Source organism: Mesoplodon bidens, assembly GCF_964165515.1.
Source record: "Mesoplodon bidens genome assembly, chromosome: 10".
NCBI lineage: Eukaryota > Metazoa > Chordata > Mammalia > Artiodactyla > Ziphiidae > Mesoplodon > Mesoplodon bidens.
Window position 1 is genome coordinate 105,421,838 of NC_138172.1, and position 144,179 is coordinate 105,566,016.

Below are 144,179 nucleotides of genomic sequence, written 5' to 3' on the forward strand. Positions count from 1 at the left end.
TCCACCGAGAACAAACTAAACTCCGGTTTGCTGAGGCCACTGTCAGGGAAGGAGGCCCCTTCTCAAGGTCCAGAGGTGGCTGCCAGGATCCTTCATCGGGACCGTTTCATAATCAGTCCATTTACCCCTCACGCTCTGGATCCCTCAGAACTAAAGAACGCCAACGCACCTGAGTGTGCAGGTGGGAAGGGGGCCTGGCCCAGGCCAACGGCATTTTCCAGAAAATGTAACTCCAGAGTCAAAGCAGCTTAATGTTTGAAAAGGGAGAAAAAGGGAAGGGTCCACAACAGCAACTGAAACTGAGCGTTTCCTTGAGGAGCCGGGAGGGTGGCACAGCCGGGACACACCTACTGCTCTGGGCACTAGCGGTTCGTCTGTCTCCCCCTTGGGGTAATATACCCCAAATACTCACATCTATAAGATGCATGGGTCACTGCAGACCACAGAATACAATCCACTGTCCAAATGTGTTTATTCCGAGTGGCTAATGCATCACCTTAAACTGTGCTGACGACCACGAGGTGGATTCTGAAGCTCCACCTCTGAGAAGAATGAGGTGAACCTGTGTCATGGGATGAACAGAATACTGCATACAAGTGAGTGCACGAAAGACCCCCGAGTTTTTTTTAAGTTTATGTATATTTATAGAAAAGTAAAACGTGTTGGAAGAATCAAGCTCTTCTTGTGGACAGCTCTAGGGAGGAGGATTTGGGCGGGAAGAAAGGAAGATTCACTGAGTTTTTGCCCTTTTATACAGTTTATATTTTCTGTAGTTGATATGTATTATTTTATCCCTAAAAACTTCTTCAAAAGAAAAAAGAGAAGGAAACGACATTCTCAGGCTTCATTGCTTACTAAGCTGGATAAAAGCTACAATCTGTCGAATGCAAGTTTGTTGAATGGATTTAAAATATAGACTAGACTAAGACAACTATCAAGTCCTGTGCTGAGCCTAAAGTAACAGCAGTTATTTCCCAGTATGACAAAAATACAGCTACTACATCACAGTCTAAACATCTCTACTTTTCCAGAAGGAACAACAAATAAGTGATCAGGTTTAAGTAAGCAAGTGGAGATCTTAGTAATTCTATGAAGAGCCGTATTTGGAAAAAGCCCAGCATTTTTAAGGCCCTGTCAAACCGTCACTGGCATGAGGAAGCATATAATATACCAAATAAGCAAAAACAGCTCACTGAGCCTCTGCGGTTACTCAATCTGTGAAGCCCTGTCCTCCCTTCCCTACAGGACTCACCACCGGGACAAGTAGGGGCTCCTCCTCTTAGTGTTGCCATGGTAACTGGTCGCCTAACAAACAAGCAGGACAAGAGGGGAAATGTCGACCAAGTTTCAAAAATACACCTTTAAATTCCGTATATATGTGTTAGCATACGGTATTTGTCTTTCTCTTTCTGTCATGAAGAACCTAGGGGTAAAACGGGAATAAAGACACAGACCTACTTGAGAATGGACTTGAGGATATGGGGAGGGGGAAGGGTAAGCTGTGACAAAGCGAAAGAGAGGCATGGACATATATACACTACCAAACGTAAGGTAGATAGCTAGTGGGAAGCAGCCGCAGAGCACAGGGAGATCAGCTCGGTGCTTTGTGACCGCCTGGAGGGGTGGGATGGGGAGGGTGGGAGGGAGGGAGATGCATGAGGGAAGGGATGTGGGAACAGATGTATATGTATGACTGATTCACTTTGTTATAAAGCAGAAACTAATAAAAAAAATACACCTTTAGTACTTGGACTGTTGATCTGTCTTTTTTTGTTGCTGTTTTTAAGAAAAAAATTTTAGCAATCATTTCTATAGAATGAGAGATAAAAAGACAACTATCTTAACCAGTCATTAGTAGACAAAATGCTATTCAGGGCGGCTCTAATGCTTTTGGCTCAAGAAAACATGGCAGAGTCTTGCCTACTGGCTTCTGGGGCCATAGGGAGCGTGGATGGGAGGTGGGCGGGGGCCATCCTGGCGAGGGACCCCCAGGGCTGAGTCTGTGTCCTTCTATCAGCAAGCATTTCCTACAGAGCAGCCGTCCACAGGTGTTGGTACATTTCTCCTGTGGGCAGAGCAGACTCAAACTTAGGTTCTACTTCCCTGAGAAACAGAACGGCACTTGGGCGCCTTCATGCCGTCCTTAGTGGTCAGCACTGAAACACAGGTTTCTCAGTCTTCACGCAAGAAAGAGTCCACATCAAACTGGACATGGCATTTCAGTAAATGTAAACACATTTTAGTGAGTTTTCACATTATCGTCAGGGTCTACAGAAGACCCTGAATACCATTCTTCCTTTTGGAAAAAGCTCATCTGCCAATTAAATGTTTTCCTCAGGTGTGGGACTGAAGCCCCAGTTTCCACATTCCTCAAAAGAAAAAGTAGGGCTTCAGTCAGCTGTTCTCTTTCTTTACAGTGAAGCAGCGTCTCTGGTCTTGGCGCTCTCACTCTTGGATGGCGGAGTGGCGGATGGGCCTGTGGAAATCCTCGGGGCTGCTGACGTGCTCGGGTAAGTCGTAGCCTCTCAGGAAATGTCCACTGTTTTGCTGAGCAAAATAATACAGCTGCCTGGCTAGCAGAGGTTCGACCTTTAGTGAAAGATTGAAAAAAGATGTTACTGAGCTCTTTTTTCTAACATCCTGCAATAACCCTCCATATCTAAGTATACAGTCAAGTCTAAAGTTAGGTACTATGACTCATCAAAACACGTCATACTGGGAGCCTTCTGGAGAACTGATTTTTTGTGAGTCCTTACATACACCAACCTATAAATAGAATATACTTAATTCTGGGTTTCAGTTGAAGGGAAAGGTAAAGATGGTACTTGTAAACCAACTGCCGCTTGAAATTTACGTTAAACTAGGACTGAATGAAGCAAATCGGATAAAACGACCAAGTTAAAGGTAAATTTAAGGTAATCGGGTAATTTAGGCCAATGGATTTATTTTTCCACATCTCCAGTTTGACAGGGATGAGGGGCTCAGTGATTTACAATTTGTGGATGACCTGGTAATCTGTATATTTCTAAACCAAAGATAAAAGAAAGAAGCAAAACCAAACAACAGCAAAACTGCTACTGTGGAAAAAGAGAAGTTAACTGACCCAAGAGTCCTCTAGTTCGGTTATTAGTGTGGACCACATTCACCAGAAAGTATCCAACATTCAGCTTTTCCTGAATTTGCAGCATCTAAGAGATCCGAATGCTTTCAGCCAATCGACTGTGCTAGTAACGTGAGCCTTTATGTTATTTGACATAAAATGACTTAAGCATAACTCATCTGAGGTAACTGAAGTAAATTAAATCCATAATAAAAGGAGCAGGAGGTGCACACGCGCCCGTCCTCCAGCAACTCGGGCTCATGGTCCCAGCTGCGGCTACGTCCTCACCAACCCAGGCCCTTGTGTCTGAGCCCTGAGACTCAGACGCGGGGGGGGATCACCACTGCCTTCAGAGATGTTACTCACCAGGACCGAGACTATTTAGTCCTTTGACAGTTGTTAACAAGAATCAGTTATTATATTAATAAATCTATCGATCACTGGAGAAAAGCCATGAGAAAACTCTAAAGTTTATGGGGACTATATTTCTGTTTATTGGTTGGTTGTTTTTTGATTTTATAATTAAGAAGCAGGGGATGTGTGTTTATGATTAGATAGTATTTTATTTCAGATTTCAATAAGGAACATTATTAGATGTACCACAATGTTCATTGCAGCTCTATTTACAATTGCCTGGACATGGAAGCAACCTAAGTGTCCATCGCCAGATGAATGGATAAGGAAGATTGGCACATATATACAATGGAATATTACTCAGCCATAAAAAGAAACGAAATTGAGTTATTTGTAGTGAGGTGGATGGACCTAGAGTCTGTCATACGGAGGGAAGTAAGTCAGAAAGAGAAAAACAAATACCGTATGCTAACACATATATATGGAATCTAAAATAAAAATGGTTCTGAAGAACCTAGGGGCAGGACAGGAATAAAGACACAGACGTAGAGAATGGACTTGAGGACACGGGGAGGGGGAAGGGTAAGCTGGGACGAAGTGGGAGAGTGGCATGGACATATATACACTACCAAACGTAAAATAGATAGCTAGTGGGAAGCAGCCACATAGCACAGGGAGATCAGCTCGGTGCTTTGTGACCACCTAGAGGGGTGGGATAGGGAGGGTGGGAGGGAGACGCAAGAGGGAGGGGATATGGGGATATATGTGTACGTATAGCTGATTCACTTTGTTATACAGCAGAAACTAACACACCATTGTAAAGCAATTATACTCCAATAAAGATGTTTAAAAAAATAAAATAAAATCTGACTTGAATTCTGTTATTATTTGATGTAACTTTTTACCTGTTGCTGCTCATTACCTGGGCCCATTAATAACCCTTGCAGGTATGTAGCAATACAGAGTCTTCAAATTTCAAATTCAAAAATCTTAAGTATTCAAAACTCTGTTTTCTGTGGCAAATTAATGCTACATGTTATCTATCTAACCCCTTTTCTTTCCTTTTCTGTGAAAGATGTTTACTTTGCACAGGTGAATGCATCTTAAGCTCTGCTGGAGAACATGACTGTGGCCTGAGCTACTTGAAGTCCTTGAGAGATTTCACGCCTCCAAATAGCACATGGCCTTTGGTTTCCAAAAATTAAATAGTTTCTAAAAATCCAGAGATAAAAGAGGATTTGGGGGGGACATCTGGAGGGGGCCTATAAAATACTCAAGTCAGTGGACAGCTTCCCACTTGGGAAAAGCTTCCCCTTCAAGTGAAGATCAGGTGGATGGCATTTTAAAAGCAATATTAAACGTGAAGAATTTTAAAGGGCAACTTTGAGCATCATCCTTTTAAAACCCTATAAAATGGGAATATGACAATTTCCTTGAAAAATAAAAAAGATGGGACGGGTGCCGCCCAGGGCTGGAGGTCACCCCTAGCGGTGATGAGCAGATGTCCAGGGCTGGGAGGCACATGGTCCTTGGGCTGCACCCCTGCACCACTCACTGGACACCTTCCCTCCCTCCATCCCCTCTGCCCAGGTCCCTGGACACTTACTTCTCATCTGAACTTCTCTAAATGGGGCCCTGCCCCTGACGAAGGTCAGGGAAACTCAAACACCCGAAGGTGACCGGACACTCACGTGAGCAGTAATGAGCTTCCGTTGCCTCTGGGGATCTGGAAACTCTTCCCCGAAGCACAGCGTCACCTGGAACCTTGGCAGAGGCCGGCCGTGGTGAGCAAAGGCTTGGAGCTCTGCAGAGACCGCGAGAGAAACCGCTCAGAAAGCCGAGCGCTGGACGCAGGCTGGGGAGGGAGCCCACGCTGACGTGGGGGCAGAGCCGGGGGGAGGGTGGGAGCAGACCCAGGAGTGCGCACGCGTGTTCACGCGGCTCTCTCCCGAGGCCCCGCCTCCACTTCCAGGGGGCCACGCCCTAAGAGGGGCAACCTTGCTCTGCAGCCTTGGACCCAGAGGAGGCGAAGGCAGCAGGAAGGGGCGAAGGAGGAAGAAAAGGAAATGGAGCCAAAAGAATCACTCACACAAGGAGAAATCTGCTGTTAAAATCAGACTTTTCTGACTTGATCCAGGATGACTTAAAAACCTCATCTCAGAGCTGCTGAGCCCTCAAACCCTTGGTCCGCGTGACTTGGGCGCCGCAGAATCTGGGAGACTGAGCCCGTCGGGGGCGGCCGTGGGTTTGAGGTGGGAGGGCGCGCTGGATGAAGCGCTGGGCCCACCTTTGTGGATGCGTGTCCCGAAGGCGCCTGCGTCCACCCTGACGGGACACTGTCCCCGCCCACCCTCAGGCCTCCGGCTGTCCTGCTTGTCCTCTAGGGTCACACGTCGGGTCCCCAGCAGAAGCGCGCTCACGCAGGCGCTCGCCCGTCTGCAGAGCTGCGCTGCTGCGTCATCAGACGTGAGCCGCTGCACGGCAGGGCTGTCCCCAGCAGGCTGCGGGGCCTGAACGGGTGGATGTCAAAGATTTCCACTGTTCTCTTCAACCGAAGAGAAGTTTCTAGCTCACTCACTGGACCATTTGACTTCCTGCTTTTTTTTCTTCCAGAATTCAAATCAAACCTAACCGACTTCGGCAGAACGTGTGCAAAGCTTCCACAGTGCGAGGTGGGAGGTGACACCCACGCCTGCCGCGTTGGCACAGTTCTCTGAAAAAGTCGGCCGAGATGCCTGGTAGCTCAAGAATGTTCGCGGGAATCCGCGGCCGCGGGGCTGGTCTGCAGCTGCAGCTTCTTAGTTCACAGTTTCCTCCTTGAAGCTCAGTAAACACTTCAAGATAAGAGGCTGCGCTGGGCACGGAGCACAGCCCTGGGTCACAGAGGAAGCAGCCAAACCAAAGCAGCTCTTGGTCGCAGGCAAACATGAGTGAGCGCACCGCCCCAGGAGGCCGCCTGCCGGCGTCCCGCGTGCCAGAGAAGCAGGCCCCTTCCCTGGATGAAGCCCCCGGCCCAGCATGTCTTCTGCTTCCAAGACCCACGGCCTTGGAGGAGATCCAAAGCCAGGGCTCTTTCAGACCCCAGAGGTGCGGCCCTCGGCCCCTCCTCGGAGCCCCCCTCGGTCCACACGCTGGGCCCCAGGATGGACAGAACAGTCCGCTCGGAGGCAGCTCACGGCTTGGGTCGGGAGGGGCTGCCTGGAGACCAGAGCCTCAGCTCTCCCTCTTCCTCCCGTTTTGCCTCTGGGGGAGGGTGAGTCAGCCAGGGACATGTTTGTTTGGGGCAGCAAAAGAGAATTTGGAGGAGCCTAAGCAAATGTGGGCCACTTGAGCCCCAAAGGCTGAGCGAGTGTCTTTGGTGGTGGAGCACACAGCCGCTTTGTGCTTTACGCAAACTGAATCGCGAAGCAGCTTCAGGGAAAGGAGGGGCCCGTGACAGCCCAAAGACACAGGGTGTTTCTGAGGGCGCGCCTGTACGAGAAGAGTTAAGAATGAGGTCGAGGAAGCACGGGCAGTAGCCAGCAGGGAGAACCGCTTCTCCGTCCAGAAGCAGCACTGTGAATGGGGACAGCTAAGTGGAAACTCTGGACCACCTTCCACCAGAAGGCGGCCGAAGGCCTCACAAAAGCCGGCCCAGGGCTGACTGAATTGTCATGCAATCAAAACTAGGAAAACAAAACCTACTGGTTCTGGAAAATGTGATTTGAAACCTAGAAACAATCAAAACCGTCTCATAATTTCCCCTCTGCAAAATCAGTTCAACACAGTCGCCCGTGGTCCCAGCTGCTGGAAAGCATCTGTTCAGGGTTGATACATCTCAGAACCACGGACACTCACAGTATACGTATAACCTTACGATTTTTCTAGGAACCTTAAAAGAGCTGAAACATCAACAGATATGCTTGCTGAGAACGCTGGCCAGTAAAATATGAACCTTATTAGTTGGTGAGTATTGGATGAATCCCAGCATTTCAAGACCTCAGGCTGAACCACAGCGGCCGACAATCTCCTCTCTCCACAACCCCCTGCTGATGGGGTGGCAGGCGGACCAACAGGAGACCTACTCTGGGATCGGGCCCCGCGGGCTCAAGGGCTCACAGGAGGAAGACCTGCTGGGAGTGGCCTGCGCCCGTGGCGGGCGTGCCGTCGCCAGCTCCAGCCTCCCCAAGCCTCATAGGTAGGGCCCGTTCCGGCAGACACGCGCCACCTCACCTGATAGGAACTGCTGCGTGTCAAAGAGCTTGCAGGCCTGGTCTCTCTCCAGCTTGTTGGGCCGGTCGCTGCACAGTGCCAGGGGCCCGTCCCAGTAGACCCTGCTCTGGCACAGCCTCTTGGCGTAAAGCCCGTCGGGGGCCATCCAGAGGACCACACCCCTTTCCAGGTGGCTCAGCAGCTTCTCGATGTTCTTCCTCTGGCCGTTGTCCTCCGGGTAGGGAAAGAGGACCTGGTCCAGGCTGCTGGCATCATAGGTGTGGGCGTGGGAGAGCCGGCAGCCTTCGGGGCTGGACGTGGTCAGCTCTTTCACCAGGACTTCCCGGTAGTACAGGCAGATGTGGAGCCGGCAGTCTGCAAACACAGACCCATCGGGGTCAGTGCTAAGGAGTCAAGGTGCTGGTGCCCCCTGGGATGACAAATGACCGCCCAGAGCAAAGTGTCCTTGGTGGGACGCTCGTAAGAAGGGGCCTGGGGGACAGACGTTGCGAGGCCTTACATCCCTCCTGGAGACTCACCCCATGGTGGAGAAGTTCTGTACGAGTCTGTGTAATGTCCTCTAGCTCAGCATTTTCCAAATGTGTGGGACATGGATTTGGCGGGGGGTGGGAGAGCACAGGGGTGGTGCTGACAACACTTAGGTCTAATACGGTGAGCCATGTGCCACCGAACAAAAGTTCATTTTAAGCACGGCAGTCAGTTTTGATTTTGGAAGAAGTAAACCCTAAGTTTAAATAATTTCTACTAGCAAAAAGAGTACAATGGTGTTTCAGAAAAAAAAGCAAATATGTCCACATATCCAAAACTACCCTAAAATATCAATATGATACCAGTTACATTAAAAAAATTATACACATCCAAGTACGCATTGAAGTTTTGGGAAGCATAAGCCTTGACAGTGGTGATCTCTGGGTGGTGGGACTATGACGTTTCTATTTTCCATTTTTTGCTTTTCTGATTTTTAAGTTATTTTTCCACTGTGTACGTACCACTTGTATAATAAAATTACCTCGTGAGGGAAACGTCCCAAGCGTAAAGTCCGCTGAGACCCACTTCACTTTGTGTTTGAGTCTGAGGCTGCCTCCAGAACTGTGCTTCTCAAACACTAAACAAGATGAACTCATTTTTGAAACTGCCGATTTTAGAACCTTCTTTAAAATGCGACCCATGGGCTGAAAGGACCAAGCCGGGTTTGCCAAGGGCCACTGCCCTGATGTGCCAAAGGGCTTCCTGAGAAGCAGCAGCTCCCACGGTGACTGCGGGGTTCAAACCTGAGCGGGTGGCAGTCCTCCGATAAGCGGGCCAGGCTGGTAATTAGTCTGTACTGCGCACACCCAGAGAAACCCACAAAAGCCTCTCATCCCTCAAGGGCAGGTTCTGAGACTCAGACAACCCACATCACTGCCTCAAGCCTCCTGTGTGTCTCCTGCCGCTGTGAACCCCGAGGAGTGGGTGTCGGCCACTCGAGGTTTCATTTCACTGAACGTCATCAGAAATCACGAGGTCACGGGGATATAAATAGCTGTTTATTTCCTACTCTTCAGGCACCCACACAAGTCTTACGTGCTCAAGAAAAGGGTTTGAAAGTTCCTAAAAAAAAAACCAGGGCTTTCTGCTCAGAAACCTCTCCTCCCTCCACCGTCCAGGAGCACCTAAGAGGAAAGGCAGCAAGCTTCCTTCAGAATCTCAGAACCGAAAGGAACCCAATAGTGGGCCGGCTCCCCTGGGTGCAAGGAAGGGCCCCCAGCTCTCCTCTCCTGAAACCTTGAGAATTCAGCTTAGGTTTTCTGTCGCTGATTTTCAAAGAGGCCAGGGGGCAAGGTGAGAATTCTGAAGCTTAAGCTATCCATTTTCAATATATGCAAATCTCATTTTAAAACAATCAAAACATTATCTAAAAAGTAAATATACATACACTACACGTGCTCAGTAAACCTCGAGGTATCTACCTTAAAACAGGAGAGACCGCTGAGGTATGGGGATTCCTTTAGAGAACAGACTCTAAAAGCCAGATCTGACCTGTATTTGTTTGCAAGACGTATCATGCCCAGAGGAAGAGCGAGATCTCCTCCCTGAGACACCAAGCGTGACGGGGACAGGGAACCCAGAGCTCGTGTCCCGGGAAACCGATGGGGCCAAGCCTGCAAGGATGACGAACGCTCCAAAAACGAGCAGCCCCTGCGCTGTTGCAAGAAGCTGCACTGTGTCATGGGGGTGCTGGCTGAAGGCAGGCCCTCGGTAAACGGAACTGGAGGGTCTGCACATTCCTGGACGGTCAGACGCCAGTGCAGAGCTTAGAGTGACTCAGTTCAGACCAGCCCGCAGAAGTGGATCAGGGTCGGAAGCGGGCCTCGCGGTGCTAACTTCGCTAACCTCGTTCTCCCAGCTGGGAGTCAGAGGTGTCCACCCGCTCCAGGCCCCAGCTGTGCTCACCAACCCCATGAATCCACCCAAAGGTGAGGGGACCCTCACAGATGCCGCCTCTGGGGAGCCCCACTCACCTGAGAGTGCCAAGGCTTCGGCAGACCTTATGCTTGGCTCTATGGGGATCCCGGGGGCCTGGGACTCGGGCGGGGCACAAGCATAAAAGGTTCCTGTCACCTGGCAACCTGCATTTGCAAATAAAAATCAGATGCGGTCTGAACAGAGTCCCTCGGAGGCAGATGGAGAGGCGGTGGCTCCCTGAGGGGGGCCCGCCGGCCCCTGGGGTGCACTAGCCCGGTAGGGGAGGGCCTGGGCCCTCGAGAGGCCAGGAGGCTGAGGTCCAGTCGGGAAAACCAAGGCTGAAGGAGGGAGGAGCCTTTTCACAGCCGGAGGGAAGTTGGAGTCGCCCTCCGTCATCTTCTCCCTCCCTCCCTTCTTTCCTTCCTTTTTTTGTTAGTTAACACCTCCCACCCTCACATCATTACCTGTGTGTGTGTGTGTGTGTGTGCGCGTGCGTGCGCGCTGAGAACATTTCAGACCTACTTTCCTAGCAACTTTCAATACAGCAGAGCACTGCTAACTGTGCTCGCCAGGCTGAAGCCCCAGAACTTATCCATCTCCTCAGTGGAAGTTTGTGCCCTTTGACCAACATTCCTCCGTCACTGATACGCAGGGTAACTGAGGCTCAGAGAGACAGTGTGATTCACCCCTGTTCACACAGCAAGTTCGCAGCAGAGCTGTGAGCCCAGGTCTCTCTACGTGAGACCTGAGGCCCAAGAGCCGGGTCAAAACCCTGCACGTGGCTTTGTCCCCATTCCCTGTGTCACTGCTTCTGGAATGAGGAGGGGCTGCGCCATGTCCCTTGCCAGCACAGCTGCCGTGTGCTGTGTTAAATGCCAGCAGAGTACGCGGTAGAACCTCGTTGAGCTGGCGCGTCATTTAATGTCACATGCTTCAAGATATGTCCACCAGTCTATCCTCTCACAGCTCTAGGCGTTGCCTCTTCACCAGGGTCACTAGTTCAGCCGAGCTCATGCCCTGGACCCGGGTCTGAATTCCAGAAACCCGTCCAACGTCAGCTGATTCCCCCACTACAGTACGGAAAACAAACCTTCACTGCAAATCACTCTTGAGAAGCTAATAAAACCAAATTCCCAGCTTTTCTGTAAACATGCCACTCAATACAGATCTTAAATAATGGCATACGTCTTCAATCCCACAAGCCAAGGGTGACCCGGACCTGGCTGGAAAAAGGAGAAAATACTCCTAGAACATCCGAAACCATCTGCGTGTTGACCGGTCTCAGGATTTCTATTTAAATAACAGCTCAAAAGTCCTGAAAGCTTGTGCTTTGCTGCACGAACGTACTGTGTGAAATTTTCTCTGCACCTAGCAAATTAGTGCTTTTGCTGAGAGATCTCAGCCTGGTGTCTGGGGAAGGCCTCTGGGGGACCACATCTAATCTAGTCCAGCACCAACACCAACCGGGCACCCTTTTGTGGAGACCGTTTATATTTTCTTCACAGTATTTATTCATCCCCTTCTTACTATCAACTCTAGTCCCAGTAACAACTGCCGTGGGCACACCACTGCTTGAGAGAAACCCTCCAGCGCAACCATCTCCTGGTGTCCCTGTGGAGGGGTGCCTGCGCTCAGCTGCAGGACGCTGACTTCACAGAAGTGTAGACAGAGACAGTCAGCATTAAGGGACAGTCTAGTCTTCTCTGGGAAGACTGACACAACCGACCACTTTTTGCCCAAGATTAAAAAATAAACTTTAAGATTATTCAGGAAGGAAGAAACATGTTAACTTATGAAGTAGCTAATTTAAAACATATAGCCAACCAGTCTGAAATCGGACATCCCCGTCCTACGTGGCCGGGCTCCGGAGCTGGGAGATCTGGAGTTGAACCCAGCCCTCACTCTCACCGAGTAGCTTCGGGCACGTTGCTTACATTCTGTGAGCGAATCCCTATACAAACAGGGCAGTTTCCAGGAGCCTGGCGAGATCCCTGCAACGCCTAAAGAAGGTTCCATGAGGCAGCCCCGAGCCTGGGTCCTGGCACACAGCAGACCAGGCGGCAGTGAACCTCGGTGTCCTCCTCTGGGGGCCTTTTCCCTCCTTCACTGCACGCGGGGCCTTTCCTAGCGGCTCGGAGGAGGTGAGAGCCGTGGGACGGCGCGGAGGACACACCAGGCGGGGCCAGGCCCTCTGGCCACAGGAGCTGCCCCAGCGCCCTCCTTACCGTTTTCACAGGCTGGGCCTTGCCAGTGGTGGCTGCGAGGCCCGAAGGTCACAGGACACTGATACGGGGTCTCCGGGTGGGGCTGATCAGGGACGAACTCTCTCCAGCCTCGGTCGTGGGGCGGCATCATGTAGGTGTGAGCCTGCTGGAGGGGCCAGAGGGGAGCTGAGGGGAGAGCGACCAGCCCGGGGATGGCCTCGGGGAGCCCCCAGACTCCTCGGGAGCTCCCTTATCTTCCGAAGAGGCTTGGTGGAAAGGAAACCCGCCATGAAGAACCAAAAGGCACAATGGAGACAGTGTTGTAAAGTGATGATCTATGTGAGGCTTCATCATATGGGTAAACCTGGCACCAAAGTACCGCAGGGAAATGTGCCTTCCTTTACCAGCAAAGTGAATAAAACAGAGCTGTGATTCACATCAGAAGCGTCTGCAGGGATCAGCTGCCCTGTGGTTTCACATGATAAAGCCCTGCTCCCAAAATCTTGGACTCTAAGGTCGGCTTCCCAGATTTCAGAGTCTAACCGTTAGGCAGACACACCCACCCTCCCCTCCCTAACTTCAAACCAGCAACACCAGGTGGGAACTGAGACGTTCATCCAATGACCCGGGATTTGGTTTGGCAGATTGACAAACAGCAAAAACGGAGTTCTGCTGCTTTGCTTGCAGGGCTTTCCCGGTGTGTGGGATCTGGCTCAGGGGCCTCACGCAGACCCGGCCTCCCCTCCTCGAAGCCCTGCCCCTCCCATACCTGGGCTGGGAGTGAGCAGTAGGGAGCCGGCATGCTGTACGGGTGGGTCATGGGCACCTGTGGCTCCTCCAGGGTCAGCTGCTTCGCTCCTGAGTGTTTGGGCCAAAGGGAGACGCACAGTGTTGAAAAAGGGAACTGGAAGGGCTTAGAAAAATACCTGAGAGTTTAATTCCTAGAATGCATAACACAGTACTGACAAGTAAGGCGTTTTTCTACAGTTTCCTTGGGCAATTATTTATCCAGGCCATTAAACTGGTTCCTACAAGGTCCAATGTATGGCGCACAGGAGAGAAACAGATGAAGCCCGTGCGTGATGGGCCTTGTGGCCTCGAGGGCTCCCCAGCCAGATGCGCAGCTAGTGAGGTCACCTAGCGGTTTGTCTAAATTGCAGATTCCTGGGCTCTACTCTGACACACAGGTCAGAATCTTGGCAAGTGGGAATCTGAATTTTAATAAGCACCCCAGTTGACCATGGCACACTCTAAATGGTGACACGTCTATTACTATGAATGGTAACAATATATGGATCGTGAACGCTTCCCTTCTACAAAATGGCTAATCACGAGAGACTGACGGATGAGTAAAGCTTCAGCTTTTCCATTTGCGGCTTGGAAGTTTGGCCCGTATCGTAGTAGAACTGCTGGAAAGCACACACACATGCATGCACACAGGTAGAGACTTGGAGTGTGAGAAATTATTCTGCACTAAAACCACGAGAATTTCAGTTTATGACCCAGAGAACTTGGGCAAATCGCCTGCTGGGCGTGAATGGGAGGCTGAGGCAGTCAGGCTATAAAAAGCAGCAAACAGAGAAAGGGACCCTCACAGTGAAAGTGCGGTATTGAAGTGCCTGGTGGCCCAACCCAGGGAGCCCACCTTTCTTGGCCCCCTCAGGCACGATCCTGTACACCTTGTAGGGCTCAGAGATGTCCAGCTGGCTGCGCTCCACCAGTTCCTCGAAGTCGTTGCTCTTGTTCAGAGCGCATCGCAGACGTGTCTTCCAGGTAGGAGGGTCCGGCTTGTCGATGCCTTCCCGAAACTTTCCTTTAAAGAGCGCCCAAGCCTGGTGGGAAAGAAGAGGGAAAAAAGTTAAAACACAGGTCTTTCAAAAATGAATCTGGGAATTGTATTTGTAAAGGAAAGAATGGTGTCAGGGCCTTCAGGTTCACACCGTTGCCCAAAACATGGGACAGAAAGACAGCGGGTGTTTGTAAAAGGCGGGTGAGACTGGAGGGCCCCTGGAAGGGCTCCACCCACGGGGTCTGGCGCGTTGGCTTGGAAGCAGGGACAGAGCTGTGGGGTGAGGGCCCACCCACAGAGCACCTCTGGACGTCAGAGGATCTGAGGTATTCTGCAAGCCAGTTCCCTGAGGAAGTCCCCTTCGCCTGCTCTGCCCACTGGTGGTAGGGCTGGGCCCTAATGCGCAGGTCGCTGGGTAAACTGCGAACGGTCAGGACAGGGATGCACACACAGAGGGCAAGAGAGAAACCCCCAGACGGACCCTGAGAGGGACAGAGGGGAGAAAGAGGAAGAGAGAGAAACACAAAGGGGATGGGGATGGGAGAGAGACCTGCAGAGAACTTTCCAGAGAGACTTGGAAAGACGGAGTCAGACAGAGACAGGGAGACACTGGGAGACACACAGATGGAAGGACCAGAGAGGAGAGAGAGCTAGGAGAGTGCAGGCCGGAGACGGAGAGTGAGAAGAGGAAAACATGTTCAGGGAGAGATGGGAGAGAACAGACGCAGAGGAGCACAGCCCAAGCACAGCCGCCGGCGTTCACAGAAGGGGAGCCTGAGACGCAGACGCGTGTGGATCAAGGGAGGCGAAGAGGGATCCAGAGGTTCACAGAGAGGCTCCGGCGGAAACAGCGGGGCGGCCTTGGACCGCCCGCCCCTCTCCCTGGTGGGCGAGCCTCCGGCATCTGACCCTCGGGGACGGCGCGCCCCACGCGCTCTGACCTGGGACCCGGCCCTCCCTCTGCGAAGTCACTAGAGAAGCTGAGCCCTCTCCTTATCCCAGGGCTTGGGACGCTGGCCAGCCGGCGCTCCGGGGCGCCCGCGCTTCCCTCCGCGCTGAGAACCGCCGGCCTGCCGGCTGCGCACGGGGCCCACCGAGCCCGGCTCAGGTCGGGCCGCGCGGGCCGCTGGCCCCCCCGAGCCGCGCCCCAGGCACCTTGAAGAGCGCGGCGTCCTCCTCGCGGTTGTAGTCCTGCTTGCCCGCGTGCTTCCAGGGGATGCGGAAGATGCTCTTCTCCTCGTTCTCCCACACCAGCCCGGGGTACTTGCCGCTGTCGATCTGGTCGATCAGCCACTGGCGGAGCTTCCCGTTGCCGCAGCTCACGGAGCTCATGCCGAACTCGCCGCCTCGGCTGCTGCCCTCCAGGTTCATGTCCAGCGCGCCGGCACAGCTCCCTCGCGCGCCCAAGATCCGCTCCTGCGCCCGCTCTGCGCTGCGGGGGAAAGGAGGGCCGCCCTCCGGCAATGACCACGAGGCCCCGGAGTCTCCGAGGCGGCGGCGAGGCGCGCGCTACCGAGTCGGGGGCGCCTAAGGTCCCAAGAGAAGGCACCTCTCAGCCTGCCCGGCTGGCGCCCTGGGCGCGCGCCGTCCTGCCGCCTCCCCGGAGGCCGTCCTCCCACCCCACCTTCCCGACTCTCCATTCTTGTCGCGCCCCGGAGCCCGCGCGCTGCCCAGACTCGCGGCTCCGGCCTTCGCGCTCCCGCCGCCACCGCGCGTGACACTCCGCGCACTCGTAGCTGCCGTTCCCCTGCCCGGGCCCGATCCGAGGCCAGTCCATTTCCCGCGCCACTGTCAGTCTCCACTCGTGCCCTCTCCCAAGTTCCCACTCCCTTGGTGGCCCGGCGTGTCTCGCACGCGGGATCCCCTTCGGGCCGGCGTTCCAGGCGCGCGGCGCCCGCAGCTCCCCCCGCGGCCTTCTCCAGGACCCGCACTCTTTGCCCCGGCAGCTGGCGACCATCAGGTGGGCCCCGCGAGCCCCAAGAGGCAGAGAGCGAGCCAGCCTTAGCGAGCCGCGCAGCCTCGTAGCGGGGGATCCCCGCGCGCCGAGCTTCAGCTGGAGCCGGAGGCCGGCCGGGGAGAGCGGAGGCGGGGAAGGTGCCATCGCGGAGCGCGGGGCCCGGAGCGGCCGAAATTCGGAGCGCCTCTCTTCCACCACCAGCCGGGAAGCCGAGAGCCGGAGGCCGAGGTGAGTTTGAGCCCCTCAAGGAGGAGCAGAAGAAGCGTGGGGGTGGGGGGGAACCGTCCCCTGCGGTTAAGCCTGCCGCCCGCTGTGGGTCCCTTCGACGGCCCCACCTCGCCCACGCCTGGGCCCCGACGAGCTCGTTATCCGACCCGGTCCAGAGCGTGGCCTCCCCGGGCCCGGGCTGGGCCGACCCATGGGCGCCGGGGCCGCGGGAGCGCCCGGCCAAGAGCGGATGGAACGGGCGTCGGGGCGCCCTCGAGGGGCGTGCTCCCTGCTGGCACCGACGCTGGGTCCCCTGCGCTGCCCTCGAGATGGATCCCGAGACCTCTGGCCTCGCGCCAGGTTCGCTGTGGTGCCCGCCTCGCAGCCGTGCTCCTTCCCGACCCAAGTCTTACCTTGACCCCGACGCGGAGCTGAGGGCAGCGGTGAGTCCCAAGTTCAAGCAGTGAAACTAAGCCTCCGAAGTGCGAAAGAGGAACTTTATAAAGCTTAAAAGCCCCGCTTGGGGCGGGGCCTGGGGCGGGGCGGGGCGAACCAGGGGCGCCTCCTGGCGGGACTGGGGGGCTGCGGGCGCAAAGCTGGGCGCGCGGGGCCGCGCTGGGGACTCACCTCGAGTCGGGCGCACGGGAACCTCAGTCAGGCGGTTGCCTGCCAAGGGCAAGGCGCGAATGGGGACTTAGCCTGCGCGCAGGGACTGCGGGAGGCCCGCCGGTAGCTAACGAAAGTTACACTACAGCGGCGCTGTAAGGGCGGGTAGCAGGGCCTGTGCAGGAGAGGCAGTCTGGCGCGAAGGGGGCTTGGCGTAACCAAAGACAGAGGGCTGTCCACATCGAAGGCCTGCGGGTAGCTGGGGGCCACCCTTGGCTCGGCCGCTGTCACCGAGAGCCCCGCCTCTCCGCGGTGTTTAGAGAACGTCACACTCATTGAAAAGAAAAAAGGAAATGTCCCAGATCCCTTGAGCTATGAACTGCGGCTCACCCACTGCCCGCATGTTTGAAACGCTCACATACTCGTGTGTCTATTAAACTGGTGAATTGCCGTGACTCAGACAATGCACAGCCCCCGACGTTTTAATTATGGCAGCAGGAAAGAACGGGAAGGATCCCCAAGTACCCAAGTGCTTAACTGCTTCTGGGCTTCAGTTCACCTCCAAGTGACATAGTTTTAAGCTTAACCTGGTAAGAAACAATTTACAAGTGGGGTTTTAAATGTCCAGAATAGGAACAATATTTAAGCGGAGTGATTTTACTTAATTTTCCAGGATCTCCTTAATATCAAAATAAACTCCCCGAGCACCTGCCCACGAAACTCCCTCAGAGCCTCTGGATGCTTCAGCATGTTTGTGTAGCTAACAATTTCAGGTAAACCATCAGATCACTGGTTTCTGTATGATTTTAGACCACCACCATCCCAGGTCAACTCGCAACTTTTGATTTCACTGATTTCTCAGTTTTTCTTTTAATCTTATATATTGGGCCATTGTCTCCTACCCAAAGAACAAACTAAGTTCAGGCTAGAGCAAAACAGGCATGAGGTGCAGAGTGGGGATGCTCTTCCTCGAACCAATGACTTTCTCAGAAATTAACAGGATGCCATGTTTTTATTCAGTTAAGTAAGTTTTCCATTATCAGAATCTATGTAATAAACAACAGGGTTTTTTTTTTTTCAAAGAAAATTATGGTCGCAGCGGTTTTTCTTCTTCTTTCATGGATTCATTCATTCGACAAATATTTTTCGAGCACCTCTGCTTATTACGAACCGTTCTTGGCACCTGGGATACCTCAGTGAACAAAGGGAACATCTTTACACTTTAATCAGTGCTCATCAACAACAGACAGGAGATTGCTAAGAACAGAAATGGCGCACTTGAGCGTTTTGCACTTCCGCACACGTGTCCTCTGCGCAGACTCAGCTGTTTCAACATTCTCCTCGCTCATCCGCTTTCAGACGTTGGAAAGCACGTTTACCTTGTTTTAAAATGTGATTGCAAACCTTCAACGCCATCTTCTGGTTTACTCATTTGTCATATTGATCTACCAGAAGTGGTATTTTCTCTTTTATGATGAGGCGGATACAAAGAATAGTGTATTATAATCACTGAAACTCTTGGTGTCCTCACTGGCCCTGGGAAGTGGTGGGTGACAGACAGGCCCCGCCAGCTGCTCACAGAAGACTTTTCCATCGTAGTCACAGTTGAAACAGAAATGACAGAAGTTTTAAAGTTGGCCCATCCCCCCAACACTTGAGGAAATCAAAGTGCCCCTCAGTGAAAAACTAGATATTATCTTCAAATGTCACAGCTTGTAAAAAAGTGAAAACAAGTAAGAACTCAGTTAATTGAATGTCTCTCCAAAACAGGGCTGCTCATTGTGTTCTGTGAGGAGGTGATTTACTTCAGTGAATTGTCCAGATGTGGAAGTGCTGTTGTGGATGCAGCCTCGTCTGAATGCCGTAGCTCAATTTTCATTTCATATTTATTGTAAAGAAACTGTAAGAGAAATTGAATTTATGTAAATTCAATATTTTAAAAATCAATCTTTTAAAATTATACATTCGTATGCAAGAAAAGTATTTTAGGAAAACACATACTAGACACAAAAAATAAATTATTGAAACCCTTGTTGGGGATAAACCTATTTTCTCACTAATTATTCTTTCAGAAGGAGGGAACTAAATGTATTAAAAACAGTGCAATGATATCATTGAAAACATTTAAAGGGCAGTGATTTTTGTTATTTGTAAAAAAACAGGAAAATACTAAAAATATTTTTTTTGTTATGGTGCAGTTTGTATAAGATAAAGAGCTCCTCTAATGCCCTTTGGCTGTATGTGTATGCAATGCTAATTATTGCCTTTGACCGTGGCATCCTATATGGCAGTACTATTATATTAGTATTGTATTATTATGCCTTCATATAAATAGTAATATATACTATGTGATAGTACAGTATACAGTAATAATACAGTAATATAGTAATATGCTATAGTATATACCATACAATATACTCTGATACTGCAGCGATATGGTGCCCGTGTATCACAGTACTAGTGTAGCGTAGCAGTATTGCTGTATATTAAGGTGTCATAGTATTATATCGTGACATAATGTTGTAGTATGTAATATGGTATTCTTATTGTATGATATTATTAATAGTTAAATGACCCGGTGTGGGACAGCTGGTTCAAGTTCCTGAGGTCTTGATGGACTATTTAACAGAAGTCTTACCTCCCTGTGTACAGGGGAGGTAACAGCTTTCTTGCCTCCCAGCCTTCTGTGATAATGAGGTGGTGCTGAGCCCATGCTTGGCACATCCCGTGTTCAACAAGTCAAGACCATTATCACTTACATTGTGCTTCAGCATTTAGGGAAGTTTCATAGACTTTATCTCACTTGATCTCCAACCAAAGCTGCCCCAGGGGGCAGGGCAGGCAGTGCTCAGGCCCGAGTACAGATAAGAAAAGAAATTCAAAGGGGGTCCGCTGAGGTCCATGTGGCTTACCCTAAGACCCATCCTGTCCTCTACCGGGGTCTACAGGTCCTTGGCTGCCTGTCGCGATAATCTTTCAAAAGCAGCCTCTGAGCGCAGGTCTGTCAGCCTGGTGGCACTTGCACGGCAGCCTGGCCCCCTCCCAGGAGCGCGTGAGACGCGGTCTTCCCCACCTTTTCTCCAGCCTCCGTTGAGGCTGGAAGCAGCAACCACTGAAGCTTCTTCCAACCCTAAACAATTGTTTTCTTCTTTCGGCTCTTAGAACCATTGGCCTTTCTGGTTACGGTAAGTTCAGAGTAAGAAAAACTGCCTTTTTTTTTTTTTTTTTTTTTTGTCTTTGCGGTACGCGGGCCTCTCACTGCTGTGGCCTGTCCCGTGGCGGAGCACAGGCTCCGGACGCGCAGGCTCAACGGCCATGGCTCACGGGCCCAGCCGCTCCACGGCATGTGGGATCCTCCCGGACCGGGGCACGAACCCGTGTCCCCCTGCATCGGCAGGCAGACTCTCAACCACTGCGCCACCAGGGAAGCCCCTGCCTTTTTTTAAAAAAAAAAAGCTACTGACCTGACTTCTGGTCTTCACTTCATTCTTCTCCACGAAGCTATATTCACTCTGAGGAAACAGGTCCTGCTTTCAAATATTTAATCCTCTGGGAAAATCTCACCTTATAAGCTACTTATACAGGACAGCAGTTAGTGTGGAACGCTCTGGAAAAGAAACTGTACCTTAAATGCCGTCACAGCGCACCCAGTTTGAAGGAATTGCGCTGAACTTGGTAATGTGATGAACTCCTTGGCAATACCAACAGGGCACCTAAACCTGGATCTGTTTTCATGCAGATCTGTATACACTTTCCTAATTTAATTTGCTAAGTGCCCTGCATTTCTTCAATGAATGAGCTCTGCAGAACAGCCTCGAGCATTGGCTCTGGGACCCTGTTGCCCACTGGCAAGAGGACAGCCCACTGCCAGGCATATAGGAAACTGGACTTGTGATTTTCACCAATTTTGCAGTAAAGAGTCACGGAGTCAAATGCGCTGTGTGAGCAGCGGCTCCCTTTTGCCTCCCCTTCTTGCCAGCGTTCTGAGAAGTCTCCTATGACGCGTCCTTTCTATGACTCTACATGAGCAGTGACGTGGCTTTAACAAGGGACCTTATGATTCTGCCAGCTCCCTTCACCAAGCCAACAAAAGGGCAAATGGTTTGCAAAGACTTTGGGCAATTTTCTGAAAATTGAAGCAATAGGTGAAAAGCCGGTTCCTCCCACTTGCAGCAGTTCACAGGCTGGGTTGTTCTCCAGCTCGACCCTCCTTCCAGCTGGACGCTGTGGGGCACACTGTCACTTGTCGCATAAGAAGTGTCACTTCTGAGACTTGAGGGTCCTCTCGGTGGCAGCTTGTGACAGCTGGTTATGCCCCGGTACCCAGTCCCCCCAACCTCAGGGGCTTGGAACCATGCAGGGCTGCTTCTTGCTCATGCGAGTCCTTTGCCGGGCTCGTCCCCGCTCTGAGAACTCATGCCAACAAAGCCGTGTGCATCCAGAACCTTCCTGGCCACAGGGCACAGAGACGGGGTCAGGAAGAGCCAGTGCTGTTCTCTGAGCTTCCTCTCCCCGTGACTCCTGCACCCCTGGTGGAAGGAAGGAGGGCCTGGCGTGGCCTGGCTGAGGCAGGAGCCCGGGGGGAGCCCAGGGAGAGCGAGGGCCTCTCGGACCAGGGTGCGAGGAGGGTGGTCAGAGGAGGGCGGCAGCGCGCAGGGGGCCCGGGTGCATGTGCAATGAGCTCGAGCTAACATGACTGGAGTTTCCAGGCTCAAAGATGGCGGATGAGGAGCAGGTTGGAGGGGGACCAGACAGGATGTGGGGGCGCCCCTCCCTGACGGGTCTCTGCGAGTGACGACACAGCTGCTCCTAACCCCCCCCCCCACCAACCTCTCCAGGCTCCCTGAGCCATGTGCGCGGCTGCAGAGACTGTGGGGCATGCAGGTCCCACCCCTGGTCCCACCACCCTCCTTGCCCGAGGCGTTCCTGCCCTCCTTGGTGTGGCCATCACTCTCTCCTCCTTCCTGCGTGTGTCCGGCACCTCCGTGCTGGGTGTTCAGTCCTGTCTGTCTTCCCTGAAGGTCCCCCGCGGTGGCCAGGGGACCAGCCCAGGTCCAGGAGCACCACCACGCATGCTGCTGGTCCCCCCCGCACACCCCCAGCCAGGCTGTCTAGTAGCCTGACCCCAGTGGCCAGCCAGGAGGAGCAATGGGGCCGAGCCTGAGCGGGCACGTGTTGTCTGGCAGAAGAGGGGCCTCTGCATCGTTTCCAAATAAGGGGAGCAGTAGCCTTTGTAGGAGGGGGCACTCCTGCCAGCTCAGAGAGTCCAGGGCAGTCGGGCAGGTCAGGACTCTGCCGCAGGGCGCAGTGCACGTCTCCTCTGGACCTCGGTCCTTATCTGTGCAGTCCGCTGACGGGATGCACCAGGCCAGTTCCCCTCGGTCTGGTGGAGGGCACGGCACCTGTCCCTGAGGTGGGAGCAGAAAAGCCCGCACTGATCCCGGCTTCCGGCAGGGGAATCGAGGCCTGGTGTGGGGACTGAGGGGCGGTTGGCACAAGTAGGGCCACGATCAGTCGGGAAGGAGAGACTCGGCTGGCCAGGAAGGAGCATCGTCCCCCTGCTGCTTGGGAAGATTCACAGATGGTATTTTCGGCTGGAAATCATTGGTTCCTCCTTTGCTCTGTGCTTTATATATGTTAGACAGCCTCTGACACACAGCCGTTTAAGTGCTTTATACACATTAACTGATTTTAGCAAGAGTCGCTAACTTTACTTTAACCTGGATGTTAAGCAACTCAAAAAGTTCTCTTTCAACTACTCTCCACATACGGTTAGCTTAAAAAATCTGAACGTATTTTTCTTTTTAATGTTGTAAGGCCTTCATTTATGAATGCAGATGATTAGCCCTGTTGGAGAAGTGTGACAGGGCTACCAGGCCAAGTCAGCCGCGATCTGATTTAGGGGCTCAGCTACACGTTCCCCACCAATCCTGCCAAGCCACCTGCAGCTGTGGAAGCGGACACCCTGGGAAATGTGATGTGGAATTCCTGCTTCCGAGCTCTGAATGGAACAAAGCCTGGCCCTGCGAAAGTGGGGTCTCCCCCGGGAGGGTGCATGGCACCTGACACTTTTCTTGGGACACTGAGGGCGAAGCGAGGCCTGCCCCATCTGGTTAGGAAGCCCAGCCTGGCCCCCAGACGTGGTCTGCCCTTTCCGAGCTCAGGGACGTGGCCTGGCGCTCTCCCCTCCCCACGCCCAGCAATGGCCTGACACGTCAGACAGGCTCTGTGACGTGGTCAAGGGTAGTTTCCCTGGTCAGTGGGGAAGTGAGGCGAGTGCTATCATTCCATGGGAGAGGTGGACACTTGTGATCGAGGGGTAACTAGAGGCACAGACGTCAGCAGAAGACGCTGGTCACTGAGGCCACCCACCTTGCGGACAACCGCAGCCCCCTGGCCGCGGACCTTTCACCCGGCCTTCCTGCCAGGCCCCCAGGACCAGCACCTCCACTTGCCCCTCCCTCGCTCAGCTGGCCCTACCTGAGGAGCAAAGCCACCTGCCCTCGGCCACCTCCTTCACGTGGAGCCGAGGCGCTTCCTCTATCAGAGGGGCTCCTGCCCCACAGGCCATAGGAGGGTATGGAGGGGTGGCTGGAGGTGCCCACGCAGAGTCAGGTCTTGGTGACCTGACTGGCTGATTCGCCTCCATTCTTCAGAATTCTGAAAGGTCCATGTGGCCAAGGTACTCATGGCCCCTGGGGAGTGACGGGGAGAATCTGGACAGTGACAGGTGTTTGGCTTTGTCGAAAGACGCACGTCGTGGTAGGTTGATTTGTATGAGGCTCGTCAGAACGCACCAGTAACAGGCCTGACGTGAGCGGCTGGGGATGGTTCTGCCAGGACATGGCTAAGGTCTCTGGCGGGCAGCGAGCTCTCCTCCCTGCTGACCTTGGGGGGCCATCCTCCCCTTCTGCCCCTCTGGCCCTTTGTGTGTGGTCTCGCAGCGCCCTGGAAACTGTCTGACCCCTGCAGCTCGTCCCGGGCCCCCAGCACCCCGGAGGCTCTCAGTGGTTCCTGAAAGAGCCTGTGTCCTTCGTCTCATTTAAACTGAAATTTCTGTTTTGAAACTCCCTTCAGAAATTCCCTTTCTCTTCTAAACGTTGTGCTTTTTCTTTCAACACTTTGCAGAATCATCATTCAAAGCCAGTAGGCAGTGCATTTTGAATAAACCCATGAACTTGAGTGTTCCTTTCTGCTTACTGAATTCGGTTCTCTGTTTTTATTTGGTATCGTCTGTCAAATGTAGAAAGGAACCAACTTAGACAGGAGATAAGGCTTCAGTGGAGATGCACTGTGAACACCCTAATTCAGTTTCTTTGGTAGATGCACTTTGCTTTTATCTTGAACAAAGTGTCGCCAGTGTCCCTGATGGTCACAGGTTGTAAATGGATTCTTACAGGTTGTACTTGGGGGTGTTCGTCCTGGGTGACCTACATGGAACTTTTGGGAGCCTTAAAATTTTGCATTTCGGCAATTTGTGACTTACATAAACTTTTTATTTTATAAATTAACATGCCATCTTTTTTGGGGGTAAATATTTGCTATTTCTTGACTTCTTTTTGTAGCATCTATAACAAAAGTCCTCCTAGTCCATTCTTCTCTGCCTCCATCTTTTTAAATTAAAAATCAATATTCTTTTTTAAAAGTTCATTGAAACTTCCCAATTCCTTCAAAATTTCTTCCTTTTGAAAATCAAGTTCAGGGTCCATCAGCAAAGTCCCTGTTTATTTTGTTTTTTTTGATTCTCAAGTTAAAGCACCCAGGTGGCGAGCATATATTTAGTGGGTGCTGTTTTGTTGCATTAGCTTACTGAATAATGTTCAGGGAAAAAGCTTATTCGTGAAACACTGAAAATCACGCGCAGGTCTCAGTAATGTGGGCGCTTCAGTGCTTTGTGAGGAGACTCCATGAGCTCGCCGGCGTCCGTCCATCAGTGCGTCCCCAGCTTTCCGTTCTGTCTCAACCTGCAGCAGCAGAACCTCAGGGCCCCAGCTTTGCCCCAGGCTGCGACCTCCACTTTTCGGCCAGGTCTCAGTAGGAACAGGTGCCCCGCCCGTGATCTGGCCCCCGTGCCCGCCCTGCGGGTCCCAGATGGGGTCAGGGGCTGGCCTCCCCACGTGGTAATGAACACTCCTGTGACGTCCCGAGATCCCTCTCCAGCCTGGCGCAGATGCTCCCTCAGTAAGATTCTGCTGCAGGCCCCCCTCTTCCAGGAAGGCGGGGCTTTGGAAAGCAGAGTCCCGAAATTGGAAGCAAGGACCCTGATTTCCCTCGCACCCGTTTCGGGCTAGAATTAGACCCTGAATCTCAGCAAAGGTTTTCTTCTGAGATTCTGGGAGGCCTGGCACCAGGAACCTAGGAAGCCAGGAGGATGGCCTGCCTGGAGTCCCCCCGCCGCGCCCTCCCCTGCCCCCTCCCGCTGTGCACATGTCCCGCCCTCCCCCCCAGAAGAAAATCTTATCAGACAGACAGAAAGGGGGCGGCCATGAGGGAACTCAGAGCGTCGTGAAGATGGTGTTTGACCTGAACCTTGAAGGCTTCAGTGTCACAGAAGAGGCGAAGGACGTCAGAGGCTGGGATGCCATGGGGGAGGGTGCTCCGGGGGGAGGGGGACTCAGGGTAAAGGGCCAGGGAGGGGGCTCAGTGACCCCCAGGAGGACCACGGGAGCCTCCCGAACAGCCGAGGGACCTGCACTGCATGGGCGGACACTGGCCCTTCAGCGTCACTGTGAGTGCAGGGGCTCAGACTCAGCCGCTGGGACCGGGAGCCTGCCTTTCCATCAGAGGGTGGGAGTTTGACTCCAGGGTCCCAGCACCACTCACTTTGAACACAGCTGGGAGAAAGGGGGGCCATGGGGGGCGCGCTGACCGTTTTAGAGCAGAAAGTGACGCAGCCCAGCTCGAGCTTCAGGAAGACCGCTTTGCGGCGGGGTGAGGTGGGCCAGGAGGTGCGGCGCTGGTGGGCCTGAGGGCTTGGGAGGCTCCAGCGAGGGCGGCGCGGGTGCCAGGTGGGCCAGGGTGCGCCGAAGACCAGCACAGAGGGTGACCACGTCTAGGACGGAGGGTGGCAAGTCTGACCCGGGAGCCGGACGCGGGGCGGCAGAGGGACGTTTGGGGGGGTGGGCCTGTAAAGAGGGGTGGAGTCGGCAGCGGAGAAAGGCCCGCAGGGCACAGGCTGGCGCCGGGCGGACAGGCCCCTGGCGGCAGGGGAGGATCCTGCGGCTGGTGGCCGGCGAGCTTCCCTGTTTGCCCGCCCAGGACGCTCAGGCTGGGGGCAGGGGGAGGCCAGGAGGCACTCGGCTTCCCCTGACCTTGGTGCCACACTTCCCTCCCAGGAGGTTTCACTGGCACGGCTTTGGGGTGTCCCTGGTGGGAGCCGCCCAAGGTGACTTCCGTGAAGGCTCCCCGGCCCTGGAAGGAGACGCCGCACTGGCCGCTCAGCGCAGACGCGCTGGGAGGGCAAGGGGAGGAGGGCAAAGGATCAGGAGAGAAGAGGGGCAAACACAGCGGGGGGCGCCCTGTGGGCACAGCAACTCTGTGGAGGGTTCCCCCAAGCACGCTCGAGCCAGGAAGCTGCTCAGCCCGCCTGGAAGTGGGCAGCAGGGCCGTGTGCACTCAGGGGCTGGTTCCCACGGCCATGACCGTTCCCATGACTGCGGGGAGGTCAGAGGCCTCCACCAGGCTTCCCTTTGGGTCAGGGTTCGGGGCAAGTGCAGAGGCCCAACCTTGTGTCTGGTCTGCGGCTGCCATGCAGGGCTCCCTTCCCTGCCTCCTTGTAGCCCACTGAGAGCTGGTGGGGAAGGGCGCAGGTGTTGTGATTACACTTAAGGATGAACCCCTGAGATCAGACGAGCTGGGCACAGAGGCCCCTCGGCCACCCGCCTCCTCTGAGCTGAGGCCAAAGTGACCAACACTGAAAACTGCGGCTCAGGAGCAGCCCTGGATCGGACAGGCCTTCAGGTCCCACGCAGGGCGGCCTCTACTGCCTTCACCGTCCACGCCTGTCACCTCCGCTCTCCAAAGTGTGGCCCCGTGAGGGCAGGGCTGTGTCCGCACACATTAGATGCTCCATGAACGAATACACGAGTGAGTGATCATTGCAAAGGGATAGCAAGTTCACACCCATTTAAACGAGACCACGTGAGACAAGTGTGGCTGGACATCCTTGTTCAAAATGCTCACCTCAGCATTTGTTACTGTAACACTTGGAATTAAGTTAAATATCTAATCACTGGGAACAATTCAATACACGTTAGTACATCCACACAGTTGGGAAATTATAGTTCTGAAAATTTTTGTTAATTTTGGGAAAATGCTTATGATATGAAGTTAAAGGAGAGTGGGATGCAAATCACATGCACCGTGTGGTCTTAACTGAGAAAACATGAGAGAATTAGGGACCCCATGGCGGGAGCTCACGCGTTGTTCATATGAATCGTCCTTTCCTCCATGTTCTTTCTGAAGTTTACACTTTTTTAGGGATAAAATATGGTATAACCAAAACCATAAAACCATGTTTTAAGGACAGAAAATCCACACACACTAAGACTGATTGCCCATGTTGGTTTATGTCAAACGCTATGATACCATCTCTTGACCTGCACGTTTCTGCAGCCCTCAGTCTGTGCCAGGCTTGCATTCTCTTCTTTCTTGCTGTACAATTCCTTCCTGAAACGTCTTTGGTTCAAGTTACTCCTGTTTTCACGCTGGTGTCTTTTTCTAGATGGCTTGAAGTCTGGCTTGGTTTGAAGTTCTTGGCAGGGAAACGCAGAACTCCACTGTCAAAATTCAAAGATGGTCTTGTGGGCAAGCGAGGTGCTTTGGGAAAATACAAAGATATATTAGAGTATGCTTCCTGCCCTCAATAAATTTTCAGTTGACTACCTCTGGTTCTCTGGTCTTTACCTTGGAGGAACTACTTTTATTAACAAACCACCAATGACATACTTCTGGCAGAAATCCAACGGCCTCAGCCCTTTCCTGAGCTCTCAGCTCCTCTGCAGAGGCCGACCAGCCCCTTCTCCATGATGCGCTCGGGTCTGGTCTTCAGGGCCTCCTGCTCTGTAATCATCTCTCTCATATTCTGTTGGCGTCTAACTGAATTCCTTTCCTGCTTTTCAGCATCTCCAGGCCTCACAGTGCTCTTGAGCCAACCCCGATTATCTGACCAGTCACTTCAGAGATGTTTATCTTCCCGACACCAGTTTCCCCCGTCACCTTGGGCCCAGTGGCCTATTCTGCCCTCTTCAACCAGGAAAGCACACCCCACTGCTGCCTCTCACCTCTACCAGCTCCTCGTGGTTCAGTGCTGTGTCTTCAGCAGAAAAAGGTAGGTCTCTCTCCATCCCAGAATATTCTCCTTGCAGCCTGAATTCAAGCATTCAACCACAGCTTCGACTTCCTCTTCCTGGGCTGGTCCCATCTGTCCCACTCACCTTTAATGGGCTGTCCCTTTGCTTAGCAGGAGTTCTACATCAGAGTATGTGTAATACCTATGGGCATGGCTTTTAAAAATTAATTAATTATGTATTTAAATTTTAAACCGCTTTATTGAGGTATGTTTGACATGGAAAAAGCTGTACATACTTAATGTATATAACTCGAGCTTGGGGATAAGTAGAATCTGTGAAACCATCGCCACTCTCAAGGCCAAAAACATACCCATCACCTCCCAAGCTTCCTCCCATGCCCTTTTATTATTACTGTTACTACTACTATTGTTGTTGTTGTTCTGTGGTAAGAACACTTCACATGAGGTCAGCGCTCTCAGCCGCGTGTAAGTGCTTCACGGTGCTCTCAGCAGCAGGCACCAGGCTGTACACAGACTTCCAGAACTTGTCTGTCCTGCACAAGGGCAACTGTGCCGTTTGACCATCACCTACCTCTCCCCTCCTCCTCCAGCCCCTGGCAGCCACTCTTCTCCCCTCTTCTGTGTGACGATTTGAGATTCCACGTTACAGGTGAGGCCACAAAGGATCTGCCCTGCGTCTGCCTACCTCACTGAGTACAATGTCCTCCAGCGAGTTCTGTCCATGTTGTCGCAAAAGGTAGGATGTCCTTGTTTTAAGACCAAACAATATCCCATGTGTGTATACACGACATTTCTTTATCCATTCGTTATAAGCATTTTTAAAAATTGTAAGACATTTTATTCATACAGCAAACATTTCTGAGCGCCTTTTACAGCATGCAAGGCACTCCCTAGGCTGTGAGAGGAGCCATGGATAGATCGACAACTGTCCTCAAACGATTGCAATTTAGAGGCAAAGATCAGACTGGGAGCTAACACTGAAGTTGAGGGAAGTGTGTGGTTAGTGCTTAGAGGCACATTTTAATCTTTGATTTGTGTATTTCTCTTGTAATATCTTATTTCCCCCCCAGTGCTAAAGGTAAGTATCACATTTTCTAATTCTTTTATTTTTTGCAGGACTTAGACTAGCGCTCTGTACGAAGTAAGCTCTCTGGCAGCCAACATGAAGTCAAGAATTCAGGTAACTTTTCAAATGAAGCTAATTTTTTTAAAATAAGAAATTTGAGTTTGCACTATCCTACCTGTCCATCTACACTGGCCACATTCAGGTGCTTTTCTCTCATACTTCATTTCATCCCTGCAGAGACCTCAGGGACACATTTCACTGGACTCTCAAGGCTTCCAGGCGATGCCCAGCTTCAGCTAGGGCTTACGGACAGCTCTCCATCTCAGCCCTCATCTCTTTTTTGTTTGTTTGTTTGTTTTTCATCTCTTTGTTTTTTTTAGGAGAGCAGACAGATCACTGGAATTTTTTTTTTTACGGTTTCTCAATCTTTTCTTGTCTTTCACACCCTTGACCCTTGATGGTTCTAGTTAGTGAGCTTGCAGAAAGCCTCAGAATGAGGACTTGTCTGATGTTCTCTCAGTATTGATTGGCTGAGTTGATGCATTTTGGCAGGAATCCCATGGAGATGGTACTTGGTCCTCCTCGGAGCATCACATCAGGGGTGCATCTTCTTCCTGGAGATGTTACTTTCCGCACTTGGTTACGACGGCTGCAGATGTTCTCCATGGTAAAGACTATAAAGTTATTAATTTTCTCTTTCTAATTGATCAGTCTCTTGGGGGAGATAAGTTGAGACTATGAAGATACCTTGTTTTTTCTCAGAGCTTAGCCCAGTGATTTTTGGATCCGTCAGTGGATCCTTCCTGCAGTGACTTTTACTGTAACGTTTGCCTGTTGGTGACTTGGTACTTTCCTCCTTTCTCCCACATTTGTTAACTTGAGTTCTGTAAGGAAGAGCTGCCCGTCTCTGCCGTTTGTTTATCTATTTATTTGTTTATTTACATCACCGTGGACTCATGAATACTTATTTTCTTCTGTGGATTAGGATCCAACTCTTGTAATTGATGTTTTAGGAGCCACTGTCCACTTGGCTGCTCACATCAGGCCGGTTTTGATGGTAGGGGCTCCTTCGGGGGGCTGTCTGTGCCCTCGTGGCACCTCCCTCTGTTTTTCAAACCCGTCCCAGTTTTCTAGCCCCACACGTCTCAGGCTCACAACCGGACCCCACGGCAAGGTCGCCTTCTTCGGAACACACTGCAGGGCGGCCTCGCTGGAACCTCGCGCCGGTTTCTGAGTCTCCGGATCGCAGTCACAGTTGCAGCCAAACACCACCTTCCGGGACAGCCTCGGCCCGGAGCGAGGCCTCCTCGTCCGCTCAGCCGAGCCGCGGGCGGTCCAGGCAGTGAGCAGAGGTGCCACCCCGCCCCGACCCCCGGACTCGCATCGCTCAGGAGCGGCCGCTGGCAAGTGGGCCGCAGGCGTCGGGCTTGGAAACAGCTCCAGCTTCCGCCAGCCCGGGGAGCCGGAAACTAGGAACCAGGCGTCTGTCCTCATTTTTCTAAAAGTAGCTCCCAAGGAAACAGAATCCAGGAGAGTGTAAGTCACCTCCACAGAACTGAGTGCCGTTCCAGCAGCCAAGAAAGAGGGACACGTGTGTCACAGGACCTCAGGGAGCTCGGCCTCTAACGCGCACACGCACGCGGATCCGAAAAGCTCCTTTGCCCACACGTGCCGGACGCAGGAGCCCACAGGAGAGCGGGGGCACCAGGGGTCCAGAGCCCTGGGGGTGGGGGGCGCCGGGGGGAGGGGGTCCAGAGCCCCGGGGGCGGGGGGGGGCGGCCCCAGGAGCAAGGGGGAGGTGCTGCCGCTGAGCATGGCTGTTGAATTCATCTACAATGAAGCACTTTAACATGTACCTTTATTATTGTGAGACACTCTGACATCGAACTTTTCGAAAATAGGGTCTGAGTGATACGAGTGAGACCAAACCCCTCTCCTGGTTTGCCCGTGATGCCCCGGGGCCCGGCGGACTCCCGGGTTCGCAGCGCTGGGAGCTGGGCCAACTCACAGGGATGCACAAGCTGTTCAGTGTCAGCCGGGCTCCCGACTCACTTTGGGACGCGACATCACTTGCCCGCTCAGACTCCATGGGGCGCATGCGTGGAAGTCTGGCGAGCCGCCCGAGGCCCCCCAGGCTGGAGCGAGCTCCAGTCCCGAGACAGGCACTGAGGCTTAGCTCCGCCCGACCGTTCATCACCTGCCACCACGTCAGTCTTCGATTCATGAAGGTGACTTTGGTCCTAATTCCTTCTCTCCTTCAGCTAGCCTGTGTCGTGTACCTGCCACGTGCCCCGCGCTGTTCTAGGGGCTGGGGTACCACAGGTCCAGGTGAGTGCCTCCTTAGTCAGCAGAGCACAGAAGCATCTCCAAAAGGATGTATCAGAACTTCTGTTTCTATTTGTTTTAATATAAAGTTTAAAAAATGAGCCAACTTCACGCTTAGCCTGGAGAGCAACAGTGGCCCCTCCACGGGGAGGGTCCCAGTGGTGACCGCCACCGGGCACTGCGGGGCCCCTTATGTGGATTTGCAGGTAGCATCTTCTGGTGTTGGGCAGACAGCCCCCAAAAGAACTATTAGCAAGAAACTGTGAATGAAAGATGGCGGTAGTAAAGAGCGAGCAAACAGCGACCCAGAGCCTTCTTCACTCTGAGCACAAGCTCTCTGTCAGCTGTTTCCAGGTTAAACACATGCAGTACTAATCTAACAGGAAACCAGTCCCCAGCATGTGCGATTCTCAGAATGGCTATTTGAAATGTAGATGCTATAGACTGAATGTTTGTGTCCCCACGAAATTCACGTCTGAAACCCTAACCCCAAGGTGACGGTGTGAGGAGGTGGGAGGTGAGGAGGATGGGTCCCCATGAATGGGGTCAGTGTCCCTTCGGAAGGGACCCCAGGGGGCTGCCTCGCCCCTTCTGCCACGAGAGGACACGGCAGGAAGACAGCCATCTGTAAACCAGGAAGGGGGCCTCACCAGACACCAGATCTGCCGACACCTTGATCCTGGTGTCACAGCCTCTGGAACTGTGAGAAATACACACTTGTTGAAGCTGCCCGTGGGAGTTTGCACCTCAGTCCAGTCAAACTGATACGGTGGATTTCTGCCTTCTGTCATTAACATCAAACCTCACACCAGACATACGTTTTACCCTAAAGTATCAGCTAATGATCTATCCCAGTGATCATGTAAAAGTCTTGAGTACACTGGCTTAGACTCACCCAAATGCCACACTCACTGAATGAATGACTCGTTTAATAACCTATGCCAGACAGCGTGTAAGAAGCTGGGCGCTGAGGTAAGACGTTACCCCGGCTTAACGAAGCCCTCTCTCCACACACACACATGCACACGCACATGCACACACGTGCACACACACTGCACAGTACAGTGTGATAAGTGATATGTGAAAAGGCTTCTGTAGGACGAGGTTCTGTGGGTGCCGCAAGGGACGTGCCTGGGGGAAGCAGGGAGGGCTCAGGGGGGAGGGGCCGAGTCCTGGGAGAGAGGGAGCTCGGTGTCTTCCCCCGAGACAGGCCCCCATGAAAGGGAGCAGGCCAGCCTGAGTGGTCAGCTGTGCAGAAGCAAGGATGCCTTAGGGGGCGTGGCATCCCAAGGGACAGCAAAGCAGCCTGGGAGGGAAGCGCCCAGGAGGCTCTTGGGAGAGGCGTGTTCATGCCACCAGTCTCTGCCACGTCATGCCCTCCACAGCCCGTTGCCTCACAGCCTCTCCCAGGGAGCTGAATGCCTGTACCGAAGGCCAGGCGGACCTTCCGGAAGACCTTGTGATTTCAAGTGAATCTCTCTGTCCTGGGGGGGCAGGGGAGGTCACTCGCTCTGCATGGATGTTCCTGGCTTTGCAGTTTCCGCCCCGGTCCTGCCCCAGACCCTCCCCAGAGGCACCACGACAGCAATTTGGGCCCATTATCTCCCCACCTATTTCTAGCCTTTATATGTACACCTGTGAATAGTACATGCTATTTTTTGCTTGTTTTTATAAAGGTTCTAGAAATTATATTTGTAGCATTTTATAGAAAAGTAAACATGACAAGCTATTAAGTACCAATACTTATAGTGGAAACCTGGCTGTTCGTTATATTGTACTTTGTATATTTTGGATTTCTTTTTTAGAAAAGCCAGCAAAGCTTGGGACCCCAGGTGGCTGACAGCCCTGCTCCATTCACAGTTCATAATCCAGAACGTTCTCTTCAAATCCTCTGGGGGGCTTACCCGACAGCTCCCCAAGGGCAAGGGTGGGGCAAGAACCCGCCTGAAGCTGCCTGTGAGGTCCTGCCTGCAGGTCACCTGTGTGGTCAGGACCCAAGTTCTCCACACTCCCGTGGGCCTCGTCCCTGGCCTGGGGCAGGGCAAGAGCTCATGGGGGCATTTCTGCCTCGGACCCAGTGCACAGCGGGGTCAAGGCCACACTCGTCTGGGTCCTGGAGACACCGCTTCCAACTATGTGACCAGCAGTCTTCGAACGGAAGGGTCAGATCTACCTGCCGCCGAGTGACGTGGGGCAGTGGAGCCCTCGGCAAACGGGGCTGGAGGAGGGAGCTGGCACCACCCTCTGCTCTCCGTGAGGCAGCCAACAGGAAACGGGTCTCTCCTGGCAGGACCAGTGAAAGGCACCTCTGCTTCCTAAGAGCAGTAGCGTGAAGGCTAAAAATCTCATTAGAGAGCCATGTGCTCTTTGTCAGAGGAGATGGTGTGTGAATCTGAAAACCAGGGGGCTCAGCATATAGAAGTGACGTCAGCTAAAAATAGCAGTGATTGAAATCCTCTTATTTACAAAAGAAAAGGTCTCAAAGAAGACCTTAGAATGAGAAGGAGGTCACAGAAGGGAGGCTTGAAAAGAGGAGGCAGGTACTGGGGAGGAGGCCGCGGTCAGGACAGAACAGCTTTGTCCCGGGAACGCAGGTTTGGGGGTAAAGTTCCGAAGGGGAACAGTTTCCTGCTGAACTGAGAATTTCCTGCACTCAGAGATTTTTGGTTTGTGCTGGCAGTGAGCATTTCCCAGGGGTCAGAGTATCACCATAGTGGAAGAACAGACACATTCTTACAGGGGAGACGGTGAAGAGGACAAACGACTGCTTCTCTCTGAGGTTCTGGGAGCTTCATCCGTTAATCAATCGTGGAGCCAAGATGCACACAAAGGTAATTCTCAGAACACTTCCCCTCCGCCAGCGAACATCAAATTACTTATGCCCACAATAGTTTGTTTTTTAGTGAGAGTGGGAAGGAGACCTTCACTTAGATCTCCTTCTTTTAATTACCTTTCTATACTCTAGTATCACTTACGTAAAACTCTACCAGCTTTCTCTGTCATCTATCTAACCTGCCTAGAGAGACTGCAGGAGGGCTATTTGGATGTGTTCACTTTGCTTATCTCTAGATGAAGAGGTGGAGATAATTTTTACTTTTAAAAAATATTTCATATACATGTATACTCTTTCAGTAATTAGCATATGTCATTTTTATCTTCAGAAAACAAGCTACGTTTATTTTAAGAGAGAGACAGACAGACCAAGGTTGATCATATTCCAGAGTTTTAGATTCAGGCATTTGATCAACCAAGTTGAATCTTCTGTAAAGGGTGTTGAAACAACTGAGCTGGAGCACAAGTGGAGTTATATCTTTTTTTTTTTTTTTTTTACAGACTTTCTTTATTTAGAGCAGTTTTAGGTTCACAACAAAATTGAAAGGTACAGAGATCTCCCATGTACCCCTGCCCCTCCCCCCACACAGAGACACACACACACACACACACACACACACAGACACACACACAACACAGAGACACACAGAGACACACACACACAGAGCCTCCCCTGCTATCAGCATCCCCACCAGATGATGCAGGTGTTACAATCGATGAACCTATATGGACACCCAGTTATGACATCAGCATCACCCATAGTTCACATCAGGGTCCACTCTCGGTGCTGTGCGTTCTGCAGGTTTGGACAAATGTATAATGATATGTACCCACATTATAACATCATACACAGTATTTGCACTGTCTACTCATCTCCTTCCACTGCCACAACCACTGGTATTTTTATGTTGGGGTTCCAGCTTTTTTTTTTAATATTTATTTATTTATTTGGCTGCGTCGGGTCTTAGTTGCGGCACACAGGGTATTTTGTTGCAGCGTGCGGGCTTCTCTCTGGTTGTGTTGGGAAGGCTCCAGAGCTTGTGGGCTTAGTTGCCCCATGCATGTGGGATCTTAGTTCCCTGACCTGGGATTGAACCCACATCCCCTGCATTGGAAGGTGGATTTGTAACCACTGGACCACCAGGGAAGTCCCTGGGTTACAGCTTTTTAAAGGCCAGATCTCCTTTTGTACTGCTTCTTTCTTTGGAATTTGGCTTTACAGAAAACTTCGTTCTAATTTCTAAACTCTACTGCTTATCAGCTGTGTGGCCCTGATCAAATTGCTCAACCTCTCTGAGCCTAAGCATCCTCAACTGTAATACAGACACAAAATAATTATCTGGCAGCGATGAATAAATGTGTACAAAGTGTTTACGGTCATGCTGAGGAATGTGCGTGTGCATGTGTGCCGCGCATGTGTATATGTGTTGTGTGCTGTGTGTGCACGTAGGACTGTACAGGCATATACTGCATATGCAGGTGCCCATGTGTATACATGTGTGTTATATGTGTGCACACATGTGCATGTACATTTGCATTTTGCCCTCATTTTACTGCCACCGTGTATTTCTGGCAGGCGGTGCTGATGAGACCCAGAGGCGGTGCAGGAGGTCAGATGCAGGGGAGCCTGCAGGAGACCCAGCTCTGCCAGCCCCTGCCGACCAGCACTTCTGCCCGGCCTCCCCTCCCCCGGGGCTGGGGCAGAGCCGCCCAATGGGACCCCAGTGTGGTCAGAGCGAGAAGTTACCCAGGGCAGTTGAAACGCACTGTTTATTTGTCAAAGTCCCAAAGGTAACCCTGCCGGGGGTGGTTTACCGACTCACAGCACTTGGGTCTCCTCTTACATTATTAAGCTCCAGAGAACTGTGTTTCTTATTCATCATCACACAAAGCTCAAAAGAACCAAGACAGAATCCCGCCTCCTGGCACCTCAACAACCCCAGAGGAAAAATCGAGCAGTCTGAGGTCCCTGGTCTCGGATAAAACAAAATATTTAAATCCTGACTGATTTCTTCTTTTTCCCAAGAGGGGTTTTATGCTGGGTGATAAGAACTTCTTTAGTTTTCTTTTTGATTTTTGGATCTGTTTCTTTTAATCCCTGCCCCCTGTAAACTTTATTCATTAATGTTAAGAATAACATAGTAGAGTCAAAATTCTGGAGCTGAAGTGGAAAAATATAACCAGAGTACGTAACGTTGGACCCTAAGCACAAAAATTATAGTGCAATTTGTTGCTAAATAAACTTAATGCCCTTCATTAAATTCCTCTATTATAAGCCTCCCAACGATTCCTGCAGTTCCTGGAACTTAAAGCTGTACAAGCCATGCCTTTTGCTACTTTTCTGCCGCTAAATTTCCAAAACCAAGTAATACTGAGATCTCAACCAGGAAACAAGAATTGTATACTCCTTTTCCTCACCTTTCTCTCTGGTGGACAGTGCAACCCAATGAATAATATTTTAGGAGATTCCAAAATTTTCCCAAATGGTAAAAAAATTACGTTTCACAAATGAGTTTATATTTTAAACATACACATAAATTAGACAAACGGAATCCCAATTCAGTGATATGCAGTGCAATCAAAGGGAAGGCTCCCGTCAGGCAACACTTGGCTTTAGACATGTACCCTGAGGATAAGAGGGAATTTTGTGAAGCCCAGCCAGGGATTCTTAATTTCAGCACCGCTGACATTTTGGGACAGGTCATTATTCGTGTGAGGATGTTTAGCAGCATCACTGGCCTTTGTCCACCAGATGCCAGGAGCAGCCCCCATCCACGTGTGACAGTCACAGTGCCCCCAGCCATCACACAGGCAGGCCCCGTGGAGACCCTCAACTCCAATTAAAAAAAACAAACAAACAGGCTGTTCAATAAAAAGGAAAGAAACATCAACACAAAATACACCGTGGATGACTCTCAAAAACTTTGTATCAGGAAGGACGCCAGACCCAAAGACCACACACTGTATGGTCCCATTTATAAGAAATAGCCTGCGAGGCAGCTCTACAGAGAAAAGACATGCATCTGTGGGCGGGTGTCAATGTGGGAAGGAGGGTGGTGACACCGCTCTGCATCTGGTTATGGCGACAGCTGCACAGCTTGGTCGGTGTTCCTAACCTCACTGAACAGCACACTTTAGATGTGTGCTATTTACATACAGCATGTCAATTTGACCTCAATAAAGCTGTTTTTAAAAAAACATGAAAAAAATAACAGGACGGTAAATGTATTGCCCAAGGAAGAATCAAAACAGGGGCCACCCTGATCCCAGCGACTTGCTTTGACTCCGGACAGCAGTCTTCCCAAACAGGGGTCAGAGCCCCGCCTTCTGCTGGCCCGAGCGACCGTTAGAACAAGCCTGAGGTGTTTTTGCCAAACAGCTGCATCGTCTGTTAGCACCTGATGCCACACAACGGGCTGTGTAGTCAGTGCTGGTGTGTGTCTTTCTATGGAAAACATTGTGTACGCATGGTCACCCATGTCCAACCCAGCCAGGAAGAAGACGGGCAATCAGCAGGGGTCTGCCCTATAAGACCTTCTCCGTTTTCTGTTAGCATGTGAAATAATTCATGGTGAAGCACGCCTAGCGTGACATGAAATGCAAAGGGGAAAAAGGTTTGAAACCCCCCAGAATCCCCCATGGCCGACTCAAACCTCTGTCACAGTTAAAAAAACAAGTCTATCTCCTTTGGCGTGCCTTAAAAAACAGCTGTTGTTGCTATTCAAAGAAATTCTGGGGTCTCTTTTATTGTAAATGGGACAGCACATGCCTTGGGGAATGGAAATATCCTCTCTTACCTGGAGGGCTAGTCGTTTCCAGGGGTTGGTAACCTGTCTCAGGCGGGAGAGCTTTCCCTGGTCAAGTTATAAATACCTACTTGACCCAATACATACACAGCCCTAAGTGTGGGTATTGAAATTTTTAGAATCTTCAGCTCTGATGGACCCAAGAAAATCGAGAAATGGTTAGAAATTGAGGCTGTTGGGTAAGTTATCCCAAGACCTCATTGTGGCCAAGTTTCGGGTAAAGGAAGGTGTTGATTGTAAATTCACCCCATCTCCTTTAGCTGGAAGCTGTGCGGGCTTGGAAGAGAGAATTTCAACAATTTGAATTTCCCACAAAGGCCACGCACACAAAAAGATACTTTTCTCTTTTAATGACTCTACATCAGACCCGAGACAAAACACTGAAATTCTGTCTCTATTTTAAGACCCGGTAAACTGAGCACAGGAGAACTCACACTGGCCCTGACGGATATGGCAGCTAGGAAGGCGGGTGACGCCTGCCAACATTTCAGGGAAAATAACTGAACGATAAATAATTCTGATTAGGCCCAACTTCCGAAGTGGGCTGAGGGCAGGAAGGATGCTGATCTACCCAATTAAATCCCACTGGTTTCCTAGAAAATTGTTTGTCTCATGCGTATTCTGTGAAATGTGCACAATTTTACAGCTACGTTTTGCTGAACAGGGTCCAGGCAATAAACACATGTTAAAGATAAGCATCTCCTAAAACATGGGGATAAGAAAAAGGTGACATCGCTAGAGAAGATCCAAAGTCGTGGTTTTTTGCCTACCTCTTTTTTTGTGTGTGTGTGGTACATGGGCCTCTCACTGCTGTGGCCTCTCCCGTTGCGGAGCACAGGCTCCGGACGCGCAGGCTCGGCGGCCATGGCTCACGGGCCCAGCTGCTCCGCGGCATGTGGGATCCTCCCGGACCGGGGCACGAACCCACGTCCCCCGCATCGGCAGGCAGACCCTCAACCACTGCGCCACCAGGGAAGCCCTGCCTACCTCTTTTTGAAAAATACATAAATATAAGCTTCAGAAGTAATTTTGCAAGTTTTCTTTCCAGATCTTGGCAGCTGTCAAGTGCCAGGATCGGAGCGAGAGGCATATGGCTGGGGTAAAACCCTCACTACCTAAGTGGCGCAGGTTAGGCTATTTTCCAAAATACGAAGTTGTCTTTTACTTCCAAAGGGCATGATGGTTCCCTGCTTTCTTAGCTTTGAGTTTTAAACTTATAGAAACCAAAGAGGGAGGGCGGGGTTACTGATTCAACAACCCAACTGGGTTTATTCTAGCTAAGGAAGTCAGAGATGTATTCACCACTATACTTAACCGTCGTCTGTTAAAATATTTACTCATTGCCTTTTTATAATGGTTGTTATAACTACTTTTCAACTGCCCCATTGTTTCCTTTCCTACGCAAACTTTTCTTTTGAAAAAGTCAATTCTTTTCCATGGGCTTGAGAGCTTTTGTTTTGTCTTGTTTTGTTTTGTTTTTGTTTTGTTTTGGGGCAAAACAATTCTGGACAAGAGGAGACTGATTCTTTGGTCTTAAAAGCATGTTAAGATATGTCTGATGATTTGGTGTTAGATGGAACAGCTGTCATTGGTCCAGAGTTGTGTTTGTGAGACCGTGTGACTTGGTGCCGACCTGTGCAGTGTAGACAGCAGCATCCCTCACTCCGCCTGGCAGGTCCCCAGGACCGCAGGGCACTGCTCCTGGACAGTTCATCCCAACCTGGACCAATGTCCCTCCTTCCTGTCTGCTCAGTTCTTGGGCCACCTGCCCCATTACTTCTCCCGGGCAGCTTCTGCCCTGCCTCTGGCTTATTTTCTGCACCTTTGTCTTGGTTCTTCCAGCAGGTCCCTCCTAGACAGACACCATCTCTACCTGCTGCCCCTTCTAACCGAGATGCCACCCGCTGGCATGTCTAGACCTGTTTAGTGGATCTCAGACACAACCAATTCAAGTCTACAAGCCTCAAGACGATTTCAGATCCACAGTCCTTGAGGAAAGACACTTCCCTGTGTAAATGTATCATGTGGAGACATGACCTGGTCTCTCGTGGACCAGGTAACTGTGGCTTCTTCTGCGATTCAATTCCACTTTATTAATTCATAAATTAATCCACTGGGACCCGACTATGTCACATGATAACGTTGCCTCAACCTTGGTTTCTAAATCATTTTGGCAGCTTATCTTCGTTCTGCTCACATGGAGAGCTCGTTGCTCATTGGTTCCAGCATGGTATAGAGCAAAGACCAATGGACTACGAGTCAGACCTGAGTTCTCGGTCCTGTTCTGCTACTTAGCAGCTGAACGTGGGTGCTGGTGATTCCACAGCTTTGCTGGGAAAATGAATTAATGTACGTGAAGGTGCTCTCTATATGGAAACACTTTATGAAGCGTTATAGGATTTACAAAATAAAAGTAATTTTCTGAATGGCACTGTAGACTTCTTTCATTTTGTGAGGGAAAACAAATTTTCATAATCTCAGGAAGAAGCTATTGAACAGAAAATCTAGAGAGTCTGGACTTTTCCCAGAGAGCTCTGAAGAAAAGAAGTGGTAAAATAGAATAGATACGTCTGGAGACTGTAATACAGTAAAGCACTTCAGATCCGATCGAGAGGCTGCACAGGAGCCTGGCCGCCAGCAGGCTGGCTTACGGTGCAACATCCCGGTCGCCCGATGTCAGCTCGCGTCTTTTCCAAAGAGGTGTGTGATTCTAGGGCCAGAAGTTGTGCTTCTCTAGAGAGAAGAAAAGTGGCTTTAAGCAACCGTTTCAACTGGTACCGTGAACTTTGTCCAGAGCTAGTTTCACAGCAAACAATCAGCATCAAAACTCTTCTGAGAAATGAATGTAAATTGTGAGAAAGGCAGTGAATGAAGAAATCCAGGAAACAGAACAAGGCTATCAGGTAGCAAGTGCATGGATTGGAGTGAAAGGTAACAAGAATGAGGTGCACGGTACTGTAAGGAATATGTAAGAGTGTAAAAATCCAAGCCACAGGAAGGTAGCTGGAGCCAGAAACGTGTGGCTGGGCTCTGGCTGCGGCTGCAGAAGGGAGCTGCAGAGGAGACCCCGGAACAGGCCTCTCCTCTGCACCAGAGGCACCCTGCACCCTGGGGGGACACATGGGCTCGGCTGGGCGGGGACCTGGCCCAGGGCTGTGAGCACAGCGGGGCCACCAATAGTTTTGACTGATTGACTTAAGTACAGAAAAAGGAAATCAACATGTCGGCAGAATTATTTTTTTAGCTTAAGAAGCAAAATAAAATAAGGTTAGGGTCCTAGTGGTGAGGCCTTGATAAAAAGAATGTTTAAGAGGCTAAGATTCATTTCCCAGAACATTTGACTTTTATGTATTTATTTTTTAAAGAAACGCTCAGAAACAAATCATGTCAGCACACAGGGGAGGTTACGAAACTCCAGGTGGGCTGAACGGGGTCCTGCCTGGTCCACAGTGGGCTCAGATTCCTAGTTTCCAAGGTGCTAACTGTATGGGGGCAAACGAGGTCCTGAGCACGTTTCTGAAAACTGGGTGGGTGGGTAGGCAGGACCCGGTGAGCAGAGGGGCTCCTGTCCTCCGTTGCACGGCTCAGCCCGCCCTCTCGCGAGCCCGAAAGTGAAGATGGGGCTCCCACAGTGCAGTCGTGAGGGGCCAGGAGGGAAGCACAGACCGGGGCCTGGGGTCTGGGGAGCGAGCAGGGCAGAGCTGGGGCCTCTGAGGTGCCCTGCTCGGTGCTTGCTGGCCCAAGGGGGCAGGACAGCTGATGGGAGCGAGACTCCACTCCGGGAGCTATGACCCCGAGACTCAGGCACCTGCTGCGAGCCAGGCCCCGCCCCCAGGCCCCGCCCCCAGGGAGCTGAGGGCCTGCTGCCGAGGCTGGTACTCCCACCTTAGAAATGCATTTGGTGAGCGACAAGGATTCACTGTGCAGCACAGGGAGCTCTACTCAGTATCTTGTAATAACTTACAATGGAAAAGAATGTGAAAAAAGTAGGTAAAACGGAGTCATTTTGCTGTACACTTGAGCTAACACAATATTGTAAATCAACTAAACTTCAGTAAAGAAAAGAAAGAAATGCACTTGATTTTTGGCACAGGGGAAGGGCATATGCTTTATGACTGGGATTCATCAAAATCTCACAAACACTTAAATTAGGTCCCTCACCAAACAGAGGAGCATCATGATTTTTGCAGTAGAGGAGATAGTCGTAATAAGTTGTATGTACGTAGAATTATTATATAACTGAGCCTCTGAAATGCCCAAGCAGAGACGGCAATTTAAAGTCACACTGATGGGAGGGGGGGGATGCCTCACCTCCGCTCACCTCTTGTGAAGTGCAGGTTATCATATGTGAGCCTCTTAATGGAAGGGACACCCACAGGAGAACACTGCACAGGAAACATAGAGCAGCTTTCTCACCGAGGGTCCCCCAAAATAACAATAGTAATCTTCAATTATCTTTGAAGAAAGGACCAGAAAAAATGAACATTTGAAAAATCAGAGAATATTCATTATGTTTTCACTTGTGCCTCTACAGAGAATGAAATAGAAACAGATTAGTGAAGTCTCGGGTATTAGGAAATGTGAAAAAACCAAATCAGAATGGGGTCGGGGGACCCACGCACCTAGGCTGCAGTAAAACCAGTGGGCTTCAGGGCCTCAGTGTTTCCTAGGGACCTTGTGAGCACAGGTCCACACAGCATATATGACACCAGGGTCCTCTGTGTGACAGCCAGTAATGGTCACGGAATTAAACAAAAAAGAATACGGGACAGAAAAGAAACACGTGCTGTTAAAAATGTTCTTGTTGAATTTTATACTTATCATTCCAGTAAATAAATGAGAAGAAAAATAAAATAAATGTCACAGAAAAAAGAAGGAAAAGTCATGGACTAACACTGTTCAATTGCAATGAAGCATATTTTGAAAATTGGGGAAATACACATGTACCTATATGTTGGTCTGTCACATTAATGAATAATGACAATTTGTTTTAAAGCCTTAGCTTTTGCAAATTTGTTGCAAAACAAATCAACATAAGGAGAACCGAGCTTCTCTTTATGTCAGATTTGTCAATCTATCTTCACTCACCATTGATCACAGACCTCTTGCTTTATTTTAATTTTGAAAAATTTCTTTCATGTTAAGCAACAGATATATCGATACAAATAGTTAGGAAAAGTTTTAAAAGCATAAGATTGGGAGAGATTCATAGAAAACCCATTTCACATCAAATTCCATAAATAGCATGTCTATGTGTCTTGGGGACCAATTCCGGTAGCTTTCAAATACCTCTCCAGCCCCAAAATTGTAAAGGCAAGTACACATTCAGGTGGTTACACAGGGGCTGCCCTTGGTTATTTCAAACCTACTCTGCAGGCTGGAGACCAAACTGCCCCCATGCGGCTCGGATTCCAAGTCTTTCTGAATTTAGTGAAAAAGAAAAAGGCAAAACTAAGACTAGCTGATTCCCTCTGTGCCGGTGCTGCCTGTTAACTGAGATTCTCTACATTCACAGCGTGTAGAAAACATTGTTAATAAAGATGATGTAATAAAAACACCCACATCTAAAGGTGATGTAATATTATTAAGACTCTACAGCAGACACAGCCGTTCTTTAGACTTGGATCAACCAAAGAAATTTTGGGAGAGGAGTATCTTAGCACTGGAATGGTTTCGGATTGCTGGCTCTTGGTAGACAGATCAACGTTTAGTTGTTTATTACTAAAAGTTATTTGTAGTAAGTGCTCTGTGGCCAGTGCGTCTCCACATCTCCTGCACTGGGAGCGGTGAGGCCTTGCTGCCCCCCTGGAGGGACGGCTGTGAGGAGGGGCAGAAGGGACTCCCCAAGTCCTGGTGCCGCATCTGGGGGTGGGGAGGGGACTTCAGGTCGCCAGGGGCACCCGGTGACCATGCTGCCTGGAAGCTCCAGCTCTGGAGTCTGGAGTTCGGCTGAAGCATCTCGGCGGCCCTGCCGGGGACACCCTTGTGCAGAAGTACCTCTGCAGGGTCGCACTGCAGCACCTGGGGACCTCGGAGAGCGGCCGGGCCGCCCCAGCCTGTATACACGGTGAGCGCAGCCCGGCTCGGGCCACTCTCTGGGGCCGCCGGCCCCGCCCCCGGCCTGATAGCCCCTTGCCCCGCCAGCCTCCTCCCCCTCCCGTTACAGGCGATACCTGACCCTCTGCCTCTGGGGAACCCGCACCAGCACCGCCCGCCACTACTTCAAGGTGCCGATGACCTACCTACGTCAGTCCCCCTGCCTGGTGGATTCTTATCTGGGAAGGTCCCGCGGGAGCCCGTCGGGCTGACGCCTGCCCTTCCTCACAGCTCTTCCCCCGCCTCCAGCCCATCCTGCCCGCCAGTCATAGCCAGGCCCCCAGATGCCCTGCACATCTGCTTCCAAGTGCACCTGGCCGTGCCGCCCCCCCTCGTTCACCCTCCGCCCAGCAGGCCCTTGACTCCCCTCTCTTTCCAGCCCCAGCCAGCGCACCCTCCACTGCAGGGGCCTCCTGGCCTGCATTTGTGCTTCTAGCTCAGCATTTGCTCACAGGACATTCCGGAGTGACTGCCCCCTCTCCCCAACTCAGTTAAAAAGCCTCTGAAGGCAGGGCCGCCAAGCCTGGCTCCTCCCCTCCCCCATGGCGGCCTGCACAAGCTGGGCGCCCGCACGAGCTGCTGGGCGCCTGCACGAGCTGGGCACTGGGGCCTGACTGAGGCACACAGTGCATCCTCCCCCGCCCTTCCCAGGGGGGCACAGTTCATCGCAGATGTCAGAGGCCACCCGACCCTGCTGGCCTTCCCTTGGAGGGTGTCATTTCTCCAGATGGGCCACGGGAAGTACAGATCGGGGGGTACACTGGGCACATTGGCAGGCATGGATGCTTCTAGGATGCGTTTTAAAGATGAAAGCGGTGAGTCACAGGCCAAGCCCCCGACAGCATGCTTCTGGGGCAAAGTGTGGAGGAGAACCCAGGCTCCTCTCTCAGACCCACTTTTAGCATCAGCTGCTGACACTGATACTTCTTGGAAGCCCGTGGTACTTCCTCTTCCTACGGCGGAGTCTCCATCCCACCCATGCTGAGGGCCAGGGCTGCCTGTAGGAAGGAGTCTGGCCCACGGCGAGCAGAATACCCTGCCAGCCAGCATGCCGTTGGGTCTGGGGAGTCAGGACAGGACACGGGACGGGAAACTTCTTCTGCCCCCAGCCTTCCCGTCCTTCTTGAAGACCTGCCCTGGCTCCCTGCCCCCAGCCCTGCCCTCAGCCCCAAAGTCGGAAGGAGGCCCCCAGTTCCTTCAACACCCACTGTTGCTTCCCCTGCCTCTGTCCTTGATGAGTCTCCACTGAGTTATCTGAGCTGAATAGCAGCAACTCCCTGGGCTTCTTGCACACACACCCCCCCCCCACCCAAGCCCGGAGCCCCTCCGCTTGTGTAACGCTGCATCTCAAGGACAGAACACCACCTGCTTCGGGTGCTGGGCTCCCAGCACCAACCCCACTCTGGTCCAATTCCGTGTTCCTGCAAAGGGCCTCCTGGGGCGTCACGACACCCCGGGACTCTGCCCGCCACCCTGGGAGGAATCAGGAAGGCCCAGTGGAGGCACGTATGGTGGACACAGCGCCCACGCAAGGGGACGTGGTGGAAAGAAAGGCTCCCCTCGTGCCTCGCCTGTGCTACCCCGTCTCCCCATGCGGCCCCGACCTCAGGAAAGGACTCCAGCATGGCTGCCCGCACCCACTGGCATTGCCCCAGGGGTGCTGGCGTTTACAAGGGAGTGGTGGCCTTGGCGCAGTGGGGTCAGGCTGCTTGGACTCCAGGCCTCACTCTGCCACTTTCTGGCCTGAGACTGGGCAACACTCAAGTTCTCTAGAATTTCTAGAGTTTCTTCATCTCAAAATTGGGGATAAAAGTAAAACCTGTGTGACAAGATTGTCGAGAGGATGTGGTTTCGGGAACATCACACACTAAGTGCTCAGTGACTGTTGACCATCCAGAGGCTGCCTGTCCTGTCAGATGGCGGGAGGGGGGCCAAAGGGGCCTTCCTGGACCATAAGGGGCCACCCCGGGGGGCTGCGAGGTGGGCTCTGGCCGTCCAGCCCCGCTCATCCCTCCCAGGGAGTCTCTTTTAGGCGGGTCTGAGAAGAAGTCCCCACGGAGTGGGCTGCCTCCTCGGGGGCTCCCAAGGTGTTCCAGGGAACTGGGGTCGCAGCGGACTTCTACCAGGCCACCTGGTCACGGGTCCAGGCCTCGGCTGCACTCTCCCGGCCCGGTACCACCTCTGCCCCGAGCTGCGCATCGGTACCCGCAGCTCCGAGCTCCCAGCAGCGGATGACTCAGGAGGGGCCCTCGTGCCGCGGGAATGGCCCACCGTGCAGCACACCTGAGATGCACCTGATCTCACACCGTCCTGCTGTTCCTGTTGGCATCTGTGTGCTTCACACACACCAAGGGGAATGGGACGTCCGGCAGAGCCGGGCCGGGCCTCTCTGGATGCCCTCTGAGGAAGCTGGGCACCCGTGGCCTCTTGCTGTGAAGGGCACACCCCTTGCAAAGCAGGTGACATTTCTCTGGGGCACGTGGAGGCCTTTTGATGATTATTTTCCAAAAAGGCCCCCATCAGGGCCTTGGGGAAATCCAGAGCCGACTGACAGGCAGGGCCGCTTGCCAGAAAGCATGGTTCCTGTTGGTGTTGGTCTGGCCACGTCTGGGGCAAGTGGACTCTGTCCCTCTCTGCGGCCGGAGGGACACACGTCAAGGTCCCATCACACACGTGCTCATCGTGAGAGTGTCTGGGGGGCCAGGCCCCGACCCCCGTGAGCTGATGTGTCTCCCTGGGTCGAGCTCACAAAACGACTTGGCATGGTCAGCGATGTTTCCAAAAACTGTCCCGAACCATCGATACTAGAACGGAGTGTTCTCCCCCAGAACCAGCCCCCCTGCCCCGTCTAGTTTTCCTACACAGGCCTTGGTATAAAGCACGTTCTCAGGTCTGACCCCATCCCCACAGACGCAGCACACCGCCTGGATCAGAACACCGGCAGCCTGTGTTCAGTCAAGGCTGACAAGAGCCCTTTACACACCCACTCTCACAACTGAACCAGAAGCTTCAGGAAATGAACTGCGAACTGTTAACTCCTGATAATTGTCTGGAGCCAAAATACACCAGACTTGCAGGTGTTTGTTCAGCCGTGGACGGCAACGCTTCCCCGACAGGGAGCCCAGAGCGGCCCCGCGGCCCCGCGTCGAGGTGGTGGAGCCCAGGCTGCAAAAGAGAACGCTAATTCTGATACTGGCTGCGATAATCACGTCCCACTGTTGCAGCTGGGAGGAAACAAGAGAGCAAAGCGTCCGGGTGACATGCAGCCGGGTGTCACCGGATTCAAGCACCTGACAGCCTGGGTGTCCTAGCTGGGGGCGTAGCAAGACCCTAGTAAATCCTCAGAAGGGACAGTGAACATTCTCAAGCCTCTGGGGACAAGTCAAAGGCCGTTTTTTGTTGTTTTTTTTTCCCTCCCTTTCTCTGGGCAATAAAAAGGAAAGGGAAGAGGAACTTCCCTCCGAAGTCTTGGTGATTTCTTCTTAAGTACATCTATAAATACAAGCGTGTTGAAAGCACATTCTCGATAAAATTATTAATAACGCAGGGTCAGGATGGGAGGGGTCACCTAATGTGGGATCACAGGATATTGAGACTTAGCATGTTCCCTATTTTCAAGACTAGATGCTGGTGTGCAGGGCAGCCTGTCGTGACCAGCTCTGACTTTCCCTGGGCGCCCAGGTTCTGCTGCCTAAGGTCCCAAGGCCCCTTGATGTGGCCCACATGGCTCCCCTGAAGCCTAAGGAGTCCTCTAAAATAAAAGTTAAGAACAGAACACAGCTGTGTGCACACACACGCATGCACAGCAGTCCCTGGAATTTGTAGGCTGTCTCATGCACCAGCAAAAGGAAGCAGCCCCAGAAGTTGGAAGTGGGGTCCCTTGCTGAGACGGCAGCTGGAGAGAACCAGCACCCCTTCATAAAAAAGCCCCCAGTGGGAACCTATCCCCAGGGAGAAGCCCAAGGTTAACAAAGTTGCTCTGAGAGACGTGAGTTAAGTTAGAGAACCAGCTCAGGCAGAGGGAGCGCGGACCAGGGTGGCCGCTGAGAACGAGGACAGGGACGTAGGAGGCTGGAGGCTGCAGAAATGCTCCAGGGCGCTATGGCAACAGCACGCCTCTCTGGATACGCCTGTCAGGACACCCCGCCCCCAGATCTCAGCCCCACATCCGGAGCGTAGGGAGATACCTCAGGACTAATTTACAAGGTGCTTTACTCCTTTTTTCCCCCACTTTATTGAGATATAACTGACATATAACATTGTGCAAGTTAAGGTATACAGCATGTTGGCTTCCAAAAATCTGATAATGAAAGACAGCCTAGTTAGGGGATAAAACTAGTCTTCATAAAGCTAATGTTTTATCTTTCACAATAAATTAATAAATTGGACATTTGGATTGGACATGAATTGTCACAAGTATGGTGCCTGGGACTCTGTTCCGGGTCTGTAGACAGACTTGAGCCCCTGGTGCGCGAAGCTGGGTGCCAGCAGGGGGTGAGCCCCGTGGATGCCTCTGGCCAGTGGCCCCTTCAGTCTGCCCTCAATGTGCCAGAGTCCACACCCTACCTCGGTGTGGGAAGAGCCATCGCCGGGGAAGCAAGCCCCGCACGGGCTCTGGTCCTGGGAGCACTGGCCCCCCCCTCCCCAGTCTCCCTCAAGCCCCTTCGCCTCCACACCAAAGCCCCGCTCTGGGCGCCACGACTGTCGCCTGGATGGCCGTGATTGCTGCCTCCCGACAGGCCCCCAGCGTGGGCCCCCTTCCCCCGCACCATCATGGTACCTGCCTGCCCAGCACGTTCGGCAAGCCCCACTCTGTGCCCGCAAAACGGTGTCCACGCGCTTGCAAGGCTCCACGCCTGGGGACCAGACGCCGGGAAGCTGCAGGGCACCCGCCCTCTGAGCTTGGTCAGCTCCAGGGCTGGTGTGAGAAGGAAACCAGTTACTGTACCAAGCAGAGAGCGAAAGCCTGGGCCTTTGCCTGTTTCTGCAGCTTTGTCTGCACCTCTCATCAGCACCCACCCGTGCCTGCTCTGGTCACCCAGAGTGACTGTGCCTCTCCTGCACACATGCCAGGCCCCTGCCTGGACTCCCCCACACCCACTGTGCCAGCCAACTTCAGCACTCATGCTTCAGGCCCCAACTAGGTACCACCTCCTCTGAGATGCCGTCCTGGGACACGACCTCCCTCACCCAAACTGGAATGGCCTCTCTGCTCCCTTCCCCACACACAGCACCAGGAGCACTTATACCAGTGCTTATGGCCTGCTCTGTAACCGCCAGTTTTCCTAACTGCCAACCCCACCAAGCTAGTCTTTCTGAGAATCAGGGGTGGGTCTGTGCATCCTGCCTGAGTCCCAGAGCACCTGCTGGGATGAATAAGCATTTCTCAAGCAAACTGGCAAATGAACGAAGAGAGGCAGTGCAGGTCTCCTCCACCACGGGCCACGATCCTGAGACCCAGGCTGGACAGACCTGTGTTCAAAGAACATCACAGAAAAGACAGCCTAAAGAAACTGCCAGGGCCACGATCTGGTCTCGGAGAAGGGGCCTCTGCCTGTAACATCTAAGCACGGTCAATACCATCCTAACGGAAACGTCCGTGTGCTTTTTGGCCACCACCCACCATGACCCCAAACAAATCCTCCAGAGAGACTGGGGGGAGCGGGCAGAGGTTTTGGCTTGGAGGGCCGTGCACACGGCAGCGGTGCTGGCTTTGGCTCGGAGGGCCGTGCACACGGCAGCGGTGCTGGCTCTCCCAGGGACCCTGGCGTTAGAGCCTCACAAACCTCTAAGTGCAAAGCCCAGGGCGCTCTGCCCCTCCCTCTCACACTGCACACTGATTTGAGATCAAAAGACCCAGGTTCAGGTAAAGTAGCACTAGCGTTTTTAGTTTTCGGTGTGTTTCTTGGCCTCTCTGAGCCTCGAGTGAATGAAATAATACCTTCTCTGTGGGTTTATACAGCTTCAAAGTGATAGTTTGTGACCCGCAGAGCACTGACTACAGGTGATTGTCGTGGGTGCCACGAGGGGTAGGGGAGCCCACAGGGTTGGGGCCATCACCAGAAACCCTGCTTCCCTCATGCTGTTTCCTCATGCCCCCTGGCATGCCCTCACAGGTGGGCAGTGGAGACACCTCAGGGCCTCGAGGCCTGGCACCTCCACCTGGATGACCTGTTCGTCACCCCGGTAGGCCTGTTAAGTCAGCATAAGCATTGTGATGCCTGTCCTCCCATACCCATCAGGGGCCGTTCTGGCACAAAGTGTCCTGCCCCGAGCCCTTGCCAGGAGCGTCCAGGCACTGCAGACGCAGCGCACAGGTCAAGCCTCCTTCCGCCACTGAGCCCACGCGCCTCAGCTCCTGTGATCCCACCAGACCTCTCCTTTAAGTAAAACGTTCCATTGCCTTCTTCCCCCGCTGGAGTGAGTTAGACGAGAGAACGTTGGGAAACTGACTTCAAGTGGTCTTCACACCAGCTAGTGTCCTTCACAGTGAAGCTGAGACTGGAGTTGGAAGATGGCCCTGCGCACCCCGGACCTCCCTCTGCTCAAGCGGGGGACCTGCTTTCTCTCCCAGGGAAAGTAGTTCACGTCTCCTGCCGTCACTACCCTCCTTCCGGAGGAAGGCAGTGGCCTTAAAATAAAGCAGCGTCACTGCCAGGGGCAGCCTCCGAACGTGCCTCGCGGCACCCGTGGCAGAAGCAAGTGGGATCCACACCCCAGCTGAGGGCAGGCGTAGCGCGTGCAGCACACGTGTGGTGGAGGCGAGACCCCAGGACGAAACAGCCCAGGAGACAGTCCCCAGGGGCAGGTGTGCCCAGCAGGGTCCTCAGGAGTGGCGACGGGGATCACCGCATGGTCACCGGGTGGGAGCAGCAGGGCTCCGGGCAAAGAAGGAGCCGCAGCAGGGGAATCAGGTAAAAATCCTTCCCTTGTCAAAGAGGACGCGTAGTTCCCAAGGTACGATGACACAATTGCATATGTATTGTTTAAAATGAAAACAGGCGAGTTCACAAATTACTTCTGGACACTGAAAAATGAACTCTGGTTGCTTTTCTTCTGGGCAGCACCTAAACTCTGGCTTTGCAATATTTCAGGTACATTACAGTCTTCTGAGAGAGGCCCAGTACTTCAGAATCCCTGGGGTGGCTGTGGAGAAAGAATGTTACTGGCGACCGATATTAGGACAACATGTCAGGTTACAGGAATAGATCTAGGCGTTCACATTGTGCCCGCATTTAAGCCTTCAAGCTGACTCCTAAATACTTCTTCTGTTAACATATTTACATTTCTTTTTGGTTTAAGGAAAACATCACTTTAGAGCAAACTGTCTCGGCTGTAGGTGAGAAGCTCCGCGGCTGTGCTTTCCTTTCTTGCTGCACATCTGGGGCCTGCGCGAGTGTGGAGCCTGCCAGCCGGCTTGGCCTGACGTCGGATTTACCCACCGCAAAGTGCTCCCAAAGCCCGCGTCAGAAGCTTCGAGGGGCCCAATGACATGATCCTTTTCCCTTTGGCTTCAAAAGCAATCGTGACCAGACGCTTTCAACCGTGAGGCACAGTTGATTGGACTAATGAGAAACACTTTTTCAAACACCATTTCCTGAGGTAGCTGAGATCAAAGCCCAAACCCACAGCAGACACGCAGGCGCTTAATAAGTGCTCAGGCATTTTACATGTATTTTTAAGTGCAAACCGTGACAGTGCCTTCCCAAACCCCAAAGGTGCATGCAAGCCTTGCGAAGAGGCCCCCAGAGTGAGAGCAGCGGGGGGCTGGGAGGAGGGGAAGCCGGATGGGGGCCGAGGGCGGGCGTCTGGGGTGCTGCCCACACGACCGAAGGGCAGGTGGTTCAGGCGGGCACCACCGAGTAGGGCGTGGAAGGGCAGGGCTGGGCAGGGCCGGCTGCAGCGGGGGGCCCTCCACGGCCACCTCCAAGTGCCTTCCAGCCGACCTCGCCCGGGGAAAGGCCGTGAGGCCGCCGCCGGCAGTGCGGCTTTCACGGCAGCTCCCGCAGCGCGCACATTCAGGACTCACGCTCACTCACTCGCACACGCGCGCGCGCGCGCACGCTCCCCAGCCTGCCCACGGGTGCGAGGCAGCGGCGTCTGGGCGGCGCAGAAGCTGGGGGTGGGGCTGCTGGGGTCTCGGGGGGGCCTGGATCCACCGGGACACCCCTTCCTGTCTGCGGGCAGGGGCGCCGAGGGCTCGGCTAGGTCTCCGTGGTGCAGCCGCCGTAGGCCAGAGGAGGTGAGGCGGGGAGGCCAGCCCTGCGCCTGGCGCCAGGCGGGGGCTCCGCGCGCCCCTGCTCTTTGTATTTACCCAGAATGCCTCTGGCTTCTTCTGCATCCCGCAAAGGGCTCTCTCCGTACTCCTCCTTCAGCCACTGGCGGAACTGGAGAAGTGAAACAAGCCAGGACGTCACACAGCTCATCCCCTGCACTCCCACCTGTTACCTGATGGTGCAGGTTTGCCCCTATGAACAGGGGCCCAAGGGGCATCGGGCAGTCAGCTCTGAGGCTGGCCAGCCAGTGTCTAGCAAGAGAAATGACTGCTTCTTCCAGGTTCTGGCCTGAGAATGTGAAAGCAAGCCTGACCAAGGAAATGGCACTTGACCCCAAGGCCGAGAAACAGAAGCTAACGTGGGGCCTGAGGACGGTGGGAAAAGGGAATGACCGCAGCGGCTGGTGGACGAGGGGCCAGTGATGCTGCAGAGGGGCTGAAGGGGTGTCCTCGGACCAGCCAACCTACGGGGGCCTTTCCAGCCGCCTCCACAAGTCCAGGTGGGCATGGAAGGACGGAGGTGTGTTCCCAGCCCCTGAGCGCCCACCTGATGCACCTGGTGCTCCTCAAACTCCTGCAGCTGCCTCTGGAAGCCCAGGTTGGGGTTTGCACAGGTCCTCCCCGCACGCACAGTGCGCAGGGCATCTTCCCAGCCGAAGTCGGTGACCGTCATGATGTATGCGACCACCAGAGTCACACTCCTGGAGACGCCGGCCAGGCTGCAGGGCCAAGAACCACACAGGCAAGGGAGGGTCGGGGGCTCTGAGGCTCGCTGAGGAAGCCTTCCTGCCTCGGAGTGCGAGTGGACAGCGCGCCAGCACATTCCTAGGAAATTACTCAGAACATCCCAGCTCTCCCTACGTTACGACGCTAGAACCTCAGGCATCCTTTACCTGTGGAGCCTCATTGTTTTATTGGTTTTCTACTGGCTGTGTCTCCGGACACTTCATTTTCTGATTCTCTATTGCTCCTGAGCTCCTCTTCAGATAGTCCCCATTTCCCTGGACAGATAAAGTAACTAAAGGACATCCAGGGACTGGACGGGTCCAGGATCTGAGCAACAAACCCAGGTATAATCTGCAGCCGTTTAGACAGCTTCACGTTTTTAAAGTCTGGTTTTCTTAGGGATATAAGGGCCAAGTCTATAACTTAAAAAACTCATTAAATACAGAAGCCCTTACCAAATATTTTGTGATCCTCTTCACAGACATAAGCAGAATGCCAGCGTGGGCACGCTCTGCAGGCCATAACGGTCAATTTTCTCTCACAGGCTGAGTAAGGGGACTGATTTTAAATGCACATGCAAATTACGGCGGTCCCAGAGAGGTTGTGCTGCGTCAGACTTGGAGTGCTCAGCAACGGTTTAAGATGGGGAAGTTTAGCACATTTCTCATTTTTAGAAAAGCCTGTCTTCAGATTGACACAACTGTATGAGATACAAATTCCTAGAATATCAGGCCTGCACATATTCAAATATAAATAATAGTAAAAAACCACTCTCAAGTAGCGGTTCTTCCTGTGTATCAGAAAAACTGAGAGAGCGTTAAAAAAAAATACATACTCTCGGGCTGCACCCGGGCAGATGCTAACTCACCAGGCACAGGACTCCAGAGCCCCTTGAAACGGCTCTGACTGCACCGCAAAGTGTTTTGAAGCAAATGTGAGCAAATGTCACAAAACCTGCACTTTGTGTTTATTACATGTCCTGCTCTTTGTAAAAGTAAAATGAAAATGGGCAGTGATGAAACAAGGGCCCACATTCCCTGAGTACTTGCGATGTGTCGGGTGCAGGGCACTGTGCCTGAGTTCTGTTTTTCAGAGCAGCCTTCTCTGCACAATGTGTGCACAGGTGTATGTGTATGTACCACACAGACGGCAGCTGAATGCAGGCGGATAGCTGCATAGGAACTGCTCAATTCTAAGAGTCTGTGCAGTTCTCTTTAAAGCAAAGTATAAGCCCCAAACACATAAGAGCTCCAATCTATAAACTGAGAAGAAATGGGCATTTTGGTGTGACGGTAACGCAATGCTAAACACCCACACATGCAATCAAAACTCTCCAGCAAGAAGCAGTGTTTTGCATGGGCACTGGGCGGAGCCCGTATTCTGACGGGATCTCGGAGGAAGGCTGGAAAAGGAGTGTCTGTGTCGTGACCTCAACAGTGCCTGCAGAAACCTAACTGAGAAAATGAAAATCCTAAGTGAAAAGGAAAGAAAGAATGTACGGTTCTCTCCGCACAAAAGCAAACAATGGCTAACAAACAGGTGGGGTCAGGTGGGGTGTGCACTGGGCGTTTGGGGGAGGTGAGCAGAACAGGCCCGGGGTCATCTGGCAGGGGCACACGTACCAGTGAACAAGGCAGCCCTCACCTCGCAGGCGGCACTCGTGGATGAATTGAATACTTTCTTTGAAATGTCTTGTCCTGGGGTGAGGAAAAAGGAGAGACGTGACATCTCTGTATTTTACTCAACATATGATGAAAAGAAAAATCCACTGAGGTTTATTGTAAAGGTCTTGAGTTCACAGCTTCAGACCCCAGTCACCGCCCGGGGCTGGAACGGCCTCAGCTTTGAATCCGACCCACACTGCTGAGGTCTGGCAGGGCAGCCCATCCGCTGGAATTTTCAGAAGTTCTCTGCAAGGGATCCCTGAAACACACAGTTGCCACTGACTTGTTGGGGGGTGGGTCCTGCCCAGCCCCATGGTCAGTTTGGGTCCCTCAACACTCAGCAGTACAGTGACCTGCTTACCAGCCACCCAGGCGAGGGAGGTGCCCACCCAGTGTGGGCTCCCTGAGCCCTAAAGCCAGTTCACTTCTGACCGTCTGTGGATAGGTCCTGTCTGCCCGTCCTCCAGGCCGGGGAAGGGGAACTGCAGCTCCAGGCCCGCTCGGCCTCACCGGATGGACTTTCTGGAACATCACCTGGCTTCCCTTAACCTCACTTAGAAAGTGGGAGCTACGTGTCACAGGCTGGGATGAAGAAACACACACCAATGTGCTTTGCAAACTCTGAGGTCCTGCATGAAGATGAAACCATGATCGTTTCTCCTGACCCTCGGCTTTTACACGACCCCCTTCCCCTGCCCCGGGTTCCTGCCCAGCTGTGTGCACGAGCATGTTCTAGATGGGTAGGTGGTTAAGTACAAGTACTCTGAGGGGAACTGCAGAGTACATGCTTCTCAATGTCTCCTGCCTTTGAAGGGCTTATAATGCAGCAAAACACCTAAAGGTGCCCATGGACTAAAGTCACAATACCTACTGAGCACTGATTATTCAGCAGGGACTCTGCTAAGATGCAAGAGATTCAGAGCTGAATAAAGTGTAGTTCCCAGCCACCCAAACTACGTCAGCTGTCTCATGTCAGGGTGAATGAATCTAGTAAGAATGGGGAAATTCAGGTGGTGGGACAAACAAACTCAGCCAGCTACTGACTGCAGAAGGCAGCAACCTAAGTGCCGGTGCCCGGCTAGATTAGGGCAGCTGGCACAGAGGAAACTGTAGTGGCAGGCCTGATGCCACCATGTGTGGAGGGGCCAGGGTCCCACCCACAGACTCTAGACTCTCCCCTGAAACCTGACTATAGAGCAGGGCAAGGGGTGCTTCTGCTGACTTTCCCAGGGGCAAACGCTCCCAGTGTAAACGTACAAAGTGAGCAGGGCGCCGCAACGCTACTCCTCCAAACTGACTTGTTGTAAATCAGGCAAGGAAAGATTCCTGCTGTGATCCTGAAATCCGAGGAGACCTCCTCGGAGCAGGGCTGCGAGGCAGAAGCCAGGAAGGCCAGGCAGCAGAGCAGGGAGGGGCAGAGGGTGTGGCCCTGGAGGCGAGGCTGCCCTGCGCAGGCGGGAGTGATGCCGCCCACCCCGTCTCCCAGCAGGCGGAGCTGGCGGTGAACTCTTCTGCTGACTGGGAAGCGCTGGGGCTGAGGGGGTCTCCTCCGTCACCCTGAGGCTGTCGGGGCAGCAGTTCCCAGTCCCTCGGAGGCCCGTCTTCCCTCCAGTTCCGGCCACAGAGAAGTAAAGGGGAGGCTGTGGGCTGGGGGCCCCTCCTGATAAAAGGAAGGGCATCTCTGCCCCAGGCTTCCTGCCAGGGGACTGGGAAGTGGCTCGTGCCCAGAGTTGCGTCAGCCGCTCTGCGACCACAGGTGGCAGGCCTCCGGGGTGGAAGGGGGCTCCAGGAGCTGCTGCCCAGACCTGGAGCACCCACCCCAGGCTTCTTGGGCAGGGAGTGAAGTACATCAATGTCTTTATAACTTAAAACACTGTCAATCAGATATTCTGCTATTTACAGCCAAGCACTGTCTACCTGATATTAACAAGTGCGACGGTTTTAAAGACACTGAGCCACTCACGTGGCCGAGGAGTGGCTGCAGGCTGCCCGTCCACCCTCTGCCTCGTGGTTTCCCCTGCAGACACGCCAGAGGGTGGGCAGGTTTGACTGTAGGTCCGGGGCTAGGCAGTTCGCCCAGGACCCAGGCTCATCTCAACTGCAGGCTGGTGGCCGAGGGCACACGCCTCCGTACCCTAGGCTGTGGCCACACTGCAGTATCCAAGGGTCCCCAAAAGGCCTCTCCACGCCTGCAGCCCACGCTCTCTCCTGTCCTCTGTGGGGCTCTTTCTGGTCCAGGAGAGCTGTGTCTGAGATGAGACAGGCGGGAAGAACACCCTCCCAGCAAAGGAAGAGCTAATCAGGAAACAAGAGACAACGGCCTGAGCGCGTGGGGAGCACGGACGGCCTCGGAACATACTGTGGAGGCTACACCAGGCGGGTGGCTTGTCCCGGGGACCTGTCGGCCCTGGGGAGGCCACCGACACCTTGCAGAGATGACAAGTGAGCCCCTTTACTGAAACCCCAGGGTGGGAACCTCTTCTGTCTGCCTTTCACGCCTGCATGTCCGAAACCACACGCAGGATGAAACCCAGGTCCTAAATAAGGCGTGGTGCCGGGTTCAAGGGTCAGTTTTGCCACATGTCAGCATGAGAGAGTGAGGTGGGGTGTGGTCAGCAGGGAAACATCTAAAGTGGCCAGAGCCCAGAGCGTGTGTGTGAGGGGCCCCCAGACAAGGAAGCTGTGAGGAGGGTCTCCCCCCAGCCTTTCCTCTTTCGGCTCTGTCTGCATCAGGCGTCAAGTCCAGGAAAAACCCACCGATGGCTCCTGCCCGTTGCTGTGTTGGGACAAGGGCTCCGGCCCAGGAGCTTAATGATGCCCACGGAGGGCCCGCTTGGAGCCCCACCTCGAAACCTGACTCACCGGCAAGACTGGGCACGAGGCCAAGCCGGACAGACACTCCTAGAAGTGCCTCTTCCAGGGAAAGCCAGGAGGCAGGTGCGCTCAGTGCTCTTGGGGTAGGTTATTTCCAGGGAAGCTTGTGACATAAGCCCTGGCCCGGTCATCACACCCCCTCCTCCACAGTGGGAAATACCCGGGGCTCCGGGCCGCACGTTGCTCAACCCTGGATCAAAGCAGAAGCCCAGAGGGAAGCACATCCGCCACAGGCTGTTTCACTGAACGCCGGTTCCCTATTCCTGATCTTCGTGCTGTACCTTTACTTCCACACAAAGACACGCGGGCAAGCTCTGTCGGAGGACAGCCACCTGGGCGCGTCCACAAGGACGCGCATCTACACGCGCGCGTGGCTGCCAGCGTGCAGCTGCCGACAATCGCCAAGAGCACGGGGGCCGGGCAAGAGATGCCCTTCCGTGGGGTTGGTACACAGCCCGGCAGCTGTGCCACTGTCCCTTTCTTCCTCCTCCCCAGTCTGTGCTGGCCCTCCTCACTGGCCAGTGCATCCCAGCCCGCCCTCTCCATCCAGAGGCCAAGAGCAGGACCAGCTGGGTTTTCCTGACCTTTGGGGAAGGATGCTGGACGAATCTAGCAAAGCTACACCACATGACGCTCCTTCTTTGAGTTCGGACAATCTCTTCTTACTCCAAGACTGCAAGACTTGGAGGCTGTGGTCCCCACTGTTGGGGGGTCTGAGGCGGTCCTGTCCTGCTGGGAAGGACTCTGCTTGTGGGGGGCCTGGCCCAGCACCCTGGGGGGCAGCTGGGCTCACCCCAAAGCCAGCAGTGCCAGACCAGGCTGCGCTGGCAGCACGAGCCCCAACAAGAGCCACTGGTGCTGCCCCTCGTCAGAGTATGAACGTGTGTGCGTACGTGTGTGTGCACGTGTGTGTGCACGTGTATGTATACAGGAAAGCAAAGGAGAAAAAGACCAGGAAAGGCCAGCACCCTTAGGGGTTTCTTCCCTCAGAAAAGAAAAAGCCTATGGGTGCAGTGTCCTCTCTGGGCGCAGGCTCTGGAGGGTGGGCTCAGATCAGAGAGCTGTGTCCCCCTGGGCAGAGTCAGTCCAGCCCCCCAGGCCCTGCGCTGACCGGGCAGCTCTCACTGCAGCCGAGGTGAGCGGGAAGGAAACTTCCTCACCCGGAGCAGACTGCACACAGCCTTCAGCACATTTATGTCAAGGCTTCCGCAACTTTTACATTTCCTGCACTGTCAACATTTAAAGAAAAATTGCGGGGAAAATGTGTTCTGTACTTTTCATTTTGCCAAATAAGGTCATTTTAAAAACAAACAGAAAAACATCCCCTCTCTACCATCTACAACATCATTTTACAAAGAACAGTTCCACCCCAAAAAAGCAAGGACGACATAGTCTAAGACTAAAAAATAGGTTTTTAAGTTGAATAAGTGAAGTCTTATGAAAAACGCAATACACATTTTCCACATATTTCTCATTTCTGCGACTGCAAAGTCCTCAGGAGTCATGTATGTGCAGGTGTGCATGCGCATCTTTGTCTGGAAGCAGGACAGAGCACATCAGGGCCCACTTAGCTCTGATCTTGCGAAACTGCTTTTTAATAATAAAAATAAAGAAAAATGTAAATGAGAGAAAAAGAGAGCTGGAAGTACAGAAGACATGAGCTAAACTAAAGAAAACACACACAAGAAGACAGGAGGTGGAATAAAGCAAGGAGGGTTTAATGCAAGCTCTCTGCATTTCTGGTGCCTCTTCTCTCCACAAAAACCCCAGGAACCTGAGACCCTGCTCGACTCTCAAGCCCCTGTTGTCACCAAGTTTCTGCTGCGAAGATGCGATGCTGCAGCTCCACAGAGAAGACAAAAAAGATAACCCTTCCCTTATGGTGTCTAAATACAAATACCAATCTGACAAATATTAAACTAAGAATGAATAAAATAAGCTGCGATACCTCCAACCATTCACTCTCAAGATACGTTAACACTCCTTTCTTGAAGAGGCAGGATATGGAATCTGATTCTTTGGAGACACTTAGTGTCTTTACACACTTGCACTACCTCACCTAATGCTACAGAAATCGTGTGAGACAGGTATTTCACAGGCGAGACAAGTGAGGTTCAAATGACTTGCCCAGGGAAGCACAGACAGAAAGCAAAAGCAAAAATTTCCAGAAGCCTCAGTTCACTCAACCACTGCACGTCTGCCACCGGCAGAAGGGGTGTGCATTTGAAATAAACCCAACGCCACCTCCGATTCTGCAAATCACACAGAACGCGTCAGCCTGGGGTCTGTGGGGTTGTCGCCACTGTGAGAAGCTGGACTTCCACGTGTCCTGACTTTGTGAGGCGGGGCGGTAGTGGGGACCAAGCTAGAATCCTGATGTGTGACTGTTGTCTCCAGCCAGGGTTCTGCATTTCAAATTCCTGGAAGATCAGAGGGGAGTTTGCGAGGCGTTCGGCCAAGACAGAAAACTGACCTTTCGGGCGCGTCTGCGGTGACCGAAGGCAGTTAGTCCCCAGAGGTCACAACCCTCTTACTAAGCATAATTAGCAAGAAGAACTCCTGCTGGTATAGGGATTTGTGGGGAAAGTGTTAGGATATAAAACCTTAAATTATGTCCAAAGTTGGAAATAATTTTTAAAATCTTTAACTAAGTTTAAAAAAATAAGCAATACAGTTTTCTAGAATTAATTTTTGTCATTAAATATAGGAACTCTTAGGCACCAGGAAGTAAAAGTTGCTAGACTGAAGGACGCCTGGTTCTAACTGGGTTTCCAGAGCAGTAAGAGGATTTGTCTCCTGACCATCTACATTGGTTGATGATACAGAAACTGAAGGTTCACGGTCAGCCTGCACATGCTCCTACTACTTGGTGAGTAATAAATACAAGCTACCCAAAGCGAGGTGGGTGATACAGAGAAGTCAAGAGTTCTGCCTGCCAGCGTTCACCGTCTCACTCTATAATGAACGCATGCTCGCTGTTAAAAGGCAGGCTGTGCTTCCCAATGAAGTATCTGTAACAGGTAGAGAAACTCAAACTATTTCATAGGCTGTCTCTTAACATACGAAGTACCCTCGGATTCCAAGCTTAACTTCACGATCTCTATAAAACTTCACTAAAGCAAGGAACATTTGTAGAATCGTGGACATTTATGCACCTAAATCCTTACTTGTGTATAAGCTTTGCTATTACTAATGGATCAAAGATGAAAGTTTCCCTAAAGAATCACACTCGTGCCTATGAGCACGACTGTCTTTCCCTGAGTTACGGTCTGGACCCCGTTTTCCAACTGAACCCGAGATCGGGCTGCTGCAGGGCTTCACTCACAATGGCAGCAATGGCCACTGCCCAGCTCGACCTGTCACCAGCCCCAAGCTCAGACGCCGCAGCACCCACCTGCTGGACCACACTCTTGGCCAGATTCAAGGAAAGGGTAAGAAGGCAAACCACACATCGTAACAAGACATCTGTACATACTTGGGACAGGAGAGAACTAGTTCAAATCTTAGGAGCTAGTCCTCTGGCCCCAGGTTGACTGGGCTCGGGGCTGGTTTTGCCAGAAGATCTGAACAGACCCAGGAGACGTCGGAAGTCAGGGGACCGGCTGCTGCACCCTCTGTCCCCATCCTTCCCTGGATCACACCTTCCCAGCATCCGTAGTGGGCCTCCTGAGCACCAGAACTACCCTTCCTGTAACTCTCAGGCCGCACCAATGCACTTTGAGTAAAAACACACTTATTGTCAAAAGTGCTCGGAGGTCACAGAGAACACTTCCACACACATGGTCTCATCTCCACAAAGCCTGGAGGCAGGCGTTTGCAGATGAGAGAACTGAAGCTCAGGGGCGTTAGAAGGACGGGCCCGAGGCAGAGGGAGCTGCTTTTGAACCTGAGATCTCTGAGCGGTCTGGGTCGACCGCTCACTTGTCTGCACAGGGCAGGACCGCTGACTGCTGTCTTCACCTGGTGAGTCAGGGTCCTTGCCCCAGACGTGGAGCACAGTGCCTGCCTCCACCGAAGCTGAAGAGTCCTGGGGCGGTTGGAGCACAGTGGCCATCTGCCCTGACCACAAACACCCATGGGCTGCTGCAGTCGGATTCTTCGGAAGGGTCAGAATGCCAATCAGGTACCGACAAGTTCAACAGTATGTTAGAATTTCGGTTTGAGGTAAGAGCAGAGCAACCAGTCTAAATACAGCCACCAAAACACGGGCCGAAGGTTGCCGTGGTCTCGAGAGAAAGGCAGTGGCTCGCTTCCTTCCGTATACACCATGCCCTCCAACCACTTCTGTTTCTCGACACGACTAGTAACCAAGGAAGTTCTCTGGTACTTCTTCTCCTTCCAGATCTAGGCTACTCCTGTTTTCCTGGTGATCCTACAAACTCTTCCCTCACCATCCTCGATCGTAAAGATTGACTTGTTCTGTGAAATGTGGAGAGCTGTTGTGGAAACACAGGCTTTGGGTAGGAGGTGTGGGCCCTGCGTCCAGCCTCCCCTGCCCCTTCCTGGTCTGACTCTACACCTCCTGCCCCTGCCCTCACCTGGACTCTTTCCCCCACCCGCCCATCTGCCTATAGCCTCCCGTTTTTCCAAACAGGTAGACCTCACAAAATTATTGCATAACCTGTGATTTCTCTACTCTCCAGCAGTGAAGAACCAAGGTTGGCTGACATTCAGTATTGGACAGACTTCAGAGGGGTATGATTGTATGGTCTGTCCTTCTGACACGTAGGCCTTGCAGGCGATAAAGCTTGAGAACCATGAAGGTTCTCAATCCTGACAAGCCCGTGGACTCCCAAATTCTCAAACACCACAGCCTCTTCCCTGATGAAACGCAGCAAACATGTCATTCTGGAAGGGTTGTTGTGTCTGACCTAAAACAGGCAGCACAGGTGAGCCTGAGAGGCAGAGGCTGGGTTGCTGGACATACTGAACAGCCATGTCCTCGGCTCCTGTGCCTCTCAGCCTGCCTGGTTCAAATCCAGGCTCAGGAAAACTTTCACCTAGTCCACGTCACCTCCAGACACCGAGGAGTGTGGTGTCACAGCTGTAACCTCGGTGGTCTCCAACCCCTGTCTCCCATTCGCCAAAGCCCAGTCCCACAGGTCTTATATGACTGTGGGGAATCTGGAAAGCAGAGCGACTATGAATCTCTCTTTGGAGGGACAGACAGAGCTAAAGCGGCACCAGACACGTATTCAGCTGTGGGGAAGAGAGGGCAGGACCTTCCTAACCAGAAAAACCTGGTCTCTCAACTCAGACCAGCTTTCCAAGGATTCTGTCCCTCAGGCGGCCATTGGCCACGTGAGGCTGCTAGGCACTTGAGACGGAGCTGGTCCGAATGGAATGTGATGTAAGTGTAAAAAGCACACCGGATCTTGAAGACTTTGTATGAATAGAAGGATATAAAATATCTCATTTTTTAAATGCTGAGCACACGTTGAACTGATAGTGTTTTGAGTATATTGGGTTAAATAAAACATATTTTACTCAACTTACTGTCGCCTGTCTCTTTTCTACTTTTTACTGTGGCTCCTAGAATCCTTAAAATTGTATGTGTAGCTTGTGTTTGTGGCTCATATTCTCTTTCTGTTGGACAAAGTGCAACAGCTTCCAGGGAAAGGGTGAACATGCTCAAGGTTTGGTTTGAGGCACCCTTTACAAAATGAGGCTCCTCATACACACCCCACCGTCAGAGCTGCACAATGGAAGGACCGGCAAACCAGGAGCACTGACCTCTTGGGCCCCCCACCTCACCGCAGGGCAGCAGCTGTGCATCGAGGTCCCTCTGCTCTGATGACTTTAAGTCCTTTATCTTTAACATGTCCAAATAATACAGAAAAAAACTTACAGGTTTTGAGATGGTGAATCCGCTGCTGGAATGCACAGGTATTTAACCCCCTGTGGAATGATAAAAAATAAAATAAGATAAAAAGATGATACTCTGTGGAGAAAAATATTTAAAGGAACTATTTACTCAGGTCAAAAAATGAAAAGTAAAAAGGAGAAGTTTTTCACTCATCTTCTATCGCCAAGGAACCGGAGGAAAACTCTCAGTTAAGGTCCTGGCCATTTTCTATGACCATGCATACAAATATATTCATGCTCTAGTTTGTAGGTTAGACAGGGTTTATCAAAGAAGCGAGATAATTGAGTCCTTCTCAGGAAGTGTCTACAAGTTTCAAAACTATCATCTCTGATGCTGGTTCAAATACTCTACTCTTTAAATCTATTTCACGTAAGATCCTGAATGGCCAAAAAGGAAGCACTGATAGTAAAAGCCTTATCATGATGACATGTTATATGACACTCTTAGGAGGAGGAGAGTTACAGTTTCACTGATGCAATGGTAGGAGCTTCACACACTGGAAACAATTTGATTTATTTTGCTTGCTTTTCAGAAGAGTAAAAGTTTACATACCAAACTAATATGTTTTTAAAAGAATGACCCAATTTGAAAAAAAAGGAACTTCACATTGTTCACTATAAAAATCTATAAAAATGTTTATGTAAATTCATACTATAAAAAATCATGCCAAATTTGAGTTCTATTAAAAGCTTGGTTGCCTCTTCTTTGGAGGTACTTAAAGTATAATTCAGAAGATCTTCAATGTCAAGTAAAAATACAAAGTCTAGAAATCTCAGCAAACTTTGCGAAGGAATATGGCTTCATGAAGACTTAAATAAACCACTTTTAAACCTTTCTCTCTTGATAGCCTAATCTAACAGAATCTAGCCACCAGGTCATAGATAATTAATGGGGGGAAACATTATCAGAAACTAGAAAAGTAACCAACCTAAGAGAGTCAAAGGAGGAGAAATATGTGGAATCATGGTGCAGACAACCACAAGTCCCTTAGCAGTTGAAGGCATAAAATTGTGATTTCTAGAACTATTTGCAATTTTTTTGCAGTTGGTCATTAAAACTTTACACTCAACTCATATCATTAGGAATTTCTGTGCTGTATTTGCTAGTGCAGTCTTGTGAGGAACATGTGGTCCTTCTCCCCGTTGTGGGTCCCACCTTCCAACCCAGAAGCTATTGAAACTATGTTTCTTAACCTCCTTTGCTGTTAGGGTGCAGACTCGAGACCTGGTTGCATCATCTGACACACCTACTTGAGGCAGATTTGGAAACAGGACACGGGAAGGGTCAGATGGGTAAAGAGCACCTGCTCAACAGGTGCAGGTGGTGGCAGAGGCGGGAAGTGCTGGGCGGACGTGGCAGCGGGTCGCAGTGGGCAGTCGCAGGTTGTGCACTGGGTGTTGTTCCTCGAGCTGCAGTTGGCAGCCTGTCTCTCCAGCTCTTCGGAGGAGAGACATGGCCCCCGGCTATTAACAAGCCCCTTTCTGCTGAAGTGCCTCAGAGTGGAATCTGTTGTCTGCAACTAAGATCTGAGTGACACAATTCCCCTTCCTGTCCCCCACCGTTATGAGAGGTCAGAAAAATCATTTCTCCTGCTTATTTCACACACACACACACACACACACACACACACACACACACGTATATGAATATATGTATGTATATATTTTGCAGTTTTGAGTCAGTCATGACATCTTCCAACAAAGGCTCCTTTGGATCTCCAAGAAGATGGGTTTTACTGCTACTTGTCCGCAGAGGAACACTCCACGTGTGGCCAAACGTGCTAACACGCTACGGGTTAGCTGCTGGGAGAAGAACGTGAAGCAGCAGGCTGTCCCTCACTCAAGCTTCGCTTCGTCACCTCACTGTCTCCTTCTGTCTCTGTCCCCGTCCCCCTGGACTCCGGGCATTGTGCTCTGCTGGAAACAGTGAAGCAGCTGCCTGAAGTTCTAAAGCACCTCCAAACCCAGAGAGGTTTGACAGCCCTGATTTGAAGGGAAAGAAAATGGAAAAGGAAACGATACTGTTAAAAAGAGTCATTTCGCGCCTCCCCTCGTGGAGGCCAACAGGCTCGCTGGTGTAGACACACACTGCTCATCTTGTAATCCGCCATTGAAATGACTCATTTACTTTTTTCCTTTTACTCTTAAGTGAGAGTTGGTTGGATCAGGCCCAGAAGCTTGTGAAATACTTCCCTCCCACACACTTCCCCCAACTTCCTTCAGGCCAACCCTTCCAGAGGGACGGGAAGGGCTCTCAGGGCTCCACTTTCCCTTCTCCTGCGACTGGCAGGTGGAGCAACTTGTCAGTCAGCGATGCTGAGGTGGGTCCCTCTAATGTGGGATGAAAGCGGCTGCCATACTTTCCGACTGACAGCCCCTTAATTCTGCAGAATCCAGAACTTGCCCAGCCCATACGTCAGGAGGAGAGAAAAAAATGGAGAAAAGGAAGAGAAGGAGGGGAGGGTAAATGGCTCTTAGCTTATTGAGAGCGTCCACCATTGACGCCAGCGTGGTGTCGGGGGAAGCGCCCTGCTTCTTCAGGGTTCTCTGGACGGGGTCTCGTTCCCCTCTGTGGTGCTTGATGTACGAAGGGAAAGAGGCCAGCACCACACAGCAGGAGCAAGCCCGGAGAAGGTGGCAAGGGGTGTCCCCACTCCGTGCCTGCCGAGGGTGAGGAAGCACCTTTCGGCCATGTGGGTCCCCTCAGCCTCACTAGCTGGGATGGGCACGTGGCAATGACGGCTTCCCATCTGTGACGCGTTTAAGGAGGAACACAGGGGCTCCTGGCCACAAGTTTGGGGATCCCCTACTGCAAAGGAAGGATGCTGAAAATATAAAATATAAGATCATGTTCTCTCAAAGACAGAATAACAGCAATAATAACCTTCCCTGGAATGATGCCTGGCATACCACAGGCACTTACTAAATGTCTGTTGGATGATAAGGACAAGGTGAAAGTCAGTTAACATGAAGATCACATCGTAAGAATAGTACAAGGGAAGAAAAATATTGTGAAGTGCCCAGGCCTTATTCTGGTGACCACAAAAACAAGAGCCATGCCATGCTGGGGGCACGCGCGCACACACGCTCCAGCGGGATACAGCTAAGAAGCAGCTCACCGTGATCTACAATAAGAAGGGAACAAACTATGCAAATACAGTGAAGAAAGGAGTCAAAACTGTCGAAAAGGTTCAGTTGCTCACCACCCAAGAACGTCTACTTATCCTGGCTTAGTCATTAACAAAGCACAAAAAGTATCTTTCTTGGAGGCCACAGACTGCAGAACATAAGGTGCCTGAAAAAAGGCTTCAGATGCCTGCACATGTGTACGATTCAGTTAATTACTAATTCAGAAAGCAACAAGAGTGCTGGCAGCGTGAAGGACCTCAGCGCTAATGAGAAAGCTGGACAGACTTAAAATTACTAAAGGACTGGGCTCTGCAAATGTTTTCATATGATGTGGAATAGAATTTTTCATCTACTTGGACCTAAACAAAGGACCATTCAGAGAGACGTATGTTTAGCTAAGTTACGGAAAGTTTAGCAAAAAAAAATAAAGAACATCTTATTAGAGGACAAAATTCTAGAGCAATCTGAAAAATTCACAAGTAATAGAAACAGCAGCAATGTTTTCCCTTACTAGAGCATTTGCTAGGTGGTATTTCCTCCTTCATATTACCGCTAATTTTTTTTTTTTAAACCCTAAAATCAGTTATCTTCTTTGAAACAAAATTCTTACTAAATAAATAAAAATTCAGTACTTCCATGATACTTCAAAAAAGTGATTGTTGGAAAGCTAATTGACATTAAACTTTTACGGAGCTAATAAGTGTCGAGTTACAGACTCTCAACTGAGAGAGCTGGTCCAGGAGTGCCCCCTGAAGCACAAAAACAAGCTCAGTTAAGACGGCCATGGTTTCTACGAGGGGCAAAGAAAGAGCAGCCAAATGCTTTGGACTACGTGACATTTTGAGTGGCCTCACATGTCCTGAGAATGGCACCAATACTGATGAAATGGGAACCAGAGGGAGGAAAAAGGCAAAAAACATATACACTAAATATTCACAATACCAAGTGACACATCGATTAGTGTGACATGATGTCACACTAATGTGACACAATGTAGGAAAAAATTAGGAAAATACAGGAAAGAAGTAAGAGTTAGGTGGGATTTGCCAAGGAGCGCTTTTTGGATGAAGTTTTTGTTTTTGTTAGGCTTTCAAAGAAGCGGTAGTCATCACTTGACTGAAAAGAAAGTTTAGAAAGTATTCCAGAGGCTCTTCTTGAACAAAAGGTTAAAGCTTTCTAAGTCCGTATTCTCAAAAGTTCTAATAATTTTCAGTTTTCTGTTTCAACAAGCATAGTAACCACCAAGAGTCAGGTTTTTGCCTTTCTTTGGGTCTGAAACTAAAGATTACACTTAAAACGATACGTAGGCCAGTACTTGAGAAGCAGGGCCGAGGCTCTGATTTCAGGACTCGTGAAGGGATCACACTCTCGCTTGTTTCAAGGACAATTTCTAAAGTTCACTGTTCTTTTCTTTCTGAAACATCGTAAGTAAGAGTCTTCTGAAGAACCTAGCTGACGTTCTACTTTTCAAAGGAAAGGCCAAGCCCTTCAGAGCTGTCTTCTCTCTCCCAGGCAGCTAATGGAGACCAGTTACAGAAAATAACTCCTTTCTGCCTATTTACAACCTAAGAGGAAACGTCAGTAGGAGAAGCAGGGGCTCACTAAGGGGCCAGAGTCGGGAAATCCAGGCAGAAACGACATAATCAGAAACCTTGGTTTCTCATTTATCCCATTCAGTGCCAGCAGCAACTTGGGTGTGCATGGGAGGACCCCTGAAGAGACTGCATTTTTCCTTTGACCAGCACGTTTGGGGGTTGTACCGCACGGCTTGAGGAAATACGCTGAAGACCCCACGAAGAGCTAGTTTCACCACCTTCCCAAAAAGCTCTGAGCCCAGAAAAGAAACATAAAATTAAAGAGAATTAAATGTGGCGACTTCCCTGGTGGCGCGGTGGTTAAGAATCCGCCTGCCAATGCAGGGGACATGGGTTCGAGCCCTGTTCTGGGAAGATCCCATATGCCGCAGAGCAACTAAGCCCGTGCGCCACAACTGCTGAGCCCCCGCACCCTAGAGCCTGTGCGCCACAACTACTGAGCTCATGTGCTGCAACTACTGAGCCCGTGTGCTGCAACCACTGAAGCCCGTGCACCTAGAGCCTGTTCTCCGCAACAAGAGAAGCCACTGTAGTGAGAAGCCCGTGCACGGCAACAAAGAGTAGCCCCTGCTCACCACAACTAGAGAAAGCCTGTGCAAAGCAATGAAGACCCAACGCAGCCAAAAATAATAAATAAATAAATAAATAAATAAATAGGACTGGAAATACAGTGTTGAAAAAAGAAGAAGTAAATTTGAACTGTCTCACACCTGATCAGAAGCAGGACCACAGCTTATATACTAATTTTTAAAAAGTCTCTCTCACTTGAGACAATCACTCTCTCCACTTTTTTGGCGTGGTAAAATATACATAACATAGAATTAACCAGTTTAAGTATACAGCTCACAGGCATTAAATGTATTCACATTCACATCCCTGCCACCCATCTTCAGAACCTTTTCATCTTCCCAAATGGAAACTCGGTCCCCATTAAACAATAGCTCCCACACCTCCCAGCCCCTGGGAGCTTTCTACTTTCTGTCTCTATGAATTTGACAACTTCTGCACTTTTATATAAACCTAAAGGTAGGTAAACTCTGCAAAAATTAGTCTGGCCACACTCTTAAAGGTCACATACCCAACAGATGGCAACTGCTGACTTGAAATTGCTTTTGGACAAACATACCAGGTTTGACAGCCTCACTGTCTGTTTCCAGGGCCCCTCCTGGCAGAGTCTCAGGGCAGAGATGCCCAAATCGTTCATGTACGTGGAAGCCAAGCCCAGTTCCTGGCACATACATTTTGATTAGTATTTTTCCTCGATCTAAGAATTTTCACCCAGTCAATAACATTTTAAAGGGAAAAAGTACAGTACAAAATTACATCCATAAAGAGATTACATCTGGAAAACCCGATGTACGTCTGTGGACTAAGAACTGGAAATCAGCATAAAACACCAAACAGGGTAGGTCCAGAGGGTGAGGTTCCCGCCATCTCTCTTTCTGGTTGTTTATACCGCAGCAAAAATCTCAAAGAAACTGCTGTAGAAAATCACCCCAGAAGTTAAATGCGGCCCTTTAGTTGTGCCATATAATACACGTTTTAAATCCAGGTTCTAAACCGAAGATGCATTTTCTTAACGTCCCCATTTGCCACTGATTCTTCCTGCATCAGCTAAATTTAGGAAACACCACCACAAATAACAACTTCCAAGAACTCTGTGGTGTTTGGTGGGGAGGGGAGGGGTGGGAAGGTCAGAGTGGAGAGACAAGATTTAGCCCTCAGTTTGATTTTGTGAGAAAAAATGCAAATGAGAACCCTCCAGCACCTGCTGGCTTCTTTCAGGTTAGTCAAAAAACGACATACATTTGACTCGTCAGGTCAACAGGTGGAGAACCCAAAGGCTTATTTTTGCTCTAACTCCTTTTGCTAACACGGGCACAGTCCGCTGGAGTCCCTCAGGCTGCGAGGGCGGGCGATGGGGAGGTCACGCCAGCCTAACCACCCAACCCTCTTCTGCGATCTGGGTTCTCTCTGAGGACCTGCTGGTGCGCGCGACATGACTCGGGAAAACAGGGCAGTTTCGGCAAAATCTCTCCAAATCGAGCAATTCTACGGTGTAACCTAACGGGCGTTAATGCTACACGACCATGTTGAAAGTAACCGTGAATGAAACACTCCTCAGGAGTGACCAGCAGTGGACCAAGTTTGCCTGTAAAAGACACAAAGGTGGATTTTTATCTGATCATGTGTCTCGGCTGGTGAAACACCCCGTCTGCAAAGTAAAACGACCCCCTCCCAAGCTCTGTGGCTCTGTTACGACCCCCCTTCCTCCAGCTCACCAAGCCCGGGCACCTGCTGCCTGAGTCCCCCAGGTGTCCTGCACTTTCCTGCCCACCCCTCCCCAGGCTCCTGTGGGTCCTTCTCTCCCTCAGGAGTCCTGAGGGGCACTTCCTCAGAAAGCATCCCCGTCCCAGGCTGACTCCAGCGATTTCTCTAACTGCCCCCCAGCACCCGACGGGCCGCACAGGGTGCCGGGGCCCCAGCACAAAGGACAGTAATTGATTGGAGGGTCAGTCTCTCCCTTAGACCCCAAGGGTGCCGGGGCCCCAGGAGAGAGGACGATAATTGATTTGACGGTATCTCCCTTAGACCCCAGTTTCCTTCAGTGCCTGGGTCCCATTTCATTCATCTTTCTTGCAGCACCCTAGCACCTCTGTCTCCAGAGATCATCAGTACATGGTCACTAAGTGAAGGAAGGGAGATCCACCTTTAGAATGTTAAATTCCAATGTGCCCTGAGAGTCCCGTGTCCAGGGGGGCCAGAGGTCCCTAGAGTTGTCAGGAAGCACCGCCCAGGGCAGGCAGGCAGGCAGGCCAAGCCGTCTTCAAGGGCAAAGTCTCCATCTGCAGGGTCCTATGAGCTCTAAATCTCAGCAGGATGCTGTGGCCGGTCTCACTAACAATGAAAAACTATTACTAAGGTGGAGGCTGGCCAGATGCTCAGAAATTTCCAGGAGTGCATTAAACTGGGGACTCAGTGGCCCCAAGTTTCAGACCCAAACCAGGCCCCTGGAAGCCGCTGGCTCAGTCCCTGAGGTGCAACCCCAGCTACGACGTTCCCTGCCACCTGGTCACCAAGACCAGAGGTGACAAACAGGCCCGTGTGTGTCCGGACTCAGCCCGCCTGTTCATCTGCGTGTGGCCTGCAGCTTCTCTCAGGACACGGTGGGAGGGGGCGGCGGAGTGCTGCTCGGAAACCTCAGGGTCCTAGAAACAAACGTATTCATCATCTGGCCCTTGACAGAAGGTGTGCTGAGCCCCCGTCGGACAGTGACGCTTCCTATGGAGCTCATTCGGTAAATCACACATCGCATTTCTCTTCCACACATGGGATGTGAGGAGACAGCCTTGGGATTGCCTGATCCTAAACCATCACTTGTGCTTGGCTCTCTTCCTCACTCTGAAGAGAGGCACAGAGGAATTTCTCTCCAACACAGGACTTTTTTTTTTTTTTTTTTTTTTTTTTTTTTTTTTTTGTGGTACATGGGCCTCTCACTGCTGTGGCCTCTCCCATTGCGGAGCACAGGCTCCGGACGCGCAGGCTCAGCGGCCATGGCTCACGGGCCCAGCCGCTCCGCGGCATGTGGGATCCTCCCGGACCGGGGCACGAACCCGCGTCCCCTGCATCGGCGCCACCAGGGAAGCCCCCCAACACAGGACTTTCTAAAAAAAGGAGATTTGATTCCACCTGTGAAGCACTGAGCGGTGGGAGGTGCTAACAAAGAAACAAGGCGCGTGTTGTCACCAGCACAGACCAGGCTGCAGAGGTGTCGCCCAGGGGTTTGGAGGCGCCCAGCCCCTCCTCCACAAGGAGCTCAGCATTTGCAATGTTGTCTGCGGTCCCTCTTGCAGGTCGCCAAGCAAATGAGTCCAGACTCCCTCCCTCCCAATGGGACGAGACCTCCCTGCAGGCGAGTGGCCAATGCTGCAGATTGCACTGGGGCGCAGTCCTCCGCACTTGAGGAGCTTTCTCTAAGCGGCATTCAAGGTCCCTCGGGCCTAACATCACGTCCTCCAAGTGGGGTCAGACCCCAGAAATGGTGTGTTTCGAGAATGAAGCAAACACTGACCCAGAGCAGGGCACTGCCCTGCGAGACAGCCAGTCCCGCGTGGGTGGGGTCAGGGTAAGGACACGCAGAGGTGAGATGCGGTGAAGGCCAGCGCGTGAGTCCGTGACTCCCGCTTCTCCTGGGCGTGAGGAAGGGCGCGCTCTCCAAGGCAGGTACGTGCAGACGGTCAGATTGCACTGGATCTCCCTGCCGCACGGGTCGCTGACATACCACAGTGTGGGGGTCCAACCTCCGACACTACAGGGGAGGGGCACCTTCCTTGCTCTCTACTCTAAGAGTGACTCTGCTCTGCTCAGTGTCCCAGGACTTCCTTGAAGGGCAACACTTCACCAAGCCCTCCCTCCCAGAGGGCTGCCGCTGAAAGCAAGCTGACGGGCTATTTTTATTTTGACAGCTGCATCCTCTCGCAGTGGGCACAGAGGGGAGAACAGTGTGGGGAGGCCAGAGGTCCCTCATGGGGGTGGGCAGGACGTCAAGGCAACTGGTTGAAACCACTGGTCTTGACGCCACTGCAAGTGCAGGGGTGGTGGCAGGAGAGGGTTCCAGCGGAGAAGTGGGGAAGCGTCAGGTTACAGGGACACGGGAGGGGGCGTGGGAGAAGCAAACACTTGGGAAGGTAGTTCTTTGCCATGAGTCAGGGTGTTCTACAAGGCCGTTTGAATTCAGTCCCTTTGGGTTGATCTGGGGATCTGGGAGTGTCTTCCACTTGGATTCCGTGGGGCTGGTCTGGTTACACAGGTAAGTTCAGGTTGGACCAGCTCCACCGTCGCTAGGCCCTGATGACTCTGAAGGCCGGTACAGTCGGCAATGACCTCTGAACTACTCTGGTTAGGAACAGTTTCCAGGACTGGAAGGCTCAAGCCGAAGTCCAGGCTCCACTCTGTCATCTGAGATGCCTCAGGTGATCACACAAGTCAGGGCAGCGTCCCTCTGCAGCCACTGGGACAATGCAGGGTGGCCTCTCCTTGCTCTGGCTCTGGCTCTGGCTCTGGCAGTAGTTCTACGGGTGATCTTCCTTTAGTTGGGACAAAGTCTGGGAAGCAACCAAGCCTGTCCACAGCTGGCCCTCAGGAAGAGGAGGATCCCACTCAGAATCCAGATGCACCCGTGTCCTCTCCGTCAGCCAGCCTCCACCCTCAACGCGGATTCAGTGATTTTCCCTTAGAAGAGAGCAGGGCCGCCTGCAGACGCCCAGCTCAGTCACGGACGCTGGAACCACAGCTGTGCTCCTCGTGGTGACAACTGAGAGGAGAGAAACAATTTCTCACTCCAGGCCCGGGGCCTCCGCCAGTCCTGCCCCGGCACACACGCAAATGTCCCGCGACATCCCAGGAGTCAGAGCACAGAGAGGGGAAGGCAGGACCTCAGCCGCAGCGAGGCGATGGCACCAGCCGGTACTGTTGCTTCACACCCAGCTTCTGGAGTCAGGTTGGGCCACTTCCCTTGCAGGTGTGGCAGGCACAGGGCCCACTGGCAGTGCCCACCTGGTAAGGAATTATAGGAGCACCTGAAAATGGCAAAGCTGCTTAGGGTTTTATAAGGTGCCCACAAGGATTCTACTTTGTCTTATAAGACGATTACTATGCCACCTTTCTTCTGGTTCACGCTTGCTGGAGACCCATCTCCCGTCCTCTGGTTTCGGACCTTGTGGTGCGACGCTGTGGAGGTGACTCCTCTACGTCCCGGTGTCTGTCCCAGTTCCGCCCTCACGATGTCTGTCCAGGATTTCCATAAAAGCTTCCCAGCAGTTTCTTTGGTATCTGTCTCCCTCACTCCATCCCACCCGCTAGGCAACATCTTGGAAAAGAAATGTGAATGAGTCACCTGACTTTGTTCATAAACCTTTGCTGAGTCTCTGCTTCACACAAGACGAAGCTCAGACTCCTCGGCTCGACGAATAAGACCTTTCCTCATCTTCCCCGCGCCTCCTCCTCCAGCCTGGCTCTGGCGTTCCTGCCCTGCTGAGCCCTGTGCTCTGCACACCTGGTGCCCTGCACACACGCCCTCACCCAGAATCCTTCCCCCGCTCCAACTGCCCCTCCTCACCACCGCTACCCAGCAGACCCTCCTATCCTGGAGGGTCACTCCACACTGCCAGCTCTGTGGCGAGGCCTGGCTGACCCAGCGGGGATGGTGCCCCAGGCCCCTCAGCTCTGTCGTGCACTCGCAGCTCGTGCCTGTCTCTTCCTAGTGCTGGGCCACAGGTACTTCTCTTTGCATTTTATCCCCAATCCCTGCTACAAGGTAGGTGCTCAATTAACACTTGCTGAATCTGAAGGAATAACTCCCAATTTAGCCAAAAGGAGAACTGAAGATGGCACCACCCTCACCCCACCACGCTGACCACCCTCTCACTCTGTAACCAGACGACATCCACACGTGTCCTTATTTCCCCCTTCCTGACCAGCCCGGAAGGGCTGGTCCTACTTGAGACACACCTCCCCACTGAAGCGGACACACCAGTCCTGCAAGGCTGCCTCAACGCTCCTCTTCACAAAGTCTTCCCCAACCCCCAGTCCATGGGCATAAGGACGTTGTATAAACAGACCAACTACCATCCAGCACTTACGGGCAATCCTGCTGCAGTGTGCCAGTGCACACTGCCATTCCAGCCGGAGCAGAGGGGAGAGACCACGTGTCACACGCTTCTCCTGAGACCTTGGTTTGGAAAGCCTGGCAGATCCTGCCACTAGCATATTCCCCGTTGAGGACTCTGGGAAGGGTCTGAGCTAGGAGAGCCCCCTCCAGAAGCAGCGCTTGGTGCCCATGCTCAGGACGAGATCGCACAGGGGCGTCTGCAGAAGAGAGAGGAGACGGAAGCTCAGCAGGAGATGCTCAAGAAACTGGGACTTGACTGAGGGAAACGTCCAGGAAGAAGAGTGTTTTGCAAAAGTCTTCAGTTACGTGGTGGAGGCTGGGCAGTAAGTGTGAGAACTAGAGAGAGTGCCCACAGCTGAAGTGCCAGGAGCTCCAGGGAGCCGGGCCAAGGGAAGTTAACACACCTCTTTCACTTAGAGACAAGAAGCCCTGCTTTCCCGCCTGGAACCAACGCAGGCCTCGGCAATTTCAGCCCCTCTGGCTCATCTGCGCTGGAATTCTGGCTTCAGAATTCCACTTGTCACAGAAGGCCAGCAGCCAGGGGAGCTGCCTTCTTCGCGCTTGACGGCCCACACACGGGGAACTCAGACACAGCTGGATTTGAGAAAGAGCGATTACTAGACAGTTTTCGATATCTACCATAATCATTTCTATTTGAGTCATTTCTATTTAAGTCTGGGGTTGGCTTCAAAGAAATTTACCTCAACACATGAAAGCTGCAAACTTTTGGCACAGGAGGTGCCACCGATACTCAAACACTTTACCGGAGAGATGGAAACAACTGTCAACCTGAGAACGATCCCAGGTCGAACAATGATTTGCTTTCAAAGGCCCTGGACCTCATCAGCAATTATGATAGTGTGGTGGTTTCTGTAATGCCAGTAAAGTAACAGAACTCATCCACACCGACCAATCCGACCAGGAAACCCTGCCCAGTGCTTCAAGGTGTATCACTAGGGGATCTGTGACTCCTAAAAAGGACATAAACTCATTTAACTGAAACATTCAAGTAGAAGTACAACATAACCGATATTGAAAATAAAATGTGTATAGTTGAAAGGTGTGTCATGGGCTTTCTTCTCCCTTTGAAGATTAAGGTGACTACAAGAGATGCTTTGCATCCACTGACCGAGGAGGAGGACAAGCATGCAGTGTGTCTGAGGTCACACATTCACACGTGAATCCATGGGAAACATTGTTACCAAACATCACACATTCACACGTGAATCCATGGGAAACGTTGTTAACAAACATCACACAGTCACACGTGAGCCCATGGGAAACATTGTTACCAAACACAGAACCCATTCCAGCCAAGCCTGCACATCCAAATGCAATCTACCTGTCACTACTCCAGACACCAGGTGTGGCCACCTGCTTACCTTCCTTCCCTACCTCTCTTGCTTCAAAATGATACTATGAAGATACTCCCATTGTAGAAAATAAATAGAGAAAAAAGTGAAACTCATCCTTTCCACCCTCTTCTCCTATCGTACTGCTCTTTACCATTCCTAGGAGTCTGATGTGGTCCTTTCAAACTCTTATCTGTACATTTACACGCTTATTTATGTACATACAGGAATACATGATTGATATGCAATTTTATACAAATGGGATCATATTGTGTATATTATTCTACAACTTGCTTCTTTTGCTCAGCAATTAACCTTTTCCTGTGCACACATGTAAGCCTTCCTCTTCTTTGTGAACTGCTGCAGAGTGTTTCTTTTACATGGATGTATCACAGCTGACAGGTACCCTTCTGCTGAATATGTGGGTTGGCTCCAATTTTTTGCATTACAAACAGAGCTGCAGTGAACCTCCCTGCCTATACCTGTGTGTACAGGACAAGGCATGTGGCTTTCAGCAATTCTCTTCCTCGTGCCAGGGCAGATGTGGCCAATAGCCCCTGTGACTTCAAGGTCATGGACAGGAGGGGCCTCAGAGTCCTAAGAGCTGAGCTGACACGGTCACCAGGTAGGCAGAAAGCCAGAGCTGGGTCTGCCTACGAAGCCTCCAGAGGAGGACAAGGTAACCAAGGTCTCCCTAATGCATCAGAACACGGCCCCAGTGCCCGGAAGGTCCTCCCAGCCTTTCATGATCCGGCCACAAGCCCCCGAGATCCGAGAGGATGTCTCAGCCAGCCCTCCCGACCTCGGGCTGCCTTGGCTGCGGCCAGTCTTCTTTTAATTGGTCGTCCACCGTCCGTGTCTTAGACTGTGCTTTCCTTGTAGGACCAGGCTTCCAACGCAGACCAAAGGTAGATGAAGCACCGCTGAGAGGTCAGCCAGAGAGTCACAGAAGAGTCACGTGGTTGCAGGAACTTAGCAAGAGGGAATTCTGAACTGGAGGCCACTCCAGCTGTGTATGGCAGAACATCGGCACCTGCCCAGGCTTCCTGACAGTGGGGGGAGGGCAGTGAGGCTGCGCTGCGTTAACAGACCTCTGGCCTCACAGATCACTGGTGGTCAATATACCATTCTTGACACTGCTCTTCTTTCACACCCTGAAGTCAGCCACAAATGACCGAAGACATGGCTTCTCACTTGGGAGGGGAGCTTAAATGCACTCGGCTCTGAGTTTGTCAGCAAGCATCTGCAGAACCAGATCCAGGCTGAGTGCTGGGGAGACCAGGAAGTCCAACACGGCAGAAATCCACTGTCCGCAGTGGCCTGAGACCAGCTGAGGAGCTAGACCATCAGACGGAGGTCAGACAGCCATTTGATGGCCTGCAGGGTCTGTCACAGAGCATGCACAATTCAGGGCCCAACAAAGAGTGCAAACTATAAGTATTATAGGAAAAGGGGAAGAATTCCTGAGGTTGGAGGTCACTGGGAGTATCCTTCTCAGAAAAGGAGCTGGGCCAAGGTCTGAGGGAGGGTAGGACTTGGGTGGGCAAGAGAAGGGTAGAAGAAAGAAGCGGACACAGAAGCACAGCTTCTTAAACTGCAAATGCCATTTCACACCTTGGACTGGGCTTGTTTTACATTTAGGAAGCCAGCAAACATTTTGAGGGTGAGAAACGGGGTGGGTCGCCAGACAGAAATGCAGCAGGGGAACGAGGTCCCTACAGGAGCCACTCAGGCTCTCAGCACCACTGTCCAAGCAGACTGGGCATCTCTTGGAGATACACACCTATATGTACAGACACATAAATAACAGTAAGTATCAGAACCAGGAGAAGTGGTCAACTACAAACAAAACTAGCAAAATTAACTTCTGAGTCTGGATACCTCAAGAAAATGTCTTTTGTGTTAAAGGAAATATAAAACAGAATCACCAGGAATAAATGCTGGCCTACGAAAACATCCTATTCTTGAAAACAAAAACAAAAACAAACGCTTAAATGGTTCAAAATACGAAAGTCACAACTTAAAATGGGAAGAATATCCAAGCCGAACTCAAGCTCAAAAAATCTATCTGGCATGCATGCAATGCCCTGATTTGAATATATGTATATAGACTATTTTTTTCTATTTAATCCTAAAATATAAATCATTTAAAAATTAAATTGTTTCTGTTATTAGCCCAGTGAAGGAATGAGAATACTTTTTAAAGCATTTTTATTAATAGTGAAAAATAGTTGTTTCCTGCAGGTGCTCTGGTTAAATACCCAACATGAAAAATGAAACAAACTCTGAAATTTTTACACTAGAAAGATAGACTTCTGGTTCTTTTTTCAGAGGAAGGGAGAAACCTTTCATTGCTCAATATTACTTCCTCAGCACCTACAACAACACGGGGTTTCTGATTTGAAAAAGCACTGTCTTTGTGACAGGACTTTTCACCATCCCTCAAATCTGGAGCAACCAGTAGGCACTGAAAACACGGCTCACAAATAAGGAAACACTTTCAGCAAATGCAGGCCACTGCCCCACCCAGTCCTCAATGTGGAATCGGAGGAAGGGGTTTTTCTCCCTTAGATGTTATAATTACAGATTTTGGCTTAATTCCTACTTGAAATTCATCTACATGGCAATGATTTCTCCCCTGGCTCTGCCATCTGCTAGCAGGTGACGTGAGCAGGCCGCCAGGTCTGGTTATGCTACAAAGGAACCAGGACACTGCTATCCTCCAGGCTGGGTCCCCAGGGTCCATGGGGGATGAGAAGGACCGATGTGATTCCGTGGAGTCAGGGCCCCACCAGAAGGCATATCCTGGTACTCTACTAGCCAGAACGGTACCAACCAGATTTTCTAAATCCCCAGTTGTCTCCAAAGGCCCAGCCAAAAGCCCAGCACTGCAAATGCCTCCAGACTGATGTGGTAAAGGAGGAACCTTGTTCTCTGAGTGTTTCCTGCCCTGAGCCTGATGGTCATTATTAGTAATATGTATAAAAGAGTTACCGTGTGTATTTTGTTTATTCACTGAGGGCTTCACCATGGCAGACACTGGCATTCACTTTATCTCTAGCACCTGTCCCAGGGCCCTGCATGCAGCAGGAGCTCAAGAGTAAACCATCCACTCGCTGCCTCCAAATGGAAGAATTGTCTGGACAGGGGACTCGACAGTGTGAGGAAGGCATTCACAGAAAATAAAACAAAACAAAAATACTGCTAATTACAAGTAAAGAAGAGCAAAACTCTGTGCTGGTGATGGTTTGGGGAAAGAGGTATTTTGATACGCTGCCAGTGGGGGTACAAATGGTACAACCTTTCCAAAGCTGATGTGTCAGTATCTACTAATACTGCTAAGCAAAGTCAGAGGCATCAGTCATGCTAGAAGAGGACCAAGGCAGTGAAGCATTCTGGGAAAATCTCTGGCCTGGGAGAGAAGATCCAGGTTTCCACCAAGCCATCTAAAACAGCTGTGGGATTGTGAGAGTCCCCTCATGTCTCTGAACTTCAGCTTCCTGTCCACATAGTGATGGAGTCAGGTAGGTGACCTCTAGGACCCTGTGCAGCTGGGATTTCTACGGCAAACAAAGAGCAGCAGCATAAAAATGGAGCCAGAGCTCCTCAAAATCTCAGACACTAGTTTAGAGCTGACTCAGGGGGCATGAGGCTCCTAAGGTGCTGCCAACTCTCTAAGACTCTTTATCCTGGAAGATCTAACCCTCAGATACTCTTCTGAAGAGACAGCAATTGGAGCCTTGGACCTCTTTCCCTCCACTGACCACCTCGCCACAGCGTTCAGAGGATAAGCAAACCTGATCTCATCCACCAGAGAAGCACCTACGGTGTTGTGCAGGGCAGCAAGGCTCACAGAACTCCCGCATGGATGTGACAGGACTGAAACCTTTCTATTTTAGATAGTAACTACCTCCCCGCTTCCAGCCCAGCCCAGCCCAGCCCAGCGTAGGGCTGCCCAGAGAAAGTTAGGGCCTGTTCTATAAACATGCATGGCTTCGAAGATCTCCGAAAGGTCGCGAGGTGCCAGCTCCCTCCTCTCCTATCCCTTATCCCTCCACCCTTTATCAGGGCCCTGAACCCATCTGCCCCCTCACCTCATCCCTGCCCTACTTCCATCCAAGGATCAGGGCCAGCAAAACATGGAGCTGCTGAAACGTAAAATCTATCCATTAATTCCGCACTGACTCCAAACAAGTAATTTCCCTGACTCATCTCAGGCTGGGTGAAATTATGGCTTCTGGAACTGAGTTTGAAATTTAAGAGAGACAACTGCCTTTATGCATCAGGCAGAGGGCTAAACAAAGGTCTGGAACTTCTGGGACCCTGGCGAACTTCCTCGATCCCAATCACTTAAGGCAAGCACGCCCGATCAAGTAACTTTTGATGCCTCAGTTTTCCCCACTTGTGCAATCAGAGAATCTATTGTTTTAATTTTTAAACTAAGAATATATTCATGAATTACTTGTGAAGTTAAAAATGAATAAAGTAAGAGGGGCAACGTTAAAGCATGTCATGCTATAAAACGAAGGTCTAACCCTTAATAAAATGAAATCACAGGAAAGTACTTACTATCAAGAGAGGTAATAAAAGCACCCAAAGGCTGAAACAGGAATGTTGCCAAATAAAAGCAGTCCCGTGGGGAAAAGGCAGTAGATCTGGTACCTGGAGGCTCGGACCTCTTTCCCTCCACTGACCACATCACCCCAGGGCTCAGAGGATAAGCAAACTTGATCTCATCCATCACAGCAGCACCTCCAGTGTCGGGCAGGGCAGCAAGGCTCACAGAACTCCCACGTGGAGGAAGTTCTGTGAGCCTGAAGACCTGGTATCTGCACGGAAGCCGCAGCGTGGACGGATTTCGGGGCCGTGTTCCTACCTGACAACGTGTTGTGCTGAACAGGGCAAAAGGGTGCGAGGCAGCCTAGAGGGAGAGGGTGGGGAGGACATCTATGCAATTTATTAAAATAAAGGAAACCTCAAGCCTCATCTTGTGATTTAAGAGGAAGTAAATCATGACCAGTTTACATTTAACTTATCATCTAGGCCATAGCTTGGCTATATGTTTAATATAAACTATTGTTGATATATGAAAAATGGAGTAGCTATTTTCAAGGGCAACGTTAGGCTCCAGAAACATGATGTGTTGTTGTTGTTGTTTCCAATAAAATCATGCTGCAGCACAAATTACAGCACCTTAACAAAACCCATGAGCTAAAACAACAAAGGGAAGTGCAAGCTCAAAAATCTGGAGAAAGGAACAGAGGTTTGTTCACATCCCACCGTCCTCTGTATGATGATGTCAGTAGAATCACTTATTACTCTATATCCTCATTTATTTGAAACTGACTGAAATCTGGCAGTTCTAATGGCCAAGTAAAAGAGATAAATTTGAAATAAAAATATATTACCTACTGTTGTATAACATCAATTTAAGTGTAAACTGATTGAACTAGGATTATTTCTTTCAGAACAAGCCACACCTCCCTCTCCAATACCCAACCCTAAAATAGAAAAACATACACATCACAACCACATTCGTATTATTTTCTAAAAAGAGGTAGTTTGGGCTCTGTCAAGGCTAATAAACAGAAATATATTTTGCTCCCAGCCAACAGCTCAAACCGTCCATTAGGGTAAAATTGAAGATGCTTTTGGAATTAGTGTAAAGGCAGACACACCCTGTTTACTTTAAAACCTAAAACACAACAACAGCTTCTGCACTGGCAGCCTGCAGAGAGAAGCCCCGGAAAATCTGCAGGGACAATTTATCCTCTATTGCCTTTTTTTCCTAGTAAATAATTGAGCTTAAATGGAAAAAATCAGGAAATGAGCAGCCTGAATTCTTCTGGATTCTAAAATGGGAGATAATCTTGAAAGGAATTAAAATAGGTTTTAAATGTCCTTAAAATCCAAAGGGAAGGGCTTCCCTGGTGGCGCAGTGGTTGAGAGTCTGCCTGCCGATGCAGGGGACACGGGTTCGTGCCCCGGTCCGGGAAGATCCCGCATGCCGCAGAGTGGCTGGGCCCGTGAGCCATGGCCGCTGAGCCTCCACGTCCGGAGACTGTGCTCCGCAACGGGAGAGGCCACAACAGTGAGAGGCCCGCGTACCTCAAAAAAAAAAAAAAAAAAACCAATCTGATTAAAAAATGGGCAGAGGATCCAGACGTTTTTCCAAAGAAGACATACGAATGCCAGCACGCACATGAAAAGGTGCTGAACATCACTAATCATCAGGGAAGTGCAAAGCAAAACCACAGTGAAACCCCCTCACACCTGTCAGAATGGTTCTCAAAAAAAAAAAAAAGAAAAGAAAAGAAAATCCAAAGGGAAATGCAGCATCAGCTTGTTCTTTGGCATTTAGCCAAGAAAGCCAAGCTAGCAACGTAACAGGAGGACAATCAGAAAAAGAAGGCATCCTCCTGCCATGCCATGCCCCAGGCACAGGCACAGATACGGTCTGAGCACAAGATTAACACAGCCAGTGACAGAGGAGCGCACTGGTGCTGGAGAGAACATGGCTGCCTCGTCAGTGCCCCCTGGACCCAGGAGCACAGCGCAGACACGGGTGCAGCTCAGTTCTCTTACCTCCAATGTTGGCCTGGCGCTGTCGTGCACAGAGAGAATGTGTGTCACCTTGTTCTTGCTCAATTGCTCTGCATCTCTGGCATCTGTCATAGAAGAAAGAGGAGGATATGTTAATATTTTCTGCAAGTGAAGTACTCCTTAAGTTTAGCCGGCAAAAAAACACAAAATGACTTGCATATTTCTCTCTTAAAAATTCATAACTGACTAGACCAGAATAATCTAGACTTAGGGAATCTGGGATTATTGCTTTTAGGTATTCTGCAGATAACTAAGTTTATTTCTGATTGGCACATCTTTTGTTAAAAGTGGTCATATAAAACTTGAAATGTATTTAGATTAATAAACATTATAATCATGAGTGTTACTGTTTAAAGGAAGTCACTTCGTAGTTGACACTTGTTAAGTTGTAGACCCTTAGGTTAGTCTTTCACATAAAACATGTAATAAGAAAGATGTTTTAAATATTTTTAAACTACCTCTTAATGATTAGTAATCTAAGTTAAAATTAAATACAAAAAAGCAACTTACTATATAAGATATAGGAATCTGCCAGACTTATCAACCCTAATGTCAAACAGCAGGGAATGGCTCCAGATGCAGGTAAGACTGTGGTTTATAACATCTACATTCACTTTACGGCAAAACTAAAAATGGAACATTTTCTGGAAACTCCAAACAAAATAGTCCATAAGTTATAAGTTGGTTATTAATTATCCGCATATGAAACTAAGGAGACACCAAAATTACATTCCCTTCCAGTGATCATACCTGGAGAAGAAAGTCGTAATAAATCCCCTCAAGTTGGAACTTCTGCTAATCTACAAAACAGAGCCCAGCAAGAATCAAGGAGGTCCGCTCCCCCTCTGCCCCTGTTCTGGCCTGGGGCAAGCCTTTTATTTTAAAACGTCAGTTTTACTTTAAGACTCTCTTAATTGCCGCTACAACCCCAAGCAGCCTCCACGCCCATCACACAGAACCAGGCCCGGTAGACCCTCCACCAACTAACTACCCCAAGCCGGTACCTCAGTGAGTTTTGAATTCGGCGGGAACTGGAATTAGTTAGGGTCCCACAGGCAGGCAGACCCCACATGTCCACCAAGGTGTGGTTTTCCAGTCCCCACCAGTATGTGCATTTTAGACGAGCGGTGAAACAGGGTCAAGCTGGAGCTTTCGGCGCCCAGACAAGGCGGGGCAGCCGAGGAGGGAGAGGCCTTTGGGGTCTCCAGAGCAGCGCCAGGCACTCCAGGCCAGGCTCTTCCAGATTCTGACTCCACCCAGGACTTGAATTTTAAAGACTGTTTAAATATACGTGTTTTCCTCTTTTTAAGAAACAGTGTTATTGAGATAATTCACACACCATAAAATTCACCCTTTTAAAGCATACAATTCAATGGGTTTTAGTATATTCAGAATTGTTTAACCATCACCACAATCTAATTTTAGAGCATTTTCATCACCCCATAAATATACTTCTGTAACACAGATTAAGATGAACAACAACGAAAACGGTGGTTTGGGGATAAAATTGTTTTTGAATACAACCACCCTTGATACCACAGATGAGAAAACTGACTGTTGGTCCCCAAAGAAAACAGAAGTGACTCCTGGGGATGCTTGTGCCCCTTCTGCTCTGTGCTCCATTCTATTCTCTTGCAGCACCATCCACATGCATACGCCACCTTCGGATTACTCTTTCCCAGAGCACAGGCTCTGTCCGCCCATTTACGTGCATACGTGCTCAGCCAACACTATTGGAATGATGACATTTGTTCTTCAGGACTACAAGTTATGGGTGGACGGCCGTCTAGAGCCGTGGGCACCGTGGTAATGAGTGTGAATGCAGCTGGAAGGTCTGCCGTGGGGTCATCAGCTCGCCCACGTGCACATGCACAAGCTCTTCCTGAGCACAAAATCTTAGGAGAACTTAACTTAGTCCTTTGCTGCTCAAACCGAGGTCTGGCAAGCAGCCGCCTGGTACCACCTGTAAGCGTGATGGAAACTGTTGGCAGAAGTATTGAGTTCGGTTGGTATTTATTACAATCTTTGCCTTGTAAAAATAGTCACCCAGCAATTCTCCTTCCAAGAATTTATCCTAAAGTCTGTTGTTTTCAAAAACAAAGACATTCCCCTCTCCCCATGAAAGCGTTAATAATGATTCACTACATGACCATAAGGATGTTCGCGCGTTCTGGCACCACTCGCCTGCCTGCCACAAAGTTCTGTAGCTTTTCCGAACTACAGGGCTCACTGACTTAGGAACTCCAGGACTGTTTCCAGCATGTTCTAGCAGCAACCAGCAGCTGTCAGGTCACTGTGCTCAATTCTCTCTGAGGCCAGTTAGCTGCCCTCGGAGCCCAGGGGGAAAAGGAAATGAACATCACGCACAGAAGTCACTGAGACCGCTTTACCAATCGATGTGAACCTAACTCACAGATTTAAGCAACTACCAGAAAACAGACAGGAGTGTGTTCTTGTTTGTCTGGGGAGGGAGGCGTGGTGAGGCGGGCCCTCTCCACCAGAACAGGAGACTTGTTTCTGCACGTGTCCCGGGCCCAGTCCCTGGATGACACGCAGTCCATCTCCAGCGCGAGGGAGACCGGGCTCCCCATCACACACACTCAAATGCCTCACGACGGGTGGAGACCAGCCCCTCCCCTCCGCGTGCACTTTGCTCCGTGGGTTGCTACTCACCTTTGCATCTACAGAGCATTTTGAGACAAACGCGCTAAAAATGAAAGGTCAGTAGCAGACAGCATATCAACAAATATTCAACAAGCTGCAGAGACATGTGTAAGCAGAAAAGTCAACACAGGATAAGAATAATCTGCTAGCGATGAAACTGCCACTTGTCTTCCCCAGGTAATTAAAAAAATGGCTTTCTGAAAATTTATTAATAACTAGAAAATAAAAGTGATAAAGATGACAAACAAGTTACATGGCTGCTGAATGTGCCTTTTAGCCATCTTCTTTTGATAATAAAGCTCCAGCAAGCATGCAGAGTTAAAAAGAAGGTCAGAGGTCAAGGTGGAAGCTGCAGGGCTCCACGCCACTCTGCCAGCCATTGGCCAAGGCGTCGGGGTACAAGGACCAGAGCACAGTGGTGGCCATGTCCAGACCAGACTCTTGATGAACTGCCATCTACACCTGGACCCCATCGTGCGTGAGAGCCTAAAGGTAATCTTTAAAAAAGCGAACTCACCACTAACGGGGGCGTCCAAGTGTCCGTCCACAGGTGATGGACAAACACCGTGTGGTTCATCCACACACTGGAACATTATTCAGCCTTAAACAGGAAGGAAATTCTGACGCAGGCTACAAAAGTGAATCAACTTTGTTATGCCCAGTGAAATAAAAGGACTAATAATAAAATAATAATAAAAGTCACAAAAGGACTAATATTGCATGACTCCACTCATACGAGGTCCCCAGAGCCATCAGATTCATAGACAGAAAGGAGGGGTGTGGTTTCCAGGGGCTGGGTTGGGGGATGGGGAGTTAGTGTCCGATGGAGACAGATTCAGTTGGGAAAATGAAAGAGTCCTGTGGACGGATGGTGCAGACGGCTGCACGATGGTGTGAAGGTACTTAATGCCACTGATCTGCATGCTTAAAAAGAAGTTAAAATGGCATATTTAATGGTTTGCATATTTTACCACAATAATAAAAAAGGAGAACTCACCTTTGAAGTTGCCGATATACAGGCCAGGCAGGATCTAGGGGGAGACACAGACCAGACGCGAGTGTTACAGGCCCGCGGCTGACGGCATCTGGCACGAGGCGGGGCCCTCCCGGAGGTGGGAGTGCAGCCCAGGCCTGTGCCCACCACACCCGCCTCCCAGCACCTTCCCAGATGGACAGCACGGACAAGGCATCCTTGTCTCCGGGACTCGCAGTGCTCGCCGGCTTTCTGAGTCCAGCCCCAAACCAAGCACCGCCAGCATCCCCTCCACCCGTCCTGCCTGCCTGCCCCCCGCTTCCTCCTCTCCCACGTCTCTCTCAGCTCCAGCAGACCCGCCCTCTGCAGTCTGAGGCTTTGCACATGCTGTTCCGCAGCCAGGCAGCAGCTCTACCCCCGCTCTCCCTATCCTCCAGGCCCCAGCTCCGACTCATGCCCTGGGGAGGCCTGTCCTGAGCCCTGCGTCTGGGGTGACCCCTGCTTCAGCGCCCACTGTCTTCCCCTTGCAGTGATGCGGAGGTCTGTCCCCTCTGCTGGGCTGCACACCCAGCTCCCGGCCCAGGGCTTGGCCCGTGATTACCGTTCAGTGAAGAGCTGCTAAATGAGTGAAAAAATTGTCTAAACGTTCACGTTAGTAAGAACACACATTTGCTGCAAAACATCTACTTCTAAGGCAGTCGTTCTCAAGCCCGACTATCCACCAGAATCAGCGGAACCTATTAAAACTTCAGATTTCTGGGATGCCCCCAGCCCCAGGCTCCGCACAGAATGACTCAGTAGACCTGAGATGGGAATGGGTGACTGTAATTCTCACCCTAAAGCACCCCCCACTTTACAAAACACGAAGCTAATTCCTGTCCTGCCAGTACTCTGTATGGAACCTCTGAAATCCAAATATGGACACTGCTTTGGAAGCTACACCACCTATATGATTTCCAAGTGCATACGGCACACTGGCCGTGGTGACACTTCACTGCAACCCCTGGTGCCTTGGTGACACCCTCATCAGCACCACTGCTACACACACCTCTCAGCCCCATCTGCTTCACACTCCCTATTGTTTTTCCCACTTCCACTAAGAAAGCTGAAAGCAGCAGGTAGTAACGCGTGCTTCACGTGCTTGGATTCCTTCAAGCATCTTCCTGACAACCAGCTGCCTGCTAAAAAGTCACTGTGGGGATCTACTGGGACACAGCAGTACTGGGTCCAGGGTCAGCGTCTGTCATGGGGGACCAAAGAACTAATCGACCAAAACAGGACACTTGTGAGAGTGAAAAGAGGCACTATTAATAATCTAGGACAAAAGGCAAAATCCAGAAGTGACATCGTCGTCATGGAGACATGTGGTCACTCTGGCTGACTCAACACCCTGGGAGGCAAAACTGGCTTGGAGAGTGCCCCAGGGGACTGAGAAAGTCACAGCACTGAGGCGGGCAGGGTTAGCCCTGGAACCAGGAAATGTAAAACTGCCAAGGAACTAAAACACTTGACAGGTCTTTCTTGAAACATAATCAGTCTTTGGGATTCTCCTGGGAGGAAGGGTGGAGTAAATAGTTCACCATTCCTGTTTTAAAACAACGTTGTAAGCACAATGCAAGTTCACCTGGGAGACGCCTCGAACTGACGCTCTGGCAGCTCTTGCCTGCACAGAGCTTCTTCACGTGTCATCTGCGGGTTTCCAGGGTCTCTCCTATCTTTATTAGATACTCAAGGGCAAAATCATCACCCAGCTCCTTTGGCTGATGGGGACACAGACTTCCTCCCTGACCGAACTTCGAGTCTTCTCCACCTGGCTGGTCCTTGGCCAGATTTAGCCAAGAACCCTGCTGAGCCAGTTGTCAAGCGCCCACCCGCTCTTGGTATCGGTCAAGCCCCCCTTCCTCCACCCTTGGCTACTGATCAAGCTCCATCAGTGATTTCCACCCACTCCCTCACCTGCCCCGGCGGCACTGGGGGTGGAGCTCCATCGCCCACTTGTCATGGTCTTGAACAGAATCTTCCTCGCCATTTCCAATGTGTCAAAGTTATTTTTCTTTCCTAACACTGACCACAGAAGTCTCCCAATTCATACAGCTGACAGTTACAATGGACCACAACACAGTCATGGAGCACGTTTGCTTCCCCAAAGTCGCAGAATGTATTACAGTGGCTGAATGGTTTCCTGAGTTCCTGTCACACACGGGTACCCTCTGGGCACTCGGGATACAGTGTGACCAAGAGACATGGCCCTGCCAGTGTCCCACTTCCCTTGCTGAGTTGCTTGCCTAGGGAGGGAAGAGGCGCCTTGACCACTCTGGGATCCCCGAGGACCTGCAGGAGGCGCTGACACTCAGGGGCCCTGATGTCCAAAAGAAGTGGGCTGGGAGAGAGGAAGGACAGGCAGGGGGCCGGTGGAGACAGCCAGCCTGAGAAAGAAGGCCCGTCTCTCCGGGGAGCAAGCCTGAAGGAGGTGAGACGGAAGGTGCCGAGGAGGGGCAGCCGCGGCAAGTGTTCAGGCTCTAGGTTAAGTGCCACCGAGATGCGAGGTGTGTGGGGCTGTTAGAAAGAAGTTATTTCTATCTACTGTATCTGGGAAAGATCATGATAAATATAAAGGAATGCCTTCCTTATCGTGCTCACCTCTGTGAAGGGGACACTGGGGGCTGGGAGGTCTGGAAAGACCACTTCTATATTTCCGTCTGCACTCTTCCATATCGTGCACATGCATTACTTCAATTTAGTTTTTCCAGAAAGTCAAGTGGGGTTATTTGGGGAAAAGATTATGGCCCACTTTTGCTTTTCTTCTTTGTACTTCTATTACCTTCTCTACTAAACATAAGTGAATATATTTCATATTATTTTCAAATAAAATAAAACAGGGGCATGAGATTAGCTCATCTCTGGGCTCTACTGCTCTCGAACTGACTGTATGATCCTTGAATCCATCCTTTGGAACTCACCTCCAGGGCGTCTTCCACACTCTGCACCCCATTATCCTCCCACCCCCACTACTGATCCCACCTGTCCCCTCACGGTGTCACCTTCTCCCCGTCACCCAGAATGAACAACGTGGAGTCCCCTCCCAGCAGGGCACCCCTCAGTGAGCTACCAAGTCCCATCACGGCCCTTGCCCCTTGGTAGTGAGGCCAAGGGTCCCAGTGCAGAACCTCACAGGCTAGAGCAGTAGCCACTGAACTTCTCTGTCTCATCAAATTGATTTCTGAAAGCCATATTCTCGTTGGGTCATTTTCTAGGTCAAAGTGTTTGTTGGCAAACCCTTTCCCAAGAAACTGAAGGCCCGAACTGACAATGAACTGAGAATCTCCACATGGCGTCCTACCTCTAAAGGGTTCCCCACTTCCCTTCAGTCTCCAGTCAAGCCAGATAAGCCCTATTTCCCCAACACCCCCTACTGGCTCCACCTTGGACTATCACCTGCTCTGCTGCCAGCACTCTCTCTAGACAGGGAAGAGATGCTCACTCTTTGGGGTCCCTCATCCCATGGGTATGTTTGAAAATTATAAACCCTGTAATTGACAGTTATCTTATTGGTTTCCTAGCCTCTGAAGCCCTTTCCTGTGTTTAGAGAATCCCCATCCCCACGCTGGAGTCTCAGTGGGAAGCAGAGCCCAGCTCTTCCTCCATAAGATCCCCACGCCCATCTGCCTTCCTGCTACAGCAGGGACATGGGACGTAAGTGCAACACGTCTCCACAGCTCCTCCAGACTAGAAGCCAGAGATAACTCAGAGCATCCTCTCTTCCAGCAGGGCAGGTGGAACATGCAGGACCCACTGGCAGCAGCAGTAGCATCTTGGGGCAGCCGCAGAAATGCTCTCCCCAGACCAGTTCTAGGATCTGCTCCTGGCAGAGTGGCCTAAATCTGGTTCTCCAGACTTCCCAGCCTTCTGACCTATTCTACCTAAAGGAGTCACATTTGGATTCTGTTGCTTACAACCAGGGACCCTGATGTTGGCCTTTCAACCCAGAAAAAATGCACAAATGCAAATGAACTGCACAGACCTTCAAGCAAGTCATAGACTAGCAAAGCCCTACCCACCTGCAAGGGCAGCCCCACGGGCACTCCAGGAGCCAACAGGAGATGCCTCCCTCCTCTGGACACCAGTCTTGCCTCAGTCAGCACCACCTTCCACTCCTCCACGGATCCCCAGTTAGTCCGCTCCTCTGGGCCCTGGTGCAGTGCCTTTGTTCAGCTCCCGCCTGACCTACTGCAACAGCTCTTAGAGACCTGCCTACCTCTGGACTGGTCTCTCCAAAGGATTCCTCAAGCCTCCTTCAAGGTGCAACGTCGATCACAGGACTTCACATTAAAATCTCCTTAGGGCTCCAAGTAGCTATCAGAAATTCGACACCTCAGCAAGAAAGACCTTCAAGGATGGAAGTTTCTATGTCTTTAGCCTCCGCCCGGCCCCATGCCTGGCCGAGGTGATGATGCAGAGATGCAGGCCAGGATCCCCAATTCCAACATCTGGGTTTTATGGGAAACAGCCCAATTTTCAAATACTGTCAACTGCATTTTTTCAAAACCTTAAATACCGTGATAAATAAAACATCTGTAGGCTGAGTATGAGCCATAGACATCTAGTCTATGACCTCTATCTGCTGCCTGCATCGTATTTGTGAATGTCTTCTCTAAACTTGAGTGGTTCTCCATTGATTGGTAGATACTTAAGTAAATGTTTCTTCAACAAACGAATGAACAAATAGACAACGTGAGTCAGGTGGGAGGGGGCCAAGCAAGGAAGAGAAAGATGGAAAACCATGATGAGCGAGGCCTGAGAGATCAAGCTTTGCCCCTTTCTGCTCTGGGAAGTTTTCTGTTCAGGGCCAGTGGCTCTGGGGCTGGTGTTAAAGGAGAGAGGCTCCCAGAAGGGACCCCGGGGCAGAGCGCTGGCAAGGACAGAGGTCTGAACTTCGCAAAATCCAGGAGGCAACTTACCAAACATCACGTCAGATGCACATTTTACATGCACTTAAATATTTTAAGGAGAGGACAGAGTTGTGCCAGTAAACTTTTAACTCCATTTTCCAGACCAGGAGAATAAGCTACAGATTCAGGGGCTAGAAATAGAAAGCAAATTGCTCAATCCCAGTTTCTGCAGTTCCTTCCATATAAAATTACAAAACAAGATCCAGGAAGGCTGGAGAACTGGCCATTGCCAGGGAGAGAAATTACGTTTTTGTTTTCAAGGAGAATAAAAAGCCCGTAAATATTTAAATTTCTACACCAGTCAGCCTCAGTTCAAACTTAAAACTCAAAAAATTTGACTGGTTGACTTCCCTGATATTATTGTTGCTGGTACTCCCTAAGTACAGAGAAAGAGAAAATGAAATGAAATATTTTTCCGGCAGGCTCACGGCTCCTCTTGGCTCATGGGGGAGGCCAGGGAAGAGCAGAGTGTGCACCTGGGACAAAGTGGCTGACCAGTGAATTCATGGAAAGTCTGAACTCAAGCCCGAAGCAAGAACACAGGGGGAGTGAAGTTATCACCACATAGTGAGAAGTAAGGATAGATCAAGGAAAACGTCTGTAAGTGCAACGTGGGAATGTTCTATGGCTCTAAAAGAAAACTAGAGAATTGGTCCCAACCATCCTTGGGCCTTGGAAACCACTGTTCTTTCCCTCTGCTGAGGATGTTCACGCCCCATCATCCACCTGGGTGGCTGCTTGTCACTTAGGTCTCATGTTGAGATAACAGCTCCTAGGGCGGTCTTCCCTGACCATCAAACTCCCTGGCACCCTCCGTCACATTACCCTGTTTTATTTTCTTTATCACGTTGATCAGTACCTAAAATTTTTTCATTTGTTTGCTTACTTTTTTGATTGACCTTGAAGCAGGGGTTGTGTCTGTCTTGTTCCCTGCTGTGTCCCAAAAGCCAGGCCCAGAGATGGGCACATGAAGCAATAATCACTGAATAAAAGGTGATGAAGCACATCACAAAGGGAAACACTCTCTGACACCCTGCTGGTCAAAAATGATTCTTGTTTTCTACTAAAACACTGTCTGGGAGAGATAACGAATATCCTGCAGAAACCCTGCCTGACCATGGCTGATGGCTCCTCTTGGTCAGCATCCTCCACAGCCACACTGTCCTAATGCTGACCACAGACACATGGACAAAATCAAATCCTTCGCCACAAAAAAGCACTTGGGCACAAAACAACATTGCTTCTAAGACAGGAAATATTTTAGGTTTATTTTTTAAACATTTTTCTTAGTACTTCAGGATGCCATGGAATCCGAGAGCGCCACCCAAACAGATGTAAGATATAATTCCTGATCAAGTAGCAGTACACGGTCATGGGGTGGGGGATCTTAATTCTTCCTAGGTTAGAAAGGACTCTGTGGGTTTCAAAGCCAGGGGCGACGGGGAAGACTTTGGTGGATTCCCTGAAGGTCTAAATGTCACAGACTTTCTTAATGCCATTTGGCCATGGACTTAACCGTTTGCATTTATGAAAGGAAGAATCCGAGAATACTCTTGTGTGCACTTAGAACAGAGCCTTAAGCATCTATTTCTTTAAAATGAAATAAAACTGTAATGTTGAGAAGAAAAAACATTCAAGGGGTGGTGTGGAGAAGACAGAAACCACCAGCATGGAACCATGCATCCACCAGGCCCACAGCCGCGCCGCTTGCGGCGTGCTCCCTCCTGCAGGACTCCTCTGTAGGCTGCCTGTGACCAATTTGGGTGGCAGGGTCTTGTCTTTCACGTTATTTCCCACTACAGGACCGAGCACGGTGCCTTGACGATAGCAGGAATTCCATACCCTTATTTGATGCACTGGTGACTGGACAGATGACTGAGTTCTGAAGGCAGCCACATCTGGTGCTCCACTGTGGGAAGGACAGCATCCAACAGCACAAGGATGTCCGACCGTCTAGCCCCTTCCCAAACTAAAACCATGCTTCTCAACCTTTTCAGCCTTATTCCACCTTCTGATAATGATTCAGTTCCATATCACACAGGGCTCAGGAGACTGTGAATGGAGAACCCCAGGCCAGTGGTTCTCAACTGTAGTTTTACCCTCCAGAGGACACCTGGCAGTGCCCAGAGAAATTTCTGGTTGTCACCATGAGGGGAGAGTGCTACTGGCACCTAGCGGGTGGAGGCTGGTATGCTGTTCACCACAATGCCGCGAAGCCCCCTCTGGGGTCCACATCAAAGAATGATCCAGCCCCAAATGTCAACAGTGCAGAGGTTGAGGAACGGTCTATGCCTAGGGGGACATATTCTCCTTGCTCTTTGCCCTTGGACTATACTCCTTTCTCAACTGTACTCCATTGTCTTCCTGAGAAGTCATCCTAAAACAGGTGTCAACCATATCTAAAGCAGATGTCTTTGCTGTCACCGTTGATGGGAAAAATCCAAGAACACTAATAGCAGCGCATATTTGTACTTTACAGTTTGCAAAAATGTCTTCTAATACATTCTCATTTGCTTCCCCCAAGAATCTGGGTAGTAATTGGGGGAAGTAACATAAGGAGACTAGTTAAGCAAACCACCATCCCTATGAATCAAGGGCAATAAAGAAAATGATGCTCAGAAACACTGAGTGACCTTTTCAAGGACACACCCATGCAGTAGCAGAGTGGCAGACACCACAAATCAGACTTTCTGATAGCTCTGGCCCTCTCTTTCACAACAGTGGGCTTCTCATAGAAAAGTGATGCACCAAGCTAAGTGTTTGCCTCCCGCTGCCATGAGCAAGTTGCCCATGAAATACTGGGCAGCATCCGTTTCCACCAGGTAGGATGCTTTCAGGGGAAACAGGGCAGTGAGGAAGGAAAAGGCCACCAGACTGGGCAGCTGTGTGCTGGATGAACTGAACCAATGCTGGGTCCTTACAATCTGCCCTAGAATGGTAATGCTTCAGCCCACTTTTAGATCATTAGTTCACGTTGCTCAAGATAAAAACATGCATATTTCTCTAATAGAATGCTTGGCCACAGAGATTAGATTTTTGTTTTTAATGGGCTATTATAGCACTTAAGACTAATAAGATGAGAACGAGGACTTTTCTTTACAGGCCCTCCCCCAAAAGACTTGGGGGTCAGACCTTTGAGAAAACTTCGACACAGCTAGGAATTTTCAAAGGCTCCACAGAAACACATTTGCTTGCAGCAGCCTGTTTAGTTTAACCTAATCCTACTAGAGACACTTGCCAGACTGGCCTTCAGCAGCAAGGCGGGGCAATCTGCATGAAGCCAAGAGCTAGGCCACCTGGCTTTGAGACCAGGCTCTGCCACTCACACAATGGGTCACTCTGGCCAGGTCATCTGTAAAGCAGGGATGAACATGGCAGCACCTGCTTCATGGAGTTGTGGCGGGGATTCGTTGAGTTACTCCATGTGGTGAAGTCTCAAAACAGGCCTTGGCACACCGTAAGTTCATCAGTGACTATAATTTTCGTCACTTTAGAGGATCTATTTGGAAACTGCACAAAAAACAATGAAAAAATAGTTGTAGTTGCCTGACTTAACCCTCTCCTCCTTATCAATATCAAACATAAAGGGAGAGAGGAGATGGCTTTTCCTATTTTGCACCTAATTTGGGACTCCGGGGAGCTTTTTTCAGTGTCTTCACAAATCACTTGGAATGAACTGGTATTCTAGTTCAAAGAAAGACTCTATCTTCAACATCAGTGGGAACTGGGTTCAAAACCCAGTTCTGCCACTTCCTAGCATTAGGACCTTAGACGTGCTACTTAATCTGAGTCTCCATTTCCTAATCTGCACAGAGAGTAAGATAAGACAGACTGACTCCTGGGGCTACGGTGAGGCTTAGATTTATAAACTGCAGGCACGTTGTATGAGGCTCAAAAAAAAGATTACAACTGCTGTATTCTCTTCTGTTCCCTCATCATCTTTAATTGGCCAGAACACAGATGCTTCCTCCCCTAACACTCTCCACGTAGCACGCTGTGTACACCTAACTGAGATGGGCACGATATTCTGCCACACAGAGGAGACTGGGGGTGTATTGATGAGAAGATCCTCCACGAGGACAAAGAATAGAAATGAAAACTGCTGTATTCAAAAACTGCTGCATTGCTTAGTTCATAAGTTTCCTTTTGCCAAGGATGACCGACTTCTGTGAGACTGGAAATAAATCTTGTCCCAAGCACCTCAGGTAACACACAGCGCAAATAAAGTTTTCAGTTCCAAAGGCACTGCGTTTTTATCTATAAATGTTCTTAGAAAAGCATTTCTACGGCTACCACCTTATACTAATTCCACTACGTCTGCAAATCAACCATTCTTTTCTTTTTTTAACAGAGAAATGAAGCCTAGTTCCAAGTCACACACTAACACATGAGCAAATTCTAATTAAGGCTTTTAACTTCTCGCTTCCAGCAATCTACTTTGCCACGAAATAACCTTGCAACTTAGAGCAGTTCTTCAGATCTCAGCTTAAACATCTTTTCTCTAGCATGATCCTTGGCCTGGACTGAATGCTGCTTCTAGGCTGTGCTCATCACATCTACTTACCCGACTCTCAAGAAATTGCCTATCTTATCCTCTGGAGCCTCCACTCCTCCCCACCTTGTGTTTGTTTTCTCTCTCTTTCTCAAACACACACACACACACACACACGCACACAACCCGTGTTGTGTAATACAGTAGCCATTAGCCACAGTGGCTTTGAGTACTTAAAATGTGGCTAATTCCAAGTGAGATGTGATTTAAATATCAAATACACACCAGACTTTGAAGACTTAGTACAAAAAAAAATATACAAACCATTTTAAGAGTAACTTTATCACGGTTAAGTGTTGAAACAACAATATTCTCAACATATTTCAGTTAAATATATTATTAAAATTGGTTTCTTTTTACTTTTTTAATGTGGCTACTAGAAAAATTTAAGTTACATATATAGCTCACATTATATTTCTATTGGGCAAATTGCTGGTCTATACTGAAGGTTCTGTGAAAGCCCTCTGTCTGTGTTTTTTACCACTGCACCTCTCCTAGCCCCCTCAACCAGTACAGCACCTGGTTAATAGGAAGTACACAATAACAATTCGTTGATTTAATGGTGTCTCTAAATCTGTCTGTATGTGTGTTTCCCCGTCTCTACATTGCAGATAGTGGCTCTACTTAAAATATAAGATGGTCATGAGAATAACATCATCAAGAAATGTAGTGCTTTCTTTGAAAGGTAAAAATCATGATATGAATATGACTGCTTTTGCTGAAAAGCCTGCAATTAATTTGGAACTCTTAGGCAATGATTTGTATTCCTAAGCACGTTCTTTGAGTTATAATAGAAAAACATTACAAATTAAATGCTGAAAGAGGTGGAGAGTGAACACCTCAAGGGGAAATAACTGTAGGAAAACAACAAAGTAAAGCTGAGGTGTGACCACAACTAATGGGAAGGCAAACAGAGCCCACAAACTCGCAGGAGCCCCTTTATTGTTCTGTCTGCATTAAAAAAGCAAAAGCACGTGGTGCTGACGGATTCTAGTGCTAATGGGGACATACATACTGCGAGTACTTATCCAAGAAAGAAAGAGTCTCTTTCCACCCACCCTTCCCACCAAAAAAGCCCTCACAAGGAATACCATTCTGGTTACCAAAAAACCTCCGGTACACAGGCCTAGACCACACAATCGTCCTTTTATATAAACTGAGTCTCCATGACTGTGAACTTGACGTGGCAGGTGAAGAGTTAAGTGGGTACCTTTCCTACCTGCCTGGACTGCTGACACTCCAGCTGAAAGAACCCCAGGGCTGACAAATCAGCTTTATACCCACCCAGTAGGGAAGCTGAAAGCGCGCGGAGACGCGGGTGAGTGGAATACACCGGGGAAGAGCAGACCAGGGACTAATCGCTGATCCAGGACCATTTCAAAGACCCGTGAAGATGAGGGCTTTTTTAAAAAAAGTTTTGTAAGTCTTTTCCTTAAACCAGTAGTACCAGATCAAAAGCTCCTTAACCTTGCGCTTGACATGAATACACCCCAGGCAACTCTTAACCGTAAGAGTTGGAATCTGGTCCCCTCCACCGGCAGGAAAGGCACAGACCGTCCCACGGCCTCGGAAGAAGGGTCTGGGGCGCCGGAGAGCAGAGCAAGCCGGGTTTTCTATTCCGGAAGGCACAGGTCGCCCTGCGCAGAAACCATACGATCCGGATAAACCAGCTCTGACTCTGTGCTCTCACCACCCGCCCCACCCGCCCCCCAAGGAATTAAAAGCACCTCAGGATTTAGGCCTCTGGCAACTTTTCTGTCCACAAGATAAAGTTATCTGCGCACACGGAAAAAAAAATCTGGGAAGAGGAAATTACGGAAGAGAAGACACTTATCTACCCCACTTTAGTAATGACGTGGGTGGTGATGCTTCTAGAGCCGAGGCTGGGGGTGAAGGGGAGGGGAGAAAAGGCAGAAACCACAATCCTTGTGAGCTCAGCCCAAGTCGGGGTAGAACAAGCGCCGGCGCCGCTAAAGGGCACGGCTAGTTCTCAGCCACAAGCCGGAAGCGGCGGGGCCCGGGGGCCTCGCAGACGCAGGCACGCGGGGACCCCGCCTCTCGGGGGCCCGGGGGCGCGGACGGGGCGCGGAGGGCTCCCCTCGCCGGCGAAGCCCCGCGCAGGCAGGCTGAGGAGTGGAGGCAGAGGGCAGGAACGAGGGACACGTTACCTTGTTCATCCCATTCCCCATGGCGGCCGCGCGGTCTAGCGCCCGGGGCGCGGCGGCAGGCGCACTGAGGGCATGTTGGAGCGGGCGGGGGAGCAGTGGGCGGGCGGGCAGGGGGCACTGCGCGCCCGCAGCGTAAACAGCAAGAGGGACCGGCGGTGCCCAGGCTTCTCTGTCCGCTGCGCTCCTGTCCCCCGCGGCTCCCGGGCTCCCCGTCCACCGGGCAGCGGCACAGGCGCCCCTGCGGGAAGGGGCTCGCGGCGCCCGCCCCCTCCCGGAGTGAGCCCGGCGCCTGCCACGCCGGCCCCCGGGACTTGTGGACGCGGTTCCTAGGGGCCCGGCCGGGGGGCAGGGATTATGTCTCCCGGGGGCCGGGGCGCAGGGACATGACTCCTGGGAGCGGGGGCCTCCAGGACTCTGGCTCCTCGGGGGCCCGGGCCCAGGGCGCACGCGCACCCCCGCCCTGGCCGCCGTCGCCCTGCGCGTTCCGAGACGGGGCGGGGCCGGTGGTCACGCAGGCGCAGCCCCTAGCCAGTGAGGCGTGTCACGGGTCGCTCCCCCGGGGTCAGGGTCACCAAAACTCCAGCAGGCCTTTCCCCGGGGCCACTGGGGGCCTGTTACCGGCAGTCGCCGCCCTGCCTTGACTGCCTGGGTGAATCAGGTGCTAATCGAAGCCTTGGTCTTGCAGGCTCCCCTGCCTGGGTTTTCTGAGTGCTACCGATTTAGGCCGGGTGGGGGGATTCCTACGGTCCTGCCGCACCCACGAAGAGCGAGAAGGCTCACCCGGTGGAGAAAGGTGGGCTCGGTGACTCATCTCTGGGATGACCTAACCTCCCGACCCTGGCGGAGCAGATGTCCGGATGTCAGACGTCATACCGCGACTTTGGACGGCCAGTGTGTCCCCTTCAGATTGTAAACTGGCTCTAGTAGTTGCATGGGTATGTTGATACAATTGCTTCCGGAAAGCCCCTTTCCTTGCTAAGCAACACGGTAATGTCTGCGCTGTGGTTCTGCCTGGAGTGGAATACTTTCTAAGCTGTAGCAGAATTGTGTAAGTATTCTGTCACCCTTACTAAACTCCTGACTTCTTCCCTGCGGACAGAATCCTTGAACTAGGCGTCTAGCCGTTTCATTTTTATACCCTCAGCAATACCCTGCACATCGTGGGTGCTTGATAATTATTTGTTAAATGAACGGATGCCTCATTCTGATACGGCCGGGCTCACCTCCGATGACCTCATTTCATCTGCTCCTCCTTTCCCGAGTCGCAGCCACACAGACTTTCTGTGTGCCCCGTGAACGTGCCACCCTTGGCGCTTGATCACTTGACCATGGCCTTGAGCCTTCGTGTGGGCTGTGCTCTCCACCCAGCCATCTCAGTCCCTAGCTGGCTCTTCAAGCTCCCAGCCCAAATGTCACCTCCTCAAAGAGGCTTTTCCTGACCACCCAATCTAAAGGAGATCCTCCAGTCACCATCATATTATCCTGTATTGTTTTCTTCATAGCACTTAAGATGAGTGGACATTCTCGTATTTATTTGCTATCTATCTCACTAGAAAGCATCCTGCAGAGGAAAAGGACCTTGTCTGTCTTATTCACTGCTGCAGCCACATGGCCAGGGACAGGGCCTGGCACAAAATAGGTGTTCAGTAAATATTTGTGGAATAAGTTCACAAATTCCAGAAGACTGAGGAAACAGTAGTGAGGTTCTAAGGAATGCTGGCATTTTGAAAAGAACTTGCAGACTCCATCTTAGTCGTTTCCCTCCTTGTTGATGTCTTCTGGGCCACAACAGGTACCAGAGCCCCATGTGTAGGAAGCCCCCCTTGGTGTACACCAAAATTGTCCCCCGTGGGTAGGATAGGACCCTTCCTAACCCTTGCTTCTGGGGTGTTCCTTCCCCACCACCTTCACTTCCTCTTTTCCCTCCCACCTCCCAGTCACCTGGACAGCCCACCTCCTCTGCCCCTCACCATCATTACTTTTACTGCCTTCCTGCTTATAGACAGCACAGCATGGTTAGTGGGCTGCCTGGGGAATCCCAAGACCAAGCTGTGTCCCTAAATCTCAGAGTGCTATTGGGCAAGATGATCAGCTTTTCTGAACCATTTTTTTCCTCCTTAAAATAGAGCATTGGACTGTGAGTTTTCAAAGGTCCTAGCCAGCAATCAGTGAGCGACTTTTATTTCCCTCCTCTACTTGTGCTGTTGTTGCTTCCAGTTCAGATGAACTTTCGAAAACGTGAACAATTCTTGAGTTAGTATTTGCCCATAAATGACAGAGCCACACCCTTTTTTTCTTCTGCCATCCATTTGGAACATTTTCTTTCTCTTATTTATTTCTTATAAACTTATTTTTCTAGCTCAGACCATCTGCTTAACAAGCTCTCCTAAGCTCAGAACCAGCTATGGTGTGTGCGTGTGCGTGCGTTTGTGTGTCTGTATTTGTGTGTGTGTCTGTGTGTGCGTGGGTGTGCGCGTGCATGTGCGTGCGTGGGTGTGTCGGGAAAGTTTTCCATAAGGGACTCTATCTCCCTGCACTCCCGTCCACCTTATCCTTGAAGCTAACCCCAACTCTCTGCATCATAACCCAAAAATTATCATTGTCGTGTGTTGCAATTCTGTGAGTAAAGAAAAGGAAAAGAGCAAGTCTGATCCATTTCAACATGTCCTGGTTTTCTCTTTTAATTTTCACAGCACCACCTCAGAGATTTTCAGGTTCAGCTCTCATGCTGAACAGGTGACATACTCATCTCCAAGCTCCTTCCTGTCTTCCTCTTTTGTTCTTTATAGCTGCTGATAATGGAAAGAAGGGAGGGAAGAAGACTCCTAGACGAAGCTGGCTGGCTTCACATTTAGAGTAGAATCTATTCACTTGCATTCTTATTCGTAAAATTGTTAAGGCATCATAAGCCTAGTGGAATTTCACTCCATGTAAGATTTTTACTTCTACTTTTCTTCCTGCTGTTTTCCTGTGTCTCAGCACAGCCAACACCACAAATTTTGGCAGCAACTCCCAAACAAATAAAGCTTTCATGTGTGCCCAGTGCGGAATGGTTACTAGTCACGTGGGCCAGCAGGGACCGTACGCATGTGGTTACGGATAACTGGTTAGTGGTGTATTTCGTGAGCGGTAACTTTGAACTTTAAGGTGGGAGTGGGTAAAAGCCCACAAGCAGAAGGTCAGCCGTTAGAGCCAGCCAAGTCATTACGGGTGTTGCTGATAATTCAGAGAATTGAGGTAGACCTTGGCCCAAGTGGGAAGTAGTTAAGTAATCTTCCTTGGCCTTTTGAACATACTGTAATCTGGAGTGTCTCAGCCTCAGCACTGCTGACATTTGGGGCTAGATCTTTTTTTTTTTTTCTTGTGGGGCTGTCCTGTGCGTTGTACGATGTTTAGCGGTATCCCTGGCCTCTACTACTGGATGCCAGGGGCACCCCTCAGTCATGACGATCAGAAATGTCTCCAGCCCTTGGAGAGCAAACGCAGCCCCTGCCAGTGTTGTTTGTGCAGTGGGCCCATAGGGATGAGATCTCTTAGGGACGAAATTTCTTTCTCCATGTGTCTCTTTCCCTCTCTCTTTCTCTCACTTGATAACCACTTAAATGTACACTAGTAGGTGATGTTAGCCCTCTGCAGAATCCTCAGGCCACACGGTCAAATTAGAACAAATTAAGAACAAGAAGTTAAGGTGAAGAGCTAATCTAGCCAAAACATGACTAAAAGTTAAAAAAAAAAAAAAGCTAGAACCTAATGAATTGTGGAAATAAGTAAAAAAAAAAAAAAAAAAAAAAAAAAAAGAGTCTATAACTACTGAAACAAAAGCACAAAACATTTTTCTCTGCTTCTCCAGAACTGTCCAGAAAGAGAGTGGGTATCCAGTTGACTGCTTCGGTCTATGCCGAGCAGTCTGACCATGAGGATGGCCCCTTCAGTGATCTCAGCGTTTGACAGGCCACTGATTTCCAGCCCTGCAAGCAGTCTCCTGAATATGAACTTGGTTTCCTTCCTCCACTTAAGAGGTTTGGGGACCTCAGATCTCAGAGCACTAACAACTGGAGAGTGTGGCGTCAGGGGAAAACAGCAGGAGAAATGAATACCCAGGTAGGTAAGCAAGGCAGAGAGACGTGGTGGAGAGTCTGGGAGGAGGTAAGTGGAGAGATGCCAGCAGGCATGTAGTTGGGAATCAATAAATTATGTTGACATGTAGAGCTTCCAGCTGGGTTGGCAGAGGCAAGGCCAGTTGTGGAGGAATGGAGCTGTGAGGCCGATTATAGGGCAGAGGATCAGGCAAAGGGGGAATAAGACAGAGCCCGGGTCCCTAAAGACTGGAGGATGGTGACACTGCTGTCAGCCTGCAGGTTGTAGCACGTATGCCTGTGTGTTGTCAGTATACCTAGTTTCCAAAATTGTAAGCTTCATGAGGGCAGGGACAAGTTGTCATCAATCTTAGTATCCAGCACCTGAAATAGCCCCTACTATGTGGGGAAACTTTCAGATGTTTGTTGATTAAGGAGAGAAAGCACAACTGGGAGATTGTTGCATTTATCCAGATGTAAGGTTCACAAATAATTCATCCCTTTATATGCCAGATACTCTATCAATGCTGTATCTACTTAGCCTGCCTCTTCTAGAGCAATGCAATTTCCATGTGGGATGGCTGTGATCTAGGAGTGACCAAAGTCCTATTGTGCTTTGTTTTTGAAACTGATGCAGTATATACTGGTGAGAGAGAGACAGAGACAGAAAGACAGAGAGAGAGAGCGAGAGAGAGAGATTGAACACAGTGTTTTCATGTGTTGCTGTACCCTTCCTCTTGATTTGCAGCCATAGCTGTGGTTGGCAGAGCCCAGCACTTTCTGTCATTCTGCCCTTGACATCATGTTGTTCTTTGAGCTTTGGTTAGGAAAGCATTCCTGGTTTATGAACATCATCTTGCAGGTTGGCTGTGGTTCTTTTTCTTATTTGGAATGGTCTGACTCCACCTATGCACTTCCCTCTCTCTACTAAGGAAGGTCTACCTGAGGCAACAAACAGGTCCTTTAAAACTTTTCATGGTGAAAAAAACAGAAACCTTGCATGGTTGATGATCCCAGCCCAAAAGAGCTGACAAAATCTGAACAACGAATGTATTTTAGATTCAGTAGAATAATTGTCCTTTCCATCTGTGTGTGACAAGGCTGGCATAAGGTACAACTTGGGCCTTACTTTTTATTCTAGCTCATCTGGGTGCAAGGAGACACACTAGGTACTTCCCTGATGATGATCAGAAATGTCTCCAGCCCTTGGAGAGCAAACGCAGCCCCTGCCAGTGTTGTTTGTGCAGTGGGCCCATAGGGATGAGATCTTTTAGGGACGAAATTTCTTTCTCCGTGTGTCTCTTTCCCTCTCCCTTTCTCTCACTTGATAACCACTTAAATGTACACTAGTAGGTGATGTTAGCTGGTTTCATGTGTATAGCTAAGTGGTTCAGACTGTTTTCACGGTCTCTAGATCTTCCTAAAACCCTATTCAAAGTGACAGCATGGCCTGCAATCTAGTGGAAAGTGGGATAGTCCCTAAGTGTCCCTGGCCAGAGGATCCATCTGCATTTACCACACCTGCATACCCAGCTGCCCTCTGGGAGGCGTACTTCTGCTTCTTCAAATGCCTTCGGTGGTTGGGGGCAGCCCTGAAGTGAAGACACGAGAGAAGATGGCAAGAGAAGCCTCAGCTCTGAGAAACAGCTGGGCAAGGGCAGCGCTCCTTAGAGAAACTGATCCCCATCTGCTGAATGTTACTTTAGAGTCCTTTCCTACTGAAGAGCTTCATGGTGGTTAGTTTTGTTTGTTTTCCCCCCTTTTATGTGAAAGAGAAATTGAGCTAGATCTGAAGACATTAAAAAGTGTCTGGGTAGGGGGCTGGAGGGAGAAGGGGGTTTCCTCAGAGGATGGAATGTCCCAAGAGAAATTTCACTTATTGTGAGAGGGGAAGTCCATTTCATATGACATAATGGTGTCATTGTTCAACACTCTGTTGGGCAATTTGTTAATATTTATCATTATTTTGATTTGTCATTCATCATTAAAACCCTGTGAATTACAGAAAGACCATTATACATAAAGTGCTACTCAGGCTAAACAATAGATCAGGATCATTTTCTTTCTTATACATGACAGGGCATTTGTGTTTTCTCACTGACCATCTCTTGGTCTGCAGGAGACCACCTGCCTCCACCCAGAGAAGACAAATTCACTCAGAGCTGCATATTGCTGTTCAAAGACTGGCACCTTTCCAGTGCTAGTTGGCCTGCACTTTTTACCATCTCTGTCACACCTGTGTGTCCTTTCTATGCAGGGCTTCAACTCCAGATCTGCATAGACAGCCACGAGCACAGGAGCAACTGCTGCAAGGAGGATCAAGCCACTGTAGCACGAGGTGAATTCAGTTCACAGGAAGTTAGGGTGTGTTTCTCTTTCACCTCTTATACATCCAGTAATCCCTGAAAGAGGTCAGGAAAGTCTGAGGCAATGCTCGCCCTGATTCACCAACACACAACTTGCATACGGTACAGACTAGAGTGATGTCTCAATCTAAAAACATTTATATTTGGCTTTATAATGGTATCAGTTTCTCCCCCATTCTGCTCCAAAATACAAGGAAGTCCTTACTTTACCTCTCTTGTAATTAAAGGGTCCATGATGGTGCTTTTACCCTATCAAAGGCACAGTTTGTCTTCAAGGTGATGTGAGATCTCTATCTCTAAACGTAGAAAACTTTGTGACTTTTAAATATCAGTCTCCTCTCCTGCTTGTCAAGGTTTTGTAAGGCAGCCCAAGGGCAAGTGCAGTGGTTGGTTAGAGAGATAGATAATTGATATATAAGACAGTATGGTATGTGGACATCTTTCCTCACTGCAGTGCTTCTAAAAATGTGTATAATTTTTTTAAGTATAGTCATTTACAATATTGTGTTGGTTTCATGTGTATAGCTAAGTGATTCAGTTATATATATTACACATTTTCAGATTATTTTCCATTATAGGTTATTGGAAGATATTGAATATAATAAAAAAATGTACAATTTAAGGTGAACTTTTGCTTTTAAAATCTCACTATTTTCATTGCAGTCATAACAACCAAGCAAATGGGGCAGGAAGCTCTCTGCTTTGTGGTTATTTTATTCAAGCCATGTATGAAGTTTCTTTTTGGTATAAAGGTATGTGTGTGTTTTTTTCCCTTGAGTAATAGTAACTCTAGGACTTCAGAGTCAGTATAAGTATTGACTCTGATCTCCAGAATTACATATCTGGCTATGTATGACAGGGCTGCAGAGGTAAAATGTCTGCTGTGTGGTAGAGGCAGAACTACCTTGAAACAGACCGTGTTCCCTTCTGGTTCTTAAGTGTAAAGTTTCACTGAGTCAAGATAATAACCCCTTAGCCCTCTTTACCTATTTCCTAAAAAAATATATGGTTTTAGTTTGTATCAGTCACTTTCTGTTCTTTTTAATTTTATGAGATTTCTTATTTCTAAAATGTTTAGTTATCACATAAAAAAGAGGGGACAGGGCTTCCCTGGTGGCGCAGTGGTTGAGAGTCCGCCTGCCGATGCAGGGGACACGAGTTCGTGCCCCGGTCTGGGAAGATCCCACATGCCGCGGAGCGGCTGGGCCCGTGAGCCATGGCCGCTGAGCCTGCGCGTCCGGAGCCTGTGCTTCGCAACGGGAGAGGCCACAACAGTGAGAGGCCCGTGTACCGCAAAAAAAAAAAAAAAAAAAAAAAAAAAAGAGGGGACAGTTTGGTCCCTTCACTCAGTATAAAGCATCTGTCATGAGTGTTACTACCAGTTTGCCCAGGATTTCCCTCATTTTAGAACTGGAAGTCCTGTGTCCCAGGAAGCCCTTTAATCCTTGGCAATCCAGGACAGCTGGTTACCCTAGATCTATGATGTATCTTGGGGAAATACACATTAGCTTTAAATAAGAAAAAATACTTAATTGTTATTTAAGCACCTTCCTCTTTACTTACAAATAGTTCCAGGTGTGAAATGTTGAAAAGGGGCAGCTGTCTCCCATTACTGGACAGAGCCAGGCTGTCTTCAGCTGCTTCTATGTGGCAGGAACTGGTCTCTCCTCAACAGTTATAGCAGCTGCTACTTTCCAGAAGGGAAGTATTGGCTAAAGAAAAGTCAATGTCAGTATTTCTCCCTGAAGAAAAATGCATATTGATCTTCCCCCAAACAAATCAATAGTTGTGTTAGGTTCAATTTGAATATTTTCCCTAGAAACTATCTCAGAGTAACCATGAGAGCCTAATAGATTTTCCTTATAGTATTAAATTGACGAGATCACAATGCTTGAAAGAGTACTTATTTCAAGGAAAATGGACAGTTTCCTAAAAGCGGTTAGATTTTCATAAAGTGGAGGGTTTGGGTACATAAGTGCTTTAATTGAGCATCTTCTTTCTCCTCTTAAATCCCCCTCACTGCCTACTGTCCCTCAGCCTAGTTACTGCTCCCCAGGTAACATGGCCTTAGATATCCTTTTGCAACCCCATTTCCAAGCATTAAGGTGCCATTTTTATGCATTCGACCAACATTTATTGAAAACCTACTAGGTTCTAGGCATTGTGCCAGAAGCTTAGGATACAGAAATAAAAACAAAACTGCCCCACACTTAACTCACATTTATTTATAAGTTCATTGGAAATAGGAACTTACATATAAGTAATTTCCATGTAATGTGGTATACTCTGAGTTTGTAAAGCTTGCTTTTTGGAACTTAGAGGAGGGCACTCAGAACTGCCTTAGCTGGCTCTTCTTTTCTATAAAAATAAGCATCCTATCTTAATAAGGAAGAGGCGGTTAGGACACAGACACACACAGAGGGAAGACCTTATGAGGACACAGGGAGAAGACGGCTGCCTGCACACCAAGGAGAGAGGCCTCAGGAGAAACCAACCCTGCTGACACCTTGGTCTTGGACTTCCAGCTTCCAGAACTGTGAGACAATAATGTTCTGCTGTTAAAAGAAATAACAGATGTTGTCTGTCCAGTCTGTGGTACTTTGTTATGGCAGCAGTTCTAGCAAACTAATACAGAGAAGGAAGCAGCCACTGCCAGAACCATGACTTTGTCAGGGAGGCCATGGGGAAGAGATACCCTAGCCTCTCTCTCCGGCTGCTCTCTGATCTCACTTAAAAAATGAACCTACCTGGAGGCCGGCAAAGGAGCCCAAGTGATTTGTTCCATATGTACACTCTCCCAGGGCACTTGCAGGACAGAGAAGGGTAAGAATGAATTCGGGGGGACAAATAGAAAATGATCAGCAAAGATATCTCATCAAGTTTTGAAAAATCAAGAAGGGCTCCATGGAGGAGGTGGCTCTTGAACTGAGTGTGGAATAATAAATGAGTTAATATGAATAAAGTACTTAGAAGCTTATTTGTACCATAATATGAGTTGTGTGTGTTGTTGTTTTTACCACCATACCCTTTCTATTTATTATTTCTAGTTCATCCTAGCGGTCCAGGAAGGTTGGTATTATTTTCCCCTTTTTACAGATAAGAGAATTAGGCTGAAAGAGGCTGAGCAAGTGGCTAAGCCAGTTTTCATACTCAGGCCTGCCTAGCTCAGAAGCCACCAGTCCAGGTTGCATCCCTGATAGCCATCAGCCAGATGATGAAGCCTGAATAAAGGACAATTCCGAAAGAGGATGTTACAGACACAAAGGCATGTTGGCAAGAGAGACTGTGGCACCTTTGGGGACCTGAGGTGGTTTACCAAGGTGGCAACATAGAATGCAAAGTGGAGAGAGGCAAGACGTCAGTGGAAGGGGGGCAGAGCCATTTTAAAGACATCTTCATATGCCATGCCAGGAAGTTTAGACTCCCTTTCAGAGATGTTGGGGACCCTTTTCAGGAGTTGGATTTTAGAATGAGCATCCTGAGGGCTTTTTGGAGTATGTCGCATTTTAGTAGGTGAGACTGAAGATGGGGAGATCACTTAGAAGGCCGTTGCCTGGTGAAAAATAATGAGAGCCCGAAATAAAGACTGGCAGAGGTGATGGAGAGAAGGGCTGGTTGGGGAAAAGGGAAGAGGGAGAATTCGTAGGACTTGAAGATTAATTGGATATAGGAGATTGGAAAGGGAGAAGAGCAAAGGGTTACCCCCAGGTTTCTAGCTTTGGTAACTGTATAGATGGTGGCGCCATTCACAAGGGTGGGAACGCAGGAGGAGGAACAGGGTTGGTGGGAGAGTGATGATTATTGTCTGGACATGCCGAGTTTCAGATACCTCTGGGTTATCCAGGTAGAAAATACAGAGCTAAATTACTCCAGAAAATACGGAAAACCCAATGATGACTTAAATTTTGTTGTATCTTACAGCATAAATCACAATATTTTGATTGCTCTAAAAAGTGATTATTTTTCCTACCTTTGTTCTGAGAGATAAACAAATACCACCATGATTAGGTCATAGTTATAAGCATGTTATTTCAATAATTTTTTAAACAACAATTATTGTTCCAATTTTACATAAAGTACTAAAATAGGTATTGGGAGATAGTAAGGTAATAGTGAAAGATGAATAAAATAGAGTCTTCCAGGAATAGCTGATGGAGTTACAAAAATGAAACAAAAGAGTGACCCAAAGAGGATGGACTTAAATATGGACATGGTATGTCTCAAGTTTTCCAACTGAACACTAGTGTGATGACTAAGCTACTCATAAATCACATTCCAGTTATGTTGTCAGCAATAGAAAAGAATAATAGGAATAAGGGCCAGGTAAAGGCAACAAGTCTTAAACCCCACCAGTAGAGCAAATTATACGTGTCATGCAGGAGGCCTCTTTCTAGTGTGTCATTTCAAATTAGCTCTAATAGGCAACAAATAATGAGGAAGTGAACTATGCAATACCGAAACTTGTAAAGATAGTAAAGATGCCTGTGTATTCTAAATAAGAGACTCCAAAGATGGTTTTATGAGATCTTAATTCGAAGTAATTTATTTTATCATCCACCTCAACTTCAGTGGCTTGGTAGTTCTGACAACCCTAATTATGGTCAGCAGGTATTCCTCAGGTGCCAAGTAGTATAAAAGAGAGACAGCCTCCTTGAAAAATGGCTCTCAGTCCTCCTAAAAGGCCCTTTGCAAAAACATCTGTGTGGTTATACTGTTGGTCAAACAAATGCCCCTAATATATATTTGGATAATACGAAAGATAAGGCACCATGCATTTTCTTTATTGCAATAAAAAAACTATGTACTTTGTTATATCCTAATTGAAATTTCACTTAAGACATAAAAAATAGAAAGGCAAGGAGTTCTAAACATACAGAAGACAAGGAGTATTGCTCCTACTCTAACAAGTAAAAACTAGATAAACAATATAATTATAACTTTTCTTGAACTCATCAGAGACCTGAGGTCACAGGTAAACCAAATAGCCCCAAGTCCAAGGAAAGGTAGGCCCTTTCAACGATAGAGAGGATACAAGCACTTGCCCACCCATGGTAGAACATAGCAGGAAAAGATATCGGGCACCATACAAGTAGGTAAGAGCTAAAATTTTGGCAACAGATTGCCAGAGGCCAAGTACGAGCTAGTGTGAAAGGCCCCCAGGTAACATGAGGAGAGTGTGTGCCCACTCACAGGCTCTTCCCCACAGACTCTCATCAGGGCTGGGGGTAGGAGGTGGAAGGCAGCCCCTGTGGGGCGCAGACATGGAGGAGGGGAGTGCTGCCAGTCCAGGGAAATCCGAGTCCCATCCAGGCCTTTCTCCCCTTTTCGACTAAAGCTTTACGTCCCTGGGAGAGGGACATGCACAAAGGAGCATGCGTTGTGTCTGAGGAAAGATTAAAAACGATCTATCTCTGGGGGAGGGACAGAAAACAGTCCTGGCCCAGGATCCCATACCAGTACCTTGGAGGGCTCCTGCCACTGGGAGAGGGCTGGGAACTGCAACACTAGGGTTACCAGATTTAGCAAGTAAAGCTAGAGCTAAATCTGAATTTCACAAAAACAATAAAAAAAATTCTGTGTAAGTATGTCACCTCCCAGTGGCAGACGGCCCTTGCTTGTTCCTTAGCACTCACTATCTTTGTGATGGGAAACAGGAGAATGCTTTGTTGTCCTGGTCTAGCTTCAGTCTCAGATGGGTCCTGTGTGCCTGGCACTCCAGGATTGGGCTTCCCCTCTTCCCATGGAGTCAAATTATTCTGCATATCTTTGGCAGCTCAAGTATGGGTAGGGTTATCAGAAAAAAAAATTAAATTTGAATTTTACATACACAACAATTTTTTAGCATTAGTATGGGTTATTAATGCTTACGCTTCTATGATTCCCATTTTAACTGACCAAAAACTAAAGTTAAAAGAGGGTAACTCCCCATAATCATGTGCTGAGTAAGTGGAAAGTGTGGTCTTTCTACCAGGTGGTGTGTCTTCAGGGCACCAGCACTTAACTGCTACTCCAACGTGAATTCTCTCTGTACTGTGCACACTTACTTACAACACTGTATTTCATTAGAGATAATTACAGAGCAACCCCACATGGATTTCTAACAACCATTTTTTAAATAATAAAATTGTTTTTAATTTTTAATAATATTAAAAATTTTTCCATATGTTGACCTGATTAATAGAATCACAGATTAGGACTTATTGTTTTTTATTTCACACACTTATATTTCTAGACGTCTACTGTGATTCTAATTCTGCTAAAAAAGAACATCTGCTAAATATTTGTCTCTGCTTGACTGAGTTTGTCTAAGTTGATGGAGGAAGCAACAAAGAGGAACCACAACTCCAGATATAATTCTGAAGAATAACAGAGAGGAATATAGAAATTTCCTTGTCTTCTTAGAGTATAGACTAACAAAACAAAACAAAAAAATGATAATACTGGGCACAGCCAGGCACATGTCTGAGAGTCTTGGGAAAGCATAGTTTCCTTTAAATGCAGAGAAGATACGGTTTTAATTTTATAAAACTAAATTCTTGAATTACAAAAATTCTTCTAGTTCTACGGGAGGGAAATTGAATTTCCTGAGATAATATTATGTTAATTAATTTTCTCTTGCTGCTTTAACAATTTACCACAAACTTGGTGGCTTGAAACGAAACAACTTTATTAGCTTACAGTTTTGCAGGTTAGAGGTCTGACATGGGTTTCACTGGGCTAAAATCCAGGTGTTGGCAGGCTACCTTCCTTTCTGGAGGTTGTAGAGGAGAATCTGGTTCCTCCTCATTGGTCTGCTGGCAGAATTCAGTCCCTGCAGTTGTAAAACCTGTGTCCATGTTTTCTTGCTGGCTGTAAGTTGAGGGTCATTTCCAGCTTCTGGAGGTCACTAGATTGCTTTCTCCATCTTCAAAGCATTAGCAGCCTGAATCCTTTGCACACTGCGTTTCTCTGAACCACTCTTCTTTCATTGTCTTCCACTTTTAAGGATTCACATGTTTAGACTGGGCCAGGATAATATCTCTATCTCAGGGTTCTTAACCTTAATCACACCTGCAAAGTGCATTTTTGCCATGTAAGGCAGCAGCATATTCACAGGGGATTAAGATGTGGACATCTTTGATTTATTCTGCCTACCATATATGGAGATTAGTTAAGAATTTTGAAGCTGCAAATAGAAAACCTGACTGCTAGTGAGTTAAAGAAATAGGAATTATTTTTCTGTGATAGAATGGGGTCTGGAGGCAGTGAGATTAGGTTTGGGTGCCCATCAGGGTCTGGCCTCTTTCATCTTTCCACTCTATCATCTTTAGTGTTTTGACTTGCTGATGTTGCTGCAGTCCCAGGCACTATGTCTGCTTTCAAGGTTAGAAAACAGAGGGAGAGCTATTACAGAATCTCTCCTTCAAACTTCCTTATATATCTTTGATCAGAACAGGGTCATGTGGCCACCCTTGTAGCAAGAAAGGATAAAAAATAGAGTACCTGGCAAAGATGAACTATATTGTCTGGAAAGTCTTAGAGCAATTATAAGTTATCTCATGAGACCATCATGGGAAATATCTGGGGGTTTTAAGCAAAGAAGAATAGGGGAGGGTTCTTGAGTAGGCAGTGAACAATGAGTTATCTCACAGAATCAAATGAAAAATAAAGCAACCAATAGTCAGAAGAGAAATTCCCAGCATGTCTCCAAGGATCTGAGCAAGAGAGATTTGTGAAGCTTGTCCCTAGATAATACAATAATGTGACTCTCCTCCAACAACTCCTAATATAAATCTGCATTTTTACTTCTAGACTTTAAATCCCTGGGAGAAAAAAATTTGACTGGCCCAGGTTAGGTGAGATACCCACCCCTGGGTTTATCAATTATGACCCTGAAGTCAGGGACATTTAGTGAAGACAAGGCCTAACCCTGGACATCTAACCCTGTGTATTGAAGACTATTCTAGAGCAATGGTAATTATTAGATGAACCTTTAGCAAAGTGATGTCTGTGAATGCTAAAAAAGTAAATATGGATGAAACTTAAAAATTGAAATTCTGACTAGATGACTGGGTCATGATTTTATTATGTGATAATGATGGCCAACACAGTGTAGTGGCAGAAGTTTTTCCAAATAACATTGAAATATATTCACTAAGTTAAATTAATGTTTACATCTCATTTAACTTATTTGATGAGAACTAAAGTTAATGTGCTAATGCAAGAAATGTCTAGTGATGATTCTGCCAAAAATATGAAGCGTATGAATAAGATTTTACACTAATACTTCAGAAGTGGTAACCTTTACTGTTGCCTGTTTATCCCTCTCAAAACTACTTACCTATATGGAGGATTCTATTAACATCATACTCAATGGTGAAAAGCTGAAAGCTTTTTCTCTAAGCTCAGGAACAAGACAAGAATGCCTCCTCTTGCCACTTTTATTTAACCTAGTACTGGAATTTCTAGCCAGAGCAACTAGGGAGAAAAAGAAATAAATGACATCGAAAAGAAAGAAGGAAAATTCTCTATCTGCAGATGACATAATATTATATATAGAAAATCATAAAAGACTCTACCAACACTGTTAGAACTAATAAACAAGTAAAGTTGCAAGATACAAAATCAATATACAAAAGTCAGTTGTATTTCTATACACTAGCAATGAACTATCAGAAAGAGAAATGAAGAAAAGAATGCCATTTACAATTGTATCAAAAAAAATTAAGTACGTAGGGATAAATTTAACCAGGAAGGTGAAAGACCTATATTCTGAAAACTATAAGACATGGAGAAAAGAAATTGAAGATGACACAAATAAATAGAAAGATATTCTGTGCTCATAAATTGGAAGAATTAATATTGTTAAAATGTCCATGCTACTCAAAGCAATCTACAGATTTAATGTCATCCCTATCAAAATTTCAATGGCATTTTTCCCCAAAGAAATAGAATAAACAATTCTAGAAGTTGTATAGAACCACAGAAGACCCCAAATAACCAAAGCCATCTTGAGAAAGAAGAACAAAGCTGGAGGCATCACACTTCCTGATTTCAAACTATATTACAAAGCGATGGCTTTGTAATATAGTATAGACTTGGCATAAAAGCAGAAACAGAGATCAAGGGAACAGAATATAGAGCCAAAAAATAAACCCATGCACATATGGTCAATTAATTTATGATGAAAGAGTCAAGAATATACAATGGGGAAAAGATAGTCTCTTCAATAAGTGGTGTTTGGAAAACTGGACAGCCACATGCCAAAGAATGAAACTGGACCCTTATCTTATACCATACACAAAAAAATCAGCTCAAAATGGATTAAAGACTTGAACATAAGAACTGAAACCATACAACTCCTAGGAGAAAACATTGAGGGTAAACTCTTTGACATAGGCCTTGCCAAAGTTTTTTTGTATTTGATACCAAAAACAAAGGCAACAAAAGCAAACATAAACAAATGCTACTGTATCAAACTGAAAAGCTTCTGCACAGCAAAGGAAAACATCACCTAAATAAAAAGGTAACATACAGAATGGGATAAAATATTTGCAAATCATATATCTGATAAGGGGTTAATATCCAAATATATAAAACTCATACACCTCAACAGCATAAAAACAAACAATCTGAACTACAAAGTGGGCAAAAGAACTAGACATTTTTCCAAAGAAGACATACAGATGGCCAATAAGTACATGAAAAAATGCTTAACATCAATAATCATCAGAGAAATGCAAATCAAAACCACAATGATTTATCACCTCACACATATTAGTATGACTGTCATCAAAAAGATAAGAGATAACAAATGCAGGCAAGGATGTGAAGAAAAAGAATCCCTGTGCACCATTGGTGGGAATGTAAACTGATACACCACGTTGGAAAATAGTGTTCCTCAAAAAGTTAAAAATAAGACTACCATATGACCCAGCAATTCCACTACTTGGTATATGTCTGAAGGAAATGAAGTCACTATATCACTATCTCAAAGAGATGGCTGCACCCAATATTCACTGCAGCATTTTCAAAATAGCCTAGGCTGGGAACCAATCTAAGTGTCCATTAATGGATCAAAGGATAAAGAAAATGTGATTTTATAGATCTATATCTATAATGGAATATTATTTAGCCATTAAAAATCCTGCCATTTGTGACAACATGAATGGACCTTGAGGGCATTATGTAAGTGAAATAAGTCAGGCAGAGAAAGACAGATACAGTATGATCTCACTTATATATGGGGAAAAAAAAAACTCAGAGAAAAGGAGAATAGATTGGTATTTGCCAGAAGCAGTGGGGTGTGGGAGAAGTGGGTGAGGGTTGTCAAAAGGTACAAACTTTCAGTTATGAGATAAATAAGTACTGCAGATATAATAATGAACAGCATGGTGACTATAGTCAATAATACTGTACTGTATATTTCAAAGTTGCTAAGATAGTTGATCTTAATAGCTCTTATCACAGAAGAAAACATTCATAACTATGTGAGGTGATATGTGTTAGCTAAGCTTATTGTGATGTCATTTCACAATATATACATATATCAATTATTATGTTGTACACCTAAAACTAATACAATGTTATACGTTAATTATATCTCAATAAAACAAACAAACAAAAAAGAATTAGAGAAATGGAGGAGGAGCTGGTATTATAGGAACCACAAAAATAAAAGTGGTTCTTACAAAAGGGAAATTCTTGATATATTTTTCCATTTAAATAAAACACACAGTACAGCCAAGGATATCAAGGAGAAACGCTGGAAAGAGAAAAAAAAACCTACAAAGATTAAATTTTTGTAGCATTTGTTAACTTATCACACAGTGGAAAGAACATGGGCTATGGCATCAAACAGATTTCAGTTTAAATCTTGCTACACTCAACAGCCATGTGACCCTGGGCAAGTTGCTAAAGTGAGTCAGTCATCTCAGGCATAGTGTGTGACAAGATACCACCTAGCACAGTTATGAGAATTAAGTGATATGTATGAAAGTGGCTAGTGTAGCTAGGAACCCAGGAATCCACTGGTTACCTGTCTTTGGTTCAGCAGGTCTGAGCCTAGACCTGGGTATCTGTGTTTTAAAAAGTTCCCTGGGTGATTATACTGCATGGGCAGGGCAAAGAAACATGTAAACAACTCAGTGTCTTGCCCATGGTAAGTACTTGGTGGTCATTTTTATGTACAGAATATAAGGATTCTATCATTTTTATTAAGGCTGTTGTGACTTTTTAAATTAAGCACAATGACAAGACCTGTCCTAAATAAGCAGCTCAGATTTTCTTTTTTCTGCCATGAGAGAAAGAGGGATGGAGGGAAGGATGGAGGAAGGCAGGGAGAGAGAGAGAGAAAACTAAAATGAACAAAGGAAAAATATAAATTCTACTTATGGTCTAAATCTGTACCATGGCATTTAAAGATTAAGTATGAGAGATGTCAAAGGTCTTTGACATATGGTCATGTATAATTTTGCTGAGGCAAATTTGAATCATTTTTGCTTTATAATGTGTAGGACCAAGTCACTTAGTTGATATGTGTGCTTACCCACTGATCAGTATCCAAATTTCATTTAGGGTTTGTTGTACTCTATTCATCACCATAATTAGATAAAAGCTTTGCTCTTTGTGAGATGGCCTCAGAAGAAATTCAACTGCTATGACACAAAGATATTTGCAAATTTGGGGAAATGGAAAAGGTCTCAAAATAATCTAGCAAATGTCAAAGATTTATTACACTATACATTTTTTAACATAAGGGAAAGGTCTCATTCCATTTCACAAATAGTTTTCAGCAATAAAATGTCACATGTAAAGGTCAGAATGCATGGCATATGATGCTCCCAATATTTCAAAAGTTTGTCTGCCTTTCTTCATAGGGAAATAAACAAAACAAAACAGCAGACCTTGGGGAATGGAGAGAATCTAATTTCCAGAGTCACCGTATTATAAGATTCCAATGTCCAGGTTTCAACAAAAACAACAACAAATTATAAGGCATACAAAGAAACAGGAAATTATGACTCATGCAGAGAGACAAAATCTATGGATAGAAATGATTCCTGAGGAAGACCAAACGCCAGACCTGACAAAGTCTTTAAAGCAACTTTCTTAAAAATGCTCAAAGAGCTAAAGGAAGATATGGACAAAGTCAGGAAAACAATGTATGGACAGAATAGAAATATCAATAAAGACACAGAAAGCATAAAAGGAACGAAAACAAATCCTGAAATTGAAAAGTATAACTGAAATGAAAAATTCACTAAAGGGATTTGAAAGCATATTTGAGCAGGCAGAAGAAAGGATCAGTAGACTTGAAGAAAGGACAATTGAAATGATCAAGTCTAAGGAACAGAAAGGAAAAAGGTTGAAGAAATAGGAGTAAAGCCTAAGGGATCTGTGGAACATCATCAAGAAAAGAAACATATGCATTGTCCCAGAAGAGGAGAGAGAGAAAGGTGCAGAGAGATATTTGAAGAAATAATGACTAAAAACTTCCCAAATTTGAAAGCAAGGTATGAATCTTCAAATCTAAGAAGCTCAATGGACTCCAAGCAGGATAAATTCAAAGACATTCACACTGAGGCAAGTTACACTCAAACTGTTGAAAAACAAAGACAAAGAGTATCTTGAAAGTAGAAGAGAGAAGTTATTCATCATACACATGACACCCAGAAGCCTTGGAGACCAGAAGGCATTGGGTTGAGAGAATTAAAGTGCTGAGAGAAGAAAACTGTCAACTGAGAATTCTACATTTAGCAAAACTCTTCTTCAAAATTAAAGGATAAATTAAGACATTTCCAGATAAGCAAAAGCTGAGGGAAATCATTAGCATCTGACCTCCTTGCAAGGAATGCTAAAGGAAATTCTTCAGGTTGAAATAAAAGGATGCTAGACAGGAACTCAAAGCCATTTGAAGAAATAAATGTTTCCAGTAAAAGTAATACATAGACATTATGAAAACTAGTATTATTGTATTTTTGGTTTGTAACTCTTCTTTATTTTCTACAAGTTTTAAAAGACAAATGCATAGAAAAACAATTACTAGTCATTGTTTTAGGCAACACAGTGTGTGCAACTTTGTAATTTGTGACATCGATAACTGACAGAGGGTGGGGACAGAGCTGTATAGGAGCAGAGATTTTGTCTGGTATTAAACGCAAACTGGTAAACCTCAAATTAGAATGTTATAACTTTAAGATATTAAATATAACCCCCATGGTAACCACAAAGAAAATACCTATAGTATGTACATAGAAGGAAATGAGAAGAGAAGAAAAATGTTTCAATTAAACACAAAATAATACAGTAATGCAGGAAATGAAGGACAAAGAAGCAATAAACCCTACAGAAAACAAATAGCAAAATGACAGAAGCAAGCCCCTCCTTATCAGTAGTTTAAATGTAAATGGATTAAACTCTCAAATGAACAGACAGAGATTTGCAGAATGGATTTTTAAAACTAATCCAACTATATGCTGCCTACAAGGAATTCACTTTAGATTCAAAGACACAAAAGGATTTAGGGTGAAAAGATGGAAAAAGGTATTCTATGTAAATAGTAACCAAGAGAGTTGGGGAGGTTATACTAATATCATACAAAATAGACTTTAAAAAGCCTGTAAGAGACAAAAAATTCATTATATATGAATAAGTTTCAATACAGCAAGATTATATAACCATTATAAATATTTACACACCTAATAACAGGCCCTCAAATATATATATGAAGCAAAGACTGACAGAATTTAAGGGAGATATAGACAGTTCTACAACAATAGTTGGAGATTTCATTACCCCACCTTCAATAATGAATAGAACAGGGACTTCCCTGGCGGTGCATTGGTTAAGAATCTGCCTGCCAATGCAGGGGACACAGGTTCAAGCCCTGGTCCAGGAAGATCCCACATGCCGCGAAGCAACTAAGCCTGTGCACCACAACTACTGAGCCTGCTCTCTAGAGCCCGTGAGCCACAAGTACTTAGCCTGTGTGCAACAACTACTGAAGCCCGCATGCTCTAGAGTCTGTGCTCTGCAACAAGAGAAGCCACCACAATGAGAAGCCTGTGCACTGCAATGAAGAGTAGCCCCTGCTCGCTGCAACTAGAGGAAGCCTGCGTGCAGCAACAAAGACCCAATGCAACCAATAAATAAATAAATAAATAGATTTATTTAAAAAAATAATGGATCGACCAACCAGACAGAAATAAGTAAGAAAACAGAAGACTTGAACAACACAACCAACCAGCTAGATCTAACAAACATACGCAGAACACTTCACCCAACAACAACAGCATACACATTCTTCTCAAGTGCACATGGCACATTCTCCAGGATTGACCAGTTAGGCCACAAAACTTGTCTCAATAGATTTTTAAAAATTGATATCACACAAAATACCTTTTCTAAACACAAGTTGAAGTTAGAAATTAATAACAGAAAGAAAACAAAAAAATTCTGTCTATCAACAGATGAATGGGTAAAGAAGATGTGGCACATATATACGATGGAATATTACTCAGCCATAAACAGAAATGAAATTGTTATTTGTAGTGAGGTGGATGGACTTAGGGACTGTCATACAGAGTGAAGTAAGTCAGAAAGAGAAAAACAAATACTGTATGCTAACACATATATATGGAATCTAAAAAAAAAAAAAAAAGTGGTTCTGAAGAACCTAGGGGCAGGACAGGAATAAATACACAGATGTAGAGAATGGACTTGAGGACATGGGGAGGGGGAAAGGTAAGCTGGGACGAAGTGAGAGAGTGGCATGGACATATATACACTATCAAATGTAAAATAGATAGCTAGTGGGAAGCAGCCGCATAGCACAGGGAGATCAGTTTGGTGCTTTGTGACCACCTAGAGGGGTGGGATAGGGAGGGTGGGAGGGAGACGCAAGAGGGAAGAGATATGGGGATATATGTATACGTATAGCTGATTCACTTTGTTATACAGCAGAAACTAACACACCATTGTAAAGCAATTATACTCCAATAAAGATGTTAAGAAAATTTACAAATATGTAATCATGTAAAAGTATAGTCTCTAACAAGCAAAGATTTCTTCTTTCTTGGTCAAAGAAGGAATCACAAAAGAAATTAGAAAATACTTAGAGTTGAATAAAAATGAAAATACAACGTACCAAAATTGATAAGATGCAGTGAAATCACTGTAAAGAGGAAAATTTATAACTGTAAATGCTTACTTTAAAGAAGAAGAAAGATCTCAAATCAACAATCTAAATTTATCCTTTAAGGAACTAGAAAAAGAAGAACAAACTAACCTCAAAGCTAGCAGAAGGAAGGAAATAATAAAGATTAGAACAGAGATAAATAAAATAGAGAATAGAAAAACAATGGAGAAATTCAATGAAGCCAGAAGTTGGTTCTTCAAAGAAATCAACAAAATTGACATACCTTTAGCTAGCTGGACTGAGGCAAAAAGAAAGACTCAGATTACTAAAATCAGAAATGAAAGTGGGGAAATTACTACCAAATCTACAGATATACAAAAGATTATAAGAGGTCACATAAACAACTGTATATCAACAAATTGGATAACCTAAATGAAATGGACAAAATCCTAGAGACACAAAACCCACCAAGACTGAATCATGAAGAAATAGAACATCTGAATAGATCTATGACTAGTGAGGAGGTTGGATCAGTAATCAAAAACCTCCCTACAAAGAAAAGCCCAGGAGCAGATGGCATCACTGGTACATTCTACCACACACTTAAAGGAGAAATAACAGCAATCCTTCTCAAACTCAAAAAATTCAAGAGAAGGGAATACTTCTAAACTTATTCTAAGAGGCTAGCAATGCCCTGATACCAAAGCCACAGAACGCTACAAGAAAAGAAAACTACAGACGAATGTCCCTTATGAGTTATTGATCCAAAAGCCTTCAAGAAAATATAGCCAAACTGACTTCATGGGCATATTGAAAGGATTATACACCATGGCCAAGTGGGATTTATTCCTGCAATGTGAAGATGCTTCAACATATGAAAATCAATCGTGAAATACACCTATTAACAGAATTCAGAGGGGAAAATTACATGATCATCTCAATTAATGCAGGAAAAGCATTTGACAAAATCCAGTGCCCTTTCATGGATAAAAACACTCAACAAACTAGAAATAGAAGAAAACTACTCAACATAATAAAGGCTATATATGAAAAACCCACAGCTAACATCACACTCAGTGGTGAAAGACCGAGAGCTTTTCCTCTAAAATCAGAAACAAGACCGGAATGTTAATTTTTACCATTTCTGTTCAACAGAGTATTGAAAGTTCTAGCCTGTTTTAGTCAGTTTGGGCTGCTGTAACAAAATACCATAAACCAGGCGGCTTAAACAACAGACATTTATTTCTCACAGTCCTGGAGTCTGAGAAAGCTAAGATCAAAGACAATATGGGTCCTGGTGAGAACTCTACTTTTGGTTTGCTGATCGCCTCCCCCTTGCTGTACCCTCACTTTGCTGAAAGAGAGAGATCATCTCTCTTGTGTTTTCTTTTTTTTTTTTAATAAGGGTATGAATCCCATTCATGAGGACTCCTCTCTCATGACCAGATTACCTCCCAAAGGATCCATTTCCAAATATCAGCAGTTTGAGGATTAGGGCTTCAACATATGAATTTGACAGTGGGGGCGGGGGAGCATTCAGTCCATAACATAACCATAGCAATTAGGCAAGCAAATGAATAAAAATATTCAAACTAGAAAGGAAAAAGTAAAATCATATCTATTCACAGATGACATGATTTTATATGTAGAAAACCCCAAAAATTTCATACAAACACACACACACACACACAGAGCAAAAGAGAGAGAGAGACAGAGACAGAGAGAAGCAAAAACTGTTAGAACTAATATGCAATTTCAGCCAAGTTGCAGAATACAAAATCAACACACAAAAACCATTTGCATTTCTATACACTTACAATAAACAACCCAAAAAGGAAATTAAGAAAACAACTTCATTTACAATAGTATTGAAAATAATAAGCCACTTAGGAGTTAACCAAGGAGGTGAAAACCTTGTACTGAAAACTATAAAACCTTGTTGAAAGAAATTAGAGATAAATGGAGATACATCCCATGTTCAATTATCATATTTTTAAGATGTCACTACTCCCCAAAGGGGTCTATAGAGTCAATACAATCCCTACCAAAATCTCAACAATTTTTTTTGCAGAAATAAAAAATTCATACTAAAATTTGTATGGAATCTGAAAGGGACTTTATATTGCCCCAAAAGTCCAGAAAAAAAGACCAAATTTGGAGTACTCACACTTCCTGATTTAAAAACTTACTACAATACAAATTTACAGAAGTCAAAACAGTGTGGTACTGGCATGAAGACATATGAATAGACCAATAGATGAGACAGAGAGCTCAGAAATAAGCCCACAAATATATGGTCAAATGTTTTTTGACAAGTACACTCAAACCATTCAAGGGGACAGATGTTATTTTCAACAAATGGTGCTGGGAAAACTGGGTATCCATATACAAAAGAATGAATTTAGACCCTTACCCAACACCATATACAAAATTAGCTCAAAATTTCATGACATTAGATTTGGAATATCTTGGATATGACACCAAAATCACAGGCAACAAAAGAAAAAATACACAAATCAGATTCCATCAGAATTTAAAACTCTTTGCATAAAACACTATCAATACAGTAAAAAGGCAACCCACGGAATGAGAGAAAATATTTGCAAACCACATATCTGATAATGCATTACTATCCAGAATATATAAAGAATGCCTAAAACTCAACAACCATAAAAAACAAACAACACAATTCAAAAATGGGCAAACGTCTTGAACAGACATTTCTCCAAAGAAAATATACAAGATATACAAATGGCCAATAAAGTTCAACATCACTAATCATTAAGGAAATACACATCAAAATCATGAGATACCATGTTACAGCACTAGGATGACTATTATTTTAAAACCCCAAAGTACAGAAAACAACAAGTGTTGGTGGGAATGTGGAGAAGCTGGAACTCTTTCACACTTTCAGTGAAAATGTAAAATAGTGCAGACGCTTTTACATTCTGTGTAATTACATTTAAACACAGAATCACCATGTGATCCAGGATTCCACTTCTGAATATAAACACAAGGGGATTGAAATTAGGGACTTGAACAGATATTTGTACATCCATGTTCATAGCAGCATTATTCCCAATAGCCAAAAGGTGGAAACAACACAAATGTCCATCAACAGATGAATGGGTAAACAAAATGTGGTATATTATACACTTGAATGATATTTAGCTTTAAAATGAAATGAAAATCTGATACATGCTGTAACATGGATGAACCTTGAAGACATTGTGCACAGTGAAAGAAACCAGACACAAAAGGATAAATATTGCATGATTCAACTCTCATGAAATGTCCAGAATAGGCAAATCTATACAGACCAAAAATAAATTAGTGGTTGCCTCAGGCTGAGGAGCGGGAAATAGGAATGCGGAGTGACGGCTTGTGGGTACTGGGTTTCTTTTAGGTAATTAGAAATATTCTGCAATTAGATTGTGATGATGGTTGTATGATTGTCTGAATACATATACTAAAAACCATTGAATTTTACACTTTAAAAGGGTGAATATTATGGCAATAAATTGTATCTCAATAACGCTGCTTGGGGAAATGCTGAGAAGATTTAAAGATGACAAAAATAAATTTTATACAATTTCAGTAGAGTGACAGAAGTCAGTTCCTGGATCCCTTCCCACGCTCAGATCAGCTCCTCTCACCCACCCCGAGTTTCAGCCTTGTCCTACTTGTTCTTATGTTTTCCTTTGCTCAGGACGCAAATAATTCATTTTTCTTTTCTCTCTGTTGGTAGTTAGACACCATCCTTTCCAACTCTTGGGATTTTTTAACTCTGAAACTCAGTTAAGGGCTAATGCTAGGGTTTCCTGTATTAACCTCTTCCTTGCCAGGCAGAGTTGCTCCTTGGGTAGCCACTTCTGCTCTGGACTTCGTCAGAACTGATTTTGAATTCTAGCTCCTCCACTAGTGATGAGCTGTATAAACTTGGGAGATTTATTAAATATTTTAAACTTGGCTTCCTCATCTGCAAATTGGGGACATAATACCTGTATTAAGTTCCTAGGGTTTGTGAGAATCAAAGGATGTAATGCATCTGAAGCACTTAGCAGAGTCCCTGGGACATCTTAGTGCTTAGTAAGTGCTTTTATGATTTGATTTTCTAAAGTGGAACACTTTCTTCTTTTGTTTTTTACAGTGTCACTGCCAATTATAACAAAACTAATCACTACAGAAAAAATGAAATGATGTAACAACAAATAACGAATGTAAAGAAATTACAAAACTTACAAAGTTCCTGTAGTGTATTAAAACAGAACTTTTCACTCTCTAATTTGACTCATTCAACAAATGTGGTGGTAGGCAGAAAAATGCTCTCCCCCCAGAGATGTCCACATCCTAATCCCTGGTATCTGTGAATATCTTACCTCAAATGGCACAACGGGCTTTGCAGATATGATTAAGGTTAAGAACCCTGAGATGGGGAGATTATCCTGGCTCAACCCTTAAAAGTGGAAGATGAGAAAAGAAGAGTGAGTTGGAAAGATGCAGTGTGAAAAGTGCCATTTCTTTAAAGATGGAGGAAGGGGGACAAGAGCCAAGGAATACGGTGGCCTCTAGAAGCTAGGAATAGCTCTCAGGTTACAGTCAGCAAGAGAACATGAGCCTACATCCTACAACTGCAAGGAACTGGATTCTGCCAGCAAGCCAAATTCGGAGGAAACAGATTTCCTCTACAACCTCCAGAAAGGAATGTAGCCTTTCTAATACATTGATTTTATTCTAGTGAAAATCATGTCAGATTTCTGACCTGCAGAACTGTAAGCTAATGAATTTGTGTTGTTTTAAGTTACTAAGTTTGTGGTAATGTTAGGGCAGAAACTAATACAAAATATTTATTGAGTGCAAGGCACAAGGTCAGAGTGGGTTGAGGGGAGTGGGGAAAGCTACAGGCAGAGGCATGACCTTCATGGAGTTTACCATCTGGCTAGGGAAAGAAATACTAACTAAATAATCACAGGTGCAAAAATGGGATATTTAATGTGTTTTGAAAGCAGTGTAGGGGATCTAACCCAGCTGGAGGATACAGGAAATTCATGATATTTCAAGGAGACTTAACATATGACAACAGGGAACTTCAAAGACTTGTGTTCTCAGCCTTTATTTCTGATAGTGGAGATCATCCCCTCACCCTCTGTCCTTGGATAAAGCCTTCCAGCACCTTTCTTCTAAGGCTTCTCTCCCCAACTGGAAGAAGCCATCAACATAATTTGCTTCCCTGGGGACCTTCAACAAGTTCACTAGACCCCTGTTAGCCCACTAATGATTTCCTTTATGGGACTTCATTTATCAGGTTGGGAATACTAAGACCTCAGATTTCAGCTATAAAACTTTGGGAATTCAGTCAGTAACACCCAGAGCCAAGTGTTAGATTTGGAATAGGAGGACTTCCTCTTCTTTTCTCATGAGGTATCACTTTGAGATGAACAAAGTTGATCTTGGCCATAGTTTTTACTTTGTTTTTGTTTGTTTGTTTGTTTGTTTTGGTTTGTAATAGTCTGCCTAAAGATCAGAATAAGGTGGATAATACTTTTTAAAATAAACATTTTATTTTAGAATAGGTTTAGATTTATAGAAAAGTTGCAAAAAAAGGGCAGAAACTTGCTCTATCTTTCCCCATTGTCTTTTATCTCTCTATTTAATTTTTATTGAAGTTTAATTGATGTACAATATTATATGTTTCAGGTGTACAACATAGTGTTTCACAATTTTTAAAGGTTATACTCCATGTATAACTATATTCCCTGTGTTGTACAATATATCCTTGTAGCTTATTTTATACCAATAGTTTGTACCTCTTAATCCCCTAACCCTATATTGCCCCTCCCCTCTTCCCTCTCCCCACTGGTAAGCACTAGTTTGTTCTCTATGTCTGTGAGATGGCTTCTTTTTTGTTATAGTCACTATTTTTTTTTTTTTTTTCGGTACGTGGGCCTCTCACTGTTGTGGCCTCTCCCGTTGCAGAGCACAGGCTCCGGGTACGCAGGCTCAGTGGCCATGGCTCATGGGCCTAGCCGCTCCGCAGAACGTGGGATCTTCCTGGACCGGGGCACGAACCTGTGTCCCCTGCATCGGCAGGCAGACTCTCAACCACTGCGCCACCAGGGAAGCCCGATAGTCACTACTTTAATGTAGTTTTTAGATTCCACATATAAGTGATATACCGTATTTTTCTTTCTCTGTCTGACTTATCCCCTATTGTTAACATCATACAAAACCATAGTACATTTGTCAAAACTAGGTCACCAACACTGGTACGTTACTGTTAACTAAACTCCACATTTTATCCAGATTTCACTAATTTTCCACTAATGTCTTTTTTCTAATCTGGAATCCCATCAAGGATACAATTATTACATTTAGTCATCTCCTCTGGCCTTTGAGAGATTTTCAAACTTTCTTTGTTTCTTTTGTGTGTGTGTGTGTGTTTGTGGTACACGGGCCTCTCACTGTTGTGGCCTCTCCTGTTGCAGAGCACAGGCTCCAGATGCGCAGGCTCAGCGGCCATGGCTCACGGGCCTAGCCACTCCGTGGCACGTGGGATCTTCCCGGACTGGGGCACGAACCCGTGTCCCCTGCATCGGTAGGCAGACTCTCAACCACTGTGCCACCAGGGAAGCCCTTTCTTTGTTTTTGATAACCTTGAAAGTTTTGAGGAGTATTAGTTAGGTATTTGTAGAAATGTTCCTCAGTTTGAGTTTGTCTGATGCTCATGGTTAGACTATGGTTACGGGTTTTTAGAAGGAACACCACAGAGGTGAAGTGCCATTCTGATCATATTCGGGTTACATGTTATCAATGTGACTTATCAGTGATGGTAATCTTGACCGCCTGGCTGAAGTAGTGTTTTCCAGGTATCCTTACTGTAAAGTTACCCCTACCTTGTCCTTATTCTTCTCCTTGGAAGCAAGTCATCAAACAGAGCCCATACTCAAGAGGAGTCTGGGGCAGGGAGGAAGGATTAAGCAATATCTCTTGGAAGGCAAAGTATCTACGTAAATTGTTTGTCATTCTTTTATATATAAGATCCTTTCTTTCTTTCTTTCTTTCTTTCTTTCTTTCTTTCTTTCTTTCTTTCTTTCTTTCTTTCTTTCTTCATTTATTCACTCATTCAACCACTTATTTATATCAGTATGGACTCATGGATGTTTATTCTACACTTTGGGTTAGAGTCCAATACTATGTTATTTATTTTGTTGCTCAAAGTTTTCCAAATTTTGCCATTGGGAGCTCTTTCAGCTTGGCTCTTGTGTCCCTTTGACATGATTGAATCATTTTGTTTCCTGAGTACTTCCTTTATTGCTGGCACTACTAGATGCTCCAGTCTCACCTTGTATTTTCCCTGCCGCAGACTTAGCCTTTTCTCCAAAGAGCCCTTGTTCCTTTTATCAGAGAATGATGTTGTTAGAAATCAAGATCTGAGTATGCTCATTGCTACTGTGGTCCCACTGCTTCTAGGCCCTCTTAGTAGACAGAGTTAGGACATATATGGTATATATATATACCATATATATATATATATATATATATATATATATGGTATATATATATACACACACTAACCCATGTATTCACAAATATCTATAATTTCTTTATCTATCCATCTATGTCTGTGTTAAGCTAAACATGAGCTCATTCTGATGTCTCTAACTCTAACCTAGTACCACATAGTTCATTCTAGGGAGTAATAATTTGAAAAAATTTCCCATAAATATCAGTTTCATCAATTTGATTATAATTTTACATATAGCCCTATGGGCATCACCTTTCTCTCTAAACCTTCCTGTGACTTGCTTATTGCATACAGACTCGGATATCAATTCTCAGCTTATATACCTATCTTTTACAACTTTATTGACAAAGGTGTAATTGATATACAATTAATTGTACATGTTTGAACTGTATAATTTGTTGTTTTGCCTCTGAAGCCATCGCCACAATCAAGTGAGTAAATAAATTTATCCATCATCCCCAAAAGTTTCTTCATGAACCCTTTAGTAATTTCTCTCTCCTTCCCCTCTTTGTATACCTTCCATCCCCAGGCAACCACTGACCTGCTTTCTGTCACTAAAGATTAGTTAGTACTTTCTAGAATTTTATATAAATAGAATCATGAGTTTGTACACTTTTTTGGTCTGTCTGCCTTCACTTTGCACAGTTATTTTGAGATTCATCCATATTGTTGCATGTGTCAATATTGATTTCCTTTCTATTATTGAGTACTATTCAACTGTATGGACATACCAAATTTGTTTATCCATTCACCTGTTGGTGGACATTTAGATTGTTTTCAGGTTATGGCTATTACACATAAAGCTGTCATAAATATTTATGTATAATCTTTGTATAAACATGGCTGTATCATATGGTAGGTGTACGTTTGAATATGTTTGACTTACATTCCCACCAAAAGTGTATGAGAGGTCCAGTTGTTCCCCATTTTTACCAACACCTAATTTGGTCACTCTCTGTAATTTTAGACATTCTAATAGATGTGAAGTGGTATCTCATTCCTTAATGACATATGATACTGAACATGTTTTCCTGAGCTTATTTTCTATATGTTACTCTGCTTTGTTAAAATGTCTATACAAATTGAACATTTTGATAGGGTAGTTTATTGTCTTATTATTGGGCTTTGAGAATTATTTATGTATTCCAGATACAAGGTTTTTTGTTTTTTGTTTTTCTTAATTGGGGTATAGTTGCTTTACAATGTTGTGTTAGTTTCTGCTGTACAACGAAGTGAATCAGCTCTATGTACACCTATATCCCCTCCATCTTGGACCTGCCTTCCCCACCACATCCCGCTCACCTACGTCACCACAGAGCACCGAGCTGAGTTCCTGCTCCATACAGCAGGTTCCCACTAGCCTTCTGTTTTACACATGGCAGTGTATATATGTCAATCCCACTCTCCCAATGTATCCCACCTCCCCTTCCTACACCCGCTGTCCACAAGTCTGTTCTCTACATCTGTGTCTCTATTCCTGCCCTGCAAATAGGTTCATCTGTACCATTTTTCTAGATTCCACATATATGCATTAATATACGATATTTGTTTTTCTCTTTCTGACTTACTTCACTTTGTAACAAAGGGAACCCACTTGCACTGTTGGTGGGAATGTAAATTGATACAGCCACTGTGGAGAACAGTATGGAGGTTCCTTAAAAAATGAAAAATAGAACTACCATATGCCCCAGCAATCCCACCACTGGGCATAAACCCTGAGAAAACCATAATTCAAAAAGACAATGCACCCCAATGTTTATCACAGCATTATTTACAATAGCCAGGACATGGAAGCAACCTAAATGTCCATCAACAGATGAATGGATAAAGAAGATGTGGTACATATATACAGTGGAATATTAGCCATAAAAAGGAACGAAACAAGGTGTTTGTTTGTTTTTAGCAGATGTGTGATTTGCAAATACTTTCTCCATGGAGCTTCACAATAGGAAGTCTGAGGAAACAACATTCAGAGGTACAGATCATCTGATAAATGGTTGGCCTTAGAGTATTCTCACTACAAGTTATAATAGGGCTCCATTTCTCAGTCATGAAGGAAATAAGGGTACTAAACAAGTTTTCAAGGCAGTGGCCCACTTAAATCTGTACAAAATAAAGATATGGTCCTGAAATGGGGTACAGATGGAGTCTTGACTACAGAAAGCCCATTTACTAAACTGGAACAGGCCAGAGTAGAACAAACAGGAATATTGACTTGGTGACAACTTATCTACCTTAGGGATCCATAGATGCCTTTTCTACTATGGACAGATTTGGTAGGAAAATATAGGACAGAGGTACATTCTTAGGTGGGCTTTTCTTAAGTAATGCTGTCGTGAGTAGAAATCTGCCTGATCAGGGAGAACATCAGATTGTTAAAGCTAAGTCACATAAAAGCTTGTTGTCAATACATAGTCTGGGATAATTGGAAAGCCATCTGGACAAATAAATAAGTATGAATCCATACCTTACACTTTGCACCAGCATACATTCCCAATGGAACTTATTTAATAATAAGTTTGAAAAAAAATGAAACCAGAAGGTACAAAACAAAACAAAACAAACCAAAAACTAAAGAAAAAAAGTTTTTAAAACTACCATTGAGTGAAGTATCCCTGGCTAACTATTATACTAAACTCAGAAAATATTCATAAATTTAGATACACGAAAGTCAAACATTTCTGCATAGCAAAAGCCAACATAAGCAGAGTCAAAGAACAAATGATACACTGAGTAAATGGATATTTACAAATCACATTGAAACAAAGGACTAATTACCCCAATATATTGTGATTTTATATATACACATATATGTATATGTGTATATATATATGTCAGTAATATTTAAGTAGCAGAAAAATGAGCTAAGAATATGAGCAGAGGGTTTATAGAAAAGAAAAAACAAATGACTTTTAGCACATAAAAAGATGCTCAATTGCACTCATAATAAGAAAAGTTCAAATAAACCAAGCATATTGGCAGAGATGAAAGTTTGATAGCACTGTGTTGGCAAGAGAATAGGGGTAGATTCACGAAAAATACCTAATAATTATAAATATATGTGCATAAAACAGCAGAGTTAAAATATATTAAGCAAACAGTGACAGAATTGAAGGGAAAATATTTCTATAATAATAGTTGAAGATTTCAATATATCATTTTCAATGATGGAGAGGACATAGAGAAAGAATATCAATAAGAAATAGAGAACTCAAATAATACTATAAACCTAGATCTAACAGAGATATGCAGAACACCCCACCCAACAACATCAGAATACACATTCTTTTTAAGTACACGTGGAACATTCCCAAGGACAGAACATATATTAGGGCACAAACTGTCTCAGTAAATTTTAAAAGATTGAAATAATACAAAGTATCTTCTCCAATCTCAGTGGAATAAGCTAGAAACAAAAAACAGAAGGAAAACTGGTCACAAATATGTGGAAATTAAACAACGTGCTCTTAAACAACAAATGGCTCAAAGAAGAAACCACAAGGGAAATTAGAAAATACTTAGAGATGAAGAAAAATGAAAACTCATGGGATGCAGCAAAAGCAGTGCTCAAGGGGAAACTTATAGCTGTAAATATCTACATTAAAACAGAAAAAAGATTCCAAATCAATAACCTAAATTTACACCTGGAGGATCTATGAAAAAGAGGGAGAGAGAGGGAAGACTACACACCCTTCTGCAAAACTAAAAGAAGGAAGAAAATAATAAATATTAGAGTGGAGATAAATGAAATAAAGAATAGAAAAATAGAAAGTCAACAAGACCAAAAATTGTTTTTTTGAAAAAATAACAAAATTGACAAACTTTTAGCTATACTGACAAAGAAAAAAGAGAAGACACAAATAACTAAAATAAAAAATAAAAGTGGGGACATGTATTTTATAGAAATAACAAGATTATAAGAGGATACTATGAACAATTGTAACCAAAAAATTAGATAACCCAGATAAAATGGACAAACTGACTGAAGAAGAAATAGAAAATCTCAACAGATCTGTAACAAGTAAATAGATTTAATCAGCAATACAAAAACCTCCAAACAATGAAATGTCCAGGACCAGATGGCTTCACTTGTGAATTCTACAAAACACTTAAAGAAGAACTAACAATCAATCCTTTATCAACTCTTCCCAAAATATAGAAAAGGAGAGAATACTTCCTAACTCATTCCATGAGACCAGAATCACCCTGATGTCAAAGTCAGAAGACATTACAAGAAAGAAAAATTACAGACCAATATCTTTTATGAACATAGATGCAAAAACCCTCAACAAAATATTAGCAAATGGAATCCAATGGCATATTAAAAGGACAATACACCATGACCAAGTGGGATTTATGCCAGGAATGCAAAGGTGTTTCAAAATAAGAAAAGCAATCAATATAATAGATTGATCACATTAAAAGAAGGAAGGGGGAACATATGATCATCTAGATTGATGCAGAAAAGGCATTTGACAAAATTTAACACCCTTTCATGGTTGAAAAATCACTAAGAAACTAGGAATAGAAGAAAACTTCCTAAGCATGATAAAAGTCATTTATTAAAAACCCACAGTTAATATATTACTCAATTGTGAAAGACTAAAACCTTTCCCCTAAGATCAGAAACAAAACAAACATGCCCATTTCCACTCCTGCTATTCAAAGTTGTACTGAATGTTCTAGCTAGAGCAATTAGACAATAAAAAGAAACAAGAGGCATCCAGATTGGAAAGGAAGAAGGAAAACTATCTGCATTTGCAGGGGACATGATTCTATATATACAGATTCCTAAAGAATCCACAAGTAAACAAATCCAGTGAAGTTGTAGGTTGCAAGATCAACACACAAAAATTCAGCTGTGTTTCTCTATGCCAGCAGTAAACAATCAAAAAGGAAATTTAACAGTCAATTTTATTTACATTAGCATCTAAAATAATAAATACCTAGGAATAAATTTAACCAGGAAAGACTTTGCACTGAAAACTATAAAATATTGCTTAAAGAAATTAAAGAAGACAAAAATAAGTGGAAAGGCATCCCATGCTTATGGGCTGGAAGATTTAATGTTGTAAACATGTTAATACTACTCATAACAATCTACAGATTCAATGAAGTCCTTTTCAAAATACCAATAACCTTTTCTGCAGAAATGGAAAAGTTGATCCTCAGAATCATAGGGAATTACAAGGGGCCCCAAATAGACAAGTAATCTTGAAAAAGTAAAACAAAGTTGGAAAACTCACACTTCCTGATTTCAAAATTGACTGCAAAGCTACACTAGTGAAAACAATGTGATACTGGCAGAGGAACAGATATATAGACAAATGGAATAGAATCAAGGGTCTGGAAATAAACCCATACATCTATGGCTAGTTGATGTTTGACATGGGTACCAACTCCATTCAATGGGGGAAGAAATCATCTCTTCAACAAATGGTGCAAGGACAATTGAATTTCCATATGCAAAAGAATGAAGTTGGACCCCTACCTTACACCATATATAAAAATTAACCCAAAATGGGTCATGACCTAAATATAAGGGCTAAAATAATAAAACTCTTAGAAGAAAACAAAGGAATAAACCTTCATAACCTTGAATTTGTTAATGAATACTCAGATAAGACACCAAAAGCTCAGTCAACAAAAGAAAAAAATAGATAAGTTGACTATCAAAATTTTAAAATTTGTACATCAAAGGAGATTATCAAGAAAGTGGAAGACACTCTACAGAATGGGAGAAAAATATTTGCAAATCATATATTTGATAAGGGATTGATATCCAGAATATATAGAGAACTCCTACAACTCAACAACACAAAGACAAATTAAAGAATAAATAAAATGGGTAAAGGGCTTGAATAGACATTTCTCCAAAGAAGATATACAACCAGCCAATAAGCACATGAAAAGATTCTCAACATCATTGAATCTTTAGAGAAATGCAAATCAAAATCAAAATGATACCACTTTACACCTACCAGGATGACTATAACTAAAACAATAGAAAATTATAAGTGTTGGCAAGAATGTGGAGAAATTAGAATGAGAATTAGAAGTTGCTGATGATAATTTAAAATGGTTCAGCCATTGTGGAAAACAGTTTGGTGGCTCCTCAAAAGGTTAAACATAGAATTACCACATTACCCATGAATTCCAGTCCTAGGTATATACCCAAAATAATTGAAAACAGGAACTCAAACAGATACTTTATGCCAATGTTTACTGCAGCATTATTTACAATAGTCAAAAGGTAGAAACCATTCAATTATCCACAAATAGATGAATGGACACGTAAAATGTGGTATATACATTCAATAGAATCTTATTTGGGCATAAAAAGGAATGAAGTTCTGCTTCATGCTACAACACAGATGAACCTTGAAAACAATATGCTAAATGCAATAAGCCAGACACAAAAGGACAAAAAAATCACATGATTTCTCTTATTTGCAATATCTAGAATAGGCAAATACACAGAGATAGAAATAAATTAGAGGTTATCAAGCACTGGGTGGGGGTGAGGAGGCAATGAGGAGTTATAGCTCACTGGGTACAAGGTTTCTGTTTGGGGGTGATTGAAAAAGTTTTGGAAACAGTGATAATGGTGGCAGAACATTGTGAATGTAATCAATACCACTGAATTATACACCTAAAATATTTTAAATGATAAATTTCATGTTGTATAAATTTTCCACAATAAAAAAGAAGGAGAAGAAGAAACAGTGGCCTCAAAAGAAAAAAAAAAACCTGGTGGATAATGTGTCATTTTTCCACTCACAATTCTCAGCTGCTATTTGTAGTAGAGGTTTCAAACATACAACATATATTTGCTTATATATGCATAGGCACCTAAAGTATAACTGGAATTACATACAAGAATTTGAGAACACAGGTTATTTTTTGGAGGGAAACTGAGTAGAGGTGAGAGGAATACTTTTCATTGTATACCATTTTGTTTCTTTTGAATTTACAATTTGTTTTAATTAACTAAAATGGATCAAAGCAAAATTTTTGAAATAGAAGACTACCTTCTGTGCAGTAAAGGGTTAACTCGACAGGTCTGGGTCATCCAGACTAGTAGCTTCCAAAGGAAGGTCAGGCTCCTGCTGTGCTCCCAGGAGATAGCCTCTAAGCCCTGTCAGTTAAGAGTGCCTGAGGCCACACCAGAGAGTTTATGCTGATACCCTGACTTATGGTTGGGCCTTAATGGAGACCAAATGCAGCCACAGAGTCAGCCATGTCTACATGACTGACCCTGGATAAAAACTCTTGACATAAAGGCTTGGGTGAGCTTACCTGGTTGGCAACACTTTCTGCATGTTGTCACACATCATTGTTGGAAGAATTAAATGTTATCAAAAAGACTCCAGTGGGAGGGGACACCTCGAAGCTTGTGCCTGATCTCCTGCATTCTGCCCTATGTGCCTTTTTCTTTTTGATTTTAATCTGTATCCTTTGCTGTAGTAAATTGTAACCAGGGGTATAACAGCTTTGCCAAACTCTGTAAGTTCTTGTAATGAATCATTAAATCTAATTCTTTATTTTTATATTTGTTGGATTTATTTATTGAATTACAACTAACATACAACATTATAGTAGTTTCAGGTGTCCAACATAGCAACATAGTGATTCAATATTTTTATACATTATGAAATGATCACTACAATAATCTAATTACCACATGTCACCAAAGTTTTTACAGTATTATATCCTATGTTGTATGTTACATCTCTGTAACTTTTTTTTTCCCTTTGGGAAAAATTTTTTAAAAAATTTTTATTGGAGTATAGTTGATTTACAATGTTGTGTTTGTTTCTTCTGTATAGCAAGGTGAATCAGTTATACATACACATATATCCACTCTTTTTAAGATTCTTTTCCCATATAGGTCATTACAGAGTATTGAGTAGAGTTCCCTCCTGTAGTGCTATACAGGAGGTCCTTATTATGTATCTATTTTATACAAAGTTTATGGAAAGCCTTATTTTTTTTTTATAGCTGGAGGTTTGTACCTCTTTATCCCCTTCATCTTTTTCATCTGTCCCCCACATATCCCTCCCCTATGGCAACCATCTGCTTGTTCTCTGTATCTATGAGTCTGTTTTGTTTTGTTTTTTTCTTTTTCTTTTTTAAAATTTATTTATTTTACTTATTTTTGGCTGTGTTGGGTCTTTGTTGCTGCACGCGGGCTTTCTCTATTTGTGGCGAGTGGGGGCTGCTCTTCGTTGTGGTGTGTGGGCTGCTTATTGCAGTGGTTTCTCTTGTTGCAGAGCATGAGCTCTAGGCACGTGGGCTCAGTAGTTGTGGCACACGGGCCTAGTTGCTCTGTGGTATGTGAGATCTTCCCAGACCAGGGCTCGAACCCTAACCCTAACCCTGCATTGGCAGGCAGATTCTTAACCACTGCAGTCCCAGGGAAGCCCCTGTTTTAGGTTCCACATATAAGTGAAATCACATGGTGTTTGCCTTTCCCTGTCTGACTTATTTCACTTAGCATAGTATCCTCCAGGTCTATCCATGGTGCCTCAAATGGCAAGATTTCATTCTTTTTTATGGTGAGTAATATTCCATTGTGTGTGTGTGTGTGTGTGTGTGTGTGCGCACATCACATCTTCATCCATTTATCTATCAATGGACACAGGTTGCTTCCATATCTTGATTATTGTACCTAGTGTTGCAATGAACATAGGGGTACATATATCTTTTTGAATAAGCTATTTTGATTTATTTGGATATAAACCCAGAAGTGGAATTAATGGGTTATATGGGCGTTCTTTTTTAGTTCTTTGAGGAACCTCTATACTGTTTTGCATAGTGGCTGGACAAATTTACATTCCCACTAACAGTGCACAAGGGTACCATTTTCTCCACATCTTCAGCAACACTTGTTTTTTGCTTTTTTGATAATAGCTATTCTGACAGGTGGGAGGTGATATCTCACTGTGGTTTGATTTGCATTTCACTGATGAATAGTGATGTTGAGCATCTTTTCATGTGCCTGTTGGCATTTGTATGTATTCTTTGGAAAAATGTCTATTCAGGTATTCTGCCCACTTTCTAACTGAGTTGTTTGCTTTTTTTTTTTTTTTTTTTTTTTTTTTTTGGCGGTACGCGGGCCTCTCACTGCTGTGACCTCTCCCCTCTGGAGCACAGGCTCCGGACGCGCAGGCCCAGCGGCCACGGCCCACGGGCCCAGCCGCTCCGCGGCATGTGGGATCCTCCCGGACCGGGGCACGAACCCGCGTCCCCTGCATCGGCAGGTGGACTCCCAACTACTGCGCCACCAGGGAAGCCCATGGTTGTTTGCATTTTTGATGCTGAGTTGTATGAGCTGTTAATATATTTTGAATATTAACCTCTTATCCATACCATTTGCAAATTTTTCTCCCATTCAGTAGGTTGTCTTTTCATTTTGTCAGTGGTTTCCTTTGCTGTGCAAAAGCTTTCAAGTTTGATTAGGTCCCATTTGTTTATTTTTGCTTTTATTTCTTTTGCCTTGGGAGACTGATCTAAGAAAATATTGCTATGATTTATGTCAAAGACTGTTCTGCTTATGTTTTCTTCTAGGAGTTTTATGGTTTCCAGTCTAACATTTAGGTCTTTATTCCATTTTGAGTTTATTTTTGTATGTGGTGTTAGATAATGTTCTAATTTCACTCTTTTACAGGTAGCTATCAAGTTGTCCCTGTACTATGTATTGAAGAGACTGTCTTTTCTCCATTGTGTATTCTTTCCTCCTTTGTCATAGGTTAATTGACCATAGGTGGGTGGGTTTATTTCTGGGCTCTCTATTCTGTTCCATTGATCTATGTGTCTGTTTTTGTGCCAGTACCATACTGTTTTGATTACTGTAGCTTTGTAGTATAGTCTGAAGTCAAGGAATGTAAGTCCTTCATCTCTGTTCTTTTTTCTTAAAATTTTTTTGGCTATTTGGGGTCTTCTGTGTTTCCATACAAATTTTTAAATTAGTTGTTCTAGTTCTGTGAAAAATGTCATGGGTATTTTGATAGGGATTGCATTGAATCTGTAGATTGCCTTGGGTAGTATGGTCATTTTAACAATATTAATTCTTCTAATCCATGAACATGGTATATCTTTCCACCTGTTTGTGTTTTCTTCAATTTCTTTCATCAGTGTCTTATAGTTTTCTGAGTGTAGGTCTTTTACTTCCTTATGTAGGTTTATTCCTAGGTATTTTATTCTTTTTGATGTGATGACAAATGGGATGGTTTCCTTAATTTCTCTTTCTTATAGTTCATTGTTAGTGTACAGAAATACAACAGATTTCTGTTTATTAGTTTTGTATCCTGCAACTTTATTGAATTCATTGATGAGCCTTAGTAGCTTTTTGATGGTGTCTTTAGGATTTTATATGTATAATGTCATGTCATCTACAAACAGTGAGAGTTTTACTTCTTCCTTTCCAATTTGGATGACTTTTATTTGTTTTTCTTGTCTGATGGCTGTGTCTAGGACTTCCAATACTATGTTGAACAGAAGTGGTGAGACTGGGCATACTTTTCTTATTCCTGATCTTAGAGGAAATGCTTTCAGTTTTTCACCATTGAGTATGATGTTAGTGAAGGGCTTGTCATACCAGGTCTTTATTATGTTGAGGTATGTTCCCTCTATACCCACTTTCTGGAGAGTTTTTATCAAAAAATGGATGTTGAATTTTGTCAAATGCTTTTTCTGCATTTATTGAGATGATCATATGGTTTTTACTCTTCAATTTGTTAATGTGGTGTATCAGAACATATGAGGGAACTTTCTAACGGTCACATCTGGACAACAATTGAATAGTTGTTCCTTCTCAGAAGTGCATGTGCTCACTGGGGCCCTGCAGCCACCAAATAGATGACCATCTCTTAGCTATGTTGCAGGCAAGATTGGACTTCATGGTGTCTCAGGCTCCTCCCATGCTGAGTCTATAAGTCTACATACAGACAACAGGCTGCAATCTGACAAAAGTGTCTTTTCTTTGGATTGCAAAATAAATAAATGGTTGTTTATAAAGAGCCAGTAAGGGCAAAAGCCATAGGCAGCCCGAGGATGTGGGCTCCAAGAAACAATTGTCACTGGGCACAGATCAATAAAGTGACTTGGTTAAAGAATAAGTTTGAAAATCTGCCTCTCAAACTTGTCTTTATTTGAAAAAAAAAGAGAAAAGGCCAAAAGCTTTTACTATTGCTCTTTTTGGCTATCTGGTTAAAACAAAGCGGAGATGTGAGTTCAAGGTTTATTGTCCACAATTAAAAAGGAATCAGTTTTTGGTTTTAATATACTTCCTGCAATATAGTAAGCTTTTAAATGAAAGTGTTTGTTGCACAGCCTGGATGGTCAATAAATCAATTTTGTGTATCTGTGTTGGCGTCTGTGATTTGTCACTCATGCCTTCTTACAATAATCACTCCTCGAAGAACTGTCTCAATGACTGTCTTTGAAGTAACTGAAATATGTCTTATTAATGAACTGGTTTATGTGAAAGCATGTAAAAGGCAAACACACACAAGCAAAATTATCTCCAAAAATTAATCACTTGTTCACTGCTGCTTCCTTCCACTAGAATATAAGCCATTTTGTTTGGTATAGCATATCTGGCACCTAGAATAGCACATAGTAAGTACTCAATAGGTCACTGCTGAGAGAATTCCAACACTTATTGGAATGGAACTCTTCTACCTTCAGCTTCCTAACTACCAATTTGGATGCTAGAGACAAGCAGCAAGGAAAATTCCTCAAATCAAAAGAAGCGCCAGGGTATGCAGCAGGCAAACGGAAGGGGAGAGGAAGAGAGGGACACTTCCTATGCCCACAGAGGGACATTGAGTCTCTAGTCCCATGATCTTTGCTGGTTCCCAGGCTGGCCTGAGACTTGATCTGGGCTCATGACCTCTTTTGGCGAGGCTATAGTGCTGGTGGCAGAGTATTTGTTGGGGAGGTAGGATTTAAATGCATGCACAGTCTTTTTTAAATGATATTTAAAACTTTTGCTGGGCTCTCAGGTTTTGGTGCATTACAAGCAAAGGCCTGTTAGGCAAAGCCTAGTTTCAGTTTTGGCTCACAATAACACTCTCGGTGACCTACTGGAATCATCCATCAATGGGAGACATCTCCCTGACCCTACCTGCTCCTGCTGCAACCCAACTTTTCAGAAGTATTGGAAAGAAACTTTTCCCTCTCTTCTTCTTCCCTTCTCTAACTCCTCAGCAAGGATAACTACTGATGCTACCCATTATGGGTCAGGGTCAACATATATAGTTCTCTTCTCCCCCTCCTCCCTCCCCTTGGTGCTCTGTCTGTCTCTCTCAACATTTTTTAAAACAGCCTGGCCACAGGATGCACCTGTCCTCGTCCCCTCCTGGGGTGAGCCCAAGGAGCCAGGTGCTGCCCTTGCTGGGGGAGGCTTACAGCTGTTTTGCTTGTGGGTGGGTGGTAACTTGAAGACCATTTGGGCCTTGGGTGCAAACCAAGATTTTTAATCTAACCTTACCAGTAGCAAAGCCAATATGTTGATCCACATCTGGCTTCTGTGTCTGTGTGTCATTAATTCATTCTCAAGCATCAAAAATAATAGTAGATTTAATTTTCCTCAAAATGAAAGCTGTTTAAAAGTTAACAAATAAAAGTCAGCTGATACTCTTATATAATAATTCTACAAGGCTTTAGCAAGGCTTAAATCAGGTATGCCAGTTTTAGTTTCAGAGAAGCAGGGAGCTTTTTATCTATTCTTGCCTGGAAGGCAATTGTTAGGGTCTTTGTGGGAACCTAACGATCGTCACATTTCATTCCCACCTGAGGCTTGAACCAATTAAGAAATAAGGTAGATGAGTTGATATATTAATGAAGAAATAACTTATATTTACAGGCAAGCATGGACTTCCCAACCCAGTCACAGGTAATGTCAGAGTCCTCCCCTCGTGGCAGGTCTGTCTCTGCAGGACTTGCAGCACGGAGGAGCCGTGGCAAACGTGGGCTTCCCGTGAGCATCTCATGCTGAGGAATGAGGCAGAAGGGGCTGCACACCATCTGGTTCCCCTTCCAAATTCCAGCAGGTGGGGGAGGAGTCGAATCAGGAGTGGGTAACAATCATTCCTCCTCAACAACAAAATGGAAGCTGGAGCCGTGCAGACCACGTCTCCGTCGCCCTCAGGCACCTTGTCAAAGCTGAGTAGAGAACCTGGCTGTTTCAGAGCCAGGAGCAGAGAAGGGCGTGCTTAAAGCTGATAGCAAGTGTGGAGAGAAGCTCTCTGCACTGCTCTCTAGCTGGCTTGCTAGTTTGCTTGGCCTTTTTAAATGAGGTATAAATTACATACAGTAAATGACATAATATTGTTGACCTTTTATATGTAGACACTCCTTTAACCTCCACCAGTATGAGATATAGAACGTTTTCTGGGTTGCTTTCAAAAGACCTGGCTCACACCTTCTTCTGACCTGAGGAATATCCGAGAAATTCTATTTCCATAAAATTTATTTTCCATGCTTACCTTACACATGTAATCTTTTTTTTTTTTTTTTTGCGGTACGAGGGCCTCTCACTGTTGTGGCCTCTCCCGTTGCGGAGCACAGGCTCCGGACGTGCAGGCCGAGCGGCCATGGCTTATGGGCCCAGCTGCTCCGCGACATATGGGATCCTCCCCGACTGGGGCACGAACCCGTGTCCCCTGCATCGGCAGGCGAACTCTCAACCACTGCGCCACCAGGGAAGCCCTACGCATGTAATCTTTAATTTGTATCCACTTTATCAATTATAGCAATAGTTTCAATTTTTAAGCATTGACAAATTAATTTTTAAGCTTAAAAAGTTCAACTTATCGAGAGATGTTATTCTTTCAGGGAAGTGATTATCTGTCCCAGGCACTGACTTCCTTCCTCTTAGCAAGAAATTAGAACTTTCTCAGAGGGGACATTCTTTCCCCTGCGGTGAGAGCATCAGGTTTAGAATTACCTCACCGACGGGAGATTCCTCAGCATTAGCCAACCAACAACAGTGGGAGCAAAAGAAAACAAATTGTCAAAAGGAAATCACTTCTCCAGGGAGTATGTTTTCCTAGAACACATTCAGTGCTTTAGAGGAAAACATGTCGGCTTTGTCAATGGGTATATTGTTCTTAAATGATACAAGTGGAATTCTGATGCTGAAACATTTTTCATGAGCTTTTTTTCCCCAAGGGACTTTAGATCTAAGTTAAAACTTTAAATTAATTTAACGTGATCAGCTTTAAATTTTTAATAATAAAATTGCTGAATATTCCTTCCCTTAAAAAAGTCCCATGAGATACAAAATAGATAAAATCTAGGGAAAAGATACCATTGTCACAAGCTGTATATCTCTATATATATTTAATATATACAGTTATATATACATGTTATGTAAATATATATATCTATACATACATATCTATATCTTTCTATCTATAAAAAATAAATATAACGTAACATACAGTATTACAGCTCGCCTACCACAGTGTGTTCATATGCTGACCAGCTGGCTGACTGTATAAATGCTGACCTGTAACCCTCCTTTGAGCACCTACACAGGGGCCAGTAGGGCTCGGGCCCGGCTTTGACATAGCATTTGCTAGACAGGCCTGGGAGGATGAAAATACTCAGGCACAAATAAGGTCAAAATACCATCATAATAGCACTAATTTAGATAATACATAGCAAGTAACTGGATGCAAACAAAATGCTTAGCTCTGAGCACATCCAGGTCAGGGCCAGACTTCTGTTTACTACGTCAGTAATAACTAAATTATTAATGGTCCTAGTTTACGCCTTTGCTCTTGGTTCTCCTCTTCAGCTCTGAGTGACAGGACAGATGTTAAGTATTGTACACACATAACATTAGTGACAGCTAAAGACTGTGATTCTCCAGAACACCAAGCTGGGTCACTGCCTCTAGCTGGCAGTGAATAGTTGAATCTCTTCTATATTAGGGCAAAGAATGAGATGTTGGGTTAGGCTCATTTCAGCTCTAAAGTGCCACAAGTCTTCATTCGAAGCTTTCTTTAGACTTTAAGGTCATGACCACTAGAAGGTAAACTGCAGAGGGGCTTCCCTGTCTACCTTGGCCATTCTTTTCTGGTGTCTATTTTTTTTTTTTTTTTGCGGTACACGGGCCTCTCACTGCTGTGGCCTCTCCCGTTGCGGAGCACAGGCTCAGGATGTGCAGGCTCAGTGGCCATGGCTCACGGGCCCAGCCGCTCCGTGGCATGTGGGATCTTCCCGGACCAGGGCACGAACCCGTGTCCCCTGCATCGGCAGGCGGACTCTCAACCACTGCGCCACCAGGGAAGCCCTCTGGTGTCTATTTTTAAAGGAATGTTAGGAGCTCGGAGAAAGACCTCGAAGTCACTGAAATTCCAAAAAAGATATCATTCTATTACCACTTCCTTTTTGTTTGATGCCTTATAAGAAAATACACGCTCATCCTAAGGGTCATAATCAACCTTCCTTTCCATCACATGGATTAATACATGATTCTATATGCACCGTGTCTAGTGTCAACTTTCACTGCCTTCTAGGGACATCCATTTCAGAATTGTTTGACTTGTTCTTTTGGGCTAATATTCTTTTAGTTTCATTTTAAAGCCAAAAATGGGGTTCTCTTGCTGAGTCTTTCCTTAAAATTTCACTTTTAGTTGATAGTATTCATTTGTGCATTTATCGGTGCTCTGTGGTGACCTAGATGGGTGGGATGGGGGGTGGTGGGAGGTAGGTCCAAGAGAGAGGGGATATATGTATACATACAGCTGATTCACTTCATTGTACTACAGAACCTAACACAACATTGTAAAGCAACTATACCCTTTCCCCCCAAAAAAGCATATACTGAGTACCCGTTCTGGGCTGGAGCCTAGCATGGAGACGTGAGTGAGCCAGTGTTGATCATGGGCCTCTGTCAGAGCTGGAGGCCAGAGTGCCTTTCCAGGCATGTCTCCCACACCCCATCCTTGTAGTGGAAAAGCTAGAGGCCGTATTGGTGCGACATAACCTCCCTAACCTCCACCCCAACTTGGCCACAGTAGATTGTACTGGGAGGGTGGAGTGGCTGACACGAAATGGGCCAATCACAGTTCTTTCCTAGGAATTCGGAATTGAGACCAAGAGGAAAAGAGTTTGTCTCCCTCCATATAAAACAGTGTGATTGTCAAAGCTATTTTCTGCCAAGTGACAGCTACTGAAAAAATGAAGAATGAAGAAGGCTGACGGAGAATTGGAGACAAAGATAGAGAGAGATGGTTTCTTGGGTACCCCTTACAACCAAGCTAATGTCTCTGGTCTTTTACTGAGTCTCAGTTGTATTTCTGCTTATGATTTCATGAAACACTCCATACCCCCGTGTTCTTAAAATAAATCTCCTCTTTTGCTTAAGTTAGTGCCAGTGTGCTTCTGTTGCTTACATTCAAAAGAGTCTTAACATGGTGTCCTGTCCATAAGCAGATCTTCATTTAGTAAGTCAGACTGAAAAATACATTTTACAATACTTCCCAAAGTGGCAGGACTCTGAGTTCCGGCCAGGAGCCATAAGTGTTTTATTCATCCCTGTATCCCTGGCACATTGTAGGAACTCAAGGGATTGAATGTTGACTCTACAACTAAATGCCTTAAGGAAGAGCCTCGGAACTCTCAGCAGCCTACTTAACCACTCTTTCTGTAGGTTCCTCCTCTGAAAGGGCCCTTAGAAATTATTTGGTTTAAGTATTTATTCTA

General features: G+C 47.2%; 2 protein-coding genes across 5 annotated transcripts; both read right to left on the reverse strand.

The window, feature by feature from the left end:
* Positions 1-1,778: 1,778 nt before the first annotated feature.
* On the reverse strand, positions 1,779-15,475 carry IRF4 (interferon regulatory factor 4; the record flags this gene model as incomplete). Of its 2 annotated transcripts, none has more annotated exons than XM_081246202.1 (8): positions 1,779-2,589; positions 5,146-5,258; positions 7,667-8,020; positions 10,168-10,275; positions 12,337-12,478; positions 13,085-13,173; positions 13,961-14,147; positions 15,260-15,475. In XM_081246202.1, 8 exons carry the CDS (start codon positions 15,473-15,475, stop codon positions 2,446-2,448), a joined length of 1,353 nt encoding a protein of 450 aa, XP_081102328.1. In that variant the 3' UTR covers positions 1,779-2,445. The 2 variants fall into 2 exon arrangements, with proteins under 2 accessions (XP_081102328.1, XP_081102329.1); XM_081246203.1 differs by having other exon boundaries at positions 12,337-12,481.
* An 18,582-nt stretch (positions 15,476-34,057) lies between these two features.
* On the reverse strand, positions 34,058-98,517 carry DUSP22 (dual specificity phosphatase 22). Of its 3 annotated transcripts, none has more exons than XM_081246635.1 (8): positions 98,370-98,517; positions 86,725-86,758; positions 83,046-83,128; positions 63,698-63,747; positions 54,934-55,008; positions 53,133-53,304; positions 52,625-52,697; positions 34,058-40,947 (listed from the first exon to the last, which is right to left on the reverse strand). In XM_081246635.1, exons 1-8 carry the CDS (start codon positions 98,388-98,390, stop codon positions 40,925-40,927), a joined length of 531 nt encoding a protein of 176 aa, XP_081102761.1. In that variant the 5' UTR covers positions 98,391-98,517; the 3' UTR covers positions 34,058-40,924. The 3 variants fall into 3 exon arrangements, with proteins under 3 accessions (XP_081102761.1, XP_081102760.1, XP_081102759.1); XM_081246634.1 differs by lacking the exon at positions 34,058-40,947 and adding an exon at positions 44,391-51,456; XM_081246633.1 differs by lacking the exon at positions 34,058-40,947 and having other exon boundaries at positions 51,961-52,697.
* Between the last annotated feature and the right edge of the window lie 45,662 nt (positions 98,518-144,179).

What these genes read in the sequence shown, in the direction of transcription:
- DUSP22 (XM_081246633.1), bottom strand. Translation starts at nt 98,390, where the DNA reads ATGGGGAATGGGATGAACAAG. An exon ending in GCGCCAGGCCAACATTGGAG is followed by an intron (nt 63,748 to 83,045) that starts GTAAGAGAACTG and finishes ATCATTCCACAG; the next exon opens with GGGGTTAAATACCTGTGCAT. An exon ending in GATTCACCATCTCAAAACCT is followed by an intron (nt 55,009 to 63,697) that starts GTAAGTTTTTTT and finishes TCCTCACCCCAG; the next exon opens with GACAAGACATTTCAAAGAAA.